The 144,179-nt window shown below is 38.6% G+C and overlaps 1 protein-coding gene and 1 long non-coding RNA gene across 2 annotated transcripts in view; both read right to left on the minus strand.

Moving 5' to 3' along the window:
• ZBBX (zinc finger B-box domain containing) overlaps window positions 1-30,973 on the minus strand; it is a 508,142-nt gene extending 477,169 nt beyond the window's left edge. Inside the window, exons 1-3 of the mRNA XM_053711814.1 lie at window positions 30,843-30,973; window positions 22,310-22,385; window positions 18,291-18,339 (exon numbers count right to left, since the gene is read on the minus strand). Of these exons, the coding sequence (XP_053567789.1) occupies window positions 18,291-18,339; window positions 22,310-22,385; window positions 30,843-30,973 (256 nt within the window). The remainder of the gene's footprint in view (window positions 1-18,290; window positions 18,340-22,309; window positions 22,386-30,842) is intronic.
• A 14,704-nt stretch (window positions 30,974-45,677) lies between these two features.
• LOC128655383 (uncharacterized) lies at window positions 45,678-108,570 on the minus strand. The gene is made up of 3 exons (XR_008401773.1): window positions 108,489-108,570; window positions 106,907-106,988; window positions 45,678-45,750 (listed from the first exon to the last, which is right to left on the minus strand). It is a non-coding gene; the product is annotated as an uncharacterized LOC128655383 (long non-coding RNA).
• Between the last annotated feature and the right edge of the window lie 35,609 nt (window positions 108,571-144,179).

Consider the following 144,179-nt stretch of genomic DNA (forward strand, 5'->3'; position numbering starts at 1 on the left):
GGTTTCGCAGAAAGACTCTCCCTGCATCTCCGGACTCTAACTTTCACCCATGCTCTCACTGAGATTCTGACAGGACTATTAAAAACTCCAGTCCCATGCCGAAGAGTACTACCCTCCATAAGAGACTATTGAAAACTTCTGACACTTCTCTGCCAACCTCCTGGGATGAAAGGCAAAGAATTACTGGGGGATGAGGGAAGTGGGGGAGGTATTTAAGCCTTTGGCTGGGGTGTCTTTGTGAATGCAGCTGTGGACTCTTTCCATTTATGAAGAATATATATATATATATATATATATATATATATATATATATATATATATATATAGTCATGCAAACACCCTCTTTGAATTCTATGGTTTTATGTATCAGGACATAACAACAACAGCAACAACAACAATCTGGTCCGTAGAAGGTCTTAAAATTAGGTCAATACAACCTCAGATAAACAACAACATTTGACATATTACATTGTGTCATGATCATGAATTATTTAACAAAAATAAAGCCAAAATGGAGAAGCCATGTGTTAAGAACTAAGTGCATCCTTACTGCTTCCATAGGAATTAGGAGGCTAAGTAGCAACCAGCTGCTGATAATCGAATGCCCTTGATTAATTGATCATCAGCAACTGTGATCGCCTCTATAAAAGCCAAAGTTTTAGCAGTTTGCTGGTCTGAAGCATTTATGTGTGTGTTAACTCAATGCCAAGGATGAAAGACATCAGCAATGATCTTAGAGAAGAAATTGCTGCTGACCATCGATCTGGGAAGGGTTATAAGGCCATTTCAAAACAATTTAAAGTCCATCATTCTACAGTTAGAAAGATTATTCACAAGTGGAAAACATTCAAGGCAGTTGCCAATCTTCCCAGGAGTTGATGTCCCAGCAAATTCACCCCAAGGTCAGACCGTGCAATGCTCAGAGAAATTGCCAAAAAAAAAACAGAATTTATGTTTACCTGATAAATTGCTTTCTCCAACGGTGTGTCCGGTCCACGGCGTCATCCTTACTTGTGGGATATTCTCTTCCCCAACAGGAAATGGCAAAGAGCCCAGCAAAGCTGGTCACATGATCCCTCCTAGGCTCCGCCTACCCCAGTCATTCGACCGACGTTAAGGAGGAATATTTGCATAGGAGAAACCATATGGTACCGTGGTGACTGTAGTTAAAGAAAATAAATTATCAGACCTGATTAAAAAAACCAGGGCGGGCCGTGGACCGGACACACCGTTGGAGAAAGCAATTTATCAGGTAAACATAAATTCTGTTTTCTCCAACATAGGTGTGTCCGGTCCACGGCGTCATCCTTACTTGTGGGAACCAATACCAAAGCTTTAGGACACGGATGAAGGGAGGGAGCAAATCAGGTCACCGAAATGGAAGGCACCACGGTTTGCAAAACCTTTCTCCCAAAAATAGCCTCAGAAGAAGCAAAAGTATCAAACTTGTAAAATTTGGTAAAAGTGTGCAGTGAAGACCAAGTCGCTGCCCTACATATCTGATCAACAGAAGCCTCGTTCTTGAAGGCCCATGTGGAAGCCACAGCCCTAGTGGAATGAGCTGTGATTCTTTCGGGAGGCTGCCGTCCGGCAGTCTCGTAAGCCAATCTGATGATGCTTTTAATCCAAAAAGAGAGAGAGGTAGAAGTTGCTTTTTGACCTCTCCTTTTACCGGAATAAACAACAAACAAGGAAGATGTTTGTCTAAAATCCTTTGTAGCTTCTAAATAGAATTTTAGAGCGCGAACAACATCCAAATTGTGCAACAAACGTTCCTTCTTTGAAACTGGTTTCGGACACAGAGAAGGTACGATAATCTCCTGGTTAATGTTTTTGTTAGAAACAACTTTTGGAAGAAAACCAGGTTTAGTACGTAAAACCACCTTATCTGCATGGAACACCAGATAAGGAGGAGAACACTGCAGAGCAGATAATTCTGAAACTCTTCTAGCAGAAGAAATTGCAACTAAAAACAAAACTTTCCAAGATAATAACTTAATATCAACGGAATGTAAGGGTTCAAACGGAACCCCCTGAAGAACTGAAAGAACTAAATTGAGACTCCAAGGAGGAGTCAAAGGTTTGTAAACAGGCTTAATTCTAACCAGAGCCTGAACAAAGGCTTGAACATCTGGCACAGCTGCCAGCTTTTTGTGAAGTAACACAGACAAGGCAGAAATCTGTCCCTTCAGGGAACTTGCAGATAATCCTTTTTCCAATCCTTCTTGAAGGAAGGATAGAATCTTAGGAATCTTAACCTTGTCCCAAGGGAATCCTTTAGATTCACACCAACAGATATATTTTTTCCAAATTTTGTGGTAAATCTTTCTAGTTACAGGCTTTCTGGCCTGAACAAGAGTATCGATAACAGAATCTGAGAACCCTCGCTTCGATAAGATCAAGCGTTCAATCTCCAAGCAGTCAGTTGGAGTGAAACCAGGTTCGGATGTTCGAACGGACCCTGAACAAGAAGGTCTCGTCTCAAAGGTAGCTTCCAAGGTGGAGCCGATGACATATTCACCAGATCTGCATACCAAGTCCTGCGTGGCCACGCAGGAGCTATCAAGATCACCGACGCCCTCTCCTGATTGATCCTGGCTACCAGCCTGGGGATGAGAGGAAACGGCGGGAACACATAAGCTAGTTTGAAGGTCCAAGGTGCTACTAGTGCATCCACTAGAGCCGCCTTGGGATCCCTGGATCTGGACCCGTAGCAAGGAACTTTGAAGTTCTGACGAGAGGCCATCAGATCCATGTCTGGAATGCCCCACAGCTGAGTGACTTGGGCAAAGATTTCCGGATGGAGTTCCCACTCCCCCGGATGCAATGTCTGACGACTCAGAAAATCCGCTTCCCAATTTTCCACTCCTGGGATGTGGATAGCGGACAGGTGGCAGGAGTGAGACTCCGCCCATAGAATGATTTTGGTCACTTCTTCCATCGCTAGGGAACTCCTTGTTCCCCCCTGATGGTTGATGTACGCAACAGTTGTCATGTTGTCTGATTGAAACCGTATGAACTTGGCCCTCGCTAGCTGAGGCCAAGCCTTGAGAGCATTGAATATCGCTCTCAGTTCCAGAATATTTATCGGTAGAAGAGATTCTTCCCGAGACCAAAGACCCTGAGCTTTCAGGGATCCCCAGACCGCGCCCCAGCCCATCAGACTGGCGTCGGTCGTGACAATGACCCACTCTGGTCTGCGGAATGTCATCCCTTGTGACAGGTTGTCCAGGGACAGCCACCAACGGAGTGAGTCTCTGGTCCTCTGATTTACTTGTATCTTCGGAGACAAGTCTGTATAATCCCCATTCCACTGACTGAGCATGCACAGTTGTAATGGTCTTAGATGAATGCGCGCAAAAGGAACTATGTCCATTGCCGCTACCATCAACCCGATCACTTCCATGCACTGAGCTATGGAAGGAAGAGGAACGGAATGAAGTATCCGACAAGAGTCTAGAAGCTTTGTTTTTCTGGCCTCTGTCAGAAATATCCTCATTTCTAAGGAGTCTATTATTGTTCCCAAGAAGGGAACCCTTGTTGACGGAGATAGAGAACTCTTTTCCACGTTCACTTTCCATCCGTGAGATCTGAGAAAGGCCAGGACTATGTCCGTGTGAGCCTTTGCTTGAGGAAGGGACGACGCTTGAATCAGAATGTCGTCCAAATAAGGTACTACAGCAATGCCCCTTGGTCTTAGCACAGCTAGAAGGGACCCTAGTACCTTTGTGAAAATCCTTGGAGCAGTGGCTAATCCGAAAGGAAGCGCCACGAACTGTTAATGCTTGTCCAGGAATGCGAACCTTAGGAACCGATGATGTTCCTTGTGGATAGGAATATGTAGATACGCATCCTTTAAATCCACCGTGGTCATGAATTGACCTTCCTGGATGGAAGGAAGAATAGTTCGAATGGTTTCCATCTTGAACGATGGAACCTTGAGAAACTTGTTTAAGATCTTGAGATCTAAGATTGGTCTGAACGTTCCCTCTTTTTTGGGAACTATGAACAGATTGGAGTAGAACCCCATCCCTTGTTCTCTTAATGGAACAGGATGAATCACTCCCATTTTTAACAGGTCTTCTACACAATGTAAGAATGCCTGTCTTTTTATGTGGTCTGAAGACAACTGAGACCTGTGGAACCTCCCCCTTGGGGGAAGCCCCTTGAATTCCAGAAGATAACCTTGGGAGACTATTTCTAGCGCCCAAGGATCCAGAACATCTCTTGCCCAAGCCTGAGCGAAGAGAGAGAGTCTGCCCCCCACCAGATCCGGTCCCGGATCGGGGGCCAACATTTCATGCTGTCTTGGTAGCAGTGGCAGGTTTCTTGGCCTGCTTTCCCTTGTTCCAGCCTTGCATTGGTCTCCAAGCTGGCTTGGCTTGAGAAGTATTACCCTCTTGCTTAGAGGACGTAGCACTTTGGGCTGGTCCGTTTCTACGAAAGGGACGAAAATTAGGTTTATTTTTTGCCTTGAAAGGCCGATCCTGAGGAAGGGCGTGGCCCTTACCCCCAGTGATATCAGAGATAATCTCTTTCAAGTCAGGGCCAAACAGCGTTTTCCCCTTGAAAGGAATGTTAAGTAGCTTGTTCTTGGAAGACGCATCAGCCGACCAAGATTTCAACCAAAGCGCTCTGCGCGCCACAATAGCAAACCCAGAATTCTTAGCCGCTAACCTAGCCAATTGCAAAGTGGCGTCTAGGGTAAAAGAATTAGCCAATTTGAGAGCATTGATTCTGTCCATAATCTCCTCATAAGGAGGAGAATCACTATCGACCGCTCATCGAACCAGAAACATGCGGCTGTAGCGACAGGGACAACGCATGAAATTGGTTGTAGAAGGTAACCCTGCTGAACAAACATCTTTTTAAGCAAACCTTCTAATTTTTTATCCATAGGATCTTTGAAAGCACAACTATCCTCTATGGGTATAGTGGTGCGTTTGTTTAAAGTGGAAACCGCTCCCTCGACCTTGGGGACTGTCTGCCATAAGTCCTTTCTGGGGTCGACCATAGGAAACAATTTTTTAAATATGGGGGGAGGGACGAAAGGAATACCGGGCCTTTCCCATTCTTTATTAACAATGTCCGCCACCCGCTTGGGTATAGGAAAAGCTTCTGGGAGCCCCGGCACCTCTAGGAACTTGTCCATTTTACATAGTTTCTCTGGGATGACCAACTTGTCACAATCATCCAGAGTGGATAATACCTCCTTAAGCAGAATGCGGAGATGTTCCAACTTAAATTTAAATGTAATCACATCAGGTTCAGCATGTTGAGAAATGTTCCCTGAATCAGTAATTTCTCCCTCAGACAAAACCTCCCTGGCCCCATCAGACTGGGTTAGGGGCCCTTCAGAAACATTATTATCAGCGTCGTCATGCTCTTCAGTATCTAAAACAGAGCAGTCGCGCTTACGCTGATAAGTGTTCATTTTGGCTAAAATGTTTTTGACAGAATTATCCATTACAGCCGTTAATTGTTGCATAGTAAGGAGTATTGGTGCGCTAGATGTACTAGGGGCCTCCTGAGTGGGCAAGACTCGTGTAGACGAAGGAGGGAATGATGCAGTACCATGCTTACTCCCCTCACTTGAGGAATCATCTTGGGCATCATTGTCATTGTCACATAAATCACATTTATTTAAATGAATAGGAATTCTGGCTTCCCCACATTCAGAACACAGTCTATCTGGTAGTTCAGACATGTTAAACAGGCATAAACTTGATAACAAAGTACAAAAAACGTTTTAAAATAAAACCGTTACTGTCACTTTAAATTTTAAACTGAACACACTTTATTACTGCAATTGCGAAAAAACATGAAGGAATTGTTCAAAATTCACCAAATTTTCACCACAGTGTCTTAAAGCCTTAAAAGTATTGCACACCAAATTTGGAAGCTTTAACCCTTAAAATAACGGAACCGGAGCCGTTTTGAACTTTAACCCCTTTACAGTCCCTGGTATCTGCTTTGCTGAGACCCAACCAAGCCCAAAGGGGAATACGATACCAAATGACGCCTTCAGAAAGTCTTTTCTAAGTATCAGAGCTCCTCTCACATGCGACTGCATGCCATGCCTCTCAAAAACAAGTGCGCAACACCGGCGCGAAAATGAGGCTCTGCCTATGCTTTGGGAAAGCCCCTAAAGAATAAGGTGTCTAAAACAGTGCCTGCCGATATTATTATATCAAAATACCCAAATAAAATGATTCCTCAAGGCTAAATATGTGTTAATAATGAATCGATTTAGCCCAGAAAAAGTCTACAGTCTTAATAAGCCCTTGTGAAGCCCTTATTTACGATCGTAATAAACATGGCTTACCGGATCCCATAGGGAAAATGACAGCTTCCAGCATTACATCGTCTTGTTAGAATGTGTCATACCTCAAGCAGCAAGAGACTGCTCACTGTTCCCCCAACTGAAGTTAATTGCTCTCAACAGTCCTGTGTGGAACAGCCATGGATTTTAGTGACGGTTGCTAAAATCATTTTCCTCATACAAACAGAAATCTTCATCTCTTTTCTGTTTCTGAGTAAATAGTACATACCAGCACTATTTCAAAATAACAAACTCTTGATTGAATAATAAAAACTACAGTTAAACACTAAAAAACTCTAAGCCATCTCCGTGGAGATGTTGCCTGTACAACGGCAAAGAGAATGACTGGGGTAGGCGGAGCCTAGGAGGGATCATGTGACCAGCTTTGCTGGGCTCTTTGCCATTTCCTGTTGGGGAAGAGAATATCCCACAAGTAAGGATGACGCCGTGGACCGGACACACCTATGTTGGAGAAAACAAGAGTTACATCTCAGAGACTCTACAGGCCTCAGTTAGCATGTTAAAAGGTTAAAGATCATAACAGTTCAATTAGAAAAAAAACTGAACAAGTATGGTTTGTATGGAAGGGTTGCCAGGAGAAAGCATCTTCTCTCTAAAAAGAACATGGTAGCATGGCTTAGGTTTGTAAAGTTACATCTGAACAAACCACAAGAATTCAGGAACAATGTCCTTTGGACAGACGAGACCAAAGTGGAGATGTTTGGCTATAATCCACAGCTCCATGTTTGTGCTGATATGCTGTGTTTGGTTTTCGCCAAACACCACATACCAACTGTCAAGCACGATGGTGGAGAGGTGATGATTTGGGCTTGTTTTGCTGCCACAGGACCTCGGCACCTTACAGTCATTAAATCAACCATGAACCTCTCTGTATACTAAAGTATTCTAGAGTCATATGTGAGGCCATCTGTCCAATAGCTAAAGCTTGGCCGAATTGGGTCATGCAACAGGACACCAATACCAAGCACACCAGCAAATCTACAACAGAATAGCTAAAAAAGAAAAGAATCAAGGTGTTGCAATGGCCCAGTCAAAGTCCAGATCTTAAACCGATTGAAACGTAGTGGGACCATAAGAGCTGTGCATAAACAAAAGTCGGCAATGAACTGAAGCCGTTGTAGAGAAGAGTGGGCCAAAATTGTTATGCTCTTATATGTAAAAACTTAGAGGGTGTACAGATATATGTATAAAAACAATAACTGCCCATAACATAGCAATAGAGTTTCTAAATGTTAATAAAAACTCATTCACCTGCAAATAAGCAGCAGACAGCCAAACCAGTACTGAAATGTATCAGCAAAAGTTATTGAATAGGAGTATATTGTAGATGCATAGAGGGAGGCAAAAGACAAGCCCATGTGACCAATTATGGAAGGTTAATGAAAAATTTCCCATGAGGTGAAAAAAATCACAAGCCATACCCCATAAACATCCCTCTGATCAGCAACCGGGCCTAAATATAGACTGAAAACTCCTCTCTCCTCTTAAAAACAAATGCACATCTTCATTTTTTAACCGTTTCCAGCGGTTGCAAAGTAAAGACTGAGGTAAGTGTGAGGTAGGAGGGGTTTTATAGGGCTCTTGGGGTTCGGGAATTTTTGCCTCCTCCTAGTGGTAGAGAAGAGTGATTCCCATGAGTAATGGGTTATGGTCTCTCAACACCTGTATGAAATAAATATGAATATTTCACATTCCAATGTTCTTCACAAAGCAGAATAAGTTCTATTTATTTAGATAGATAGATAGATAGATAGATAGATAGATAGATAGATAGATATAAATATATAAATATATATATATATATATATATATATATATATGTCACGGATACCAGGCAGCTAAGGCTACCCCCAACCCCCACTACAACCTCACCCTTGTTGTTTATCAGTGGTTTTGGGCTCCTCTGAGCAACCACCATCTCTGGAATCGGTTTGTTTGCATTGTTTTGGCTTGTTTTTGTGCTCAGAGAAGAGTTGGTTTATGACCAGCCAGGAAAACTCTCCTAGGCTGGCCGGGCTCCTGGAACTCCCGGTCGGCCGCCTCACAACGGACACCCACCTAACCCCTCTCAGGCTGGCCAGGCTCCTGGAACTCCCGGTCGGCCACAGGACAGCAAAACATCCGCTAACTTTACCCCTGGTCGCTCCAGCAGCCCTTTGCCCCAGAGCTCCGCTCTTTTGGGGATTTGTAGCCCCTAGGGAGGACAAGAGCTGGGGGAATTATCGGAGGGGAGCTCCTTTGGGAACCGGGGGTTTTGGACACCTCTAACCCCATAACTTCAACAGACGGTAACTCCGGTCCCCAGTAACGAATCATGCTGATTTTTGGACTGAGGCATCTCGGGATCGAGAGCTTTAAAATGACACCCTGGAAGTGCCGTCGCTCTACCGGGATCTCCCCGAAACTGTCACCCCTATGTACTGGGATTATGTGGGACTGTGGCTTCTATGGAGGTGCCAGCCTCTCTGGAGGGGAGGAAATGGCGGGAAAAATGTGGCATTGTCTTCTGTTCTTATCAAGATGAGCTGTCTGTATAAAAGGAGTGTGTGTTTTCAATAAAAGTAGTCCTTATTTCACCTGAATGCTAGTCTGTCTAGTCATTTAGGTGGGCTCCTGCTAGAATCACTTTCCTGGGCTACATAGAAATCACTTTCCTGGGCTATATAGCAGCCTGTTCCAGGCAGAGGAAGGACACTCTGGCAGAGCTACCTAGTCTGGGTAGCTGGAGTCTGCCACAGGGTGGGACCCTGAGTACTGGTGCTGTAGGGCATCAGGGGTGGCTACAGGCTGTGGTTACTTGCCAGCTACATAGCTGCAGTCGGCAGGGAGGAAGCAGGACCCGTTGGCGGAGCTACCCAATCGGGGTAGCCGGGGTATCCATCACAATATATATATATATATATATATATATATATATATATATATCATTTTTGTATTATTTATTTATATCTGATGTTTTTTTACATACACACACACACATACATACATACATACATACATACATATATATATATACACACACATACATATATATATATATACACACATATACATACACACACACACATATATATATATATACACATATATATATACATACATATATAAATACACACACACACACACAGCACTGTGCAAAAGTCTTAGACCACCATTAGATTTGTTGTTTTACAAATGGTATAATGACACAAGCAGAAAGTATAGGATATATTTGTATGCAGTATTAAAAAACAGAAAGAAAGAAAAAAATTAGAATAAAACACCTTCTATATGTGTCAGGGTGCCAGGAATCAGACTATGACGAGAAGTGCAAAAATAATCACACCTTTATTAATAGCAAAAAATAATAAGTCAAATAACATCCCAGGAATCAAAACCAGAGCTGGTAGTCAGACGAGCCAAGTCAGGAGCCAAAGCGAATAGTCAGACGAGCCGAGTCAGGAGCCAAAGCGAATAGTCAAACAAGCTGGAATCAGGAACAAAGAGAACAGCAGAGTCAGGAACAAGCCAGGGATCAGGAACCAGGAGGGACGTCAGACAGCCAGGTAATACACAGGAGCTCTCACAAACAGGTCTGAGCCAACGCAAGGGCAAAGCATACTGAACAGAGGCCCTTTAAATAATAAGTGATGAAATCACAATTACGAGACTGCATCCTGTCTCACACGGATGATGTACACCAGTCTGGCCATAAAAGGAAGTGTAGGAAATGAGCAGCATCACACAGTATGCACCAGAGTCAGCAAGAGAGGTGAGTAAATTGGCTGCCAGCAGCACATGGCAAACAAAACAGGGAAAAAACCCTGACAATATGCTAAAGTGGCAAGTATTTAGCATGACATCCCCTTACACTTGAGCAATAGCAGGAACCTGACTCTGGTAAACCTAAATGGAATGGAACCCTAATTAATGTAATTGCTAACGCCTGTATTTGTCCTACTATTTCATGTCAAAATGACTACTGTGAAAAACAGAATTTATGTTTACCTGATAAATTTCTTTCTCCTACGGTGTGTCCGGTCCACGGCTTCATCCTTACTTGTGGGATAGTCTCATTCCCTACAGGAAGTGGCAAAGAGAGCACACAGCAAAGCTGTCCATATAGTCCCCCCTCTAGCTCCGCCCCCCAGTCATTCGACCGACGGTTAGGAGAAAAAGGAGAACCATAGGGTGCAGTGGTGACTGTAGTGTACAGGAAACAAAAATTTTAAACCTGACTAAAAGCCAGGGCGGGCCGTGGACCGGACACACCGTAGGAGAAAGAAATTTATCAGGTAAACATAAATTCTGTTTTCTCCTACATTGGTGTGTCCGGTCCACGGCTTCATCCTTACTTGTGGGAACCAATACCAAAGCTTTAGGACACGGATGAAGGGAGGGAATAAGTCAGGTAACCTAAACGGAAGGCACCACTGCTTGTAAAACCTTTCTCCCAAAAATAGCCTCCGAAGAAGCATAAGTATCGAATTTGTAAAATTTGGCAAATGTATGCAGAGAAAGACCACGTCGCTGCCTTACAGATCTGTTCAACAGAAGCCTTATTCTTGAAAGCCCATGAGGAAGCCACAGCTCTAGTAGAGTGAGCTGTAATTCGTTCAGGAGGCTGCCGTCCGGCAGTCTCATAAGCCAATCGGATGATGCTTTTTAGCCAGAAGGAAAGAGAGGTAGCAGTAGCTTTCTGACCGCTCCTCTTACCAGAATAGACGACAAACAAGGATGATGTCTGTCTGAAATCCTTTGTTGCTTCTAAATAGAATTTTAAAGGACGAACCACATCCAGATTATGTAACAAACGTTCCTTCTTCGAAACTGGATTCGAACACAGAGAAGGAACAACTATTTCCTGGTTAATATTCCTATTGGAAACCACTTTTGGAAGAAAACCAGGCTTGGTATGTAAAACTACCTTATCTGTATGAAAAAAACCAGATAGGGTGAATTACACTGCAAAGCAGACAATTCAGAAACTCTTCTAGCAGAAGAAATAGCAACCAAAAACAAAACTTTCCAAGATAGTAACTTAATATCTATGGAATGTAAAGGTTCAAACGGAACCCCTTGAAGAACTGAAAGAACTAAGTTTAGACTCCATGGAGGAGTCACAGGTCTGTAGACAGACTTGATTCTGACTAACGCCTGTACAAACGCTTGAACATCTGGCACGGCTGCCAGACGTTTGAGCAACAAAACAGACAGAGCAGATATCTGTCCCTTTAGAGAACTAGCTGACAGACCTTTCTCCAATCCCTCTTGGAGAAAGGAACGTATTCTTGGAATCTTAATTTTACTCCATGAGTAACCCTTGGATTCGCACCAACAGAGATATTTTTGCCATATCTTATGGTAAATTTTCCTGGTCACAGGCTTTCTGGCCTGAACCAGAGTATCTATAACAGATTCCGAAAACCCACGCTTAGATAGGATCAAGCGTTCAATCTCCAAGCAGTCAGTTGCAGAGAAACTAGGTTTGAATGTTCGAATGGACCTTGTACTAGAAGGTCCTGTCTCAAAAGGTAGCTTCCATGGTGGAACCGATGACATATTCACCAGGTCTGCATACCAAGTCCTGCGTAGCCACGCAGGAACTATTAGAATCACTAAAGCCTTCTCCTGTTTGATCCTGGCTACTAGCCTGGGAAGGAGAGGAAACTTTGGAAAGACATAAGCTAGATTGAACGACCAAGGCGCCACTAATGCATCCACCAATGTCGCCTTGGGATCCCTGGACCTGGACCCGTAGCGTGGAACCTTGGAGTTCTGACGAGACGCCATCAGATCCATATCTGGAATGCCCCATAGTTGAGTTAACTGGGCAAAGACCTCCGGGTGAAGTTCCCACTCCCCCGGATGGAAAGTCTGATCACTCAAATAATCCGCCTCCCAGTTGTCTACTCCTGGGATGTGAATTGCAGATAGATGGCAGGAGTGATCCTCCGCCCATTTGATTATCTTGGATACTTCTCTCATTGCCAGGGAACTCTTTGTTCCTTCCTGATGATTGATGTATGCCACAGTCGTCATGTTGTCCGACTGAAATCTTATAAATTTGGCCTTCGCTAGTTGAGGCCAAGCCAGGAGCGCATTGAATATCGCTCTCAGTTCCAAAATGTTTATCGGGAGAAGAGATTCTTCCCGAGACCATAGACCCTGAGCTTTCAGGGAGTCCCAGACCGCACCCCAGCCTAAGAGACTGGCGTCGGTCGTGACAATGATCCGCTCTGGTCTGCGGAAACTCATTCCCTGAGACAGGTGATCCTGAGACAACCACCAGAGGAGCGATTCTCTGGTTTTCTGGTCCATTTGTATCTGGGGAGACAAATCTGCATAATCCCCATTCCACTGCCTGAGCATGCACAATTGCAGTGGTCTTAGATGAATTCTGGCAAACGGGACTATGTCCATTGCCGCAACCATTAGACCGATTACCTCCATGCACTGAGCCACAGACGGCTGAGGAATGGCGTGAAGAACTCGACAAGCATTTAAAAGTTTTGACTTCCTGACCTCCGTCAGAAAGATTTTCATTTCTACCGAGTCTATTATTGTTCCCAGGAAAGGAACCCTTGTGACCGGGGACAGAGAACTTTTTTCTACGCTCACCTTCCACCCGTGAGACCTTAGGAAGGCAAGAACAATATCTGTATGAGCCTTGGCTCTGGGAAAAGACGACGCCTGTATTAAGATGTCGTCCAGGTAAGGTGCTACTGCAATGCCCCGCGGTCTTAGTACCGCTAGAAGGGACCCTAGCACCTTTGTGAAAATTCTGGGAGCGGTGGCTAACCCAAAAGGAAGAGCCACGAATTGGTAATGCTTGTCCAGAAAGGCGAACCTTAAGAACTGATGGTGATTTTTGTGGATAGGAGGATGCAGATATGCATCCTTTAGGTCCACGGTAGTCGTGTATTGATCCTCCTGGATCATTGGTAAAATTGTTCGAATTGTTTCCATTTTGAATGATGGAACTTTGAGGAATTTGTTTAGGATCTTTAAATCCAGAATTGGCCTGAACGTTCCCTACTTTTTGGGAACTACAAACAGGTTTGAGTAAAAAGTAAGAATGCCTGTTTCCTTATCTGTCTAAAGATAAGTGAGACATGAGGAACCTTCCCCTTGGGGAAAGGTCTTTGAACTCTAGAAGGTACCCCTGAGAGACAATTTCTAGTGCCAAGGGGTCCAGAACATCTCTTGCCCAAGCCTGAGCAAAGAGAGAAAGTCTGCCCCCTACTAGATCCGGTCCCAGATCGGGGCTACCCTTTCATGCTGTCTTGGTAGCAGCAGCAGGCTTCTTGGCCTGTTTACCCTTGTTCCAGCCCTGCAAAGGTTTCCATGTTGGCTTGGGCTGGTAAGCGTTTCCCTCTTGCTTAGTAGCTGTAGAGGTTGAAGCAGGTCCGTTCCTGAAGTTGCGAAAGGAACGAAAATTGGTCTTGTTTTTAGCCATGAAGGCTCTACCTTGTGGAAGGGCATGGCCCTTTCCCAGTGATATCTGAAATAATCTCTTTCAACTCTGGCCCGAATAGGGTCTTACCCTTGAAAGGAATATTAAGCAATTTTGTTTTGGACAACCCATCAGCCGACCATGATTTTAGCCAAAGCACTCTGCGCGCCACGATGGCAAAACCAGAATTTTTCGCCGCTAGTTTAGCTACTTGCAAAGCGGCATCTGTGATGAAAGAATTAGCCAGCTTTAGGGCGTGAATTCTATCCATGACTTCGACATAAGAAGTCTCCTTCTGGAGCGAGTTTTCCAGTTCCTCAAACTAAAAAGCCGCTGCAGTAGTTACAGGAATAATGCAGGAAATTGGTCGAAGAAGGAAACCTTGTAGAACAAAAATTCTCTTAAGTAAACCTTCTAATTTTTTATTCTTTGAAAGTGCAACTGTCTTCTATTGGTATAGTCATGCACTTAGCTAGCGTTGAAACTGCCCCCTCTACCTTGGGGACCATCTGCCACGCGTCCCTTCTAGGGTCAACAATTGGGAACATTTTCTAAAATATAGGAGGGGGAACAAAAGGTACACCTGGCTTCTCCCACTCCTTAGACACGATATGCGCCATCTTAGGTATCGGAAACGCATCAGTGTGTACTGGGACCTCTAGGAATTTGTCCATTTTACACAATTTTTCTGGGATCACCAAAGGATCACAATCATCAAGTGCAACTAGGACCTCCTTAAGTAGGGCGCGGAGGTGTTCTAGCTTAAATTTAAATGTTATGGTATCAGGCTCTGCCTGCTGAGAAACTTTTCCTGTCAGAAATTTCTCCCTCAGACAGGCCCTCCCTCACCGCCAAGTCAGATTGATGTGAGGGCACTACAGATAAATAATCCTCTGCGTCTGCTTGCTCATTGTCTGTGTTTAAAACTGAGCAATCACGCTTCCTAGGAAAAGCTGGCAGTTTGGATAAAAATGCTGAGAGAGAATTATCCATTACTGCCGCTAACTGTTGCATAGTAATCGCAATTGGTGCGCTAGATGTACTGGGCATCGCCTGCGCGGGCATAGCTGGTGTTGACACAGAAGTAGAGGAAAGCAAGCTATCTTCACTACCTTCAGCTAAAGAATCATCTTGGGCTATATTTGTAAGTGTGATTGTACTGTCCTTAAGCTGTTTGGACGCTATGGCACACTTCACACATAAATTTAATGGGGGAACCACCTTGGCCTTTGGACATACAGAACATAGGTTATCTGAAGGGTCAGACATGTTTGACAGACTTAAACAGAACTACAATGCAATAAAAATAATTTTTGACAAAAACGTTACTGTCTCTTTAAATAATAAAAGTGCACACTTTATTATTAAAACATCAAAAAACCATGAAATAAACATCCGATTTTTATGAAATTTTCACCACAGAGTCTTAATGCTTTGAAAAGATTGCACACACATTTTCAGACCAATTAACCCCTTAATGCCCAAACCGGAGATAATAACAGTTATTAACAGGTTAAAACACTACAGTACTAGCCACAGCTTCCACTGTAGCCCATTACCTTCCTAGGGATTATTTTAGTAGGAAATAAGCCTCTCTGGAGTCTTTTCTGATCCCACATGAAGCTGCATGGACTGCCTAGGCAAAAAACAACTGCGCAATTGAGGCCTGCAAATGAGGCCTCCTCCCTCTTCCTTCCAGAGTGAAGGGGCCTTTCTGACTAGATTTAGGTGTCCAAATAAGTGCCAGGCCGAAATTAAACCCCAACAGTGTTTTAAAGTCTGAAAAAACACCTTTTTTATAGTGAAAAACATGCTAAAAAGCAATCGATTTTAAAGCCCACAATAGTGTCAACCAGAATAGAGCCCTAAATATAAGCCATCATTTTATTACAGAGTCTAAGAAAAAAATGGCTTACCTATCCCAGAGGGAATTTCTGACAGTCTTCTAGCATTACATGGTCTTGTTAGAAAAATGATGATCATACCTGAAGCAGTTAAGCCTGCAAACTGTTCCCCCCAACTGATGTTCTCTGGTTTCAACAGTCCTGCGTGGGAACAGCAATGGATTTTAGTTACTGGTGCTAAAATCATACTCCTCTCAACAGAAATCTTCATCACTTTCTGCTGTAGAGTAAATAGTACAAGCCGGCACTATTTTAAAATAAACTCTTGATAGAAGAAATAAAAAACTACAACTAACACCACATACTCTTTACCACCCCCGTGGAGATGCTACTTGTTCAGAGCGGCAAAGAGAATGACTGGGGGGCGGAGCTAGAGGGGGGACTATATGGACAGCTTTGCTGTGTGCTCTCTTTGCCACTTCCTGTAGGGAATGAGAATATCCCACAAGTAAGGATGAAGCCGTGGACCGGACACACCAATGTAGGAGAAAAGGTCTATTACACCAGGTTTGTGCAAGACATGCTTGAGCATTACATACATGTGTGGTATGAGTTTAATTAATTGTTAGCTTGCTAATAAGACCAACTTTCAATCACATCATTCAATTCAAAATGCCAAAGATCACAGAATTTGACAGACATAAAGTCATACCTTTAAAATCAGCAAACAATCTAAATACTCAAGATGTGGTAATCAAGCTGTTATAAAGAAATTTGAATCAGGAGAGGTCAAGAATAAAAATAAGGACAGGAAGGTCAATAAAACTTTCAAAATCTGATGAGAAGTTTCTCAGAGTTTCTTCTTTGAGAGACCAGAAGAAGTACAGCAAGGACCTGGAGTGACAAATCCAAGTTTGAAATTTTTCGGTCCAATTGTCGACAATATGTGAGAAGAAGAGTTGGAGAGAGATGGAAGAATGAGTGCTTGCTTCCTCAGAGAAACATGGTGGAGGTTCTATCCTGGTTTGTGACTGCATTTCTGCCACTGTTATTGGTGATATTGTCTGAATTGATGGGATTATGAATACTGAAAAGTACAGTTTTTATTCAGCATGCCATTCCTTCTGGAAAGCGCCCATTTGAGAATAGTTTTATTTTTCAGCATAAGGATCCCAAGCACACTGCTAATGCAGTGAAATCATATTTGGAGAGAAAAACAGCTGATAAAACACTGACAGTCATGGACTGGCTTCCACAGAGGCAGTATGGGATAACCTGGTCAGAGAAAGAAAATAAAGACAACCTAAATCTAAAGAAAAACTCTAGAAAGTGCTGAAAGAAGCCTGGTATAATATACCAGAAGATTACTTAAGAAAACTTCAGAACAGTCTCCCCCAAAGAGTTCAAAATGAGCTTAATTCCAAGGGAGGTCCCACTAAATACTGACTTTTGCCTGAAGAAGCCATTTTTTCTGAAAGTTGTGTTTTTTTTATATTTTAACGACATAAAGTGACGAAAAAATAAATATGGACGGTTATTAAAACTTTGCTAAAACAACAAATCTAATGGTGGCCTAATACTTTTGCACAGTACTGTATATACACACACATATATAATTATAACTTAAATGAGTTTTGATTAAACCCTGAAATTAGCTTTACCTAAGCAGCATTCAGTAATCTATCTGCTACTGACGAGTTCTAACAAGAACGAAACAGGCTGTCTAGTGGTGATTTCTGTATTGCTGCATTTAATTGCACAGTATAAAGCAAAAAATCTAAGATGTTGTATATCTAATTTGCATATCTCGCAGACAATCCTCTTGTGAATTGGTAACAGTGTATATGGAGTTTTACTCGGTGAAAGCAAGCGGGGACACTTGCCTAGATGTGCTAATTTCCTATGCAACAATTTTTATTGATTTACTTTTGAGACATGGAGGATTTTAATCTCAGACTTTTATCTACACTATATATATATATATATATATATATATTCCCTTGTGTGATGAACAATGGAATGTAAAATATTTACAAGTAAATACATAAACACTTTATTAAAAAATATTAAACGTGAATATTGCATAAATATGATGTGTACATATATATTTAGGTGTGTGTATATATATATATATATATATATATATATATATGTCTGTAAATAGATATATACTTATATAAATATCTAAATACATATGTACACACATATATACATATTTAGAGATGTACAGTATATGTATGTAGCTTTATGTTAAAGACCTTTGCAGGCTTTTTTTTTTTTTCTAACACCTGAGACCTCATATTTTTGAGCCCTTATAACTTTATGCAATATTTTTCAATAAAAATATTTATCAGTGTTATTATGATGGTAACAGTACTTTTAAATTTATTTTTATGTGTTATGTGCCACTTTTTAGAAGAGCGTAACAGTTAACCAGAGCTCTGAAGTCGCACTATCCCGATGTGTGTAAAATTCAATTGCACTCAAGCGATCGCATTTTCTTTCAACCTGTAATACGCACACTACTTCTGACATGCTCCAAAAGAGGTGTGATAACCCCCTTTTCACTCGCGCGCAACTGTTAGCACACTACTTGTAATCTAGCCCTGTATAGCAAATGATTCTCTTAAATCCAGTTTGTTTGTTTGATTAGGTTTTAGAAGATTACCTTCTATCTGGTCTTTAAGGACTTTCAACTTTATTCTTCCAGAAGATATCTAGAATATCAAGACAAAAATGAGCAGTGGTTTAATACTCAAATAAAATAAAAGAGCACATATAAAATTGCTGCATATATATATATTTATCATAACTATTGAGTTGATTATTAACTCCCACCTGCAAGAAACATGGAGAGGGGAAATTAAACAGATTTTGCCAGCAACATATGGTTTAGTGATTAACTCTTTCTTTCTGCCACAAATAAACAGTTGACACATATAACAAAGTAAATAACCCCATATGCCAGACAGACATTAGTGACTGACCATTCATGCCAACCAAAGAGCAGGGTGTAAACCTTTATATCAACCACATATAGATTAACTGTCAGATATACAGCATAGCTGTTATTAATACCTTATGCCAGCCTCATAGAAAACTGTTGTCATTCTATCATTCCAAACATATATAAAGCAGTGATTTACCTCTACCATCAACCATGCACAAAAGTACAGTATTGATTAACCTATTATGTCAACATATAAAGCATTTACTTACAGTGATTAACCTCTTCTGTGAGTACAGTAGTGTTGAACATACTATGGCAACAACATGCAAAGCATTGACTAATCCCTAATGCTATGATGAAGGGCATGGATTAACCCGAAACGTTGCTGTGTTTTACTTTGGAACCATGTTTGTACAATAAAGGTCTATTTTAAAATTCAGAAGCAGGAGGACATTGTTATTTCTACTAATACCTAATGCGGCCGCATATAAAACAAATGTATAACTCTTAATCCCAGGGGTAGATACAAATATTTGGAATTCATGAGCCACTCATAATGCAGATCAACCTTCAATACATAGTACCATATACCCACAAACTATGCCCATTGCTATAAAGTGTATGCTGAATTAATGTGTAGGATAGCATTATGCTTATCCTAGGCATTATTGTCATTGCCACTTCTAATGTAGGTTTATTCCATGAACCAACCACTCTTTCCATGAGGAAGTGCTTCTGCAAATTACTTCTAAAACAAGAGAGGCAGGAGCAGAAGCAGAGTGTAGAAGAAGGCGCATTAGGCAACAAAGGTTTTAGAAAAGGCTTTTAAATATATTGCAGCAACAGTGGATTCTAGGAGGAGCATCCACTAGCAGCATTGGAGGTGTCTTTTTTTATGCGAGACAAAAACAAAAGCGCATCCAAAAGATTCACTGCAACGATTTATTGCAACACGCTATGCTTATGCATAAAATACACTCACAAGATTAAAAAGAAGTATAGGCTTAAAGGGACAGTCTAGGCCAAAATAAACTTTCATGATTCAGATAGAGCATGTAATTTTAAACAATTTTCCAATTTACTTTTATCACCAATTTTGCTTTGTTCTCTTGGTATTCTTAGTTGAAAGCTTAACCTTGGAGGTTCATATGCCAATTTCTTAGACCTTGAAGCCCACCTCTTTCCGATTGCATTTTAAAAGTTTTTCACCACTAGAGGGTGTTAGTTCACGTATTTCATATAGATAACACTGTGCTCGTGCACGAGAAGTTATCTGAGAGCAGGCACTGATTGGCTAGATTGCAAGTCTGTCAAAAGAACTGAAAAAAGGGGCAGTTTGCAGAGGCTTAGATACAAGATAATCACAGAGGTTAAAAGTATATTATTATAAATGTGTTAGTTATGCAAAACTGGGAAATGGGTAATAAAGGGATTATCTATCTTTTAAAAGAATAAAAATTCTGGTGTAGACTGTTCCTTTAACTGTGTGAATCACAGCTGTTCCAATGGGATCTCATTTACCCTCCTCTTGTGCTGCCCGCAGCACCAAAGAGTCAGTAACGAGAGTTAAACAGTTACTGGGAAAAATCCCTTGGTAATATATCCGTCCGTGGACAACTGTTTGATCCTCCACACCGGGAACGTTTCACAACAGAGACACCTTGTCTCGGATTGAACGCTACTCTGCAGGAACCTCCCTTACGCATTTCATCTGCGCCACGCAGACTTTCTCAAGGGATCTTATTGAAAGCAGGTAGCGTCTTACTCTTTTGTCAGTTCTTAAATAGGGAGTTGCGCCTACCTCTAAACGGTGACGTGGCATCATGTGTGACACGGCACCTCTCCTTTTAGTTTCTATCACGAAACAGACATAATGTAACATTAAACTGACACATTTTATCTTTTTGCACCAACAGTAATACGATAATATAAGTTACTAGTGCTGTGCTTAAAGGGACACTAAACCCAATTTTTTTCTTTCGGGATTCAGATAGAGTATGCAATTTTAAGCAACTTTCTAATTTACTCCTATTATCAAATTTTCTTCATTCTCTTGGTATGTTTATATGAAAAGCAAAAATGAAAGTTCAGATGACGGCCCATTTTTGGTGAACAACCTAGGTTGTCCTTGCTGATTGGACAGCACCAATAAACAAGTGCTATCCATGGTCTGAACCAAAAATTTGCTGGTTCCTTAGCTTAGATGCCTTCTTTTTCAAATAAAGATAGCAAAAGAACGAAGAAAAAAATTATAATAGGAATAAATTACAAAGTTGCTTAAAATTGCATGCTCTATCTGAATCATGAAAGAAAAAAATGTGGGTTCAGTCTCCCTTTAATTAATACTTAGTTAAAAACTTATATTTAAACATGTCAATGTCTGTATAAAAAAAGTTATATTTAAAAAAAAATAATAATAATATTACTAAACTTCATAAAAGATTTATGAGCTTTTAAAAAATTAAGAACATAGATAAAGCAAATTACATTATTTATTAAACACATTTGCAACACAAAAACAAACTATATAGGGTGAACAATTCATATATCTTAGGGAACAGTTATATCTTAAAAGCCTGTAGATCAATATCTACATTTAGCCCCTGGGGGGTAGGTTACCAAGTAGCTAAATCCATTTAGTTTCAAATTTTCTAAGCTTAGTAAGCTTCATATTGTCATTGCTACAGGGTGGTATCTGTTCAACTAAGAATACCAAGAGAACAAAGCAAAATTGGTGATAAAAGTAAATTGGAAAATTGTTTAAAATTACATTCTCTATCTGAATCATGAAAGTTTATTTTGGACTAGACTGTCCCTTTAACCAATTTCTCGGTACATAATTGTACCTATTATCCTCAAACACTTTTATATAGGGGAAGGTACTGCAGTCTAATTATATTTTTGATAACTATAGATGATAGGGTAATGGGATATCTGGTAGGGCATATCCCTTTGGTGCATATAAAACAAAACAACACTTAAAAGGCATATTTAAGGCATATTGTCAGGACTTGGTATTTAATACGCTCAATTAGAGCTTAAATAGCTACTTATATTTCATAAAGGCACATAAGGACAGAAAAACTTTATACATTTATTATATACTGGCCAGTATTCAGTATTTACATGCACATTTCTGTTCAAGGAAGACTTTAGTTATATTCACTGTTTAACCATTTCACTATGGTGTGGTAATTGTTTGTATATATAAATTATGTTATGTATTTAACTAAAGGTGGTTTATTTGAGTTTTGGGACCCTAAATTTACACATGCAATATCTAAAAAAAGTATTGAAAACATAGACATTTAATTTTTTGTCATAATTATCCACTATGAGTGGTACTTTTAAATTCTGTCTTTACCATATCCTCTATAGTTGTCCACAAAAAAATATATATTTATATATATATATATATATATATATACACATACATGTATATATATATATATATATATATATATATATATATATATATATATATATATATATATATATATATATATATATATATATATATACATACATACATACACACTTATACACACACATACATACGAGCATGCAGAGGCACACAATTGCACTTTCCAAAAGCTGAAGTGATTACAAATGGCTGAGTTTCCCTTAGTCTCCCACCTCCCTATGCTAGGTTAAGGCTGGGTAGAAAAACCTGTATGGCATTTAATGCCTGACTTGCTGTCTATAGAGTAATATTAAATTTTTACAAGTAACCTTACCTTTCCAATGTTTTCTTTATTTTGACTACCAAAATGTCCAACTTGGCCAGATTTCCAATAATATCCATTTGATCTCCTATATAATAAGAAAATAGTAAGTATGTCTCATATTTAAAATTATTTTCATTTGTTACATTATCAAAGCATAACCACTATGCAAGATGCTTAAAACAAAGTGGGATCTATTCCATTTCATCAGGAGAGCCGCATTGCGAAGTTTTCAAACTCAAAGCCATCCCAAACCAAAAGAAACCCTTGTTTTCAAGAGACTGCACTACTCCACTAATGCTTAGTGCTGAGAGACTAAAATAGCAGTAGTCTAACCCATCAGAAAACAGTTTCTCAAGCAGCTAATCAGATAGAAAAGTGCATACATTATTTCAATAACAATGACCTCATGAAACCCCATTTTAGTATTTTTGAATAAATCTTGGTTTTTTTTCAATGTTTAAGTTTTTTGTGCATGCTCAATTCACATGTTAACATCATTGTTTCACATATTATTATAAAAAGTTGGAAATATAAACTGAATCATTTTTAATACAGTACTGTATATGAAACTTGTACTTATCTCATGTGTGCTCACCAGAATATTCCTTTATCATTGCAATTAAAGTGATGGTAAATCTTAGCATTTTTTTAAACTCTTGCCTGTACCTAAGTAATACATTAAATGGACCATTATTTACGATTTTTATGTGAATATAGGATAAAAAAAAAACGTACCTTTATTTTTTGATCTTTCTACTAAAAACATAATTTATGCTTACCTGATAAATACCTTTCTCCTGTAGTGTAGTCAGTCCACGGGTCATCCATTACTTATGGGATTATATCTCCTTCCTAACAGGAAGTGCAAGAGGATCACCCAAGCAGAGCTGCTATATAGCTCCTCCCCTCTACGTCATACCCAGTCATTCGACCGAAACCAAACGAGAAAGGAGAAACTATAGGGTGCAGTGGTGACTGGAGTTTAATTTAAAATTTAGACCTGCCGTAAAAAACAGGGCAGGCCGTGGACTGACTACACTACAGGAGAAAGGAATTTATCAGGTAAGCATAAATTATGTTTTCTCCTGTTAAGTGTAGTCAGTCCACGGGTCATCCATTACTTATGGGATACCAATACCAAAGCTAAAAGTACACGGATGACGGGAGGGATAGGCAGGATCTTTACACGGAAGGAACCACTGCCTGTAGAACCTTTCTCCCCAAAACAGCCTCCGAAGAAGCAAAAGTGTCAAATTTGTAAAATTTTGAAAAAGTGTGAAGTGAAGACCAAGTTGCAGCCTTGCAAATCTGTTCAACAGAGGCCTCATTCTTAAAGGCCCAAGTGGAAGCCACAGCTCTAGTAGAATGAGCTGTAATCCTTTCAGGAGGCTGCTGTCCAGCAGTCTCATAGGCTAAACGTATTATGCTACGAAGCCAAAAAGAGAGAGAGGTAGCCGAAGCTTTTTGACCTCTCCTCTGTCCAGAATAAACGACAAACAGAGAAGAAGTTTGTCTAAAATCCTTAGTTGCCTGCAAATAAAATTTCAGGGCATGGACGACGTCCAGATTGTGCAGAAGTCGTTCCTTTTTTGAAGAAGGGTTAGGGCACAATGATGGAACAACAATCTCTTGATTGATATTCTTGTTAGTGACTACCTTAGGTAAGAACCCAGGTTTAGTACGCAGAACTACCTTGTCTGAATGAAAAATCAGATAAGGAGAATCACAATGTAAGGCCGATAACTCAGAGACTCTTCGAGCCGAGGAAATAGCCATTAAAAACAGAACTTTCCAAGATAACAGCTTGATATCAATGGAATGAAGGGGTTCAAACGGAACACCTTGCAGAACGTTAAGAACTAAGTTTAAGCTCCACGGCGGAGCAACAGTTTTAAACACAGGCTTAATCCTAGCCAAAGCCTGACAAAAAGCCTGAACGTCTGGAACTTCTGACAGACGTTTGTGTAAAAGGATAGACAGAGCTGAGATCTGTCCCTTTAACGAACTAGCAGATAAGCCCTTTTCTAAACCTTCTTGTAGAAAAGACAATATCCTAGGAATCCTAACCTTACTCCATGAGTAACTCTTGGATTCGCACCAATATAAGTATTTACGCCATATTTTATGGTAAATTTTCCTGGTAACAGGTTTCCTAGCCTGTATTAAGGTATCAATCACTGACTCCGAGAATCCCCGCTTTGATAGAATCTCCATGCAGTCAGCCTCAGAGAAATTAGATTTGGATGTTTGAAAGGACCCTGAATCAGAAGGTCCTGTCTCAGAGGCAGAGACCATGGTGGACAGGACGACATGTCCACTAGATCTGCATACCAGGTCCTGCGTGGCCACGCAGGCGCTATTAGAATCATCGATGCTCTCTCCTGTTTGATCCTGGCAATCAATCGAGGAAGCATCGGGAAGGGTGGAAACACATAAGCCATGTTGAAAACCCAAGGTGCTGTCAGAGCATCTATCAGTACCGCTCCCGGGTCCCTGGACCTGGATCCGTAACAAGGAAGCTTGGCGTTCTGGCGAGACGCCATGAGATCCAGGTCTGGTTTGCCCCAATGATGAAGCAGTTGGGCAAACACCTCCAGATGAAGTTCCCACTCCCCCGGATGAAAAGTCTGGCGACTTAGGAAATCCGCCTCCCAGTTCTCCACGCCTGGGATGTGGATCGCTGACAGGTGGCAAGAGTGAGACTCTGCCCAGCGAATTATCTTTGAGACTTCCATCATCGCTAGGGAACTCCTTGTCCCTCCCTGATGGTTGATGTAAGCCACAGTCGTGATGTTGTCCGACTGAAACCTGATGAACCTCAGAGTTGCTAACTGAGGCCAAGCCAGAAGAGCATTTAAAACTGCTCTTAATTCCAGAATGTTTATTGGAAGGAGTCTCTCCTCCTGAGTCCATGATCCCTGAGCCTTCAGGGAATTCCAGACAGCGCCCCAACCTAGCAGGCTGGCGTCTGTTGTTACAATCGTCCAATCTGGCCTGCTGAAGGGCATCCCCCTGGACAGATGTGGCCGAGAAAGCCACCATAGAAGAGAATCTCTGGTCTCTTGATCCAGATTTAGCATAGGGGACAAATCTGAGTAATCCCCATTCCACTGACTTAGCATGCACAATTGCAGCGGTCTGAGATGCAGGCGTGCAAAAGGTACTATGTCCATTGCCGCTACCATTAAGCCGATTACCTCCATGCATTGAGCCACTGACGGGTGTTGAATGGAATGAAGGACACGGCAAGCATTTAGAAGTTTTGATAACCTGTCCTCTGTCAGGTAAATTTTCATTTCTACAGAATCTATAAGAGTCCCTAAGAAGGGAACTCTTGTGAGTGGCAATAGAGAACTCTTTTCTACGTTCACCTTCCACCCATGCGACCTTAGAAATGCCAGAACTAACTCTGTATGAGACTTGGCAGTTTGGAAACTTGACGCTTGTATCAGAATGTCGTCTAGGTACGGAGCTACCGCTATTCCTCGCGGTCTTAGTACCGCCAGAAGAGAGCCCAGAACCTTTGTAAAGATTCTTGGAGCTGTAGCTAACCCGAAGGGAAGAGCTACAAACTGGTAATGCCTGTTTAGGAAGGCAAACCTTAGATACCGGTAATGATCCTTGTGAATCGGTATGTGAAGGTAGGCATCCTTTAAATCCACTGTGGTCATGTATTGACCCTCTTGGATCATAGGTAAGATGGTCCGAATAGTTTCCATTTTGAACGATGGAACTCTTAGGAATTTGTTTAGGATCTTTAAGTCCAAGATTGGTCTGAAGGTTCCCTCTTTTTTGGGAACCACAAACAGATTTGAGTAAAACCCTTGTCCGTGTTCCGACCGCGGAACTGGGTGGATCACTCCCATTAGTAAAAGGTCTTGTACACAGCGTAGAAACGCCTCTTTCTTTATCTGGTTTGCTGACAACCTTGAAAGATGAAATCTCCCTTTTGGAGGAGAAGCTTTGAAGTCCAGAAGATATCCCTGAGATATGATCTCTAACGCCCAGGGATCCTGGACATCTCTTGCCCAAGCCTGGGCGAAGAGAGAAAGTCTGCCCCCCACTAGATCCGTTTCCGGATTGGGGGCCCTCACTTCATGCTGTCTTAGGGGCAGCAGCAGGTTTTCTGGCCTGCTTGCCCTTGTTCCAGGACTGGTTAGGTTTCCAGCCCTGTCTGTAGCGAGCAACAGTTCCTTCCTGTCTTGTAGCGGAGGAAGTTGATGCTGCTCCTGCCTTGAAGTTACGAAAGGCACGAAAATTAGACTGTTTAGCCCTTGGTTTGGCCCTGTCTTGAGGCAGGGCATGGCCCTTACCTCCAGTAATGTCAGCGATAATTTCTTTCAAACCGGGCCCGAATAAAGTCTGCCCTTTGAAAGGAATGTTAAGCAATTTAGATTTAGAAGTCACATCGGCTGACCAGGATTTAAGCCACAGCGCCCTACGCGCTTGAATGGCGAATCCGGAGTTCTTAGCCGTGAGTTTAGTTAAGTGTACTACGGCATCAGAAATAAATAAATTAGCTAGCTTAAGGACTTTAAGCTTGTCTATAATCTCATCCAATGGAGCTGTGCTAAGGGTCTCTTCCAGAGACTCAAACCAGAATGCCGCCGCAGCCGTGACAGGCGCAATGCATGCAAGGGGTTGTAATATAAAACCTTGCTGAACAAACATTTTCTTAAGGTAACCCTCTAACTTTTTATCCATTGGATCTGAAAAAGCACAGCTATCCTCCACCGGGATAGTGGTGCGCTTAGCCAGAGTAGAAACTGCTCCCTCCACCTTAGGGACCGTCTGCGATAAGTCCCGTGTGGTGGCGTCTATTGGAAACATTTTTCTAAATATAGGAGGGGGTGAAAAAGGCACACCGGGTCTATCCCACTCCTTGTTAACAATTTCTGTAAGCCTTTTAGGTATAGGAAAAACGTCAGTACACGCCGGTACCGCAAAATATTTATCCAGCCTACATACTTTCTCTGGAATTGCAACCGTGTTACAATCATTCAGAGCCGCTAATACCTCCCCTAGTAATACACGGAGGTTCTCAAGCTTAAATTTAAAATTTGAAATGTCTGAGTCCAGTTTACTTGGATCAGATCCGTCACCCACAGAATGAAGCTCTCCGTCCTCATGTTCTGCAAATTGTGACGCAGTATCAGACATGGCTCTATTATTATCAGCGCACTCTGTTCTTACCCCAGAGTGATCGCGTTTACCCCTAAATTCTGGCAATTTAGATAGTACTTCAGTCATAACATTAGCCATGTCTTGCAAAGTGATTTGTATGGGCCGCCCTGATGTACTTGGCGCCACAATATCACGCACCTCCTGAGCGGGAGACGAAGGTACTGACACATGAGGAGAGTTAGTCGGCATAACTTCCCCCTCGTTGTCTGGTGATAATTTCTTTACATGTGCAGATTGGCTTTTATTTAAAGTAGCATCAATGCAATTAGTACACAAATTTCTATTGGGCTCCACATTGGCCTTTAAACATAGTGAACAAAGAGATTCATCTGTGTCAGACATGTTTAAACAAACTAGCAATGAGACTAGCAAGCTTGGAAATACTTTTCTAAATAAATTTACAAGCAATATAAAAAACGGTACTGTGCCTTTAAGAAGCACAAAAAACTGTCACAGTTGAAATAACAATGAACCAAAATAGTTATAGCAACCAATTTTTCACAGTAAATGTATTAAGTTAGCAAAGGATTGCACCCCCCAGCAAATGGATGATTAACTCCTTAATACCCAAAAAACGGATAACAATTTAATATTAACGTTTTTATCACAGTCAAAACACACTATCACAGGTCTGCTGTGAGTGATTACCTCCCTCAAAACTAGTTTTGGAGACCCCTGAGCTCTGTAGAGACGTCCTGGATCATGGAGGAAGAAATAGGAAGACTGTGACTAAATTTTTACTGCGCAATAAAGCGCTAAAATAGGCCCCTCCCACTCATATTACAACAGTGGGGAAGCTCAGTAAACTGATTTTATTCAGAAACAAACGACAGCCATGTGGTAAAAATCATGCCCATAAAGTTTTATCACCAAGTACCTCAGAAAAAACGATTAACATGCCAGTAAACGTTTTAAAAATGAAATTATGAAATGTTATTAATAAGCCTGCTGCTAGTCGCTTTCACTGCAGTGTAGGCTCAAATATTACTTAAATATAGACAGTATTTTCTTAGTGAAATTCCATTCCCCAGAAATACCTCAGAGTATACATACATACATATCAGCCTGATACCAGTCGCTACTACTGCATTTAAGGCTGCACTTACATTACATCGGTATTAGCAGTATTTTCTCAGTCAATTCCATTCCTTAGAAAATAATATACTGCAACATACCTACTTGCAGGTGAACCCTGCCTGCTATCCCCTGTTCTGAAGTTACCTCACTCCTCAGAATGGCCGAGAACAGCAAGTGGATCTTAGTTACGACCGCTAAGATCATAGACAAACTCAGGTAGATTCTTCTTCTAAAGCTGCCTGAGAAAAAACAACACACTCCGGTGCCGTTTAAAATAACAAACTTTTGATTGAAGAAATAAAAAACTAAGTTTAACAACCACAGTCCTCTCACACGTCCTATCTATTAGTTAGGTGCAAGAGAATGACTGGGTATGACGTAGAGGGGAGGAGCTATATAGCAGCTCTGCTTGGGTGATCCTCTTGCACTTCCTGTTAGGAAGGAGATATAATCCCATAAGTAATGGATGACCCGTGGACTGACTACACTTAACAGGAGAAATAAACCTTCTGGCTGCCCACCTCAAAACGATTTTTTTTCATGAGGTGACTTTTCCACCTCTTATCCAATAGTTGTGCTAGCCATATGGAGCTCAACAGTTAAGTGGTGGGGGGCTGGTGGTGGTTATTTAAAGGGACATGATACCCAAATGTTGAAACACTTGAAAGAGATGCAGCATAGCTGTAAAAAGCGAACTAGAAAATATCACCTGAACATCTCTATGTAAAAAAGGAAGATATTTTACCTCAAAATGTCCTAAGTATTCACACCCCATTGTAAAGGACTTTAAGAAGAAAATCAATATGCCTGTCCCGGGACAGGCAAGGGAGTGAGCCTCATGCACACATGTTATTTCCCTATTCAGTTTAAGGAAGTTTATTATGAGATCTCATGAGAGTTAAGTGAAATCTCATGAGATCACAGTTAAAGAGTTCATGACCTCAGCACTGTTGATGCTGATTGGCTGCTGTTCATTTCTTCCTTTTTTTACCTGCAGCTGGACAGCAGCTGAAGTATAACTTTTTACACAGAACTTACTCTGGTGAGTTGAGGAAACTGTGAGGTAAAATAATATCTTCCTTTTTTACATAGAGAAGCTCAGGTAGTATTTTCCTGTCAGCTTTTTACAATTATGCTGCATCACTTTCAAGTGATTTAGCATATGAGTATTATGTCCCTTTAAGTAGAAAGATCAACAAAATAAAGGTATGTTTTATCGCATATTCAAATAAAAATCATGAATAAGAGTCTATTTTATTAATTTCTTAGATACAGGCTAACATTTCAAAAACGCTAAGATTTACCATCACTTTAAGTGTTTGCTACATTTTATAATTAACATTTTGTAAATGTCCAAATTAGTATACTGAGTAACATACTTATTTTCATATTTGCAGCATACATTTTGCTTCCCTGTAGGTGTGTCTAATCCCTGTTCAAAAAAAAATCATCACAAAAAAAATGCAGAAAAATTCCTCTTACAGTTTTTACTTATTTACCCTATCCGAGTTTAAAAAAAAAGAACAACACAACAAAAAATGGATTAAACTTTTCTATGCAATTCAGATTATAATATCATCATAGAAAAGTGGAACATAAATATATGAGCTATTTGCATAGCAGACTCAAATGGAATATAATCATAAAAATGAATATATTATAGATTTTGAGTTGCATACTGCTTCTACATACTGTAAGTATCAATTAGAATCAATCTGTTAAACAGTTTGTTAGCTTCTTGACATAACCAGACACTGATGATAAAATTAACTTGGAAAATGGTATTTGATTTTTTTTTTAATATTCAATTAAAATTAAAAGGTGCATGTAAACAAAAATGTAACTTTCATGATTCAGATACAGTATAGAATTTTAAGCAACTTTCCAATTTACTTGTATTATCTAATTTTCTTTGTCCTCTTGGTATTCTTTGTTGATAAGCATACCTAGGTAGGCTCAGGAGCTAGCTGTGGATTGGTAGCTGTACATATATGCCTCTTTTCATTGGCTCATCCCATGTGTTTAGCTAGCTCCCAGTATTGCATTGCTGCTCCTTTAACAAAGGATACCAAGAGAATGAAGCAAATTTGATAAGTAAATTGAAAAGTTGTTTAAAATTGTATGTTTTATCAGAATGAAAAATGTGGGGTTTCATGTCCCTTGTGTACTAAGCAGTAAATGCACAATGTTATAACTAGACAAATTAAATGGTATTTTTCCACTTTAATTTCTGATGTTCAACACAATCTGCCACAAATTATAAAAGACAAACAGTTCATACTCGCGTTCTTCTTTCTCTCTACTCATGCTCTGCCGTAGTTGGTTTAACTTTTGCTCCATCTCCTGATTCTGCTTCTCCAGCTCTATTGTTTCTATGTGAAGCTCTTTTACCTTCCTAGGGAAATATAGCATGATTCATTCTTATTAATGTAATGTAAACAATTATGGTGATAAAAAAATGCTAATTTCTAAGCCCTTGAAGGCCACCACTTATCTGAATGCATTTGACAGGTTTTCACTGCTAGAGGGCGTAAATTCATGGAGCCATATAGATAACATTGTGCTCACATCCAAGGAGTTATTTAAGAGTAAGCACATTTATTGCCTGAAATTAGTTATTTTAGAGTAAGCCTGAAATGAAAGAGCTGAGATAAGGAGGCAGTCTTTAGAATATTAGAAACAAGTTAATCGCAGAGGTAAATAGTATATTAATATAACTGTGTTGGTTATGCAAAACTGGGGAATGTATAATAAAGGGATTATCTACCTTTCTAAACAATAAGAATTCTGGAGTAGACTGTCCCTTTAACCCCTTAACGACTAACGACGTATGGGGTACGTCCTGCAAAAAAATGCAGTTAATGACGTACCCCATACGTCGTTGGTCTTTGAAAGCAGTGGAAGCGATCCTGATAGCTTCCAGCTGCTTTCATGTTATTGCAGTGATGCCTCAATATTGAGGCATCCTGCAATAACTGTTTTTAGCCATCCGATGCAGAGAGAGCCACTCTGTGGCCCTCTCTGCATCGGCTATCGATGGCCGTTATCGTTGGTGGGTGGGAGCTCATCCAGGGAGGCGGGTGGGCAGTCATTGGTGGAGGAGGGGGGAGGGATCTAGTGCGGGTGCATGCATGGGCGCGCGCACGAGAGCCGTGCACGTGCGTGCACGGGCGCGCGCGTGCACGTGAGGTCTATGAAAACAGCATCAATATGCTGTAGATCTGGAGGGTGGGAGAGAGGACTGGGGAGGGTGGGATTTTAAAATCAAGGCATCTGGGAGAGGGTGGGGGGTTGATGTTGAGGGGGGGCAGCTACACTACAGAAATAAATAAAATATTTAATAAAATAAAAAAATAAAAATACATTATTATTTTTCAAACTGGGTACTGGCAGACAGCTGCCAGTACCCAATATGGTGCCCAATAAAGGCAGAGGGGGGGGGGTTAAAGAGCTGTTTGGGGGGGATCAGGGAGGTTGGGGGCTCCTACACAGCAGAATATTTTTTTTATTTTTTTTTAAAAACCTAAACCCCCCCCCCAAAAAAACTTTTATTTTAGTACTGGCAGACTTTCTGCCAGTACTTAAGATGGCGGGGACAATTGTGGGGTGGGGGAGGGAAGGGAGCTGTTTGGGAGGGATCAGGAGGTGGGATGTGTCAGGTGGGAGGCTGATCTCTACACTAAAGCTAAAATTAACCCTGCAAGCTCCCTACAAGCTACCTAATTAACTCCTTCACTGCTAGACATAATATACGTGTGATGCGCAGCGGCATTTAGCGACCTTCTAACTACCAAAAAGCAACGCCAAAGCCATATATGTCTGCTATTTCTGAACAAAGGGGATCCCAGAGAAGCATTTACAATTTGTGCCATAATTGCACAAGCTGTTTGTAAATAATTTCAGTGAGAAACCTAAAATTGTGAAATATTTAAAGTTTTTTTTAATTTGATCGCATTTGGCGGTGAAATGGTGGCATGAAATATACCAAAATGGGCCTAGATCAATACTTGGGGTTGTTTACTACACTACACTTAAGCTAAAATTAACCCTACAAGCTCCCTACATGCTCCCTAATTAACCCCTTCACTGCTGTGCATAATACACGTGTGGTGCGCAGTGGCATTTAGCGGCCTTCTAATTACCAAAAAGCAACGTAAAAGCCATATATGTCTGCTATTTCTGAACAAAGGGGATCCCAGAGAAGCATTTAAAACCATTTGTGCAATAATTGCACAAGCTGTTTGTAAATAATTTCAGTGAGAAACCTAAAGTTTGTGAAAAAATTTGTGAAAAAGTGAACATTTTTTTTTTATTTGATCGCATTTGGCGGTGAAATGGTGGCATGAAATATACCAAAATGGGCCTAGATCAAAACTTTGGGATGTCTTCTAAAAATATATATACACATGTTAAAGGATATTCAGGGATTCCTGACAGATATCAGTATCCCAATGTAACGAGCGCTAATTTTGAAAAAAAGTGGTTTGGAAATAGCAAAGTGCTACTTTTATTTAGTGCCCTATAACTTGCAAAAAAAGCAAAGAACATGTAAACATTGTGTATTTCTAAACTCAGGACAAAATTTAGAAACTATTTAGCATGGGTGTTTTTTGGTGGTTGTAGATGTGCAACAGATTTTGGGGGTCAAAGTTTGAAAAAATTGTTTTTTTTCCATTTTTTCCCTCATATTTTATAATTTTTTTAATAGTAAATTATAAGATATGATGAAAATAATGGTATCTTTAGAAAGTCCATTTAATGGCGAGAAAAACGGTATATAATATGTGTGGGTACAGTAAATGAGTAAGAGGAAAATTACAGCTAAACACAAACACAGCAGAAATGTAAAAATAGCCTTGGTCCCAAACGGTCAACAAATGGAAAAGTGCTCTGGTCACTAAGGGGTTAAGGAGATGAAATTGGAAGAGTTTGTTTACACAGGTACCCTGCCCTTTAAATAAAAGCACACAAAGACTGGTTACTATAAAATCTGTTTTCTCAAGAAAGCTTGGTTAGTGTGAACCATGCCTTGATTCCAAAAACACCACAGGACCTTAGAAGATGCATTATAGCAAAAAACAAAGATTAAATAAGTTGCAAAAGTATTGCTAAAGACCTTGGTGTTCTTAAATCCATGATAAGACACATTGTCTATAAATGAAGAAATGTCAGGACTACTCTCCATAGTAGTAGGCGTCCTGCAAAGATCATACAAAAACACAACAGGCAATCCTAATAGAGGAAAAAAGCAAAAAACTCCTGAAAACTATCAGAAAAACACTGATCAAGAATGGTGTTCATGGAAGGACACCAAAGGAAAACACTGTATGTCTCAAGTTTGCTCAAGACCACATGGATGTTCCACAACACTTCTGGGACGAAAAGTTTAACTTTTTGGCAAAAATGCACAACACTATGGGTTAGATTACAATTGGAGCCAACACTCCCGTGCGTTTCCATTGGGGCAAAATGTGCCTTTTTGGGCACACCCGAAAAATACTTAAATTACAATAATGTTTTGCGCACTGGTAAACACTGCAAACTCAGACCTCTGGTTACGTGAAAAAAGTTGCACTAAACACCTCAAAAACATGTTATAATGTATAGCAACACTCATATTAACACTGTCTGATAATTGGTTTATAAAAATATTGCACGTTTAAGTTATAAGGGCTCAACATGAGGAGATGTGAGGTGTTAGAAAAGAAAAAGAAAAAAAAAACTGCTGAAAGTGCTTTTACATATAAACATAGAAAGTTAGCGTACCACTAGAAATCTAGGCCACGGCTGGCTAAACTTGTGTCAATTGAGAGTTGTCTCTCTTTATTATCCAGTTATGGCACTGAAGAAACTCCAGCATCTCTACCATCTGCATATGGGCTTCATTCTCTGAGCTGGCTCCAACCAAACTGTCATTCTGATAACTAAAAAGATTTCACTATAAAGATTTCCTTCTTTTTCAGATACTGCAAGTGACTTTTCTCCCCTGGAACACTAAAGTGAGTATTCTTAGATCTATTCAGAGTTATTAGATCAATGACTGTTAAAATTGTCGAGAAACTACTTCAAGAACCTCGGGTCTAATACAGATATCCATGATCCATCTTTTTAATTTATCAGGACTAGTCAAAAGTAAAAGCCCTGTCAATGCCAGGATTATGAAACTTCCTGTAATAAATTTGGCTGCAGCAAATGATCTATGTATTGAAATGTAGGTCTCTTTTTGTCTCAAATGGAGGTGGTGACACCTGAGTATTCACAACATATAGGTGACTGTCTTGACATGAGGAGGGTTTACCATGTATTCTACCTTTAGTCTGTGTATATACTTTCCAACCTTTAGAATTAAATAGTTCTTTGTAGGCTGAAGATTTGCTAGTACAAAACTCTGCACTCTTTTAACCCCTTCAAGACGGAGGCAAATGTTCTCGATCAGAAAGAAGTTTCGATATAAAAATGTGCAGGATCAGGAAGCCACATGATCGTCAACATGATAGACTGTCCTAACCGTATTATGCAGTTAAAAGGGGAAAGACTCTGACCATCAGGATATAAATGTATATGGTAAGAAAGTAATTCTACCTGCACAGCTATTAGAATTAAGATTGTATAAATCGTTCCCAAACAACATAGATAATTCAAATGGCAAGCTGAAAATATTATTACTTTGGAACTTGAGTCTGCTTCTCAGTGATGTAACCATAAAGCATGTCTAACCAGATTTGTTGCTATCATAATTTAGAAGTTCATTAATGGTTGAAAGATGTATTTGATGTAAATCTTAAAGAAATGTCATAATACTCTGCATCCTAGATGTTAGAAAGATTGCTTTACAGAAAGGCCTTCCAAATATTTTTTTTATTCATAACACTATATGCCCCAAAATCATCAGCAAGGGAAATAATTTCATTGGAAATAATCATAATAACAGATTCTACCTTAGGAGAAACTGAAAACAAATGATCTTATAGGTTTTAGCAATACAGGTATTGTCTTATGCCTGCACAGTTGTGTATCAGTAAACTTAGATCTAGTTTTGTTTTTAAGCATCTGAAATAAATATGATATTCTTAAAGAAAAGCTTGTTTATGAACAAATCTGATTAAGTAAATGGTTCATTTTCTCAGTATAAGCCTAAGGTCTTTTTCTAGTCTTATATGCAACAGGGGTGACAGAAAACGGTAGAAGACCCCGCCCTTTAGTCACTGTTAGCTTTAAAAACCCTTTACATAAGATAACAGATAGGACACAAAGACTTGTGGGTTTCCTAACACTCCCATCTTAGCTGTCCTGGTTTCTTGCTCCAACAAAGGATCTAGAAACATCTCCAGTAAGAAAGAGTTAGGAGAAGGACATTTGGTTTATCCTGTGATGGCCATAAATGTGGAGGGAGGAGATCAGTAAGGTGAGCCACCTCTAAATGTATATTCTGTCCATCCCCCCAAATGACAAGGGCTTCTCATTGATGAGTATTATCTAGTGTGAACCGAGATAACAAATTAAAGGGACACTGAACCCAATTTTTTTCTTTCGTGATTCAGATAGAGCATGACATTTTAAGCAACTTTCTAATTTACTCCTATTAGCAAATTTTCTTCATTCTCTTGGTATCTTTATGTGAAATGCAAGAATGTAAGTTTAGACAGGGCCACCACTAGAAATTTTGGGGCCCCTGACTTAACCATTGATCAGGGCCCCCTCCTTTGACATGTGTAATTTTTGACCAAGTGACTATAACGTATATATGCACTTTATTCTTAAGTGTCTATTTAAACTTGGAAATGTTGTAAAGGTAGCAACATTCACAGACACACTCATATACTGAAACACACACACACACAAGGATTCACATATAGACCCTCGAGCAGACACACAAAGAAACACACTCAGACACAGACACCCAAACAGACACTCAGCACTTGTTTACATTGACCTGACAAGTAATGAGGTAACCTACAGTTTTGTAAAAAAAAAAAGGAGATTTAGAAAACAAAATATGGAGTTCTGATTATCTTTTTGTAAAGGAAGATGCCAACTAAATGATGACAACAGCATGCAGTGGCTGAAAGGAAGTGCACTGAACTGCCTAAACAATAATTTAAAGGTTAAATGGTGGATTGGCGACTTCCGGAAAGATCTTGTTAGTCTCAAAATCTGTAGAAAGATGTGAATAATCAGTAGTAAGGTCAAAATGTCCAAAAAAGGAACAGACAATGGACACACACACACAAACTCAAACTTGCACATACACCCAAGGAAACACAGACAGAGACAGCCTCAGAAAACACACAAAGATATACACACACACAGAGAGACAACCACAGAAAACACAGAAAGACATACATACACACACCCTCACTGAGACATCCACAGAAAACACACAAAGACATACACACATCCTCACAGACACCCACAGAAAACACAGACATACATACATACACCCTCACAGAGATATCCACAGAAAAACATAATTTATGCTTACCTGATAAATTTATTTCTCTTGTAGTGTATCCAGTCCACGGATCATCCATTACTTATGGGATATTCTCCTTCCCAACAGGAAGTTGCAAGAGTCCACCCACAGCAGAGCTGCTATATAGCTCCTCCCCTAACTTCCATATCCAGTCATTCGACCGAAAACATGCAGAGAAAGGAAAAACCATAGGGTGCAGTGGTGACTGTAGTTTAAATGAAAAAAAATTACCTGCCTTAAAATGACAGGGCGGGCCGTGGACTGGATACACTACAAGAGAAATAAATTAATCAGGTAAGCATAAATTATGTTTTCTCTTGTTAAGTGTATCCAGTCCACAGATCATCTATTACTTATGGGATACCAATACCAAAGCTAAAGTACACGGATGAAGGGAGGGACAAGGCAGGTACTTAAACGGAAGGTATCACTGCCTGAAAAAAACCCTTCCTCCCAAAAATAGCCTCCGAAGAAACAAAGTATGAAGCGCAGACCAAGACGCCGTCTTGTAAATCTGTTCAACAGAAACCTCATTTTAAAAAGGTGAAAAGCCACAGCTCTAGTAGAATGAGCTGTAATCCCTTCAGGAGGCTGCTGTCCAGCAGTCTCATAAGCTAAACGAATTATGCTTTTTAACCAAAAAGAAAGAGAGGTTGATGAAGTCTTTTGACCTCTCCTCTGTCCAGAGCAGACAACAAAGTAAATGTTTGATGAAAATCTGAAGTAGCTTGTAAGTAAAACTTTAAAGCACGAACCACGTCCAAATTGTGTAATAGACGTTCCTTCTTTGAAGAAGGATTAGGATACAAGAATGGAACAACACTCTCGAGTGATATTCTTGTTAGATACCACCTTAGGTAAAAGACCCAGGTTTGATACGCAGGACTACCTTATCCGTACGAGGACCAGATAAGGAGAATCACATTGTAAAGCAGATAACTCGGAGACTCTACGAGCCGAGGAAATAGCTACCAAAAAGGAACTTTCCAAGATAAAAAGTTTGATATCTATGGAGTGAAGAGGTTCAAACGGAACTCCTTGAAGAACCTTAATAATCAGGTTTAAGCTCCATGGCGGAGCAACAGGTTTAAACACAGGCTTGGTTCTAACCAAAGCCTGACAAAATGCCTGAACGTCTGGAGAATCTGCCAGACGCTTGTGCAAAAGAATAGACAGAGTAGAAATCTGTCCCTTTAAGGAATTAGCTGACAACTCTTTTCTCAAAATCATCTTAGAGAAAAGATAGTATCCTGGGAATCCTGACTTTACTCCGTGAGTAACCCTTGGATTCATACCAATAAGATATTTATGCCATATCTATGTTAAATTTTCCTAGTGACAGGCTTTCATGCCTGTATTAAGGTATCAATGACTGACTCGGAGAAGCCATGCTTTGATAATATCAAGCGTTCAGTCTCCAGGCAGTCCATCTCAGAGAAGTTTAATTTAGATGGTTGAAAGGACCCTGAGGTAGAGGGTCCTGTCTCAGAAGCAGAGACCATGATGGAAAGGATGACATGTCCACCAGATCTGCATACCAGGTCCTGCGTGGCCACGCAGGTGCTGACAAAAACACCAAAGCACTCTCCTGCTTGATCTTGTGCAAAGACCTCCGGAGGGAATTCCCACTTCCCCGGATGAAAAGTCTGACGACTTAGAAAATCCGCCTCCCAGTTCTCAACACCTGGGATATGGAGAGCTGATAGACAAGAGAGAGTCTCTGTCCAGTGAATTATTTTAAGACTTCTAACATCGCTAGGGAACTTCTGTTCCCCCTTGATGATTGATGTAAGCCACAGTTGTGATATTGTCCGACTGAAATCTGATGTACCTCAGAGTTGCTTAACTGAGGCCAAGCCTGAAGAGCATGGAATATCGCTCCCAGTTCCAGAATATTTATTAGAAGGAGGGTCTCCTCCTGAGTCCACTATCCCTGAGTCTTCAGGGAGTTCCAGACTGTATCCCAACTTAAAAGGCTGGCATCTGTTGTAACAACTGTCCCATCTGACCTGCGGAAGGTCATACCCTTGGACAGATGGACCCGAGATAGCCACCAGAGAAAAGAATCTCTAGCCTCTTGGTCCAGATTTAAGAGGGGGACAAATCTGTGTAATCCCCGTTCCATTGACTGAGCATGCATAGTTGCAGCGGTCTGAAATGTAGGCGTGCAAACGGTACTATGTCCATTGCAGCTACCATTAAGCCGATTACATTCATGTACCGAGCCACCGAAGGGCGCGGATGGAATTAAGAACACGGCAGTAATTTAGAAATTTTGACAACCTGGACTCCGTCAGGTAAATTTTCATTTCTACAGAATCTATCAGAGTCCCTAGGAAGGAAACCCTTGAGATTGGGGATAGAGAACTCTTTCCTTGTTCACTTTCCACCCATGCAATCTCAGAAATGCCAGTACTACGTCCGTATGAGACTTGGCAATTTGGATGTTCGACGCCTAAATAAGGGGCCACTTATATGCCCCGCTGCCTAAGGACCGCCAAAGCGACCCCAGAACCTCCATAAAGATTTTTGGGGCTGTAGTTAACACAAAGGAAAGAGCTACAAACTGGTAATGCCTGTCTAGAAAGGCAAACCTGAAAAACGATGGTGATCCTTATGCATCGTTATGTGAGGATAAGCATCCTTCAAATCCATTGTAGTCCTCTATTGGTTCTCCTGGATCATAGTTAAGATTGTACGAATAGTTTCCATCTTAAATGATGGAATTCTGAGGAATTTGTTTAAGATCTTTAGATCCAAAATAGGTCTGAAGGTTCCCTCTCCTTGGGAAACACAAACAGATTTGAGAAAAACTCTGTCCCTGTTCCTCTCTTGGAACTGGATGGGTCTCATACACAATGTAAGAATGCCTCTTTCTTTATCCGATTTGCAGATAATTGTGAAAGGTGAAATCTCCCCTTTTTTGGAGGGGAAGCTTTGAAATCCAGAAGATATCTCTGGGATATAATTTCCAATGCCCAGGGATCCTGGGCATCTCTTGCCCACGCCTGGGCGAAGAATGAAAGTCTGTCCCCTACAGGATCCGTTACCGGATAGGGGACTGTTCCTTCATGCTGTCTTAGAGGCAGCAGCAGGCTCCTTGGCCTGCTTATCTTTGTTCCAGGTCCGGTTGTCTCCAGACCATGGACTGAGCAAAAGTTCCCTCTTGATTTGCCTTAGAGGAAGTTGATGCCACACCTGCCTTGAAATTTCGAAATGCACGAAAATTAGACTTTTTGGCCCTTAATTTGGACCTGTCCTGAGGAAGGGCATGACCGTTTCCTCCAGTGATATTAGCAATAATCTCCTTCAAAACAGGCCCGAATAGGGTCTGCCCCTTGAAGAGAAGTTAAGTAGCTTATTTATTAAAGTCACGACAGCTGACCATGATATAAGCCATAGCGCTCTGCGCGCCAGTATAGTAAAAACAGAATTCTTAGCCGTTAGTTTAGTCAAATGAACAAAGGCATCAGAAACAAAGGAATTGGCTAGCTTAAGTGCTCTAAGCTTGTCCAGTATATTCATCCAATGGAGTCGCTACCTGTAAAGCCTCATCCAGAGACTCAAACCAGAACGCCGCAGCAGCAGTGACAGGAGCAATGCATGCAAGGGGCTGCAGGATAAAACCTTGTTGAATAAACATTTTCCTAAGGTAACCCTCTAACTTTTTATCCATTGGATCTAAAAAAGCACAACTGTCCTCGACAGGGATAGTGGTACGCTTAGCTAGAGTAGAAACTCTTCTCTCCACCTTAGGAACTGTCTGCCATAAGTCCCGTGTGGTGGCATCTGTTAGAAACATAATTCTAAAAATAGGAGGTGAAGAGAACGGCACACCTGGTCTATCCCATTCCTTATTAATAATTTCTGTAAACCTCTTTAGGTATTGGAAAAACAACAGTACACACCGGCACTGCATAGTATTTATTCAGTCTACACAATTTCTCTGGCACTGTGATTGTAACACAGTCATTCAGAGAAGCTAAAACCTCCCTGAGCAACAAGTGGAGGATCTCGAGCATAAATTTTAAATGTAGAAATATCGGAATCAGGTTAAATCATCTTCCCTGAGTCAAAAATATCACCCACAGACTGAAGCTCCCCTCAGCTTCTGCATATAGTGAGGCAGTATCAGACATGGTTCTTAAAGCATCTGTATGCTCTGTATCTACCCCCAGAGCTATCTTGCTTTCCTTTAATTTCAGGTAGTCTGACTAATACCGCTGCCAGAGTATTATTCATAACTTTTGCCATGTCTTGTAAAATAAACGCTATGGGCGCCCTTGATGTACTTGGCGCCATTTGAGCGTGAGTCCTTGAAGCGGGAGTCAAAGGGTCTGACACGTGGGGAGAGTTAGTCGGCGTAACTTCCCTCTCGACAGAATCCTCTGGTAAAATAAACGCTATGGGCGCCCTTGATGTACTTGGCGCCATTTGAGCGTGAGTCCCTGAAGCGGGAGTCAAAGGGTCTGACACGTGGGGAGAGTTAGTCGGCATAACTACCCCCTCGACAGAATCCTCTGGTGATAATTTTTTAAAGACAAAAAAAAGATCTTTATTGTTTAACATGAAATCAGTACATTTGGTACACATTCTAAGATGGGGTTCCACCATGGCTTTTAAACATAATGAAAAAGGAGTTTCCTCTATGTCAGACATGTTTGTACAGACTAGTAATGAGACTAGTAAGCTTGGAAAACACTTTAAATCAAGTTGACAAGCAAATATAAAAAAACGTTACTGTGCCTTTAAGAGAAACAAATTTTGTCAAAATTTGAAAAACAGTGAAAAAAGGCAGTAAATCAAACGAAATTTTTACAGTATATGTAATAGGTTAACAGAGCATTGCACCCACTTGCAAATGGATGATTAACCCCTTAATGCAAAAAACGGATAAAAAAAACGACAGACATTTTTTAACAGACACAACAAACTGCCACAGCTGTGCTGTAGTCATACCTTCCCTATAAACGATTTTGGAAGCCTTTTTAGCCCTTTAGAGATGTCCTATAGTATTCATGGGACTGCTGAGGGAAGCTGGATGATTCATTTTGTAATTTTAACTGCGCAAAAAAGCGCTAAAATAGGCCCCTCCCACTCATATTACAACAGTGGAAAGCCTCAGGAAACTGTTTCTAAGCAAAATTTAAGCCAGCCATGTGGAAAAAAACTAAGCCCCAATCAAGTTTTATCACCAAAGCATATATAAAAACGATTAAACATGCCAGCAAACGTTTTATATTGCAAATTTATAAGAGTATATAACTCTGATTGTAAGCCTGATACTAGTCGCTATTAAATCACTGTCTTAGGCTTAACTTACATTAATCCGGTATCAGCAGCATTTTCTAGCAATTCCATCCCTAGAAAAACTTATAACTGCACATACCTTATAGCAGGATAACCTGCACGCCATTCCCCCTCTGAAGTTACCTCACTCTTCAGACATATGTAAGAACAGCAGTGGATCTTAGTTACTTCTGCTAAGATCATAGAAACACGCAGGCAGATTCTTCTTCTAAATGCTGCCTGAGATAAAATAGTACAACTCCGGTACCATTTAAAAACAATAAACTTTTGATTGAAGAAAAAACTAACTATCTTACACCACTTTCCTCTTACTACCTCCAGCTATGTTGAGAGCTTGCAAGAGAATGACTGGATATGGCAGTTAGGGGAGGAGCTATATAGCAGCTCTGCTGTGGGTGGACTCTTGCAACTTCCTGTTGGGAAGGAGAATATCCCATAAGTAATGGATGATCCGTGGACTGGATACACTTAACAAGAGAAACACAGACATGCACACCCACCCTCACAGAGGCATCCAGAGAAAATACACAAAGACAAATATACACACACCCTCACAGAGACACTCATAGAAAAAGCTCAAAGACATATGCAGATTATGCACACACCCTCACAGACATCCACAGAAAATGCACAAAGACATACACACCCACCCTCACAGAGAGACCCACAGGAAAAAAAAATACATACACACTTAGAAACACAAACCAAAGCACAAAGACATAAACACAGACACCCACAGAAACACTCACAGGAGGAAACATTTCTGCACCTTGCATCCCCTAAATCAACAGTGTGTGACAAGCATGATGACAAAAATTGCAGAAATTAAGAGATCAATTTTTAAAGAATCATATTTGTAAATGTGCAAACAAAAATAATTCTGTTAATTCAAAATTGTACGTTAATGATCTGGGTAGATAGCTAGATGAAGAAAAGTACTTTTAAAAGGTTGACATATGTTTGTTTGTTTTTTTCCCCATTTTCCACAACCAAGAGCACCACTTCAAATATAGTGTACAAATGTTCCCATCTGTCAGCTGTACTTATGGATTTTGAAAATGCTGTACTCTATATGGTCTTGGTGGAACCATAAGCTATGGTACTCATACCATTAGATCTGGTTAAATGCAGCATTTAGGCTTGTTGGTATGCATTTCAAAATGAAGTCAGCTGTAGTGTAAACTGAACAGTTTTAAGTTAACCTGTCTCATTTCAAAAACACTGAGCAATCTTAGTCTGAGAGTATAACATTTTACGCAGATGTAAAAATCTTACATAAAATGCCTCTGCATAAAGGGGCAGTAAACTGGAATGTTATATATATATATATATATTAAAAAAAATGCATATCTGCCAAAAGGGCACCTACCATTTGTGTATTGAGGAGGAAACATTTGTGCATGGTTTTAAATATAGAATTTCTACAGCATTGTCAAATAATCATAAATACACTGCTGCTAAAAAAAAATGTTTTTATGGACATCTGGCCCCACCATACAACTACTACCACACTGAAGTTACAATCCGAAATTGCACAAAGAAATAAAAAACATTTGCTAAGTAAGTCCTACCTCCTCTGCAAATTAAAATGATCTGCCGTCTGACTCAGGCACACACTGTAAAAATAAAGTGCCAAGTCTGCCTCACACTGTCCATAGTGGTTTAGTGCACACTCAGAAATCATCTCAAATGCTAATACTTTACTCCTTGTAATAACATTTCCTATGCTCAATTAGCACTCTGCTGTAGTACCCACTGGTGGCAGCCCAAAAACTTTTTAGTTCTTGCCTCATGGGGCCCCCCCGGCCCATTGGGCCCCTGACAGGAGTCACCCCCTGATGGCGGCCCTGAGTTTAGATGCCGGCCCATTTTTGGGAATAACCTGGGTTGTTCTTGCTGATTGGTGGATACATTCATCCAACAATAAAAAAGTGCTTTCCAGAGTTCTAAACAAAAAAAACAAAAAAGCTAGCAAGAGAAAGAAAAATAATTTATAATAGGAGTAAATTAGAAAGTTGATTAAAATTGCATGCTCTATCTGAATCTGAACAATTGATTGAGTTCAGTGTCCCTTTAATCAGAGTTGGTTTAAATATTTTAATAATGTAAAAGCACTTTTAATGTAACTTTCAGCCAGTCCTCTTTTTTTTGGATGTTAGAGAATGCATCACATGAACAGTTCTGTTCTACAGAAGCAAGCTGATGGTTGTTTGCTCTCAAACAAAGAGACTAAATAATTATTTCACACAATGCTTGCTTCAATTTCTCTCCCCATGGTAATGTGTATCAAGAAGATCATTCAATATTAAAAACAACACAGGCTGTATAGGATCCTGAAAATTAAATACCATTTAAAGGGACAGTATGTTTATTGTTTAAAAAGATAGATAGATAATCCCTTTATTGATGTAAATGAGTAAGCGCCTGTAGGGGACGCAAAACGTGTCAGTTGTCTTGTCTGTCTTTCTGTTCCATGTCTGTCTTTTTACTTATTTTTCAAGCAATACATTTGGAATTGTTTACAGCACCTTTCTGTATTGCCTGCCTGTTCCTTCCCCAATCCCTTTATTGCTCACTTCCCAGTTTTGCATAAACAACACTGTTATATTAATATACTTTTTATCGCTGTGATTACCTTGTATCTAAGATTTCTGCAGACTGCCCCTTATCTCAGTCCTATTCACAGACTTGCATTTTAACTGACTCAACAATAACTCGACGGGAGTGAGCACAATGTTAGCTATGACACACTTGAACTAGCACTGTCTAACTGTAAAAAAAACTGTCAAAATGCACTGACGGCTTAGAAATCAGCTTATGAGCCTACCTAAGTTTAGCTTTTAACAAAAAATACCAAGAAAACAAAGCAAATTTGATGATAAAAGCAAATAGGAAAGTTGTTTAAAATTGCATGCAGTATGCACTATTTGAATCATGAAAGTTTAATTTTTACTTGACTGTCTCTTTAAGCCAATAGAATAGCTCTCCTCATCTGTATGAGAAGTGCTAAACATGTGAGTATTGTTTTAGGCTCTCTCTCCTGAAACAAAGAGCATCTCCAAGCATGCAGCCATTGAATAAAATGACTTGAGCTATATGGGCACTGACTGGCCGTATCAAATGAAGCCTAAATTATATTAAAAAAAATGCAACAGGGAGGGCATAATTTATGTGTCAATTTGGTAGCATAATATTCAGACAATTACTTTTTTAACTTAATATTTTAGTTTATTTATTCTTTTTACACATTATTTTGCACAGATTCCAATATTAAGATGCATTATACTTACTTTCCTTTTAATTTGACAGAGTTTCCACTTTTTGCAGCGGGGAGTATCACAAAGTCTGTGTTCATTGCTCAAAAAGCAAGCACTTCCTTCACAGACAATAAAATATAGACTTGTTTCTGAAAGAAAGGAACACAAGACACATAAATAATTGTTAATATACTGTGTGTGTGTGTGTGTGTATGTATAATATATATATATATATATATATATATAATATGATTAATTGTATGTTTTGCTAGGAGACTTTAAAATAATTGTATTTCCTAGCAGAGCATATAAAAGATACGTAAAAAAAATGTAACTGTCAGAAGGTCCTGCTGTGTCAGTCTTAGATCACAGCTTTTATAGTTACAAGTATATAGCTAACGAATGTTTATTAGTTGTGTTTTGTTTTTTTAATTATTGCCTTTATCTTGAATGTTGCAAAGGTATAGAATAACAAACCAGATTTCAATGATTGAGAAAATAGGACAAAACATAAAAAGCATAAAACAAAAATGTAACACAGATGAAGCAAAATATTTAAAAGGAACATGAAACTCAATTCTTTCTTTTATGATTAAATAGAAATTACCATTTTAAACAACTTTCCAATTTACTTCTATTTTACGATTTGCTTAGTTCTCTTGGTATCCTTTGAAGAAGCAGCAATGTACTACTGGGAGCTAGCTGAATGCATGTGGTGAGCAAATTAGATTAAATGTGCAGCCACCAATCAGCAGCTCCTGAGTATCCTTTTCAATAAATGAAACAAATATATAAATATAACAAATATATAACTATAACAAAACAAAATTAGATAATAGAAGTAAATTAGAAAGTTGACTCATTAAATAAAAAAAAATGGGTTTCATGTCCCTTTAAGTAACAAACTGTTTAAAAACACTGTAGCTACTGTTATATAGTGGCTTGACTGCTCATTTGATTTCAGTTTTGACTATAAAATTACAATTGATAGCTGTCCTCCACAAGAACACTGGATAGCCAGTGGATCACTAGGGGCCAATGACATACACAGGTGGGCTGTAATCATTATTTATTTGAATGAAGCTCTGACCGACAAGTTACATCCTCCCCCTACTTGTAATGAGGTACCAACAATACTCCCAGCTGCCTACATCCAGTATACTCATTCCCAGTACAGTGGAAAGGTTGACGTTGCACCAAAAACTGCTGGTCAAACTACTTGGCTCACTTCCTACCAGCGAGCACTGCATCCCGGCAGAGCTGCAGTTCCTACAATTCCAAACATGCTGTGCTTTTTCATTAATGGAAACTTTCTGGAGGACCAAAGAATATAATATTTGTATGTTCATTATTTTTATTTTTTATTATTTATTTTTTCTTACGATTTTTAAGATACAGCCACCAAAATAGTCTGGTTAAATACAGAAACTTCTAACTGTACAACGCACTTGTATTATCTTTGAACTCAAACCACTGGGAAAGCAGTGAGACTAGATCCAAATATATGGTGAACAGTACCTGTAGCAGTAGATGTAGCAAGCAAAGACAATACTTATTTGCAAAATATAATGAGAAAGGTAAAACAGCAATTAAATCCTATTAGCTCAGTCTAGTAAATGGCAAATAATGTAGCTTGAACCAAAATGTAACTGTGAAAATTGTTGTTTCCTTAACCTGCTACATGTTTTTCCCTAATTCGCTTTAACAGATAACTGCAAAACAATCTAATTTATACAAACAATATGACCATGGCTAGCCTTGTTGCCTACAGACTCAAGTCTGGATTTTCTCATTCAAATAAGGCAAGTCGTTGGTGGTGTTTGGGTTAAAAGAAGACAGAAGTACATCAAGTTCAACCTATACAAATCCTACTTGATTTACAATAAAGAAGCTCCAATTGAACTTGCATTAATTCAGTTAGAAAGCCGACCCATTTAACTCAAGCAATCTTATCCCTGAATTCTGTTTTTAGCCAGAAATGTACCTAACACATTTTTAAATGTGTCTAAGGTATTGGCGTTAACTACCTCCTTAAGCAAGGAGTTCCACAATTTGATTGCTCTTACCATGAAAAAATGTTTATGTTGCTGGAGATTGTCACGCCGCTCCGCTTCCTTTCCTGTGGCCGGTTGCTGGGGTGGTTGCTATGGAAACGACAGTGCTCTGGGCGCACTTGTTGCAACGTCATCCCTCTGAACCTCCAGGAACTGTTCCTTGGCGCAAACCTGGGGCTATGCAAGTACCTCTGTTCTTTACTTACATTGCCCAAGTATAGGTGTTGCTTTTCGTGCTCCTGGGTGCTGTGTACTTTATTACTGGATTGCTATTACGTTACTGAACTCTGCCCGACTGCCTACTCTGCTTGTTTAACCCTTAAAGTGCTGGATTGCCATAACGTTACTGAACTCTGCCTGCCTGACTACTCTGCTTAACCCCTAAAGTACTGGATTGTTACACTGTGGCTGAACTCTGCCTGCTTAACCCCTGAACTGTTGGATTGCTATACTGGTACCGAACTCTACCTGCCTGAACATTCTAAGATACTGAACGGAGTATCTTACTCAGTCATTTGTTTTTACTATTTTTATTCTTGCTTTTAATCTTGCTCTTGACAAAGATGTTTTAACGTTGAAATGCGTTGAGCTAATAAAAATACATCTTTTCACCAAAATTGGAAGACTGTTGAAATTCTTCTTTGCTGTACCATGCCGGATCCTCCGTTATATGGAGTAAGTTACTACTTTGTTTTCCTTTGCACATTGGATTTTTTGTCATTTGAGTCTCCATTTATCCACAGCCAAGCAGCAGGCATTATATGGAAACACCATACCCCAACTTGGAGATATACGATTTTGAAGCTGAACTATCGCAGCATATAGAGTGATTATACTGCACCCATATTTATTTGGTTCCTACATACACTTCAAGCCCTGTTTTCTCTTCATTATCAGAGAAAAATCATTCTGCAGACCAGCGCCATCTACTTTTCCACTATCTATATCAAGAACAGATATACTCGACTCAGACCTCCTCCTCCTCCGCTCTTAATTCATGGTGAACCTGATTACGAGGTTGCAAAGATACTGGACTCCAGATACAGGCGCAGGCAACTGCAGTACCTCATGCATTAGAAGGGTTACTCTGTGGCATATCGTTCCTGGATTCCTGCCAGTCTGCATGCTCCTTCTTTGGTCTCCAGGTTTCACTCTGCTCATCCATCCAAGCCACGTTAGGGTCCCGGAGGTACCCTTTCAGAAGGGGGCTCTGTCATGCCGCTCCGCTTCCTTTCCTGTGACCGTTGCCACGGACGCAGTCGGCTCTTTCCGGTTGCTGGAGTGGTTGCTATGGATGCGGCGGTGCTCAGGGCGCACTTGCTGCAACGTCATCCCTCTGAGCCTCCTGGAACTGTTCCATGGCGCAAACCTGGGGCTATGCAAGTACCTCTGTTCTCTACTTACATTGCCCAAATATAGGTGTTGCTTTTGTGCTCCTGGGTGCTGTGTACTTTATTACTGGATTGCTATTACGTTACTGAACTCTGCCTGTGACTACTCTGCTTGTTTAACCCCTAAAGTACTGAATTGCTATACTGTTGCTGAACTCTGCCTGTCTCACCACTCAGCCTGCTTAACCCCTGAACTGTTGGATTGCTATACTGGTACCGAACTCTGCCTGCCTGACCATTCTATTGGTTTATCCCTGAACTGTTGTATTACTGGATTTCCTTTTTTTCTGACTCCTGCCTGTCCCCGGTCCTTCTATTGGTTTAACACTGAACTGTCTTTCTACTGGATTTCCTTCCTGTTGCCGCTAAGGACTACCCTGCCTACTGTGAGTACTGCTTGCCTCATTGTACAAAACGTTCTCTGCTCTGGGATATTTCCCATCATTCCACTTGATGCTGGGATAAGAAGACTACTGGCCACGTTTGGTCTGATAGAGGACAATCCCACAAGCATTACAGAGATTAATTCTCCTTTCTGCTAGTCTGAAAATGTGGCCTCTTGACACAAACTATTGTCTTGGATAAACAACGCTCCGCCAACTCTGTATATGTGCCTTAAATAAATTTGTAAATAAGCATATCACCTCTCAAGTGCCTATTTTCTAAAGTAAAACAGACCCAATTGAGATATTCTTTCTACAGAGTTTAAATCCTCCATTATTTCAAAGGTGAGGTCTTACCAGGGACTTATATTGCAACAGAATTATGCTTTCCTCCCTTGAATCTATGTCTCATTTTAATACAAGTTAGTATCTTATTAGCCTTAGAAGCCAATGCTTTGCATTCAACAGCAATGTCTTGTAATTAAGCAGTGTTTACGGTCCCTTTAAAGCAGTTACATTGATCAGGTAAGAGCAAGTAGGAAACATTTAAAGACCACAACAAAAATACCTGTGGTCATCTGTGGAATCACAACACAAAGTAAAAACCTGGTGAGAAATGTAGGTTAAAAAAAAAAAAAAAAAAAAAAAAACAGCAAGCAATTTCCAGCACCTGCGTAACCAGAAATGGGTGCAAATGCTGCTCAAGGCCTCTTCGCCACGGCCTTTCAAATCACAAAAAGTATGGAACAACAGCACACCAAAATCAATTAGGCACCATACAAAAGAGACAAATCTGTAGAAATGCAGGTTTCCAAAAAGTGCTGGTGATGTGGAAAATATGTGACTGAAAAGTGCTGTAAGAGAATTGGATGGATTCCAATTCATTAGAAGTACCACCATTTGAATTAGTAAAACCGCACAAGAGATCACAGGAAATGCTAGTAGAACAAGTCTGTTTAACAAGCTTTTCGAACATATTTTTCCCAGTGGTTTTCAAAGACATTTAAAGAACCAAAAAGAATACAAGGAAAGACCAAATCTAAAACATTACAGCAAATTTAGTCAGTACTGATGATGACTGACTTATGAATCTGAAAAGCAAGTTGCTTTTTTTAAAGCATTAGCAATTCAGGACGTGTGCAATTAACAATTTCATATAATTTTACATGATTTTATAATTAACTTTTTTTTAAAAAAAAAACACTAACGTCATTTCAGTCACAATAGAATTTGATTACTGCATTTAAGCTGTATAAAATTTAATTTTAGGAACTTTCTGTTAAACCAGGAAAAAAAAAAAAAGTGTGTGAACTTGATAGTCTAATAAAAGTAAACTTTCATGATTCAGATAGGGCATGCAATTTTAAACAACTTGCCAATTTACTTTTATCATCAAATGTTCGTTGTTCTCCTGGTATTCTTTGTTGAAAGCTAAAACTAGGTAGACTCATATGCTAATTTCTAATCCCTTGAAGACCGCCTCATCTCAGGGCATTTTGATTGTTTCCCACAGCTAGAGGGCGTTAGTTCATGGTTGCCATATAGATAACATTGTGCTCAAGCACGTGAAGTTACCTAGAAGTCAGCACTGATTGGCTAGAAAAGAACATGACCCACAGAATTTACCATCTACCTTACAGGATTTTTTTTAGGGATAGGCCATGCCAATTTGGCAATTTGTGGAGGAAAAACATACAGAACACACATACTTTCAAAAGGTCCCCAGAACCCAAATCAACCAAAAAAAAAAATCAGAGACAAAAAAGACCATACGGGGGTGCAGAGGCAAAACCATCCAAAAAAAGAAATTGAAGAAATTAAAACTAGGTATAATTTAATCATCAAGATCATTAACAGATGATGAAGTGAGAGTTTTGGGTAAAGGATTATCGTTCTGCCCCTCCACCCCACAGAACATGTTTAATTTATTCCTTGACATCAATAGATTTACAAGAAAATTGTCCCTCCAAAGGTTTTTTGCATTGAAGAATTTGAGACAAAAGGGGATAAAAGGGATCCCTATAATAACAGATAGCATGACCACCAATAGGGAGCAAACTATGATATTTTTGGGTTGTGAAGATCGAACTGATAACCTATTTGAAAATTATATACATACAAACGTGAGATTACCTTCCAATTTTACCCCTGTAAGAGAGGAAGTTTCCTACATTGACCTATTTTAGTCCACAGTAATGGACGATCTGGAAGGCATAACAAAACACATTATGGGCAGGCACAATCTTTGGCCCAATGATAGGAAAGCTTTGTTTAGTTTGTCCAAAGAAACCAGTATAGTAATCCGCCAGGCGGATAAAAGGTGGTGGTGTTGTCATTCAAAACTACAATGACTATATAGAAGAATCAGATAGGATATTGAAAGATAGGGAATATAGTCTTCGTCTTAAAAAAGATCCCACCAAAGATTACCTACAGATTTTGGAGGACACTTTTGGATTATGGTAGTAGGGAGGGCATTCTGACAAAAAAAAAGAAAAACATAATTTATGTAAGAACTTACCTGATAAATTCATTTCTTTCATATAAGCAAGAGTCCATGAGCTAGTGAAGTATGAGATATACATTCCTACCAGGAGGGGCAAAGTTTCCCAAACCTCAAAATGCCTATAAATACACCCCTCACCACACCCACAAATCAGTTTAACGCATAGCCAAGAAGTGGGGTGATAAGACAAAAGTGCGAAAGCATAAAAAATAAGGAATTGGAATAATTTTGCTTTATACAAAAAAATCATAACCACCACAAAAAAGGGTGGGCCTCATAGACTCTTGCTAATATGAAAGAAATGAATTTATCAGGTAAGTTCTTACATAAATTATGTTTTCTTTCATGTAATTAGCAAGAGTCCATGAGCTAGTGACGTATGGGATAATGACTACCCAAGATGTGGATATTCCACGCAAGAGTCACTAGAGAGGGAGGGATAAAATAAAGACAGCCAATTCCGCTGAAAATAATCCACACCCAAAATAAAGTTTAAATCTTATAATGAAAAAAAATGAAATTATAAGCAGAAAAATCAAACTGAAACAGCTGCCTGAAGTACTTTCCTACCAAAAACTGCTTCAGAAGAAGAAAACACATCAAAATGGTAGAATTTAGTAAAAGTATGCAAAGAAGACCAAGTTGCTGCTTTGCAAATCTGATCAACCGAAGCTTCATTCCTAAACGCCCAGGAAGTAGAAACTGACCTAGTAGAATGAGCTGTAATCCTTTGAGGCAGAGTTTTACCTGACTCGACATAAGCATGATGAATTAAAGATTTCAACCAAGATGCCAAAGAAATGGCAGAGGCCTTCTGACCTTTCCAAGAACCAGAAAAGATAACAAATAGACTAGAAGTCTTTCGGAAATTCTTAGTAGCTTCAACATAATATTTCAAAGCTCTAACTACATCCAATGAATGCAATGATCTCTCCTTAGAATTCTTAGGATTAGGACATAATGAAGGAACCACAATTTCTCTACTAATGTTGTTAGAATTCACAACCTTAGGTAAAAATTTAAAAGAAGTTCGCAACACCGCCTTATCCTGATGAAAAATCAGAAAAGGAGACTCACAAGAAAGAGCAGATAATTCAGAAACTCTTCTAGCAGAAGAGATGGCCAAAAGGAACAAAACTTTCCAAGAAAGTAATTTAATGTCCAATGAATGCATAGGTTCAAACGGAGGAGCTTGAAGAGCCCCCAGAAACAAATTCAAACTCCAAGGAGGAGAAATTGACTTAATGACAGGTTTTATACGAACCAAAGCTTGTACAAAACAATGAATATCAGGAAGATTAGCAATCTTTCTGTGAAAAAGAACAAAAAGAGCAGAGATTTGTCCTTTCAAGGAACTTGCAGACAAACCTTTATCCAAACCAACCTGAAGAAACTGTAAAATTCTCGGAATTCTAAAAGAATGCCAGGAAAAATGATGAGAAAGACACCAAGAAATGTAAGTCTTCCAGACTCTATAATATATCTTCCTAGATACAGATTTACGAGCCTGTAACATAGTATTAATCACAGAGTCAGAGAAACCTCTTTGACTAAGAATCAAGCGTTCAATCTCCATACCTTTAAATTTAAGGATTTGAGATCCTGATGGAAAAAAAGACCTTGCGACAGAAGGTCTGGTCTTAACGGAAGAGTCCATGGTTGGCAAGAGGCCATTCGGGCAAGATTCGCATACCAAAACCTGTGAGGCCATGCTGGAGCCACCAGCAGAACAAACGAGCATTCCTTCAGAATCTTGGAGATTACTCTTGGAAGAAGAACTAGAGGCGGAAAGATATAGGCAGGATGATACTTCCAAGGAAGTGACAATGCATCCACTGCTTCCGCTTGAGGATCCCTGGATCTGGACAGATACCTGGGAAGTTTCTTGTTTAGATGAGAAGCCATCAGATCTATTTCTGGAAGTCCCCACATTTGAACAATCTGAAGAAATACCTCTGGGTGAAGAGACCATTCGCCCGGATGTAACGTTTGGTGACTGAGATAATCCGCTTCCCAATTGTCTATACCTGGTATATGAACCGCAGAAACTAGACAGGAGCTGGATTCCGCCCATACCAGTATCCGAGATACTTCTTTCATAGCCAGAGGACTGTGAGTCCCTCCTTGATGATTGATGTAGGTCACAGTTGTGACATTGTCTGTCTGAAAACAAATGAACGATTCTCTCTTTAGAAGAGGCCATGACTGAAGAGCTCTGAAAATTGCACAGAGTTCCAAAATATTGATTGGTAATCTCACCTCCTGAGATTCCCAAACCCCTTGTGCTGTCAGAGACCCCCAAACAGCTCCCCAACCTGTCAGACTTGCATCTGTTGAAATTACAGTCCAGGTCGGAAGAACAAAAGAAGCCCCCTGAACTAAACGATGGTGATCTGTCCACCACTTCAGAGAGTGTCGTACAATCGGTTTTAAAGATATTACTTGAGATATCTTTGTGTAATCCCTGCACCACTGGTTCAGCATACAGAGCTGAAGAGGTTGCATGTGAAAACGAGCAAAGGGGATCGCGTCCGATGCAGCAGTCATAAGACCTAGAATTTCCATGCATAAGGCTACCGAAGGGAATGATTGTGATTGAAGGTTTCGACAAGCTGAGATCAATTTTAGACGTCTCTTGTCTGTCAGAGACAGAGCCATGGACGCTGAATCTATCTGGAAACCTAAAAAGGCTACCCTTGTCTGAGGAATCAATGAACTTTTCGGTAAATTGATCCTCCAACCATGATCTTGAAGAAACAACACAAGTCGATTCGTATGAGATTCTGCTAAATGTGAAGACTGAGCAAGTACCAAGATATCGTCCAAATAAGGAAATACCACAATACCCTGTTCTCTGATTACAGACAGAAGGGCACCGAGAACCTTTGTAAAAATTCTTGGAGCTGTTGCTAGGCCAAACGGCAGAGCCACAAACTGGTAATGCTTGTCTAGGAAAGAGAATCTCAGAAACTGATAGTGATCTGGATGAATCGGAATATGCAGATATGCATCCTGTAAATCTATTGTGGACATATAATGCCCTTGCTGAACAAAAGGCAGGATACTCCTTATAGTTATCATTTTGAATGTTGGTATCCTTACATAACGATTCAATATTTTTAGATCCAGAACTGGTCTGAAGGAATTCTCCTTCTTTGGTACAATGAAGAGATTTGAATAAAACCCCAGCCCCTGTTCCAGAACTGGAACTGGCATAATTACTCCAGCCAACTCTAGATCTGAAACACATTTCAGAAATGCTTGAGCCTTCGCTGGATTTACTGGGACATGGGGAAGAAAAAATCTCTTTGCAGGAGGCCTTATCTTGAAGCCAATTCTGTACCCTTCTGAAACAATGTTTTGAATCCAAAGACTGTGAATTGAATTGATCCAAATTTCTTTGAAAAATCGTAATCTGCCCCCTACCAGCTGGGCTGGAATGAGGGCCGCACCTTCATGTGGACTTGGGAGCTGGCTTTGGTTTTCTAAAAGGCTTGGATTTATTCCAGACTCAAGATGGTTTCCAAACTGATACCGCTCCTGTGGGTGAAGGATCAGGCTTTTGTTCCTTATTGTGACGAAAGGAACGAAAACGATTATTAGATCTAAATTTACCTTTAGATTTTTTATCCTGTGGTAAAAAAGTTCCTTTCCCTCCAGTAACAATTGAGATAATAGAATCCAACTGAGAATCAAATAATTTATTACCCTGGAAAGAAAGGGAAAGCAAAGTTGACTTAGAAGACATATCAGCATTCCAAGTTTTAAGCCATAAAGCTCTTCTAGCTAAAATAGCTAGAGACATATATCTGACATCAACCCTAATGATATCAAAGATGGCATCACAAATAACATTATTAGCATGTTGAAGAAGATTAACAATGCTATGAGAATTATGATCTGTTACTTGTTGCGCTAAAGCTTCCAACCAAAAAGTTGAAGCTGCAGCAACATCCGCTAAAGATATAGCAGGTCTAAGAAGATTACCTGAACATAAGTAAGCTTTTCTTAGAAAGGATTCAATCCTCCTATCTAAAGGATCCTTAAAGGAAGTACTATCTGCCGTAGGAATAGTAGTACGTTTAGCAAGAGTAGAGACAGCCCCATCAACTTTAGGGATTTTGTCCCAAAATTCGAATCTGTCAGATGGCACAGGATATAATTGCTTAAAACGTTTAGAAGGAGTAAATGAATTACCCAAATTATTCCATTCCCTGGAGATTACTTCAGAAATAGCATCAGGGACAGGAAAAACTTCTGGAATAACTACAGGAGATTTAAAAACCTTATTTAAACGTTTAGATTTAGTATCAAGAGGACCAGAATCCTCTATTTCTAATGCAATTAAGACTTCTTTAAGTAAAGAACGAATAAATTCCATTTTGAATAAATATGAAGATTTATCAGCATCAACCTCTGAGACAGAATCCTCTGAACCAGAGGAACCATTATCAGAATCAGAATGATGATGTTCATTTAAAAATTCATCTGAAAAATGAGAAGTTTTAAAAGACCTTTTACGTTTACTAGAAGGAGAAATAACAGACATAGCCTTCTTAATGGATTTAGAAACAAAATCTCTTATGTTAACAGGAACACTCTGAGTATTAGATGTTGATGGAACAGCAACAGGTAATGTAACATTACTAAAGGAAATATTATCTGCATTAACAAGTTTGTCATGACATTCATTACAAACAACAGCTGGAGGAATAGATACCACAAGTTTACAGCAGATACACTTAACTTTGGTAGATCCAGCACCAGGCAGCGTTTTTCCAGAAGTATCTTCTGACTCAGTGTCAATCTGGGACATCTTCAATATGTAATAGAAAAAACAACATATAAAGCAAAATTGATCAAATTCCTTAAATGACAGTTTCAGGAATGTGAAAAAATGCCAGTGAACAAGCTTCTAGCAACCAGAAGCAATAAATAATGAGACTTAAATAATGTGGAGACAATAGTGACGCCCATATTTTTTAGCGCCAAAAAAGACGCCCACATTATTTGGCGCCTAAATGATTTTGGCGCCAAAAATGACGCCGTATACGGAACGCCGACACTTTTGGCTCAAAAAACGTCAAAAATGACGCAACTTCCGGCGACACGTATGACGCCGGAAACAGAAAAAAACATTTGCGCCAAAAAAGTCAGCGCCAAAAATGACGCAATAAAATGAAGCATTTTCAGCCCCCGCGAGCCTAACAGCCCACAGGGAAAAAAAGTCAAATTTTAAGGTAAGAAAAAAATTGATTTATTCATATGCATTATCCCAAATATGAAACTGACGAAAGGAACGTTGAACATCCTGAGTCAAGGCAAATAAATGTTTGAATACATATATTTAGAACTTTATATAAAAGTGCCCAACCATAGCTTAGAGTGTCACAGAAAATAAGACTTACTTACCCCAGGACACTTATCTACATGTAGTAGAAAGCCAAACCAGTACTGAAACGAGAATCAGTAGAGGTAATGGTATATATAAGAGTATATCGTCGATCTGAAAAGGGAGGTAAGAGATGAATCTCTACGACCGATAACAGAGAACCTATGAAATAGACCCCGTAGAAGGAGATCATTGAATTCAAATAGGCAATACTCTCCTCACATCTCTCTGACATTCACTGCACGCTGAGAGGTAAACCGGGCTCCAACCTGCTGCGGAGCGCATATCAACGTAGAATCTAGCACAAACTTACTTCACCACCTCCATAGGAGACAAAGTTTGTAAAACTGATTTGTGGGTGTGGTGAGGGGTGTATTTATAGGCATTTTGAGGTTTGGGAAACTTTGCCCCTCCTGGTAGGAATGTATATCCCATACGTTACTAGCTCATGGACTCTTGCTAATTACATGAAAGAAAAAGTGTTTTTATTACCCATGCAACCTAGTGTGCCCTTCTACTACCATCTCCCTAAGATCCACAAAAACAGAATTTATGCTTACCTGATAAATTTCTCTCTTGCGATATATCGAGTCCACGGATTCATCCATACTTGTGGGATATTCTCCTTCCTTACAGGAAGTGGCAAAGAGAGCACCCACAGCAGAGCTGTCTATATAGCTCCTCCCTTAGCTGAGGCCACGCCTGAAGCGCATTGAATATCGCTCTCAGTTCTAAAATGTTTATCAGAAGGAGAGTTTCCTCCTGAGACCATAAGCCCTGTGCTTTCAGGGAGTTCCAGACTGCACCCAAGCCCAGCAGGCTGGCATATGTCGTTACTATGAGCCACTCTGGCCTGCGGAAACACATTCCCTGAGACAGGTGGTCCTGAGACAACCACCAGAGGAGATAAATCTGCATAATCCCCATTCCACTGTTTGAGCATGCATAGTTGCAGTGGTCTGAGGTGTAGGCGGGCAAAAGGAACTATGTCCATTGCCGCTACCATAAGTCTGATTACCTCCATACACTGAGCCACTGATGGCCGAGGAATGGAATGAATAGCTCGGCAGGTGGTTCAGAGTTTTGATTTTCTGACCTCTGTCAGAAATGTTTTCATTTCTACCGAGTCTATCAGAGTCCCTAGGAAGGAAACTCTTGTGAGAGGGAGGAGAGAACTCTTTTTTGCGTTCACCTTCCACCCGTGAGATCTCAGAAAAGCCAACACGATGTCCGTGTGAGACTTGGCTAGCAGGAAAGTCGACGCTTGAATTAAGAAGTCGTCTAGAAAAGGCGCCACTGCTATGCCCCGCGGTCTTAGAACCGCCAAAAGGGACTCTAGCACCTTTGTGAAAATTCTGGGAGCCGTGGCCAACCCGAAGGGAAGGGCCACAAACTGGTAATGCCTGTCCAGAAAGGCGAATCTGAGGAATTGATGATGATCTCTGTGAATAGGGATGTGCAGATATGCATCCTTTAAGTCCACGGTAGTCATATATTGACCCTCCTGGATCAGAGACAGAATAGTCCGAATAGTCTCCATCTTGAATGATGGTACTCTGAGGAATTGGTTTAGAATTTTGAGATCCAAGATTGTTCTGAAAGTTCCCTCTTTTTTGGGAACCACAAACAGGTTTGAGTAAAACCCTAGCCCTTGTTCCACTTTTGGAACTGGGCGGATCACTCCCATGGTATGTAGGTCTTCTACACAGCGTAAGAACGCCTCTTTCTTTGTCTGGTTTGCAGACAATTGAGAAATGCAAAATATCCCCCTTGGGGGGGGGGGGGTCTTTGAAGTCCAGAAGATATCCCTGGGACACAATTTCTAAAGCCCAGGAATCGTGAACATCTCTTGCCCAAGCCTGAGCGAAGAGAGAGAGTCTGCCTCCTACTAGATCCAGTCCCGGATCGGGGGCTACCCCTTCATGCTGTCTTGGAGGCAGCTGAAGGCTTCTTGGCCTGTTTACCCTTGTTCCAAGCCTGGTTAGGTCTCCAGACTGACTTGGATTGGGCAAAATTCCCCTCTTACTTTGCAGCAGGGGAAGCTGAAGCGGGACCAACCTTGAAGTTCCAAAAGGAGCGAAAATTATTTTGTTTGGTCCTCATTTTATTAGTTTTATTCTGAGGGAGGGCATGGCCTTTCCCTCCAGTGATGTCTGAAATAATCTCTTTCAGTTCAGGCCCGAATAGGGTCTGTCCTTTGAAAGGGATGTTCAAAAGTTTAGATTTTGAGGACATATCAGCAGACCAGGACTTAAGCCATAACGCCCTGCGCGCTAAAATGGCAAAACCTGAATTCTTTGCCGCTAATTTAGCCAGTTGAAAAGCGGCATCTGTAATGAAAGAATTAGCCAACTTAAGGGCCTTAATTCTATCCATAATATCCTCTAATGGAGTCTCCATCTGAAGAGCTTCTTCTAGAGCCTCGAACCAGAAAGCAGCTGCAGTAGTTACAGGAACAATGCAGGCAATAGGTTGGAGAAGAAAACCTTGATGAACAAAAATTTTCTTCAGGAGACCCTCTAATTATTTATCCATAGGATCTTTTAAACGCACAACTGTCTTCTATAGGTATAGTTGTGCGCTTGGCAAGAGTAGAAATAGCTCCCTCCACCTTAGGGACCGTCTGCCACGAGTCCCGCATGGTGTCAGATATGGGAAACATTCTCTTAAAAACAGGAGGGGGAGCGAACGGTATACCTGGTCTATCCCACTCCTTAGTAACAATGTTCGCAATCCTCTTAGGGACTGGAAAAACATCAGTGTAAACAGGAACCTCTAAGTGTCTGTCCATTTTACATAATTTCTCTGGGACCACTATAGGGTCACAATCATCCATAGTAGCTAATACCTCCCTGAGCAGCAAGCGGAGGTGTTCAAGCTTAAATTTAAAGGCCGTAATTTCAGAATCTGTCTGAGGGAGCGTCTTCCCTGAATCAGAAATCTCTCCCTCAGACAGCAAATCCCTTACCCCTACTTCAGAACATTGTGAGGGTATATCGGATACGGCTACTAAAGCGTCAGAAGGCTCAGCATTTGTTCTTGACCCAGAGCTGTCACGCTTCCCTTGTAACCCAAGCAGTTTAGATAAAACCTCTGAGGGTTGTATTCATAACTGTGGCCAGGGCCGCCATCAGGGGGTGACAGGGGTGACTCCTGTCAGGGGCCCAATGAGCCAGGGGGGCCCCATGAGGCAAGAACTAAAAAAAAAAAAAAAATTTTTTTTTTTTTTTTTAATTTTTGCAGCCACCAGTGGGTACTACAGCAGAGTGCTAATTGATCATGGGAAATGTTATTTCAAGTAGTAAAGTATTAGCATTTGAGAGGATTTCTTAGTGTGCACTAAACCACTATGCTCAGTGTGAGACAGACTTGGCACTTTGTACAGTGTGTGCCTGAGTCAGACGGCAGATCACTTTCATTTGAAGAGGAGGTGGACTTACTTAGCAAATGTTTTTTATTTCTTTGTGCAATTTTGGATTGTAACTTCAGTGTGGTAGTAGTTGTATGGTGGGGCCAGGGGTCCATAAAAACATTTTTTTTTTAGCAGCAGTTTATTTATGATTATTTGACAATGCTGTAGAAATTCTATATTTAAAAGCATGCAGAAATGTTTCCTCCTCAATACACAAATGGTAGATGCCCTGTTGGCAGATATGCATTTTATATATATATATATATATATATATATATATATATATATATATATATATATATATATATATATATATATATATATATATATATATATATATATATATATATATATATATATATTACATTCCAGTTTACTGCCCCTTTATGCAAGGACTTTCCAGATGCAAGGAGGTATTTTATCTAAGATTTTTACATCTGCATAAAATTTTATACTCTCAGACTAAGATTGCTCAGTGTTTGAAATGAGACAGGTTAACTTAAAACTGTTCAGTTTACACTACAGCTGACTTAGTTTTGAAATACATACCAACAAGCCTAAATCCTGCATTTAACCAGATCTAATGGTATAAGTACCACAGCTTATGGTCCCACCAAGACCATATAGAGTACAGCATTTTCAAAATCTATAAGTACAGCTGACAGATGGGAAAATTTGTACACTATATTTGAAGTGGTGCTCTTGGTTGGGGAAAATGGGAAAAAAACAAACAAACATATGTCAACCTTTTAAAGGTACTTTTATTCATCTATACATCTACCCAGCTCATTAATGTACAATTTTGAATTCACAGAATTATTTTTGTTTTCACATTTACAAATATGATTCTTTAAAAAGTGATCTCTTAATTTCTGCATTTTTTTATCATGCAAGTCACACACTGTTGATTTAGGGGATGCAAGGTGCATAAATGTTTCCTCCTGTGAGTGTTTCTGTGGGTGTATGTGTTTATGTCTTTGTGCTTTGGTTTGTGTCTCTATGTGTATGTATTTTTTATCTGTGGGTCTCTCTGTGAGGGTGGGTGTGTATGTCTTTGTGCATTTTCTGTGGATGTCTGTGAGGTTGTGTGCATATGTCTTTGAGTTTTTTCTATGGGTGTTTCTGTGAGGTTGTTTGTGTGTATGTATGTATGTATGTGTTTTCTGTGGATGTCTCAGTGAGGGTGTGTGTATGTATGTCTTTCTGTGTTTTTCATGTGGTTGTCTCTCTGTGTGTGTGTATATGTCTTTGTGTGTTTTCTGAGGCTGTCTCTGTCAGTGTTTCCTTGGGTGTATGTGCAAGTTTGAGTTTGTGTGTGTGTGTCCATTGCCTGTTCCTTTTTAGGACATTTTGACCTTACTACTAATTATTCACATCTTTCTACAGACTTTGAGACTAACAAGACCTTTCCGGAAGTAACCACTTCACCATTTAACCTTTAAATTATTGTTTAGGCAGTTCAGGGCCCTTCCTTTCAGCCACTGCATGCTGTTGTCGAAATTTAGTTGTCATCTTCCTTTACAAAAAGATAATCAGAACTCCATATTTTGTTTTCTAAATCTCCTTTTTTTACAAAACTGTAGTTTACCTCATTACTTGTCAGGTCAATGTAAACAAGTGCTAAGTGTCTGATTGGGTTTCTGTGTCTGAGTGTGTTTCTTTGCGTGTCTGCTAGAGTGTCTATATGTGAATCCTTATGTGTGAGTGAGTTTGTGTGTTTCAGTGTATGAGTGTGTCTCTGTGTGTGTATGTTACTACCTTTACAACATTTCCAAGTTTAAATAGACAATTAAGAATAAAGTGCATATACATTTTAGTCACTTGGTCAAAAATTGCACATGTCAAAGGAGGGGGGGCCTGATCAATGGTTGAGTCAGGGGCCCCAAAATTTCTAGTGGCGGCCCTGACTGTGGCCATGTCTTGTAAAGTAAACGAAGTCGACACACTAGAGGTACTTGGCGTCACTTGTGCGGGCGTTACTGGTTGTGACACTTGGGGAGAGCTAGACGGCATAACCTCTCTTTCTGTCTGAGAATTATCTAGCGATTTATCTTTAAGTGCTATAATATGATCTTTAAAAATTTATAGACATATCAGTGTAAGTGGAACACATTCTAAGAGGGGGTTCCACAATGGCTTCTAAACACATTGAACAAGGAGTTTCCTTGATGTCAGACATGTTAACAGGCTAGTAATGAAACAAGAAAGCTTGGAAAACACTTTATTCAAAGTAATATAATACTTAGAAAAAAACAGTACTGTGCCTTTAAGAGAAAAAAAGATGCACAAACTCTGCAAAACAGTGTAAAAAAATGAGCAAACTTTTCTAAATGTTTACAGTGTAATCATAAAGCCTTAGTAAACTTGCACCACCAGATAATTAAACGATTAACCCCTTAATGCAAAAACCGGATTGACAAAACGTCAAAAAAACGGTATAAAAACGTTCAGCACCTTGCCACAGCTCTGCTGTGGCGCCTACCTGCCCTTAGGAATAGATTTGTGGGGGGAAAAACTTATTTTATGCCCTCAAACACAGCAGGACCCTCTGGAGAAGCAGCTGGATGTCTTCTGTGTAAAAGAAACTGCGCAACTGAGGCGTGAAAATAGGCCCCTCCCACCTCACTCGATGTTAGTGGGGCCTAACATAAACACACCAAAGTGTTTCTAAACTAGCCTTGTGGGTTAATAACCCTTAAATAAGCCACAATGACCCCTTAAAGTACCTCAAAAAACATTCATTTTTCAATAAAAAAAGCGTTTTTCCTATAAGTGTCACCAGTAACAACTGAGCCCTTTATGCAAGCTGGAATTCCAAACTAAGTGTCTGAATAGAGCTTACCCTTCCCTCATGGAAATACTGCCAGCCTTTTCTAGAATTATCACAGTCTGTCTAGAAAAAAATTGACTGAACATACCTCAATGCAGCATAGCATGCAAACCGTTCCCCCAACTGAAGTTTTCCTGTACTCCTCAGCCTCTGTGGGAACAGCAGTGGATCTTAGTTACAAAGTGCTAAGATCATCATCCTCCTTGCAGAAATTTTCATCCCTTTTCTGCCAGAGAGTGAATAGTACACACCGGTACCATTTAAAATAACAAACTTTTGCTTGAGAAAATAAAAACTAACATTTTTGTCACCACACTCACTTTACCCTTCCTAGTACTTAGAATAGGCAAAGAGAATGACTGGGGGTGGAGCTAAGGGAGGAGCTATATAGACAGCTCTGCTGTGGGTGCTCTCTTTGCCACTTCCTGTAAGGAAGGAGGATATCCCACAAGTATGGATGAATCAGTGGACTCAATACATCTTGCAAGAGAAAATGTAAACACCATGGTAGACCCATAATTGCGGGGATTAATAGCCTATCTGATAATTTATCATCTTACATTGATGAGTTTTTACAGAAATATGTTTGTGTACTGCCTTCATATTTAAGAGACACTACAGACCTGTTGCAAACACTATTTTGGTTTCAAATTTACATCCAATATACAAACACACAAGATTGATTTTTTTGGATGTACAATTGTCATGGGGGACCAATGGGAGAGTGAATTCATGTACCTTTTTAAAAATAAAAGTCGACAATAATAATTTTTTTTCATTTCAATAGCAACCATTTAAAAAGCTGGAAACTGAATATCCCATACAGCGAATTCCGTCGTATCAAAAGGAACTGTACTGAATTGGATATGTATGATACACAATCAGAAATTTAAAAAAAAAAAAGTTTTTTAGAAAAAGGTTATCCCAAGGATTTGGTTGCCTCTGACTATGAGAGAGCAAGAATTCTCAGAAGGGAGGGATTACTAGATACAAATAAAAAAGCCTCTCAGAAAATGACAACTGATAAATTTAGTAACCAACCATTAATCATAACTAATATAATTCTAATCATTTGGCCATTAAAAAAGTTATCAACAAACATTGGGCCCTATTACAAAGAGATCCTATGCTAAAACAGATATTAGAGGCGAAACCAAAAATAGTTTTCAAAAGGGCACCCACCATTAAGCAAAGACTGGCCCCTACCAAAGTGGTGATGAATATAAGGAAATTTGTGCACAATAATCCCAATAGAAACAGAACATTGAGAGTTTGCTTTTTTAGATGTGGAGTTCAACGCTGCAACATGTGCAAATTTGTCACACATGGTGTCACGTCCGTTATCTCACATAAAACAGGGGAGACCTTCAACATAAAGAGTAGGCTCACTTGCAGCTCCAGCTATGTAATATATTTGCTATCTTGTTCCTGTGGGATCCAATATTTGGGTAGACTGATTAGAAATGTCAGAGTAAGATGGGGCGAACATTATCGGAATGTTAAAAAAAAATTATTAAAACAGTGTGTCTACCACACTGCATAACGTCACTAGTTGTAATTTCAAAATTACCCCTCTAGAAAGCATATCCCCAATGGGGAAGCTCTGTCAACGTGAAACATATTGGATCTACAAAATAGGCACTTTGTTCCCCGATGGCCTCAATGAGAATATAGATATGTCCCCATTTTGAGGACAAAGAACCTAGGGTAACCTAACAGATGCATCATAGATTATGGTGATATGCTTTTTTTATAATGTGAGTTATGGAGTTAGATAAATCCCATAGTGTGCACTTGGATAACCACATATCAAATCTGGAATATATTATAGAAGTTTAGATACAAAGTAGGCACTAAGACACTTTATACAATAGTATATTTTTTAATTTATAACTATAATCACTTAGATTTTATATCTAGTTATCTTGAAATACACTAATTTACCCATGGTGATATTCCCCATAGGACTGATTTTGTTCATTCACCAAGTTTATAATCACAAACACTATTAGAAGACACTAGTAGGCAATATGTATTTTATTAATATCGGTTATTTGTAGAGAGCCAACAGATTACGCATAAACTTATGTTTCCTGTCAAATTTATTTTAGCTTAATAGACAAGTGACTGCATATAGGATTTATTCTAATGTGTGCATACATTTTTTTTCCTGTCAAACTTTTTCACAATTTAAGATTTATTCAAATTTGTACACAAACGTATGTTTCCTGTCAAACTTTTTTGCAATTTAAGATATATTAAAATGTGTGCACAAACTTATGTTTCCTGTCAGATTTTTTTGCAATTTGCGATTACTATCAGGCATTGACCATATTTGGATACATATAGGAATCGCTATGTTGCAATTAATATGTGATCAATATATTGCTTATATGGCTTTTTATATGGCTTGTTGCAACAAATATGCAATTTATATAATGTTGGTATGATTTTTTTATGGCTTATTGCAATAAGTAGGTGATCTATATAATGCTTATATGAATGGTTTATATGGCTTTTGAATTTATGCGATTTATCTAATGCTTATATTATTTTTTTTTTATATATAGTTTTTGTATAGTTTGATCAATGTATGTTTGGTGATATAAATATACATGTTTTAGACGGTACCAAAGGAGTAAATGAAAAAAGTGGTGTGTTTTGGATCAATTTTGATTGGCTATGTTAACCTTTATTAGGTAGATATGAACAGAAAACAGTTTATGCCTGAGGAAACAGCCAGCAAGGCTAAGAAACGCGTAGCGTACCTGTTTTAAGAGCTAGATATGCTTATCAGTTCTATAAGATTTTAACATGCTTTAAGTAAATGGTGTTTTATTTGTTTAAAAAACATTTGTGTTCACATCATTATTCCTGTGAGGCTGATTGAGCCCATCTGGGAGTAGCTGACTCCACACCCTGGTTCAGTGAGCTGAAACACTGCAATATCCGTTTGCTTCAATCAGCATGTTGGGTGCTGCTCCCCTTGCGAGTATATTTGCCAAATAGAGGTAAGAATTCCACATTGTAAAATTTGATTGCACCAAGAGACGCCTTCTTTTTATTTCTCTTAGATCATCTTGTGCATGTTTTTGAGAAGAGCGGCCACTACAGTTTCCTGATAAGACGTTTGGACATTTTCTTTTCTGAAATCCTAAGGGATTCAACTTCTGGGACTTTGCGCATCCTAGGATCCTGGAGTGGTAACACTGACTGGGAAATTTGCATTCTTTTTGGCTAAAATGCATGTCTGTCAAAATAACTAAAATAAGGTGGCAGTCTGCAAAGGCATAGATACAAGGTAATCACACACAAAAAAGTGTATTAATATAACTGTGTTGGTTATGCAAAACTGGAGAATGGGTAACAAAGGGATTATTTATCTTTTTAAACATTAAAAATTCTGAAATCGACTGTACGCTTAATACAAAATGAGATTTTAGTACAAAAATGAAATGTTCTAGATTGTTAAAGCAATGTATTAAAAAACACAAAAGGGATAAATATATAGATGAATTCCCACTAAAGAGCCATAGCATGCCATCCTACATCCCCCTGAACAGGGCACATGTCGTGGGTCAGTTAGGAGCAGAAAGGCCACATATCATAATGTGCGCTTCTGAGCAAGAAGCCTCCATTGCTATATTTTCTACAGTCATTGAATATGAATAACAAACGTTTTTTGTAAAAAGAATTTTACACTGATGCTTTGTTAGAGATTTATGTTCGAAAATTCAGTGTCTGCCTGGATTTAGTTCTTTTCCTTCATCTATTTAAGATACCATAATAATAAATGTAGTGCTACATAAAGCGTATTGGGTTTTTTCTAGTTACTACTCCAGACTCTGGCTAAGACCATATTCTGTCATTTCAGCAGACTGATGTGTTCTCAGGCTTTCATTGTAAAAAGATCCATATATTATCCATTGTACAATAACAAAATGTAACTGGAGATGGATTGAATATAGTCATTTTCACTTCCAGTATTGTTTTATTTGTTATATTACTTTTATAGAAGCCATGAAAAATCAATGAAAAATGACTTTTTTTTTATTACTTTTTAGGCCATAGCATAAGCAAAATATATTGCTTTACTACCTGTGTAGTATTGCATTATGGAATTATATAAAATTAGCTGTTTTTTGTTTGTTTTTTACTTTGTATTCTTAAAGAAACACAGACATTTGAATTTTTAACTTGTGCAATGAAATGGTTAACTATAATATTCCAATAATTGTGTGGTGCTATACAAATATAAGTTCCGAGATAAAGCAAAATTATTTTTACTGTTATGGAATACCAGTAAAATACCTTGTGTGTGATATTATTATCATCATTTATTTGTATAGCGCTGCCAAATTCCGTAGCGTTGGATATGTGAAATGTAGTTCTAATGTGATTGAGAAAACTGATCTCCTACAACATACCCATTAATTAAGAATTCATGATGTAAAATGCGGTAACATAGTAAATTATTCAATGACAAATACGCTTTTTGCAAAGGTTAGTGTTAGTTATGTTTGTAACAAGAAAAAAAAAGATACTCATGTTGTTTACCTTAAAGGGATATTAAACCCAATTTTTTTCTTTTATGATTCAGATAAAGCACCTGGCATTTAGGCTAAATGAACATTAACTGCCCATGCGCAGGTCATATATAGTGTCCTGCTGTAAAACTACCTGATAAGAAAGGGGTGTGTTCAGAGTGCCTCAGAGTGGGCAAGGTGACTAGAATCTTAATACTTTCCCAGTGACTTGGACTAATCCTAAATCAAAATAACACGTAACAAGAATGATTAATCAAGTGGATTGGATACTAGAGGTGAATCTCCATAAAATTCATATAGTTTAATACACAAAATAAAAACAAAATTAAAATACTTCTCAAGTGTCTTGAGAAAGGCCATAGAGGAGGCCGAAACGCGTTGACTATTAGCTGGTAAGCATATTTTCATTCCTTATACAAAGTTTGTACAATCTACACTATTATTTTGCATCTCTATAGGACACTTTAAGAGACTCATCTGGATAACTGAGAGACCACCAGGATCCAGCACGATTCTCACCACTGGAATTTACAGCAAGGATTCTCACCACCAAGAAACAAGTTTGACTTTCTTTTCCCACACTTGTTTTTATCACATTCATTGGATACCTTACTGACATTATTTTTATTATTATTATTAGACTTTTTTTGTTGGATTACCTGACTTTATTTTTATCATATCACATTTTTTGCACGTGCATTTTTCATTTTGTAATTTAATTTTTTCATTTTTATTGTTCATCTTTCAAGCATTTTTTAATATACTTTTAATATTGTCACTTTAGTTTGGATCACTGTTGAAGTATAACAGTGTTAAATTTTATTGCATCCACCGCACCTACACACAGACTCCACTAAATTCTATATATCCATTGCATACAAAAAGGCAGGGCACCACATTAGGAGTATCTACACCAGTCAAGCAATTATGCTAGAAGTATCCACTAGCTGATGTAAGACACTCAGAGACGTACTGCTGACCCATTAGCACTCAACATTTTACAACGTTTGTCGATTATAACGTTTGTTGTTTTAATTAGATTGTTTTTTCCATTTTAAGATTGTCTATATTATAATTGCACTGTACATTGTGGATCCACAATTTTAATTCTATTTTAATTCTGTTTTTATTTTTGTGTATTAAACTATATGAATTTTATGGATAGTCACCTCTAGTATCCAATCCAATTGATTAATCATTCTCTTTACGAGTTATCTTTATTTAGGATTAGTCCAATTCACTGGGAAAGTATTAAGATTCTAGTCAACTTGCCCACTCTGAGGCGCTCTGAACACACCCCTTTCTTATCAATTCACCTCTAGGCTAGCTAGGTAGCCTTTGTTCAGAGCCACAGGTGTCATTGCCTTTTAGGCGCTTAATCTAAAACCTATAATCTGTAAAACTACATGAGACAGCTGTCCTGAGACTCAGGAGCGCGCACCTATTATTTCTAATTGACCGTGCGGCACAGCTACTCATTGGCTGTTCAGGCTACTGCACAAGATAAAAAAAAAGACATTTGGAAAGGGGGCAGACAGCAGAGAGAAATAGAGGTAGTAAACATTATTTCATTAAAAAATACTTCGGAGGCATATTTTTTTTTGTACCATGATCAATCCACTTTGCTAACTTAAAAAGAGACACAAAGTCAATATAACATTTCCATGATTCTGATCATGCAATTTTAAACAACTTTACAATGTATTTCCATTAACAAAAATGGCAGTCTTTTTATATTTACACTTTTTGAGTCACCAGCTCCTACTGAGCATGTGCAAGTATTCACAGAATATAGGTATATGCATTTGTAATTGGCTGATGGCTGTCACATGATACAGGGGGAGTGGAAATAGACATAACTTTCAAATTTGTCAGAAAAAAAATTATTCTACTCATTTGAAGTTCAGACTAAATGCTATTGCATTGTCCTTTTATCATGCATTTCTTGATTATGCAAATCTACTGTATTTACTGGTTCTTTAAGTTTACTATCACTTTAATTTATTCATAAGACAGGGAACTCTGATACTCTCAGCTACACTATCCTGTTTGCAGGCAGTTCACTCTTCTAATCCCCTCTACGCACTTTATCTGCCCACAGCCAACTTTCTTATGAGGCAATGAGTCATCCCACTGGAAGAAACTTTGAGCCAAAATCAAACAAGCCCTCTCATATGGTTCTAACCTACTGAATATTGTAGCGCTGAGAGACAGTTTACGCAACAGGACTGCAATACAATCATAATAAATCAGACATGACAGAGGTGTTGTATCAGCGTACCTTGTCTTTTGTATAAACAAAGTTTTTTTTAAGTGCAAATTTATTTATTCAGGATCAACTGTGAATCGCAGATAAGCTTTTTTTTCCGGTCCCTATACTTTTATTATTTATTTTGTTACCTTTTTCTGTAATTTAAAAGTCTAACAAAAACTCATGATTTAAATAGGTTATGTAATTTTAAACAACTTTCCAGTTTACTTTTATCACCAATTTTGCTTTGTTCTCTTGGTATTCTTAGTTGAAAGCTAATTCTAGGAGGTTCATATGCTAATTTATTAGACCTTGAAGACTGCCTCTAATCAGAATGCATTTTGACCAGTAGAGGGCATTAGTTCATGCGTTTCATATAGATAACATTGAGCTCATGCACGTGAAGTTACCCTGGAGTGAGCAATGATTGGCTAAAATGCAAGTCTGTCAAAAGAACTAAAATAAGGGGGCAGTTTGCAGAGGCATAGATACAAGGTAATCACAGAGGTAAAAAGTGTACTTCTATAACAGTGTTGGTTATGCAAAACTGGGGAATTTGTAATAAAAAGGGATTATCTTTCTTTTTAAAACAACAAAAATTTCTGGTGTTGACTGTCCCTTTAAGTTTGAAAATTGTGTCCTAAAAACTAAAAAAAAAAAAAAAAAAAAAAAAGAGTATATGGCAGGCTTTACAAGACTATCCTTGCCACATATCTCTTCATAGCAGATTGTTATCTTTTCTGCTAAACACATTTAGGTTTTGTTAACGCAATGACAGTGGCAAGCCCTGTTATGTCCAGACTTGAAAAACAATTGCAGAAAACAATGTGTTTAACTGTTCTAATAACGTTTAGACTCTGCTGATATGTTACTCTATTGTAGGTATGTGCATTTGCGTGATTTGAATTATAACGTGAAATATGGGAACCAGATTATTTACAGACCTTTGCATGTTGCACTTTCACACAAGGAAATATAGTTCCAAAAAGAGTTAAATACTGCTGCCGGCAGCCATATTCGACATTTGTTCTAACTCGAATCAGACAAATGCACATCCCTACGCTATTGGAAGACTTCAGAAAAGAAAAACAGAATTTATGCTTATCTGATAAATTACTTTCTCTTGCGGTGTATCCAGTCCACGGATTCATCCTTTACTTGTGGGATATTCTCATTCCCTACAGGAAGTGGCAAAGAGAGCACACAGCAGAGCTGTCCATATAGCTCCCCCTCTAGCTCCACCCCCCAGTCATTCGACCAAAGGTTAGGAAGAAAAAGGAGAAACCATAGGGTGCAGTGGTGACTGTAGTTAAAACAAAAAAAATTTACCTGACTTAAATGCCAGGGCGGGCCGTGGACTGGATACACCGCAAGAGACAGTAATTTATCAGGTAAGCATAAATTCTGTTTTCTCTTGCAAGGTGTATCCAGTCCACAGATTCATCCTTTACTTGTGGGATACCAATACCAAAGCTTTAGGACACGGATGAAGGGAGGGAACAAGACAGGTACCTTAAACGGAAGGCACCACTGCTTGCAAAACCTTTCTCCCAAAAATAGCCTCCAAAGAAGCAAAAGTATCGAATTTGTAAAATTTGGCAAAAGTATGCAGTGAAGACCAAGTCGCTGCCTTACAAATCTGTTCAACAGAAGCCTCATTTTTGAAAGCTCATGTGGAAGCCACTGCTCTGGTAGAATGAGCAGTAATTCTTTCAGGAGGCTGCTGGCCAGCAGTCTCATAGGCCAAACGGATGATGCTTTTCAGCCAAAAGGAAAGAGAGGTAGCAGTCGCTTTCTGACCTCTCCTCTTACCAGAATAGATAACAAACAAGGAAGATGTTTGTCTGAAATCCTTAGTTGCTTGTAAATAGAACTTTAAAGCATGAACTACATCAAGATTGTGTAAAAGACGTTCCTTCTTCGAAGATGGATTAGAACACAGAGAAGGAACAACTATTTCCTGGTTAATATTCTTGTTAGAAACAACTTTAGGAAGAAAACCAGGCTTGGTAAGCAAAACTACCTTATCTGCGTGGAACACCAGGTAAGGTGAATCGCACTGTAAGGCAGATAATTCTGAAACTCTTCGAGCAGAAGAGATAGCTACCAAAAACAAAACTTTCCAAGATAACAACTAATGTCTATGGAATGTAAAGGTTCAAACGGAACCCCTTGAAGAACTGAAAGAACTAGATTCAAACTCCATGGCGGAGCCACAGGTTTATAAACAGGCTTGATTCTGACTAAAGCCTGAGCAAACGCTTGAACGTCTGGTACCTCTGCCAGACGCTTGTGTAACAGGATAGACAAAGCAGATATTTGTCCTTTTAAGGAACTAGCTGACAATCCTTTCTCCAATCCTTCTTGGAGAAAGGACAATATCCTGGGAATCCTAATCTTACTCCATGAGTAACCCTTGGATTCACACCAACAAAGATATTTCCGCCATATCTTATGGTAGATTTTACTGGTGACAGGCTTTCTAGCCTGAATCAGAGTATCTATAACTGACTCAGAGAACCCACGCTTTGATAGAACTAAGCGTTCAATCTCCAAGCAGTCAGACGTAGAGAAACTAGATTTGGATGCTTGAACGGACCCTGTATTAGAAGATCCTGCCTCATTGGCAGTGTCCATGGTGGGACAGATGACATGTCCACTAGGTCTGCATACCAAGTCCTGCGTGGCCACACAGGCACTATCAGAATCACCGAAGCCTTCTCCTGCTTGATTCTGGCGACCAGACGCGGGAGGAGAGGAAACGGTGGAAAAACATAAGCCAGATTGAAGGACCAAGGCGCTGCTAGAGCATCTATCAATACCGCCTTGGGGTCCCGGGACCTTGACCCGTAGAGAGGAAGTTTGGCGTTCTGACGGGACGCCATCAGATCCAATTCTGGAATGCCCCATAGCTGAGTCAGCTGGGCAAATACCTCCGGGTGGAGTTCCCACTCCCCCGGGTGAAAAGTCTGACGACTTAGAAAATCCGCCTCCCAGTTGTCTACTCCTGGGATTTGAATTGCTGAGAGATGGCAGGAGTGATCCTCCGCCCACCTGATTATTTTGGTTACTTCCGTCATCACTAGGGAACTCTTTGTTCCCCCCTGATGATTGACGTAAGCTACAGTCGTGATGTTGTCCGACTGAAATCTGATTAATTTGGCCGCAGCTAGTTGAGGCCATGCCTGAAGAGCGTTGAATATCGCCCTCAGTTCCAGAATGTTTATCGGGAGAAGCGTTTCTTCCCGAGACCATAAGCCCTGAGCTTTCAGGGAGTCCCAGACCGCACCCCAGCCTATCAGACTGGCGTCGGTCGTTACAATGACCCACTCTGGCCTGCGGAAACATATTCCCCGAGACAGGTGGTCCTGAGACAACCACCAGAGAAGAGAATATCTGGTCTCCTGGTCCAACTGAATTTGAGGAGACAAATCTGCATAATCCCCATTCCACTGTTTGAGCATGCATAGTTGCATGGGTCTGAGGTGTATCCGAGCAAAAGGGACTATATCCATTGCCGCTACCATTAATCAGATTGTCTCCATGCACTGAGCCACAGATGGCCGGGGAATGGAATGAAGAACTCGGCAAGTATTTAAGAGTTTTAATTTTCTGACCTCCGTCAGAAATATTTTCATTTCTACTGAGTCTATTAGAGTCCCTAGGAAGGGAACCCTTGTGAGAGGGGAAAGAGAACTCTTTTTGATGTTCACCTTCCACCCGTGAGACCTCAGAAAGGCCAGTACAATCTCCGTGTGAGACTTGGCTCTTTGGAAAGACGGCTCCTGAATTAAAATGTAGTCTAGGTAAGGCGCCACTGCTATGCCCCGCGGTCTTAGCACTGCCAGAAGGGACCCTAGCACCTTTGTGAAAATTCTGGGAGCAGTGGCTAAGCCGAAAGGAAGAGCCACGAACTGGTAATGCTTGTCCAGAAAGGCGAACCTGAGAAACTGGTGATGATCTTTGTGGATAGGAATGTGTAGGTATGCATCCTTTAGATCCACGGTAGTCATATATTGACCTTCCTGGATCATTGGTAAGATTGTCCGAATGGTCTCCATTTTGAATGATGGGACTCTGAGGAATCTGTTTAGAATTTTTAGATCCAGGATGGGTCTGAAAGTTCCCTCTTTTTTGGGAACCACAAACAGGTTTGAGTAAAAACCCAGCCCTTGTTCCACAATTGGAACTGGGTGGATCACTCCCATTGTATGTAGATCTTCTACACAGCATGAAAACACCTCTTTCTTTGTCTGATCTGTAGCCAGACGAGAAATGTGGAACCTCCCCCTTGGAGGAGAACCCTTGAATTCTAGAAGATATCCCTGGGATACAATATCTAACGCCCAAGGATCGTGTACATCTCTTGCCCAGGCCTGAGCGAAGAAAGAGAGTCTGCCCCCTACTAGATCCGGTCCCGGGTCGGGGGCTACCCCTTCATGCTGTCTTGGTGGCAGCTGCAGGCTTTTTGGCCTGTTTCCCCTTATTCCAGCCCTGGTAAGGTTTCCAAGTTGCCTTGGGCTCATCACTTTTCTGCTAGAGAGTAAATAGTACAAACCGGTACCATTTAAAATAACAAACTTTTGATTGAAGATAATAAAACTACAATTCTAACACCACATTCACTTTACCCTCCCAAGAGAGACCCTAGTGCTTAGAGCCGGCAAAGAGAATGACTGGGGGTGGAGCTAGAGGGGGAGCTATATGGACAGCTCTGCTGTGTGCTCTCTTTGCCACTTCCTGTAGGGAATGAGAATATCCCACAAGTAAAGGATGAATACGTGGACTGGATACACCTTGCAAGAGAAATTGTAATTACAAGATGTTTACTGTCCCTTTAAGACAGGATTCTGCTATTTGGGTTGTTTGTGGCAGGTGTTATGAGAATCCCTGTTGGATGATCACTATTTTATTTTGTCAATATATAACAAAAGGTACAGGGGTTATTTACAGTAGCTGGGGTCATTAAAGTGACACTAAATACATTTTGTATGCATGTGCAAATAGGTCAGCACAGGAATTTAGTGAACCCCTGATTTCAACATCACAGTATCCATTACTAAACGGAGGCATGGAACAACTTCGAGTTGAAGTTCGATCCCCGGCAAGGTCCACTCAGCCTTTCATCCTTCCAAGGTTGATAAAATGAGCAGCGCCTTGAGACCCTTAAGGGTGATTAGCCGCGCTTTACAAGTACCCAATACATACATACAATATTATGCTTATAAAGTCAATTTAGTGTTTAACCCCTTGGGCCAAATGGACGTTGTGACAGAGCTAAGGGGATTATGTACAATGAACTATATGTGGCAGAGAATTGCAAGTGAGGATTCCAGTACAGGTTTTAACTACAAACTAAGGTTTTCTAACCTGCAGCTATATAAGGTTAATTAACTCCTGTTAAATAGTGTTTGCTGAGGTTGTTAGTGAGAACCTGTATTAGAAAGTCAAAGGATATGGAGTTGTGCTACTGTCTAGAGGTTCTAGGCCTATGAGATTTTGTAATCTGTTTCTATTTTGCAGTTGTGTGGAAAAGCCACACAACTTTAGTCAGAGATAATGTATTCTGTTTAGTAAGCACCTTTGAGCAAAGATTTATTTTGATCATGTTAAAACTGTATTCCTGCAAATTTTCTGTGAATAAACAGCTGCCAGTACCAAATATGTCTGCCACTAATGGGGTATTGGAAGGTTCAAGGAGTTGTCAGATAAGAGGATAATTCCTACATTGCAATACCATTTCCCTTACCAGTTAACTAATTAACGCCTTCACTGTCGGGAATTTCAGAAGTGTGCTGCACAGTCTTCTAATTACCAAAAAAAACAATGGCAAAGCCATGTATGTCTGCTATTTAAGAACAAAGGGGATCACAGAGAAGCTTTTACAATCATTGGTGTCATGATTGCACAAGCAGTATGTAAATAATTTCAGTGAAAAACCCAAAGTTTGGGAAAGGGTTTTTTTCTTTATATGATCACATCTGGCGGCAAAATAGTGGCATGAAATATTTCAAAATGGACCTTGATCAAAACCTTGGGCTATAGTGTTGATAGGCTGTCACTGTTTGCATGGAGTGACAGCAAAAACAATAAAAATTCTCTGGTGTTTTGGGCAAGTTTTTCTCTGAAAATCATGGTAAGAAAGGGGTTAATGTACATTTAACTCTTTACCAGGTAAAAAAACCAGCTGCAAAACAAGTCAATAATATTCAGTCACAAATTGCAAGACAAAACAATAGTGATTGTATTGTGGTACTGTAGTGAGAGTGGAGCAGCATGAAAAAAACGTGTTTTTTTTTTACCCATATTCCTACTATGTACAGAGTTTAGATCTAGCGCTGTATTGGTAAGAATAAGTTGTAAATAGAATGCTTTGAAAATAACACTTTATTATCAACTTCATATGAGTTGTACACATTCTAACACAACATGGATTACACCAAAATTAATTCTTTAGGACACAAAATTGATTATTCTTGTATTTATACAGAATGTCAGCTTAGTGAGATGAGTTACTAAAGGGACATTAAAGGGACAGTTTACACCAAAAATTGTATTGTTTAAAAAGATAGATAATCCCTTTATTAACCATTCCCAAGTTTTGCATAACCAATACGTTTATATTCATTTTTACCTCTGTGATTACCCTGTATCTAAGCCTCTGCAGACTGCCCCCTTATCTCAGTGCTTTTGACAGACATGCAGTTTAGCCAACCAGACTCCTAAATAACTCCAGTGAGTGAGCACAACTTTATCTATATTACACATATGAACTAGTACTTTCAAAATGCTCTGAGCTAGGAGGCCGTTTTCGGCGGTTTAGAAATCAGTTTGAGGCTACCTAGATTTAGCTTTTCAAAAATACCACCAAGGGAACAAAGCAAATTTGATGATAAAAGTAAATTTGAAAGTTGTTTAAAATTGCATGCCCTATCTGAATCATAAAAGTTTAATTTTGACTAGACTGTCCCTTTAAGGTTCATCAACAGAATAAAAAAAACAAAATCAACCATAAAGTTATTCATTATGAAAAAGAAAAAAAGCATAGCAATATATTATAATTATTGTTGTGCCTTAGTTTACTGTAAAACTATGAATAACATAATTTATGTAAGAACTTACCTGATAAATTCATTTCTTTCATACTGGCAAGAGTCCATGAGCTAGTGACGTATAGGATAAACATTCCTACCAGGAGGGGCAAAGTTACCCAAACCTCAAAATGCCTATAAATACACCCCCCACCACACCCACAATTCAGTTTAACGAATAGCCAAGAAGTGGGGTGATAAGAAAGGAGCGAAAGCATCAACAAGGAATTGGAATAATTGTGCTTTATACAAAAAAAATCATAACCACCACAAAAAGGGTGGGCCTCATGGACTCTTGCCAATATGAAAGAAATGAATTTATCAGGTAAGTTCTTACATAAATTATGTTTTCTTTCATGTAATTGGCAAGAGTCCATGAGCTAGTGACGTATGGGATAGCAAATACCCAAGATGTGGAACTCCACGCAAGAGTCACTAGAGAGGGAGGGATAAAAATAAAGACAGTCAATTCCGCTGAAAAAAGAATCCACAACCCAAATCAAAAAGTTTTAATTTTATAATGAAAAAAACTGAAATTATAAGCAGAAGAATCAAACTGAAACAGCTGCCTGAAGAACTTTTCTATCAAAAACTGCTTCTGAAGAAGAGAAAACATCAAAATGGTAGAATTTAGTAAAAGTATGCAAAGAAGACCAAGTTGCTGCTTTGCAAATCTGATCAACAGAAGCTTCATTCTTAAAAGCCCAGGAAGTAGAAACTGACCTAGTAGAATGAGCCGTAATCCTCTGAGGCGGGGATTTACCCGACTCCAAATAAGCATGATGAATCAAAAGCTTTAACCAAGACGCCAAAGAAATGGCAGAAGCCTTCTGACCTTTCCTAGAACCAGAAAAGATAACAAATAGACTAGAAGTCTTTCTGAAATCTTTAGTAGCTTCAACATAATATTTCAAAGCTCTAACCACGTCCAAAGAATGCAAAGATCTTTCCAAAGAATTCTTAGGATTAGGACATAACGAAGGGACAACAATTTCTCTACTAATGTTGTTGGAATTCACAACTTTAGGTAAAAATTTAAATGAAGTCCGCAAAACCGCCTTATCCTGATGAAAAGTCAGAAAAAGGAGACTTACAAGAAAGAGCAGATAATTCAGAAACTCTTCTAGCAGAAGACATGGCCAAAAGAAACAATACTTTCCAAGAAAGTAATTTAATGTCCAGAGAATGCATAGGCTCAAACGGAGGAGCCTGTAAAGCCCTCAAAACCAAATTAAGACTCCAAGGAGGAGAAATTGGCTTAATGACAGGCTTGATACGAACCAAAGCCTGTACAAAACAATGAATGTCAGGAAGATTAGCAATTTTTCTGTGAAACTGAACAGAAAGAGCAGAGACATGTCCTTTCAAGGAACTTGCAGACAAACCCTTATTCAAACCATCCTGAAGAAACTGTAAAATTCTAGGAATTCTAAAAGAATGCCAAGAGAATTTATGAGAAGAACACCATGAAATGTAAGTCTTCCAAACTCGGTAATTAATCTTTCTAGACACAGATTTGCGAGCCTGCAACATAGTATGAATCACTGAGTCAGAGAAACCTCTATGACTAAGCACTAAACGTTCACTCTCCATACCTTCAAATTTAATGATTTGAGATCCTGATGGAAAAATGGACCTTGAGATAGAAGGTCTGGCCTTAACGGAAGTGGCCAAGGTTGGCAACTGGACATCCGAAGAAGATCTGCATACCAAAACCTGTGTGGCAATGCTGGAGCAACCAGCAGTACAAATGAACGCTCCATTATGATTTTGGAAATCACTCTTGGAAGAACTAGAGGCGGAAAGATATAAGCAGGTTGATAATTCCAAGGAAGTGACAACGCATCCACTGCTTCCGCCTGAGGATCCCTGGACCTGGACAGATATCTGGGAAGTTTCCTGTTCAGATGAGAAGCCATCAGAACTAGCACAAAATTACTTCACCACCTCCATAGGAGGCAAAGTTTGTAAAACTGAATTGTGGGTGTGGTGGAGAGTGTATTTATAGGCATTTTGAGGTTTGGGAAACTTTGCCCCTCCTGGTAGGAATGTATATCCCATACGTCACTAGCTCATGGACTCACTACCCTAGAGATAGTAGAGTATGTCTGGTCTTCTATAAAGAAATGTGCACACTGCAGTGTAAACACACATCCTGTCTCTGTATAGCATCTGTAACAAAATTGTATTAATTGTTTTATAACCACCACCCGCACAAGCTGCTTACTTACTGAGTGCTCTAGTCCCCCATACCAACCAGCAATTTTTTTTATCTTTCAACATGGCCAATAAGATGCTGCACATCCCCATCACAAAATAGCAGACCCAACTCTTGTATTTCTGCATTAAAATGATTGAGTGAGTGATGGGTCAAATATTCAGCTTAACTCGTCCCTCTTTGATACCTGAGTAGCAGGCACAAGTCCGGATATGGCTTGTTTAACCTAAAAGCAATGCCAGAAGGGTAAATGTAACTACAGGTAGCCCTCAGTCTACGCCGGGGTTAGGTTCCATGAGGAATGGTTGTAAATCGAAACCGTTGTAAATTGAAACCCAGTTTATAATGTAAGTCAATGGGAAGTGAGGGAGTTAGGTTCCAGGCCCCTCTCAAAATTGGCATAAGTAACACCTAATACATTATTTTTAAAGCTTTGAAATGAAGACTTTAAATGCTAAACAGCATTATAAACCTAATAAAATAATCACACAACACAGACTATATAATTAAACTAAGTTAAATGAACAAAAACATTTGCTAAACAGCATTATAAACCTAATAAACTAATCACACAACACAGACTTTACTTGCATTTTTCTGCAAACAGTTCTTTCTATGCATTTCAATCTGGACTGATTTATAGACAGGAAGATCTTGTTCCTTTGCAAAGCTGCTCGATAGCTCAGGTCTAGTTAAACTGATTAATTTCAGCTTGCTTGGCTTGCATATCTTTGCTGCAACACAAGTGGACAGCTCCACCTACTGGCTATTTTAATCAATGCACTGCTTCTCAATGCTTTTCAATAGCAGTCACATGACTGGGGGAAAAAAAGGTTGTTATTCTGAAACGGTTCAAATTGAACCGTTGTAAACCGAGGGCCACCTGTATTACAATGCACTTTCATGTATCGGAAAGGGAAAGAATTTGTGCTTACAATGCAATGGGCTAATAAAAGAAAATGTTCTACTTTAGATACATTTTACCATAAAGGGACACTAAACATGTAACATGCTAAACAGTTATTTCTTAAAATGGTAAGCTAGCTTATTTACATCATTCTCCAACTCTCCACAATAAAGGAGAGCAGGAAGATAAATTCCACTAGGCTTTCAAGAGATGTATCCCTAAACTGCTCTTGATTGTAAAACCTTGTTACATATTTTAATGATTGCAAATTATTTTTAAAAATTTCTTTAATATACAGTTATTTTTCAATGCAGTGCTTAATTGCTATGCATATTTAAAAAAATTAACTTTAAATTAGCACATGTGAATTGTGCACTATTGGGACTTCAGCAATATGTGTTTAACACCAAAAAGTGATAAACACATAGTTAATGTCCTACTCGGAGCTACAAGTGTTGCAGCTGCTAAGATAAACACAGCCAGTGATATGTGGGGTTGTGGCACTACCACTGCCAGTTACCTCACCTGCTGTTTTCTGCTCAGAACTAGGAATTGTCTACGGCTTTTGAGCGGCACCTCCCCTACTTATGTTTAAACCATTTGCAGATGTTAAACACACAGAGTTGGAGTGTCAATAGTGCAAATATTGCATTACAAATGCCAATGTAATATTCCTTTAAGGGGACAAAAAGCTGCAATAAGAAAATTATGTAATGCTTTAGTGCATTTTCTAACTACACAACCACATGCTATTTGTTTTACCCAAACTAATGGATTAAACACATAATTAAAGTAAGTCCTGGACCAGCAATGCACTACTGGCTCTGATATTGAAGCCAATCAGGGAAGCAAACATGTATAGCCACCCATAACCAGGCATTTCTAGCGAATTATGGAAGTGTATAGTTGATCCAGAGCTGACTTTGAAAATTCTGGAGTAGACTGACCCTTTTATTGTATATATCCCCTTTATTACCCATTCCCCAGTTTTGAATAACCAACACAGTTATATTAAAGTGAAGGTAAAGTTTAAAGGTTGGCTCATCAGAATTCAATGTAAGATTTAAATTAATCAAATTGCTTACTTATATTTGAAAACAAAGTTTTACCTTTGTAAAATCTCAATATCGCATCCGGCAATATCAAGCCGTTTTTCTATTACTTTTCTACTTCCTCATGACGTATTTGTATCTTCCAATTGAAATCCTGGCCGTTAGGCGGCCGTGACACTACGTCATTTTAGTATTGGCCCATCTGCGCATGCGTCCCCTGTAATAAGCATATACGTATTCAGAATGCTCGTGGCCGATTCGCACATGCGCACATCCTTCACACCTTAGTGCGCATAATCGTCTTGGCATTACTCTCCGCATTTGCAAATAACATAGTAATGAATGAATACAATATCGTGATCCATTCATTACTATGTTGCGAGTTGAGGGAGACGCCTGCGCATTGGAGCCCAGCAGTATTGTAAATCGCATGCGCATTGCGGATCGCATAGTTAAATCGTGCATGCGCAAATGGTTCTGATCGTTGTGAACGCGCATAGATGATATGTATAGAGCGGGTGGGACCGCTCTATACGTAAATACTGAGAAAGCAGTAAGAATAAGATGGGAGGAGTAAGGGAGAAAACGGCAGAATCAAAAGTTAGTAAAAATATGAAGATATTTATATTTTTTATTCAAATAAAGATGGTGATTATGTTTATATACATGGGTATAATTAGAAACTATCTTTTAACTGATAAAAATTAACTTTCACTTTAATCCAATTTTTACCTCTGTGATTATCTTGTATCTAAGCCTCTGCAGACTGCCCCCTTATTTCAGTTCTTTTGACAGACTTGCATTTTAGCCAATCATTGCTCTCTCATAAGTAACTCCATGGGCGTGAGCACAATGTAATCTATATGGCACACATGAAACTAGTTGTGAAAACCTGTCAAAATGCATTCAGATAAGAGGCGGCCTTCAAGGGCTTAGAAATTAGCATATGAGCCTACCTAGGTTTAGCTTTCAACTGAAAATACCAACAGAACAAAGCAAATTTGATGATGAAAATAAACTGAAATGTTGTTTAAAATGACATGCCCTATCTGAATCATAAAACTTTCATTTTTACTAGACTGTCCCTTTAACTATGTTTAACCCCTTTGTGGGCAATAGTGCAACAAGAAAAATGTTCCAATACTACAGTATTAGCATAGAACTAACAATTAAAAAAGGTATATATTACAACAACAACAACAACAAAAAACAACTGTCTCTTTATGATGAATATCAATAAACTTCTAAACTGCAGGCAATATTACTAGCAAACAAACAGACAATGTGCTGTAACCTGAATGTGTTCATAAATACATAACAGATTTCTTCAAGTAAAATAGTTGAATGTTTTGCATTGTATTGTAGCTAATTCTTTTCCACTACAGTGCTGATTTCTCACTGATAGGCTAAATCCTATTCTGTTCTTTCTGAACAAGCACATTGAATCCTGACATCCCCTGCATACTTCAAATGAGAAGCAACATTCTTTGAACTGTGTGTAGCTGGTAGCAAGTGGCAATGCAGTTTGTAATCTGTTGTTCAAAATAGTTTTAAAATGCTGGGGTAGTTGTTGCTAAAGGAAGTATACATAATGCATGAATGTCAAATATAATCAGTTTTTAAAGATCTTGGCACTAACCAGATTTCTGAAGGTCACTGATCTTGAGGAGTTGCTTAAAAGTCAGAATTTGTATCAAGATGACTTCATGCTTTTAAATCATAATAGTGAAAATCAACAAAGGAATTATGTCTACGTACACAGAAAGTTAGAAAGAATTAACTTATCGCTGATCATTTTGATTGTTTTTAGACTTGACAGCTCATTTGTCTTGCTGGTTTTGACCAGTTTTCTTTTTTGCTTTTACACAAGAATATATTTCAGATATTACAGCCTTTATTTACTAATTAGGTGGTGCTGAGTTAGATGACAGTCACCAAGTTATATCAGTTAACTGATGACTAGGCACTTACGCATAAAACCATTGGCTATCACTTAAAAGAAAACTATTGTGCATATGAAAAAGCATTGTTAAATCTTGTTATCATGCTAATCAAATTAAACATCTTTAATGTAGAAAACAGCTTAAATTTAACCTTAAAAATAGAATCACTCTCTCTCCCCCCCCCCCCCACCAAAGGTATAGGCATGATCAATACCAGTAAATACATATGGAAGGCTGCAACATAGCGAGATCACGCCACTGCACATACTGAAGGACATCAATAGTCCTGAGAGACTTTATATGATTACTGCAATTAAAAAACAAAAATAAAGAAATAAAACTAAACTAATAAAAAAATCAAACAGTAAATGCATCGTGCATCAAGGAGTATAGTATAGACTTTGTCCATTTTAGGACAGCACCCAGATCTTGAGATTGAGATCTTGAGATCAATCTTGAGATTGATTCACGGTCAATGTTAGACAATGTGCCCCAAGTAGGGACACAGATTCTTAATTAAAAGTCTCAATAAAAGTCCCATGAGAGCAGTTTAATGAGAGAGACACACCACTAGGGGATCATAGGAAAACACTGTAGTCCGAATGTACATTAAGTCCCTTAGGGGTTATGGTGTCCAAATGGTTCCACCTTGTCTCGGTTTGTAACAGCTCCTTATGTCTATCTCCCCCTCTAATCATGGGTGAAACGTGGTCTATCAGCATAGTCCGCATGCTGGCAACTGAATGTCCTGTCTGTGCAAAGTGACACGCCACAGGCTGTTGCAAGTGGTACAGTTGCCACATTTAAAGCAATCCAATTTCCTCCTATCCTGTAGCCACGTTTTATGTTGGTACCTGCATATCCCTCAGATTGGGAGCTCTGCGATACACCATACATGGAGCTTCCATATTCTGGAAAGGCAGCATCTTGTCAGATTTGATTATGTCCCAGTTTTTAGTAATTAAACTCTTCAGTGTCTTATGGAGAGGAGTAAAAAGTTGATAGCCTCACTGGGCCTTCTTTTATCACATTGCTTATCAAGCAATTGTTCCTGATCCATAACTAGTAATCTGTCCATGCTTGCACCAGGAAAGGCAACTGGGCCTTTAGGCCTGATTGCTCACTGGCTGATGAGCAGGATTCTCATTTCTGTATTGGTGGACAGTGACATGCACATACCTCTGAATATTTCCTAGAAGTAGACCCAATAGTGTTTTGAAGGGGTGCGCCACTGGTCAGGGAATGGCCATGGTGGATTGGGCGGAGTCGGTCATGGAGAGAGCTGGGGCACTCCCTGGTTTTGTTCTGTAAATTGGGACATATGCACTGAGGGAGAAGCAGCAGAAAGGATAGAGGGATAAAACTCCCCAACCATGACATTACCACAATATCTAGTCTAGTTAGGTGCTCAGCATACCTCACACACAAAATTAAAAAAACAAAAACTATAATACATTTCCAAATGCCCTCAGACACAGCAAATAATATGCTGTGTCTCTGTCAATGATAAAAAGAAAGAAGTGAATTAAGGGAATTTATTTCTTTAGTAAACTTTTTCAAAAGGTTACTGCTAACTTGAAAGTTTACAGATCACACAATTTACTAGGTATCTTTCATTGCTCCTCCTACAAAAAAAAAAAAAATGTATGCTTACCTGATATTTATTTCCAGACATGGAGAGTCCACAACGTCATTCCAATTACTAGTGGGATATTCACTCCTGGCCAGCAGGAGGAAGCAAAGAGCACCCCAGCAGTTGTTAAAGGGACACTCAGGTCAAATGGAATTTTCATGATTCAGATACAGCATGTGTTTATAAACAACTTTTTTAAAAAAAAAAAAAAAAATGTGCACAGTCTTTTATATTTACACTTTGAGTCACCAGCTCCTACTGAGCATGTGCAAGAATTCACAGCCTATATGTATATGCATAGGGGGGAGTGGAAATATACAAAACTTTGAAATTTGTTAGAAAAAAAATCTACTACTCATTTGAAATTCAGAGTGCTATTGTATTGTTATCTTGCATTTGTTGATTATGCAAATCTACTGTGTTTACTGGTCCTTTAAGTGTCACTTCCCTTACCCATAACCCCCAGTCATTCAGCCGAAAGGAAATGGAAAAAGAAGATAACACAAAAGGTGTAGAGGTGCCTAAGGTTTAGTAAAAAAAAAAACTGTCTAATCTTAAGGGTGGGGTCGTGGACTCTCCATGTCCGGAAATCAATTTATCAGGTAAGCATACATTTTATTTTCTAAGACATGGAGAGTCCACAACATCATTCCAGTTACTAGCGGGAACCAATACCCAAGCTAGAGGACACGGAATGAACAGGGAGGGAGAACAAGACAGGTAGACCTAAACAGAAGGCACCACCGCTTGAAGAACCTTTCTCCCAAAAGAGGCCTCAGCCAAGGCAAAAGTATCAAATTTGGGAAAGTATGCAAAGAGGACCATGTTGCCGCCTTGCAAATCTGTTCCACAGAAGCTACATTTTTGAAAGCCCAAGAAGAGGAGACAGCCCTAGTGGAATGAGCTGTAATTCTCTCAGGAGGCTGCTGTCCAGCAGTCTAATAAGCAAAACCAATCATACTTCTCAACCAGAGGGAAAGAGAAGTAGAAGTGGCAGAAAACTGACGAAAATCTTTAGTAGCCTGTAGGTAAAATTTGAGAGCATGCACAACATCCAAGTTATATAAAAGACGTTCCTTATGAGAAGGAGGATTAGGACAAAAGTAAGAAACAACAATTTCCTGATTAATGTTTCGATCTGAAACCACCTTAGGGAGAAACCCCAATTTAGTACGAAGGACCGCCTTATCTGCATGAAAAATAAGGTAAGGCGAATCACGCTGCAGTGCCGAGAGTTCAGAAACTCTACGAGCAGAGGACATAGCAACAAAATACTTGTATTCTTGGTATTGAGCCTATTCTTAATGCAGGTGACAGGTCTCTGTTCCCATAAAGTTTGATACAGCCAATCAGAAGTATAAACCATACAGTGCAGTGCTGTCACAAGCAAGCTGCTATGCTTACTCATTGCCACAGAGATAAGCCAAATCACTGCTGTGCAGGTTCAGAAAGCTGTATGGGCCCTGTGGTTTTCAGTACATTAGGAGGCAAAATATATGGGGGCTATGGTGACCTACCTGCAGCAGTTCAGCCCTACCTGTGGAGCATGGACCTAGGTATACTGCATATGGAAATTTGATGCTACTTAGGATGCATACTTTGGTATGTCTTAAAAAGGTAATATATTTAAAGGGACAGTCTAGTCAAAATTAAACTCAATCTAGTGTAGTCAAAATTAAATTCAGATAGGGCATGTAATTTTAAACAACTTTCCAATTTACTTTTATCATGAGAATTGCTCTTTTCTCTTTGTATTTTTTTGTTGAAAGCTAACCCTAGGTTGGCTCATATGCTAATTTCTAACCCCTTGAAAACCGCCTCTTATCTCAGTGCATTTTGACAGTTCTTCACAGCTAAACAGCTCTATTTCATGTGTGCAATATAGATAACCTTGTGCTCACTCCCGTGGAGTTACTTATGAGTCAGCACTGATTGGCTAAAATGCAAGTCTGTCAAAAGCACTGAGATAAGGATGCAGGCCGCAGAGGCTTAGATACAAGGTAATCATACAGGTAACAAGTGTATTAATATAAGAGTGTTAGTTATGCAAAATTGGGGAATGGGTAATAAAAGGGATTATCTATGTTTTTAAACAATAAAAATTCTGGAGTAGACTGTCCTTTCAAACATTTTAAATAATAGTCTCATACTGTTTAAAGGGACAGTCTAGTCAAAATTAAACTTTCATGATTCAGATAGGGCATGCAATTATAAACAACTTTCCAATTTACTTTTATCATCAAATTTGCTTTGTTCTCTTGATATTCTTTGTTAAAAGCAAAATCTCTAGGTAGGCCCATATGCTAATTAATAAGCCCTTGAAGGCTGCCTTTTATCTCAGTGCATTTTGACAGTTTTTCACAGCTAGACAGCGCTAGTTCATGTGTGCAATATAGATAACATTGTGCTCACTGCTCTAGAGTTATTTATGAGTCAGCTTTGATTGACTTAAATAAAAGTCTGTCAAAACAACTGAAATTAGGGGGCAGTCTGCAAAGGCTTAGATACAAGATAATCACAGAAGTAAAAAGCGTATTAATATAACAGTGTTGGTTATGCAAAACTGGGGAATAGGTAATAAAAAGATTCTATCTTTTTAAACAATAACATTTCTGGATTGAACAGCCCCTTTAAAATGAACAATGATTTTTAAAAGGGACATTAAACTAATTTAAAGTGTCATTTAAATTTATTTTATCAAGTTTGCTTCATTCTCTTGATATTCTGTGATTAAGAGGAAGCAATTCACTACTGGGAGCTAGTTAAAAACATCTGGAAAACCAATCACAAAATGCAGCCACCAATCAGCAGCTAGCTTACAGTAGTGCTTTCCTGCTCCTGAGCTTACCTAGGTATCAACACAGGATACCAAGAGAATGAAGCAAATTAAATAATAGAAGTAAATTGCAAAGTTGTTTAAATATGTATGTTGTATCTGAATCTTGGGTTTTATGTTTTAAGATTTTTATTGAGCATATTATATACAACAAGAAAATGAGAGACCATACAGAGTTATCAAGTATAACAGACTTTCACAATAGTCAAGTTATATGAAACACAGGCGGCAATTTGAATAATAGGTGTCTTCATAGTTGTGTAAAAAGTTCAATTAGAAAGTCCTTTTCGTTTCTCTCTTACATTGTTAATGCAGCTCAGTTTTAATTTTTCTAATGTAAACGAACAACATAATAACATCTCTGCAGGATAAGGACTTTAGCACTATTTAACATAAGGTACATCAAAAGTTTTTTAGGTTTGTTTCGGATTTTAGGCAAGTCTACTGAATCTTGGGTTTTATGCCCCTATAACAGAAGACTATATAATGAATAGATGCAATCTCAAACTGTTCAGTTAGGCCTAGAAAATGTGACATCCCCAAACACTTGAGGGTCTCACCACCAGAGACTGATGATCAACACTATATCCCAATACATTTTAACTTAAAGGGACAGTCAACAACAGAATTTTTGTTGTATAAAAAGGTAGATAATCCCTTTATTACCCATTCCCCAATTTTGCATAATAAACAGTTATAATAATATACTTTTTACCTCTGTGATTAACTTATATTTATGGCTCTGCAAACTACCCCCTTATTTCAGTTCTTTTGACAGACTTGCATTTTTAGCCAATCAGTGCTTGCTCTTAGGAGCTTCACGTGCTTGAGCTCAATCTTATCTATATGAAACACATGAACTAACGCCCTCTAGTGGTGAAAAACTGTCAAAATGCATTCAGATTAAAAATGAATTCAGATTAAAAATTAGCATATATACCTTCTAGATTTAGATTCCAACTAAGAATACCAAGAGAACAAAGCAAAATTTTAAAGTTGTTTAAAATGACATGCCCTATTTAAATCATGAAAGTTTTTTTTTTACTTGACTGTCCTTTTAATTACCAATTCCCCAGGTTTGCATAACCAACACAGTTATAATTATACACGTTTTACCTCTGTAAGTACCTTGTATCTAAGCCTCAGCAGACTGCCCCCTTATTTTGCCAAATGGGACAAGCCCAGGTACAACGTCACACAATGCAAGCTCTCAAATCCAAACAAACTGGGAACAAGGGAAGGGTACACAGGCTTATGTAATCACCCAGGAAATATACAAAATATGGAAGGGGACTGCACTCTCACACCGGACCGGGTACACATCCCATGACCCTGTAACATGCTCAGCGGCACTCACAGGAAGCTGTGCTGTCCCCAGAGTCACAGGCAGTTAAACCCTATGGTTCTTGCACCCAGACCTGTCTGGGGTTAACTGCCTGTGACTCTGGGGACAGCACAGCTTCCTGTGAGTGCCGGTGAGCACCCAGGGCTGAGCATGTTACAGGGTCATGGGATGTGTACCCGGTCCGGTGTGAGAGTGCAGTCCCCTTCCATGTTTTGTATATTTCCTGGGTGATTACATAAGCCTGTGCACCCTTCCCTTGCTCCCAGTTGTTTGGATTTGAGAGCTTGCATTGTGTGGCTGTTTTAGGGTCTCAGGTATTGGAAAGGACCTTGATGTGGTACCTGAGCTTGTCCCATTTGGCCAGATGCGGTAACTAACCTTTCCATTTTTGCTTTTAAATCTTAGCTGAAAGCTTGTAAGTGAGTGCTGGACTTTCTCTGTGTGTTGCCCCCTTATTTCAGTTCTTTTGACAGACTTGCATTTTAGCCAATCAGAGCTGTCTCCATTGTAAATTCAAGTGCATGAGCTCAATGTTATCTATATGAAACACGTGAACTAATGCCTTCTAGTGGTGAAAAACTTTCAAAATGCATTTATATTAGAGCTGGCCATCAAGGTCTAAGAAATTAGCATAGGAACCTCCTAGGTTTAGCTTTCAACTAAGCATACCAAGAGACAAAGCAAAATTGGTAATAAAAGTAAATTGGAAAGTTGTTTAAAATTACATGCCCTATTTGAAACATGAAAGTTTTTTTTGGACTTGACTGTCCCTTTAAGTAACAGCAACTCATGGAGTAAATTCTATTCAAGCTGAAACACAACAAATGCTCCCACAAAATGATCTGTTAGAAACTATAGGGATTTTTGTTATTATGTGACCATGGATGGTGCCCATGTTCAGCAAGCAATACTACAGAGAGAAGCAGTCAAGCCTCTCAAAAGGAAAAGGAAATCTCTAAAATACAAAATTAATTGTTCAGCAATAGCACAAAACAAAAACCTCTTCAAAGCTTACTTTTGTTAAACAGTCTCTTTATAAGAAAGTAAGAATAGGGATGGAAGCCCATCAGCATTCTTGGGGGATGGGGATGCAAGTGGGGTTGGGATGTGCTATAGGAAGTACTATTAGTGGTACTGGGTGTAGGAAAGCCAAGTGGGATCACAAATGGAGGGAAATATGATAAGGGCTACCGCATCCCCTTCAGCCGCCCCCCCCCCCCCCCCAAAGCAAAGCCCCTGAGTAAAAAAAAAAATTAGCATGCACATGTCTGGCGCAATATAGGGCAGCAGTTTTGCAAGAATGTTTATAAACACAGTGGCCTAAATTTGGAGTTTTGTCGGTAACGACCCGCGTAGCTAACGCCGGCTTTTTTCTGGCCGCACCATAAAAATAACTCTGGTATTGAGAGTCCACATGAAGGCTGCGTTAGACTCCAAAAAAGGAGCGTAGAGCATTTTTAACGCAGCTTCAACTCTCGATACCAGAGTTGCTTACGCAAGCGGCCAGCCTCAAAAACGTGCTCGTGCACGATTCCCCCATAGGAAACAATGGGGCTGTTTGAGCTGAAAAAAAAAACTAACACCTGCAAAAAAGCTGCGTTCAGCTCCTAACGCAGCCCCATTGTTTGCTATGCGTAAACACTTCCTACGTCTGCAACTAACACCCTAACATGTACCCCGAGTCTAAACACCCTTAACCTTACACTTATTAACCCCTAATCTGCCACCCCTGCTATCGCTGACCCCTGCATATTATTATTAACCCCTAATCTGCCGCTCCGTAAACCGCCGCTACTTACATAATCCCTATGTACCCCTAATCTGCTGCCCTAACATCGCCGACCCCTATATTATATTTATTAACCCCTAATCTGCCCCCCACAACGTCGCCTCCACTTATTAACCCCTAATCTGCCGACCGGACCTGAGCGCTACTATAATAAAGTTATTAACCCCTAATCCGCCTCACTAACCCTATAATAAATAGTATTAACCCCTAATCTGCCCTCCCTAACATTGCCGACACCTAACTTCAATTATTAACCCCTAATCTGCCGACCGGAGCTCACCGCTATTCTAATAAATGTATTAACCCCTAAAGCTAAGTCTAACCCTAACACCCCCCTAAGTTAAATATAATTTTAATCTAACAAAATTAATTAACTCTTATTAAATAAATTATTCCTATTTAAAGATAAATACTTACCTGTAAAATAAATCCTAATATAGCTACAATATAAATAACAATTACAGTACATTGTAGCTATTTTAGGATTAATATTTATTTTACAGGCAACTTTGTAATTATTTTAACCAGGTACAATAGCTATTTAATAGTTAAGAACTATTTAATAGCTAAAATAATTACAATTTACCTGTAAAATAAATCCTAACCTAAGTTACAATTAAACCTACCACTACACTATCAATAAATAAATTAAATACAATACCTACAAATAACTACAATGAAATAAACTATCTAAAGAACAAAACAAAAAAAGAACTAAGTTACAAAAAATAAAAAAATATCTACAAACATAAGAAAATCTTACAACAATTTTAAACTAATTACACCTACTCTAAGCCCCCTAATAAAATAACAAAGCCCCCCAAAATAAAAAAATGCCCTACCCTATCCTAAATTACTAAAGTTCAAAGCTCTTTTACCTTACCAGCCCTGAACAGGGCCCTTTGCGGGGCATGCCCCAATAAGTTCAGCTCTTTTGCCTGTAAAAAAAACATACAATACCCCCCCCCCAACATTACAACCCACCACCCACATACCCCTAATCTAACCCAAACCCCCCTTAAATAAACCTAACACTAAGCCCCTGAAGATCTTTCTACCTTGTCTTCACCTCACCGGGTTCACCGATAGGTCCAGAAGAGCTCCTCCGATGTCCTGATCCAAGCCCAAGCGGGGGACTGAAGATGTCCATGATCCGGTAGAAGTCTTCATCCAAGCGGGGCAGAAGAGGTCCATGATCCGGCTGAAGTCTTCATCCAAGCGGGGCAGAAGAGGTCTTCCATCCGATTGAAGTCTTCATCCAAGCGGGATCTTCTATGGTCATCCATCCGGAGCGGAGCGGCAGGATCCTGAAGACCTCCGACGTGGAACATCCATCCTGGCCGACGACTGAACGACGAATGACGGTTCCTTTAAATGACGTCATCCAAGATGGCGTCCCTCGAATTCCGATTGGCTGATAGGATTCTATCAGCCAATCGGAATTAAGGTAGGAATATTCTGATTGGCTGATGGAATCAGCCAATCAGAATCAAGTTCAATCCGATTGGCTGATTGGATCAGCCAATCGGATTGAACTTGATTCTGATTGGCTGATGGAATCAGCCAATCAGAATCAAGTTCAATCCGATTGGCTGATTGGATCAGCCAATCGGATTGAACTTGATTCTGATTGGCTGATTCCATCAGCCAATCAGAATATTCCTACCTTAATTCCGATTGGCTGATAGAATCCTATCAGCCAATCGGAATTCGAGGGACGCCATCTTGGATGACGTCATTTAAAGGAACCGTCATTCGTCGTTCAGTCGTCGGCCAGGATGGATGTTCCACGTCGGAGGTCTTCAGGATCCTGCCGCTCCGGATGGATGACCATAGAAGATCCCACTTGGATGAAGACTTCAATCGGATGGAAGACCTCTTCTGCCCCGCTTGGATGAAGACTTCAGCCGGATCATGGACCTCTTCTGCCCCGCTTGGATGAAGACTTCTACCGGATCATGGACATCTTCAGCCCTGCTTGGGCTTGGATCAGGACATCGGAGGAGCTCTTCTGGACCGATCGGTGAACCCGGTGAGGTGAAGACAAGGTAGGAAGATCTTCAGGGGCTTAGTGTTAGGTTTATTTAAGGGGGGTTTGGGTTAGATTAGGGGTATGTGGGTGGTGGGTTGTAATGTTGGGGGGGGGTATTGTATGTTTTTTTTACAGGAAAAGAGCTAAACTTATTGGGGCATGCCCCGCAAAGGGCCCTGTTCAGGGCTGGTAAGGTAAAAGAGCTTTGAACTTTAGTAATTTAGAATAGGGTAGGGCATATTTTATTTTGGGGGGCTTTGTTATTTTATTAGGGGGCTTAGAGTAGGTGTAATTAGTTTAAAATTGTTGTAAGATTTTTCTTATGTTTGTAAATATTTTTTTATTTTTTGTAACTTAGTTCTTTTTTATTTTTTGTACTTTAGTTAGTTTATTTCATTGTAGTTATTTGTAGATATTGTATTTAATTAATGTATTGATAGTGTAGTGTTAGGTTTAATTGTAGGTAATTGTAGGTATTTTATTTAATTAATTTAATGATAGTATAGTGTTAGGTTAGGATTTATTTTACAGGTAATTTTGTAATTATTTTAACTAGGTAACTATTAAATAGTTTTAACTATTTAATAGCTATTGTACCTGGTTAAAATAATTACAAAGTTGCCTGTAAAATAAATATTAATCCTAAAATAGCTACAATGTAATTATAATTTATATTGTAGCTATATTAGGATTTATTTTACAGGTAAGTATTTAGCTTTAAATAGGAATAATTTATTTAATAAGAGTTAATTAATTTCGTTAGATAAAAATTATATTTAACTTAGGGGGGTGTTAGTGTTAGGGTTAGACTTAGCTTTAGGGGTTAATCCATTTATTAGAATAGCGGTGAGCTCCGGTCGGCAGATTAGGGGTTAATAATATTTATTATAGGGTTAGGGAGGCGGATTAGGGGTTAATAACTTTATTATAGTAGCGGTGCGGTCCGCTCGGCAGATTAGGGGTTAATAAGTGTAGGCAGGTGGAGGCGACGTTGAGGGCGGCAGATTAGGGGTTAATAAATATAATATAGGGGTCGGCGGTGTTAGGGGCAGCAGATTAGGGGTACATAAGTATAACGTAGGTGGCGGCGCTTTGCGGTCGGCAGATTAGGGGTTAATTATTGTAGGTAGCTGGCGGCGACGTTGTGGGGGGCAGGTTAGGGGTTAATAAATATAATACAGGGGTCGGCGGTGTTAGGGGCAGCAGATTAGGGGTACATAAGGATAACGTAGGTGGCGGTCGGCAGATTAGGGGTTAAAAAAATGTAATCGAGTGGCGGCGATGTGGGGGGACCTCGGTTTAGGGGTACATAGGTAGTTTATGGGTGTTAGTGTACTTTAGAGTACAGTAGTTAAGAGCTTTATGAACCGGCGTTAGCCCAGAAAGCTCTTAACTACTGACTTTTTTCCTGCGGCTGGAGTTTTGTCGTTAGATTTCTAACGCTCACTTCAGCCACAACTCTAAATACTGGAGTTAGAAAAATCCCATTGAAAAGATAGGATACGCAATTACTTAAGGGGATCTGCGGTATGGAAAAGTCGCGGCTGAAAAGTGAGCGTTAGACCCTATTTTGAGTGACTCCAAATACTGGAGGTAGCCTAAAACCAGCGTTAGGAGCCTCTAACGCTGGTTTTCACGGCTAACGCCAAACTCCAAATCTAGGCCAGTATTTGCACAATGTATAATATTTTTAAAACACAGCCTTGCAAAACTGCTGCCATATAGTGGTCCAGACCCGTGCACACTCCTGAAACTACTTAGGTATGCTTTTTAACAAAGAATACCATGAAAAAAGTACATTTGATAATGATGTAAATAGGAACAATATTTTTGTTTTTTTTATTGTATGAATAACAAAAAATTGTCGCATGTCCCTTTAATAAAGACATTTATGTCTACTTAAGTAGCATTTTTTTTTGTTTTCTGATTGTTGCGTTAACTTGTCACCAATGGAAAGGAAAAACAAAAGGTGGAGATAGTCAAACTTTAAAATCCTCTTTGTTTAACTAATTTTCTGCTGAACTTACTTTTAAATGTTTGCAGGCTACATGTAAATGTTTTATTACTGACATTTCTTTGACTTACACTAGGTGTTCAGAAGTTCCTGTAATTTCACTGGAAAGTAGTAAATGGAAGACATCTTCTAAAATGGCATAAAGCCACTATCCAGAATGCAAAATAATGGATTTTTACTGAAATTTTAATAAAGTACATGGCAAACAGCATTACGCTAGTCTTTATTTCTAACCTCATTATTTCAGGCTTTATGATGCTACGCTTAGTACAAGATCATGAGCATTTACAATTGCCGGGCCCTGTTTTTTTTTTTTATTATAACAACTAGCAATTGAATATTACACATTACAACAGAATACTTCATAACTGCACAACATTAGTGGAATTAAAATGCCAATCAAAATATATATTGATTTTTTAAAGGAACATTAAAAAAGCAAATAGAAAAAGCTGTAATGTGTTATTATTGAGCTTTTGTTTTGCATATAACAGTGTTTAACCCATACAAACTGGTTAAACATGTAGCAATGCCCTACTGGGAGCTAGCTCAAGAAATCTGGTGAGCCTCTGACAAGTGGCATATGTGCATAGCTACCAATAGCAAGCTAGCTCTTAGTTATATATTGCAGTCCCTGAGCTTAACTTGGTATGCTCTTTTTAACAAAGGATACCAAGAGAGCAATGTAAATTTGATCATAGAAGTAAAACTGAAACGTCTTTTAAAACTGCATGGGGCTGACTCCTGAAAGATTAATTTTGACTTTCAAGTCCTTAAAAAAAAAAAATTCTGGTTACAGATAAAAAAAAAAAATAATAATAAAATACTTTTATATTTACAGGGAACACATCGTTTCACATAGACCGCAATGTAAAGGCATTTTTCAGTGCTGTTTTTTTCTAACACCACTCAACCGCCAAATTTAACCCTAATAACTGGTTTATTAAAAAAATAAATACAATATACTTAATTTTGGGGGCAATTGGGGGATATTTTTTCGGAGCACTAATTGCTACCGCAAGCTCGGGATAGCAATAAATTAGCACTCCACTTGTAATCTAGCCCATAGCAGCCTCACACTGTCTAAGCCCAGAAAGACAATTCAAGCAGCATGCAAGCACCACCATATAACCCTATCCAAAGCTCTTCCCTAGTTGTGGCATGCTTGGAAATACAGTTCTAGATCTAGACACAAAGGAGATCCAGGAAACTGCCTACCAGGATTGTGTCTGAGCAGTATAGCGGTAGCTTCAGGGTTCAAAAACTCTGTCTAACTTCAGCACTTTTTAACAGATAACCTATTACAGAGATAAGGATCAATCCCATTCAGATATGCAGAGTTCCATAACAAGCTATTAATGTTTCTGGGGCACAGACATGTAGTCAATATTCAACATTTACATAAACAAAAGAAAGTATAATTATTATACTTATTTTAGCTGAAATAAGGAGATTTTGCAGAATTAATTAATTCTTTACTGTTGACCGATATCATTCCGTATCAATATCCTTGTATTCATTATTGTTTAACTTTATGTATTGTGTTAGAGGATCCCACTCTCTTTCTATTAAAAGTTGTAGATCTATGTATTTGTAGATATATACTGAGGCATTAGCAATATGTAGAATGTTATAATGAATTATGTGAGCAAAGTGAGCAATCCATTTAATAGATTTCACTGGAACCTATTTGAAGGTGGATATAAAAGTTGCCAAATCTGTAACAAGATCATGACGCTTACGAGCGTAGCGGGAAAGTCACGCCCCTGTGAAGCAGGCAGCATGTTACGCCAATCTTGGAAGGTAAACTGACTGTGTCTTACCTGAATATCACAGCATTGTCCTAATGGTCGTCGGAGTTGGCGAACGTGAGTGGGACAAGTAGTTTTACCGGTGTGGAGACGGAGGGGCAGCTCTGGGAGTACCGTAGAATCTGTACCGACTATGGTCTAGTGAGCTGTTGGCTGTTATGCCTTGACAAACCCGGTCTTCTGTTTATGCACACACGGAAACTGTCCTGACAGACTGTTTTGTTATACTCACTCAAGGAGGAAGGAAAATCTGTATCGTTTGCTTGACTTTGTCCGTATATTTAAAACCAATATCAAGTTTTGTAATAACTAACAACTAACATGACTGAGAGCGGATTATGCCTGTTTGTCTACACCTAATAACGGACAGCCGAAATGCTTTTCATTAACTAACACACTTGATATAGTTTTTTTTTTCAACTGTATTTCAAATAATCCAGAGATGAGTTAATGTGTTAAAGGCATATAAAACAACATACTTAAAAGGGACATAATACTCATATGCTAAATCACTTGAAACTGATGCAGTATAACTGTAACAAGCTGACAGGAAAATACCACCTGAGCATCTCTATGTAAAAAAAGAAGATATTTTACCTCACAATTTCCTCGGCTCAGCAGAGTAAGTTCTGTGTAAAAAGTTATACTTCAGCTGTTGCTCAGCTACAGGTAAAAAAAATAATATATAAAAAATGAAGAAATGAACAGCAGCCAGTCAGTATCAGCAGTGCTGAGGTCATGAACTCTTTTACTGTAATCTCATGAGATTTGACTTAACTCTCATGAGATTTCATAGTAAACTTCCTTAAACTGAATAGGGAAATAAGATGAGTGTCCACGTAAGCTCACTCCCTTAGCTGTCCCGGGACAGACATACTGATTTGCTGCTTAGAAGCCCTTTACAATGGGATGTGGCTACGGAGGAATTTTTGAGGTAAAATATCTTGAGAGATGTTCAGGTGATATTTTCTAGTCAGCTTTTTACAGCTATGCTGCATCACTTTCAAGTGTTTCAACATTTGGGTATCATGGCCCTTTAAGTAATTAAGGCAGTGAACACCTTGTAATTACAGTGCATTTCTGTTGTGTTGCTATAGATGATAGCTAACATTGGCACCCCTGATGTTTCGGAACTACATTTCCCATGATGTTCAACTAGACTGCAGAGGGGAAATGTACTTTCAAAACATCTGGGGTGCAAAGGTTAGCCAACACTGCTATAGAATAACATATCAGCCAAGTCTTAATGTTTCTTTAAACAAATTAACATCCTTTTTTCTGCAATTATTTTTCAATAGCCAAACTCCACCCAGCATTTGCCTTATTTAAAAGGAGACAATCTGGGCTTTAGTAAGAAACCAGGCTAACCATGGTCATACAGTTAGTATAAAATGCATTTATTTGCAGTTATCAATTAAAGACAATTAGGGAACGATATGTAGTAGAGTTAGCCTTAAAAAGCCCTCAGGCTTCATTACAGGCTGTGAGTATTAGAAATTGCAAATTTTTTAGAGCTAAATTACATGAAAAGATGGCAAAATAAATAATGAAAATATATTGCAAAGTCGTTTATTAAGTTTTATAAGCGGTTTATCACTGCTATTTGTGCACATCGGGTTTAGGGCTAGTATTACAAGCTGAAAGTAAACACGATCGCTTGAGCGCAATTGAAGTTAACGTGTCAGGTTAGCGTGACCTCAGAGCTCACAAAACACAAAAAGTAACGCAAAACACATCAAATACATTACAAAATTAAAGTTACTCATAATAACACCATCTAATACAATTTAAAAAAAATATTGCACAAAATTATTTTTTTTTGTAAAGGCTTAATAATATGAAGTCAGAAAAAAAAAGGCAGGCAAAAGGCTTTAACATTGAGATACATACAAAAATGTCTAAAGATGTGTATGTGTGTGCGCGCATTGGAGCACTTTGCAGTCAAGTAGATGAAAACATGTAAAAGCATATTTATGCAATATTCATTTTTTTTATAAATTGTTAGTGTGTATTTACTGTAAATATTTGACATTCCAATGTGAACAACGTCCGTCTGTCCGTCCCCCTCTCTCTTTCTCATTTATGAATAAATGTGAAGAACATTGAAATGTAAAATATTCATCTTTGCACTTTTATCAAATTGTTCTCTTGGTATCCTAGTTTAATCATATCCCCTTAAGTACCAGCGCCTAACCCTGTCGTTAACGGGAGTCCTGGGCCTCTCTGCCGTGATCTTGCTAAAAGTAGCGAGATTGCGCTATTACTGCATGCCCCACGAGTGGGGCAGTGGAAAAATAGACGTGCAGAGTAACCGATGCAGAGAGGGACACAGAGTGCATCGAGCAGCTGCGGTGCCGATCATTGGTGATGTGGGAGGGTTAGAAGGGAGGCGGGTGGGCCCGCTACGCTGCAAAAAAAATAAATAAATAAATAAGAGCGGCAGGTAGGGGGGAAAGAAAGGAGGGAGGAGTTAGAGGGGGATCCTATGGTGGAGGGGATGATTAGAGGGTAGAAAAAGGATTGTGGATGGGGAGGTGGGTAAATGAGGGATGGGGATGGATTGTTTGGCAGCTACACTACAGAAAAAAATGTTTTTGGTTTTTAATTAAAAATAAATAGAAAACTGGTAAGATTGAGGGAAATGGTTAGAAGGGGGAGAGGGTTAGAGAGCTTTTTGAAAGGGGTCAGGGAGGTGAGAAGGTAAGGAAGTAATCTTATACTTAGGAAAATAATAACAATAAAAAAAAATATTTAAAAGAAGGGGTGTTTAACTGCATACTGGCAGACTGTCTGCCAGTATTTATGATGGGGTGACCATTGGGGGATTCGGGAGGGAAGAGAGCTGTTTGAGAAGGATCAGGTAGGGATCAGGGGTGGGAAGTGTCAGGTGGGAGGGTAATCTCTACACTAAAGCTAAAATTAACCTTACCAACTACCTGCTTAACCCCTTCACTGCTGGGAAAAATAAAAATATATATGTCTGCTATTTTTGAACAAAGGGGATCCCAGAGAAGCATTTACAACAATTTGTGCCATAATAGTTGAGAAACCTAAAGTTTGTGAAAAAGTTAAAAAAAAAAGTATTTGATCGCATTTGGCGGTGAAATGGTGGCATGAAATATATCAAAATGTGCCTAGATCAATACTTTGGGTTGTCTACTAAAAAAAAAAAAAAATAATATAATATTATATACTAGGGGGGGGGAGGAAACACCAAAAAGGCCACAAACCGAAAAACGAAACAATAGTATATAATCTTAGCTCACACATATTGTCTGAGGATGAGCTCTCATTACTGAATAAGGGTTTATCGTTCATTCCCACTCCTAGATCTGATGTGTTTGATATACGTGTTGACCTACATCGCTTTCAGCGACAATTAAAACTCAAAGAATATTTTAAAAATGCTGCTATGAACCAAAACCATTTAAGGTTAAAAGTTTGTTTGAACCACCCATCACACATCCGACGATTAAAACTTTTACACGTATGGTTAACACGGACATCAGCTCAAACCAATTTGGTTTGAGTGATACGTGAGATAACCTCACCACATTGGAAAGAAGAGCTTTGAAAACCTTAACTGAGGACAGTTCTATAGTAATTAGACAAGCCGACAAGGGCGGTCCCATTGTGGTGTTAGATTATCACATGTATAGATGTATTTGATGATGGAGCAACTTATCGTAAGTTAACATTTAACCCAACCACTAAATTTAAAGAACAGGTTGACAAGCTCTTGTGTATGTCTTTGGATGCTGGGTTCATTGATAAAGACACATTTGGTTATTTGATGGTTGAGAACCCTATCAGTCCCATACTGTACCTCTTACCCAAAATACACAAGAGCATGACCAACCCACCAGGTTGTCCAATTGTGTCAGCGAGAGGCTCGTTATTCCAGCCCCTCGCAGAGTAAATTGACTACTTCCTGCAACCTGTTGTCCAATCGACTGGGTCATACTTGAGAGATTCCTCTGAGCTTATACATCTCTTAACACAGATGGATGACATTCAAAATAGTGACATTCTAGTCACATTGGATGTCGTTAACTTGTATACAATTATCCCGCATTCGCATGGGATAGAGATGGTCAGGAGAATCCTATCAGGTAACCTTCACTACTGTGGCCCACCAGTGGAGTTCCTGTTGGAGCTCTGTTTAGCCAAGAATTATTTTCTTTTTGAAAATACATTCTATTTACAAACACTTGGAACTGCTATGGGGTCTAATATGGCCCCGTCATATGCAAATATTTACATGTCCATGTATGAACAGGAACACATCTTCTTGGCTGCACAGAGCTCCATCAGATTCTTCAGGCGCTACATAGAGGATGTCTTTATGGTTTGGAGGTGATAAAGAGTCTTTGACCACATGGTTCAATAATCTTAATGGTCTTAATTCTACTGTACGGTTCAAGATGGACATTAATGATATGTGTATACACTTCTTAGATCTTGAGCTATGCAAAAAATACTCTACACAACACTCTATAATAAACCAACAGATAAGAATTCAATCCTTCATTATAATAGTTTTCATCCGTCTTTTCAAAAAAGGGGGTAAGCTCGTCTCAACTCCTGTGTGTTATAAGCAATAACACTGAGGAGACCCACAAGAAGATTCAACTTGACACGATGGCACAGAAATATATTGATAGAGGCTATCCGGAACCATTGATTATGGAACAAAGTGACAAAGCACTAGCACTCAGCCAACAATCATTATTGACAAAACCACTCAAGCCGGCTGAACAGCGTATGAATTTCATTACCACATATACACCTGCATCACGTAAAAGTACAAGAAGTGATTAAACAGCACTGGCCGATTGCTTCAACAGATACTACTTTACCGTTTGGAGAGCTACCACCACCGAGATTGGTCTACAAGAGGGCACAGAACCTGCGTGATCTTCTGGTGAAGACAGATCCTATTGCAAGCTACCAAAATCAAACTTGGTTACCCCCTGGGAAGAAGGGGTGTTATAGATGTGGTAATTGCATCACATGCAATGGTATGATCGTGGGTAACAGGTTCCACCACCTTCAACATACGACATCGGCTTACATGCACTTCAGACCATGTGATTTACGTGATCATTTGCCCTTGTTCGCTATACTATGTGGGTAAAACCATTACGTCTTTTAGAGAGAGGTTAGCCAACCACAAGACAGCGATTCGATTGGCTTTGGATAAGGGAACTTCGGATCAGCCGGTGGCACGAAACTTTGCACAGGATGGGCATCCCATTTCCTCCTTGAGGACAATTCTAATTGACCACGTACCAAAGTCTAGACGTGGGGGTGACCGAGCTAAAGCTCTGTTGAAAATGGAATCCCGCTGGATCTACCGACTTGACACTATAACACCTAAAGGCTTGAATATGTCTATTGACTATAGCTGCTTCTACAAATGACTGTGGGTCTCCTTTCATCTTGATATTAATTTCTACCATGTCCTTGCTGCACGTTGCAAAATTTTGTATATAGTCTAGTTGGTTTGGCTAGTTTTATTTTTTGACACCAATTGAATATCACACTATTTCCTCTGATCCTGTTGGATCGTAATATGTGCCTAATGTGGCCCTTTAAGTAATAGGTGTTTGCTCTTGAGTGTTATAATAATCTACCAATTACAACTACTTGTGTTTTTAAAAGTTTAAATGTTCTTTTCACTTGTTATTCAGATACATAATATTGTATTATGTGTGCAACTTGTATATATGTTGCGCTTATCATCAACACACCATTCACATTACATGGGTTTGTTTATCAGCTTTTTGATACATCGTACATTACATCTTGCAAGTTATGCAATAAGTGCGCATGATTGTCTTGGTATCCACTTACAAATGTAACTGCTAGTTTACATTAGTTGATATGTACTCTATTGCGGTGTATCTCCGCTGATCATAGTCGTTGTTTATGGTTACCGGGACAACCTGTACATGCGTGATGACATTATTGCGCATGCATGCGCAATTGCGACATGATGCTCTAAGCTGTTGGATTGTGTCCCCATGGTTACGCATACACGCTTGCGGTCCATACTGGACTTACAGCACACAGCTGAGTTAAATGGTTTTGTGTTTGGCGGTTTTTGTCTATGTATCTGATTGGTGGGTGGGGGTATTTAAGGGATTGTTTGGGAGTGTTATTTTATGCCTGATTTTCCTTTGTGAATTGCTGCATGTGACCAAGGCTCCAGTGGGAGCTGAAACGTTATGCTATTTTGGCATTAAAAGAGGGTGATTTTCAAAATATCGTGTGCTGGCTTTCTTTGCTGTGGGACCACACGGATCTACACCAGGTCTTGTCCTTTTTGCAGTGTATATTCTTGTTAATGTTTACTGGTCGTTCACTGAGTGGTTACAACGTTGGTGAGTGCTGATCTCTTTCTGTATCATTATATATATATATATATATATATATATATATATATATATATATATATATATATATATATATATATATATATATATATATATATATACACATGTTTGCCCATGAAAAGTGATCTTGTTAAGGAGACAAAAAAAAAAAAAGTGCAATACCAGACATCCACCAGTAAAAACCCAGTTTTACTCTAAGAGATAGGTTACATTTGAACTCTGAGTAGGGTTACCACAGAAGCCATGTTTTTCTGGACAACTATGAGTTATAAATGCTGCAGGGTGTGCAGGTAGGAACATAAATTTCAACCCTGGACAGCACACAAATAGTGACACTGAACAGCAGTATCCATGTTCCTCTCTGCACAACCTGAAGCATGGATAACTCATAAGTGCCCAGGAAAACATGGCCAAAGTGGCATCCCTAGTGCCAAGACAGCGGCACCTTGTATAAAAATGCAGAGCTTTACCTACTTGCTTCTGTAATAGGTTAAAAAAAAAAAAGAACAGCTTTTAAAGGGACAGTATAGTCAAAAATAAACTGGCAACCCTAACTCTGAGGTGCGATTTATCTCATTCGGAACATGCTGCTGCAATGATTATGCAGAATTCTAAAAAAGATTAACTCTAAAAGGTTAAAAAAAAAAAAATCATCAGGACCAAAGTTCTCTTCTGCCCAAATAAATGAGAGGGAGATAAATGTACTGACAGATTTATTACAAGAACAGATCAAGGTTTCCATTTGCATTTGTCACTTGGAAAAAGAATTGATGATTTTCATATATTTAAATTCAGCTAAAGACTGTTTTGCTTTACTGGAAGACGGGACTGTTTCTTGCAGAAATGATGCCAGAAGACATTATTGAAAGAATGGAATTCGTCTTCTCACCATGTTTAACTATGACAGCTTAAGCTGACAGATCAATGCAAATATCCCATTACTTTCATCTGGTAAAGTCAGGTGCAAGAGTGGATTAAATTTAGCTGTGCAACCAAATAAGACTGAAGATTTAATGAATTCTCTTTGGAGATTGCAGAGCAATCAAGGCAAAACACAGCTTACAACCAATACATAACTTCAGGCCCAGTTTCACTCTTGGGTTTATTGCGCTCTCATTTATTTCAGGCAGTTAAAAATTCTAGGAGTCATATTGGTTATGGCGATACGCCAGTTCAGAAGGTTGTAATACCTTTTAGAAGAATGCAGTCTGCTAAAAAGTATCAACTTAATTAAAGTGTATCTGCTATTAAATCATCACAATAATGTGCAAATATTTTACATACTTGTAGTAAACTAAGATATATTTAAAGGGACATAAAACTGAAGTTAAAATGTATGGAGTAATGTTTCAGTTTAACTAAAAGATTTGTGCTAACACTTACCGTGTATGCAACCTGCACGGTATAAAGAAGCATATTGCAAACATCCAGGTAAATCTGAAAAGAACAGCTTCACATTTCAAATTCAGTTTAAAGTCCACTTAATATTTTTAAAGAGACATTGGGCTCTACATACAAGTTTCTGACTGTAATAATGATTATTGTGTATAGGGTCCATAGGCACAGTGCTCCTGCATAAAAAAGACTATAGCATGCCTTTAACCCCTTGAGAGACAGAGAGGGCTGCAGCACTGAATACAAAAACCTACAAAATGGGTTATCAAATGTACCTTTCTCCTGGTATTCCTTATTGAAACCTTAGTTTAGCATACTTAGTAGATTTGTTGTTCTTTAGCTAAATGAATCAAACATTTTATATTGGGAAACTGCTGCCATATAATGCACAGAATGCATGTTCCTGAGCCTACCTAGGTATGATCTTGTGGAATGCAGTTATGTTTCAACAAGAGACAAGGTTGATAGCAGTAGATTGGAAAGTATTTTGGGTTTGTTTGTTTTTTGTTGTATCAACATTATGAAAGTTTAAATTTGACTTTTCAAAGGTCGATTCAACTGCTGAGTACAACTACAGGAACATAGTAACTACTCACTAAGATATTGTTTTCCCACCTGTATCAGCACCTCTCTTAAAGTGATAGTCTACACAAAAATGTTTATTGTTTAAAAAGATAGATAATCCCTTTATTACCCATTCCCCAGTTTTGCATAACCAAGTTATATTAATATACTTTTTACCTCTGTGATTACCTTGTATCTAAGCCTCTGTAGACTGTCCCCTTATTTCAGTCCTTTTGACAGACTTGTATTTTAGCCAATTAGTGCTGATTCCTAGGTAACTCCACGGGAATGAGCACAATGTTATCTATATAGCACACATGAACTAACGCCCTCAAGTTGTAAAAAAGTTCAAAATGCATTCAGATAAGAGGTGGCCTTCAAGGGCTAAGAAATGAGCATATGACCGTACCTAGGTTTAGCTTTCAACTAATACCAAGAGAACAAAGCAAAAATGATGATAAAAGTAAATTGGAAAGATGTTTAAAATGACATGCCCTATCTGAATCATGAAAGTTTATTTTTTACTAGACTGTCCCTTTAAAGGGACATTAAACACTTTGAGATGGTAATATAAAATGATAAATTGTATATATAAAACAACTCTGCAATATACTTTCATTATTTATTTTGTCCTCTTTGCCTGTAATTCCATTCTGAAATTGTGAGCTTTTCAGTTCCTGTTAGAAATGGAAGTGCAGAACACTGTTAAATCCAGCACAACCATTGGCTGCACACTCTAGTGACCTATTTATAACTGACCCTAATTGGTCACAGCAGAGAAGGTAACACAAGTTACAACATGGCAGCTCCCATTGTTTTATAGACACTAAAACTTTACACTTATTTTGCCACTTTTTAAACAACTAATGAAGCTTTAAAAAATACATCTACATGTTAGTCACGGACTAATCTTTTCTTTGAATGCATCATTCTATCTAGCATGTATTTAGTGTTTAATGTCCCTTTAAAATCTGTTCTTTTTTTTTTTAACCTATTACAGAAGCCATTAGGTAAAGCTCTGCATCTTTATAGCAGGTGCCGCTGTCTTGGTAGTAGGGTTGCCAACTTGGCCATGTTTTCCTGGACACATAAGTTATACATGATGCAGGGTGGAACATGAATAGCACTGTTCAGTGTCATTATTTGTGTGCTATCCGGGGTTGAAATTCATGTTCCTATCTGCACACCCTGCAACATGTATAAATTATAAGTGTCTTGGAAAACATGGCTGAGGTGGCTGCCCTACTTGGTACACACGGCAGAAAACAGTGCACTTTCACAGATCAAGGACATTGCCAGATTTTTAACAGCTGTACCTTGCACTCTGGATTAGTACACACAACAGAAAGGAGAAAAGTTACATCTGCAGTTTGTTTTTCTACACGGTTTAAAAGTTACATAAATATAAACAAAGCTCTTATGAATAACATAGAGAAATGCAGCAATATAAAAATGTACATCTCCACCTCTTTATTGTACACAATATGACTGGTCAAGAAGACAACACTGACCTGTAAATGTGCCACTTCTGTCACAGGGTACAGGAATACTTAAATGCCAATAAGGCGGTGCCCGGTGTGAAGATGCAGAGACCTAAGGGTACAGGAGGAAAAATAATAGCATAGTGGTTAGTTACTTTGCTACTGTAGTTGTACCCAGCAGTTTAATGTGCATTTAAGGTCTATGCATGGGAAGATAAAGTCATTTACCAAGGGTAATATGTATCCACAAATAACGTTACCTAGTGTCATAACCAGTTTGTCAGTAAATCAGTGATGGGCAGCCAGAATAAATCAGCCACATACCAAGATATTATGGCTTTAAAAGTGCCACACTTTTCTTCTTTATCTCTTATATTGGACTCAGCAAAAGTGTTTGAATTCATAGACTGTGAGAATAAGCAAATTACTAGAAAATGGAGAATGAAGAAGTAAAGAATATGTTTTAGGCAGGGGCTATATTTGTTTTCTGAGTGTACAAATGAAACATTCTTTCATTATTCTGGAAGAAAAGAAAGGATTTTAAGGAAGGCCCAAGACAACATTTCCTGACCTCTGCAGTAAGTTAATTAATCAACAGTAGCACTTCCTGAATAAAATGTGAATTCTCTATTAAATTGTAAATCAGTTTAAAACATTGAGATTATAAAATATATATATATATATATATATATATATATATATATATATATTATATTATTATTTATTGTTTATATTTATTTATACGTGTGTGTGTGTGTGTGTGTGTGTGTGTGTGTGTGTGTGAAAGGTGCAAACTTTTGAATCCAGTGGTGTCTGTGCCCGTTAGGTTTTGTGTCTATAATGTTATATTAAGTCATAATTAAAACAAATATTAATTTTATTTTTTTTCTTTCATAAAAAATGGAAATGGCAGAGATTATTGTTAAATTTGTCCCTTTTTGGGGGTATTTTATGTCCTTAAACAGTTAAGTGAATCAGCTTAAAAAGACTCAGGTGTTCATGCTCTGGTGTGATTTGTATTGCTTGCTTTGAGCTCTTAGGTTTCTCTGCTTATAAATAAAACCAATGAGGATGACTGAGCAGCTCCTTGAATTTCATTCTGTGTAAAGGAACAATTCTGCAGAGGCAATGATGTCACTACCTCTCAGAGAGTCACATGTCCCACTGAGCACGTCATTTACCTGCAAATATGGTTTATAAGTATCCTGTAGCTACCTATGAATGGCTGAGCTATGACTCTGATCTCTATAACATAGAAGACTGAGTATTAGTAGCCTTGGGGACTGACCGTTTAAAAGCAATATACGGTAACACGCACAAAGTGAGGTGGCAAATTTGGTAACCAAATATGATAATCTGTTGTTATCATTACAGGCAATAGTTAAAACGGGAAGATTTTACCAAATGAAAACGGTTTTATATTATAAAATCCCATTTTATTAGTTTTGACAGAGAGAAAAACAACAGTGTGTGTGTTCGAGTGACTACTACTTACAAGGCTTATTGTATGGCTTTGCTATTCAGCATCTTATCAGGGCAGGGAGAGAGACACATCTGCTTGTACTGAATGCGATTAATGAAAACATAACTTATGTAAGTATTTATAACTCACCAGACAGTGCAGACACCAAAATCAGCAGGGACTGAATACAGTGGGACCAAGATCACTTGTGTACCAGGCACATTAATGCGCGCTCTCTGCAAGCTTGCGTTACTTTTTTGCTAGGCAACAGTAGTCCGAAGCAACATAAGGAGCTCCATACTCCACCCCTACCTCTCCTTAGTCCCGCCTCTCTCTAGTCCCGCATTGGGTCCTTTTAATGTATATTATAAAGGTTGATGCACAGGGTGGATAGCATATACGGTATATATAATTAATATAGTATTACATATGATATACTATTACACTGAAAATAGCACTCAAACGCCCACAGAGCTAACGTGAAGTAGCTATGCAAAATCATTTATACTTGTATTATTCTCTGAAATACGTATGTATTATCATCTATAGTAAAACAAATGTTATACACAAGTTATATCATCCATTTATCTATCTGTCTCTTTGTGTATCATACTATCTACCGCTCTCTGTCAGTCTATCTAACCTGTATGTATAGTTTTATCAGCAGGCAAATAGAGGAATTGATCTAATGTCACCTTAGAGGTAGAAGCATATCAGGGAATTTTAAAATTTGTTGACCCTGAAACTTAAAGGGACAGTAAAGTAAAAATTAAGCTTTCATGATTCAGATAGGGCATGCAATTTTAAAGGAACACAAAACACAACATTTTTCTTTCCTGTTTCAGATAGAGCATATCATTTTAAACAACTTAAAAATTTACTTCTTTTATCAAATTTTCGTCATTCTTGTTGTATCCTATGTTGAAGGATCAGAAATGAACTACTGGGAGCTAGCTGAACACATCAGGAGAACCTATAACACAAGAAAAATGTGTAGCCACCAATCAGCAGCTAGCTCCCAGTAATTCATTGCTGCTACTGAGCCTACCTATGTATATTTTTTAACAAAGGATACCAAGAGAATAAAGCAAATTAGATAATAGAAGTAAATTGGAAACATGTTTGAAATAGCATACTCTATCTGAATCACAACATTACATGTTCATTTTAACAACTTTCCAATTTAATTTTATCTTCAAATTTGCTTTGTTCTTTTGGTATTTATTTTTTTAAAGGCTAAACCTAGGTAGGCTCATATACTAATTTCTACTTCCTTAAATGGATATTAAACACTAAATAAATGCTAGATAGAATAATGCTTTTAAAGAAAAGGTTAGTCTGAAAATAATATATATATATAATTTTTTTTTTAAGTTTCATTAGTTGTTTCATTAGTTGTTTTAATATTGACAAAATGAGTTTAAAGTTTTAGTGTATATAAAGCAATGGGTGCTGCCATGTTGTAACTTAGGTTACATTCTCTGCTGAGGCCAATTAGAAACAGTTGTGAATAAGTCACAATAGTGTGCAGCAAATATGTACTTCCACTTCTAACAGGAACTTAAAAGCTTACAATTTCAATTTTTATATATACAGGGAGTGCAGAATTATTAGGCAAGTTGTATTTTTGAGGATTAATTTTATTATTGAACAACAACCATGTTCTCAATGAACCCAAAAAACTCATTAATATCAAAGCTGAATATTTTTGGAAGTAGTTTTTAGTTTGTTTTTAGTTTTAGCTATTTTAGTGGGATATCTGTGTGTGCAGGTGACTATTACTGTGCATAATTATTAGGCAACTTAACAAAAAACAAATATATACCCATTTCAATTATTTATTTTTACCAGTGAAACCAATATAACATCTCACCATTCACAAATATACATTTCTGACATTCAAAAACAAAACAAAAACAAATCAGTGACCAATATAGCCACCTTTCTTTGCAAGGACACTCAAAAGCCTGCCATCCATGGATTCTGTCAGTGTTTTGATCTGTTCACCATCAACATTGCGTGCAGCAGCAACCACAGCCTCCCAGACACTGTTCAGAGAGGTGTACTGTTTTCCCTCCTTGTAAATCTCACATTTGATGATGGACCACAGGTTCTCAATGGGGTTCAGATCAGGTGAACAAGGAGGCCATGTCATTAGATTTTCTTCTTTTATACCCTTTCTTGCCAGCCACGCTGTGAAGTACTTGGACGCGTGTGATGGAGCATTGTCCTGCATGAAAATCATGTTTTTCTTGAAGGATGCAGACTTCTTCCTGTACCACTGCTTGAAGAAGGTGTCTTCCAGAAACTGGCAGTAGGACTGGGAGTTGAGCTTGACTCCATCCTCAACCCGAAAAGGCCCCACAAGCTCATCTTTGATGATACCAGCCCAAACCAGTACTCCACCTCCACCTTGCTGGCGTCTGAGTCGGACTGGAGCTCTCTGCCCTTTACCAATCCAGCCACGGGCCCATCCATCTGGCCCATCAAGACTCACTCTCATTTCATCAGTCCATAAAACCTTAGAAAAATCAGTCTTGAGATATTTCTTGGCCCAGTCTTGACGTTTCAGCTTGTGTGTCTTGTTCAGTGGTGGTCGTCTTTAAGCCTTTCTTACCTTGGCCATGTCTTGCACTGTATTGTATTGCACACCTTGTGCTTTTGGGCACTCCAGTGATGTTGCAGCTCTGAAATATGGCCAAACTGGTGGCAAGTGGCATCTTGGCACCTGCACGCTTGACTTTTCTCAGTTCATGGGCAGTTATTTTGCGCCTTGGTTTTTCCACACGCTTCTTGCGACCCTGTTGACTATTTTGAATGAAACGCTTGATTGTTCGATGATCACGCTTCAGAAGCTTTGCAATTTTAAGAGTGCTGCATCCCTCTGCAAGATATCTCACTATTTTTGACTTTTCTGAGCCTGTCAAGTCCTTCTTTTGACCCATTTTGCCAAAGGAAAAGAAGTTGCCTAATAATTATGCACACCTGATATAGGGTGTTGATGTCATTAGACCACACCCCTTCTCATTACAGAGATGCACATCACCTAATATGCTTAATTGGTAGTAGGCTTTCGAGCCTATACAGCTTGGAGTAAGACAACATGCATAAAGAGGATGATGTGGTCAAAATACTCATTTGCCTTATAATTCTGCACTCCCTGTATATATATATATATATATATATATATATATATATATAAATATATATACAATTTATTATTTTATATTTCCATCTCAAAGTGTTTAATGTCCCTTTAAAGGCCACCTCTTAAATCAGTGCATTTTATTAGCTTTTCACAACTAGACAGTGCTTGTTCATGTGTGCCATATAGACAACATTGTGCTCACTCACGTGAAGTTATTTACGAGTTAGCACTAATTAGCTGAAATGCAAGTTTGTAAAAAGAACTGAGATAAGGAGGCAGTATGCAGAGGCTTAGATATAAAGTAATCACAGAGGTAAAAAGTATATTAATATAGCAGTATTGTTTATGCAAAACTGGGGAATGGGTAATAAAGGGATTATCTATCTTTTTAAACAATAATATTTTTCAAGTAGACTGTCCCTTTAAATAACAAATATTAAAAAATAAACCGCAAGGATGTGTAAATGCTTTCAAAACAACTCTCTTCTGTTTGCAAATAGGTTACATCATGGATTCTGTGTGAAACACATCATGTATGATTCTTACATGCATAAAAGTATAAAAGTCAATTTGCTCATAGTACTAAAATGATGATGAGCAGTAAACCATTAATACATTAAAGGGACAGTCTAGACCCAATACTTATTCTTTATTACTTATTATTACATACCAGACAAGTATATTGCAACAGGTCCCACATCTATAAGCTTGTAAGAAGTACATGAAACTTTAAAATAATCATAGTTTGTTAACAGAAGATAACAGCCACCAAGCTCCACCCACAACTTTCTTCTTGTCCAGTAAGCTGTTTTCTTGTATGATAATTTAGCAGTACACATTTAATATTTTTCAGCTAGCTGTTTCAAATTGCACAGATCCACATGTGTGAGTAGGAAAACTTATTTGAGTCGATTGTAATTGGAGAAATATAACATACCAAAATATACACTCAATAGGTGGGCTTGGCAACCATTTTCGTCTCCTAACAAACAATGAATATTTAAATGTTTAATGTACTTCTTATACGTTTATAGATGTGGGACCAGTTGCAGGATGCTTCTCTGGTATGTAACAATAAGTACAAATTGTGTATTGGGTCTAGACTGTCCCTTTAAAGGTAAAACTTTAAAAACCACAAAAAATGCGGTGCCCCTTGCCCAACAGCCGGTATGTTACCACCATGGCCAGTATTTTTAAAGGGACATGAAACCCAAATGTTTTCTTTCATGATTCAGATAGAGCATGCAATTTTAAGCAACTTTCTAATTTACTTCTATTATCACATTAGCCACCAATCAGCAAGCACTACCCATGGTGCTGCATCAAGAATGGGCCTACTTCTAAGCTTAGATTCTTGCTTTTCTAATAAAGATACTAAGAGAACGAATAAAACTTGCTTATAGAAGTTATTTAGAACGTTGCTTAAAACTGCATGCTCTGGGGGCGTGTCTAAGCAACGGTCATGGCCGGCCGCAATTTTTGAGCCTGCAAGAGAGATCAAAGAAATTCATAGATTATCCCATAGAATCTTCAGCATCATCCTTTGTTATAGCTATAAATCTATGCATTATCATCTACGGAACAGATCTTTATTGAATCATTGCTGTTTTAGTGACACTTTTGCTGTGTTTGGGATTGTTTAATTTCAAGACGGCGGCCTACCAAGAAAATATCTCATCCTCCCCCCGGCAGCACGGGTCAGGCTGCAAACAAGCAGGTATACACCAACTGCTGAAATGTACTAAATGAGCTAAACTAAGGGAGACATGGAGATCACACTGCTTTCGCTCCTTAAAAATCTGAGTGACTCTCTGGATATTTATCATGCACAGCTATCCTGGGATATCGCTAACTGTTGTGGCACTCATGCACACGATTGAAACTCTGAGAATAGCAATGCATCCTCAACCACATCAGACATGGCACTTGGAAATATCCACGAATCATTAGAAACCTCTGACCAGTGTCCGGGAAAAGAAGATTTCCTTAAAGCCGGCAGCGGGAGTTCTGTCATTATCACTCTTAGGGCGCAGCAATGTGAGTATTTGGCGGATGTTACCACAAGCTTGTGGATTCACAAGAATGAGAACCGACTTTCCTCAGCTGACATGACGGAACACTGCATGATTATTGAACACAGCATTAGTCTTTGGCTTACACAGGAACCAGCACCGTTCATTTGTAAAAAGATGTTCCATGGTCATTCCAGTGCACATGTCTTCTACAGCTCCAACCTTTGCGACCACCGGTTAGAAAACTATTAGGGTCTTAGAAGTCAAATAAATCTAAGAACTGGAGTGGGGTAATACTGCACCGGATGTATACATACACTCCATTATACCTAACATAAGATGTCACTATGTCTAAGGCACAATGGATATGGCTACTCCTTAGCTAAATGACTGTTCCTTAAGGGATGCACGATAATGACCCGCTAAAGATACTAGACTCTCACGTATGCATGTTTTTTTGCTTTTCTTACTTCACTTGAATACATATTTGTTTATTAGTAGCGTTTTACTAGATATTTGTAGTCACCCACTGTTATATATAAGAAGATGTAAGGTGTAATAGATTCTGTCTTTTCTTATGCATCTGATCATCCTTAGTTACACCTCTAGTGTGTCCCCCCTTTTACCTTATTTACAATATAGCCAGTTTCATGAGTTATATCTGTGAGTTATATCAACTTATATCTATGCATTCTGTTTTACATTGTGGATGGGAAGTCAATCAATGTATAACCCCTAGCAGAGCCCTTTGTGAAATGGAAGTTAACCCCTATATAGTAAGCCTTCTGGGATTTTTGTAGTAACACCTATATATTGCCTATATCCAGGCTATAGAGCCGGTTGGATCCAGCTGTCAGCCGCCGGGATGGCGGACTTTGACTGGTGCTCGTCTACATTATCATATACTTATTATTCCCATGGAATAGGACACTTCCTCACCTATTGTCAAATAAAACTAGTACACAATTTGTTTCACAGATATATACCTAGGGTTAATACTGCTTGTGACACTAGAAGCAGGCTTGAGGGTGGTCTCCCTCAATATTGGTTATAATTGGGAATAACACTATAACTTATCTATTTTTCATCCATCCACTACCTTGCGTATGAGCATTACCACATTGAATACACGCATATGCCACTATGGGTCGTTTATGGTCCCCTGACATTATATGCCTTTCTGGTTAATCAGCAGAACCATAAGGGACATATCCATGGAACTACTAATTACTAGTGGTCCCTAATTTTTAATGTCACTCTCCAGTCACCCCTGCATTTCAGATTTCCATGTCTCTTTACTTCCATCTCCTATTATTCACTTTATTCAATTTTATCCCAATATTCATCTCTTTTTTTATTGTATTTCTACCCCAAGCATCCATACAATATTACATTATATTATTTCACTATTTCATTTACTTTATCATCAAATTTTACATAATTTACAGTAAAGAATTGTACCTCTCATATAAGATTGTATGATATTACCCTAAGCATTCTAGTCTAAAGTATCATCTTACTAGGTAGTATATCCTAATAAAGAGGTACTTTAATAATCTTGGTCAACAAAATAAAAACCTAAGGTATCAATATAAGTTCAACCATGTATATATGTGTACCATATTAGAAATTTGTAAAAGGAAAGAGTCTCTGGACAATCAGGTAAAAGCAGTTGTTAGCTTTATTTTCCAATAATATGTAAAACATAGGAGAAACACACAATCCAAGGGTGTATGCTGGTTCGGTCTTACACGTTTCGGCGAGAGCTTACGCCTTAATCATAGACCATACCTGAACCTCATACACCTGGAGCTTATAACGGCATGCTTGTGCCCTCCCTCTTATTTAGCATTTACTCAATACGATCATGTTACAGCATATTCTTAAGGGGATAGTGTCACCTTCAATAAATAAACATTTAATACATACTAAATATATTAAGCCTTTACATAGACTTCAAGGCAAAAGACAGTATATATATATTCCATAATTTAAGATACTATAGCAGAAATATTTACACTTAAGTCAAATGATGCAACTTAGGTTTCAACTTTTTTGTTTAAGATATTTACTTCATAGCCTAAAAGGTTTTTCTGGTTAACCTATTAATATTACACACATTTAGTGTATATTTTATTATCACATTATACTCTTAGGTAAAGACTTTAGAAGATATTCATATATTACTCATTTCCCTAGGTTTGCAAATTATGACATAAATCGTGGTGACATAGTAAATAGGAGAATATTTATTCTATATTTAAGAAAATATTGATTCTAGATATTTTAGGCAAGGAATCGGAACAGTTTTTGTCAAAGAAATTCTATTTAGAATTGAATTCTAAACATTAGTTTTATTAATGTAAAAACAATAAGCCTATTGTACTATTTGCATAGACATATATCAAAACCAACAGTTAATAATATCATGTTCGGAATTAAATCCAAGTAGTACCAAAGTCTTAAACAAAAAAATCCAATAGGCTTCTTGTTTTTTTAGGGTATTTAAACGATTGCCCCCTCTGTGGGACTTGGGTATATGTTCAATGGCAGACCAGCTAAAACAATTAAGTTCTTGATTGTGCTCTTCAATAAAGTGGGTGGCAAGGGCTGAGCATGCAATGTTCTTTACAATATTGTATATATGCTCACGTATTCAGGTTCTTACGTCCCTAGTGGTCATTCCAATGTACTGTTTTTTATGTTCTCTACACTCAATAAGATCTATCACATGATCTGTTGAACACTTAATACATCCCTTGATGTTATATTCAGAGCCTGTTACATAGGATCTACATTTTTGAGTAGTTTTAATATATCCACAAGCTCTACATCTCTTTATTCCACATTTATATGTGCCATTAGTCTGCAACCAACTACTTATTTCATTGTTTTCTTTCTGTTTATTTATTTATTTATTTATTTTAAATAATTTTTTTATTGAGGTTTTGCATAACAAACATTCCACAATAATCGCCTTTTTTGACATCAAACATAAAGAAAGAAAAAGTCGAACAAAATATTAAAACAGTAGTAAAACAGTCATTACATAGGCTTATGAAACCTCAGGTTTATAATATAACAGCAATGAAATTGACTATTTAGAAGGCCACTTTTAGGCCAGATACGCTAAAGTAGGAAAAGACAACTGATAGCCAAATGGGCAGCCTCTTATAGGCTTCAAAAGTGTAAATAACATATATAGCGTATTGGGGGGGGGGGGGGGATTTGCAGTCACATACAAGTTTAGAAGTGCCAATAACAGTCAGCGGGTAAGCACCGCTTGAAAAATTGGTTATTGGGCCAGAGTGTATAATAAGTGACCGCTGGTCAGTGTAAAATATAGAGAGAGTACAAGTACCAATACAAAGAGGGGGAGGTAGCTATAGAGACATAGTAAAACATTTATCAAGACATGGGCAGCTTGTATATATGATAAAGTATGTTTGAAATAACATGGGGTTTCTATTAATATGAAAGGGAGGGGAGAAACATGGCCCAGAGCAAAAGTCATAGTCAATATATTGAATGTCCTCCAAATATTATGGGCATAGGGATCTGAGTAGCTAGTAGTGTTGTTACAATCCTTATATAGTAGTAATATGGTGAGATAAAGATTCCTTATAGCATGCCATCCCTACAAGTTGCCCTGTCAAAGGTACTTAAGGGTTGGACAGGAAAGTTAACTACACAACCTAATGTATATATTCTATTATCCCCTCTACAGGGAATTACTTACCACAGCAAATAATGACTTAAGCATGCGTATGGGGATGTACACTTCAGTAAAGGGACCTCTCAGCCGACATAAACATACCTAGAGCTTAGCACTAGTTGAAAGATGAGCCATTAAGCTCCTCAATGTGAAAACTAGGTCGGAGCCTATATTGCAAAAGTGTAAGTTTTTATGATAGAGAGGGTCTAATATAGAAAGAGTAAAAAAGCCCTATTGCAGGAGAGAATGCCAGATAGAGGGTAAAAAATACACATTAATACTGTCTTAGATAAGATATAATAGAGGGCATACCCTAAATAAAAAGCTGATTGTTATAAGGGATAACAATCTCCTGTGTTGAATATAAATTATCAGCGTCAAATATACAATAGTTATAAATTTAAATATATACCACATTTTAAAACATCCTCTACTAGCCATATACATGTTATGCAATTAAACCTGATTTACTCAAGCATCTGCCTCAGAAACTTTCTTAAAAGGATGTATTGCTAACTTAGGCAATGTATTAAACTGGGGAAGGGACAAAAGATACAATTGTCAACATGAAAGATAAGTTATGGTCTAGTGTCTATGTCCTCCTATGTTTAGGTTGGGAGTGAGAGTAAAACTGCACAAGCATTCCATGTTATTTGACATGAACATATGTACTAATATGCAAATGATCCAAAAAAAGATCCAAATGAGGAGCACCAGGCAATGTTGTATGAAAATAAAACTTAACTTTTATTCCAGCTCGGTGGTTTCAATTAAAACATATCACATTTACAACATATAAAAGGATAGCGTAGCATTCTCTCGCTTACGCGTTTCGGCATTGGCCGTATTCATAGCATGAGAACCTTACATCTACTACACTCTTTTAAAATCCCCAACTCTTTCTGATTGGTTCATTGAAAATTACCTGCTAGCTACCTGATTGGTTATTCGTTGTAAGCTGTGTATCCCTTCTAATCATGCTGAACAGGTGTATGTTCTGAGTGATGTGTTCGTGGGATGTCTCTATTTCTGTCATATCCAATATCCCAAACAAACTCATTATTGTTGCTCTATTTGACTGTTGTTTTGTCATTTTTCCTATCTAACTTCAGTCTAACTATCTAACTTCAGTAGCTAGCAGGTAATTTTCAATGAACCAATCAGAAAGAGTTGGGGATTTTAAAAGAGTGTAGTAGATGTAAGGTTCTCATGCTATGAATACGGCCAATGCTGAAATGTGTAAGCGAGAGAATGCTACGCTATCCTTTTATATGTTGTAAATGTGATATGTTTTAATTGAAACCACCGAGCTGGAATAAAAGTTAAGTTTTATTTTCATACAACATTGCCTGGTGCTCCTCATTTGGATCTTTTTTTGGATCATTTGCATATTAATACGATTTTGGGAAGTTTGGAGTGAGCACAGGACACAGAAAACAGACAGACCCTGGGTAGAGGAGAGAGGATTTCCCACGGATCACAGAGGCGCCAGCAAGAGGTACCCGGATGGAGAAATAAAGTTTGGAGAGAGAGAGGTCACAGCCGTTACTGCATTGATCGAGGAGGGAGCCTATGTTCAATTAAGGTATGGAAAACCAAAGTTCGTAAAGGAGGCTCCTGTGGACCGACAAGCAGAAGAGACGCTGAGAGACCCGACAACACGAGTGCCGCCAAGAGCGGGTAAGATATTTGAACTACATGTAACAAGATTGCTGTTTGCTGTTCATTGCAACAAGTTGATATTCTCATTAGAGACATTTCAATCTCTTTGTAACGCACACATCATTGGAGACAGCTCTATATTAAAAGTGCGAGTGAATTGGGAAATGCTCAACCCCATGTTTTACAATAATAAGGACATAAGAAAGACTGGTTTTTTGGTGCTTGGACTTTTATTTGTGTATTGTTTTGGAATGAACATATGTACCACAGGATTATCTTGGCAAAGCCCTTGTAAAGTTGCAAATGGAAATCGTATTTGTTACATCAATCTCTCTCCAGGGACCCAAATTATTTCTGCACGCCTATCTGCGAGCTACCAAGAATAGGATATGGTATCATAGGTACTCCTGTGCCCTTAGCAAGAGAAATAACTAAGGAAATCTATAATTTCTAGATATATATAGGTATGTTCACAATATCATGGTATCTCTGCCATGTAAGCTCTAAGTCAGGAGACTAATTGTGCAGCTAGAACCCCAGGAATTGTTATGTCCCCTGCTACAATTATGCACATATTTCAACAACCCAGAAACTAAACTAAAAGAATGATAAATTTATATATAGATAGGGAGAGGCCTCCTCTTATTGTCATCCTAAACATTTACTTTCAATACATTGGTATATGTAAGGTATACAATAACATGCCACAATTGTGGGATAAAGAAAGATCTAAAGACTAAAGTACTGTGACTGTCTGTAAGGAGACCTGGGGGATACAGCCTCTGTTTTAGCAAGATGAGCGTGTAAAAAAAAAAAAAAAAACTTTTAGCTATCAATATGCTAAGACCAAGAGTCCACATTGTCTCATAAGAGTCTGTAATAGATTTGGACACTGATCTGAAGTCCAGAAGATCACCCAATTCCAGTACAGGTGGGGTTGATCATGTCAGTAGTGTAAAGCGGATCGATGGTGGGGGATAAGCTGGACGTGTGCAGTCGCAGAAGCTCTCTGACCCACTTATCTAAAGTAGAGAGGATCATCCAATTCCACTACGGGTGGAGCTGATCAGATCAGCAATGTAAAGTGAATTTATGGTGGATAATAGGCTGAGCGGTTGTAGTCGCATGAGCTCTCTTACCCACATTTGGGCCGCTTGGCGCAAAGATAGCTGGCAAGTGTAAAAGATCCGGAGCACTTCTGGGCTAGTTGGTGAGGGACCCTTAAGAAATTTTAAGTCTCCGATCATGACAGGGTTACTGTAGAGCCTCACTAAGTATGTCGAGTCGACCGCAGCTTCTGCCCATGTAGATAGCTGGTTTCTCAGCGTGTCGTGGGCGGGTATAACTTGAGAGCCTTCTCTTCTTTAATGCAACGCACCGGTCTTCAGTGAATCAGCCTCCTGCATCTCATGTGAAACTCTCGATGTGCACATAGTATCGCTGGAGTGAGGTTGTAGATTATTACGTTGCCTGTCCTGCTCCGTTCTGTCCGCCATTTGCTGATCCATAGATGGTAGCATGCTGGGAGAGTCCTTCAATGCGTGTAGTAGTTGTGCATGGTTGCTGTCCATTTTCAGGGCTAAGGCTTGTAAGAGCGCTTGAATTTCACTACGCAGAGTGTCATCCATGCTGGCAAGTGTTTGTACCCCCTCTTATTAGCGTTATAGTGGGCCAGCAGACGGGGGGGGGAGGATGCGCTGATGGTAAAAGGCCTCCACCGGAGCTATGCAGGCTTCAAATAAAGCAGATTAGTAGTTGAAATCTCTTCAAGCCCCATATAAATCAGTGTAGCTTTGGTTCATGTATCCGATTCCTCAGAAAAAGGTTATTGTTTGCTGAATTAAAAAGTAGATATTTAGTACATTGTTAGCATAAAGCCTAGAGCTACTGTAGTTTGCTTCTGGATCCGGCGGATGCTAGGACCCGCCCCCTGTTTATTTGTTTTTAGTTTGCTAGGGGATACAATATTGACTAGTGATCTGCCTTTCCTATATACGAATTTGCAACCTTTTTCTACTACAGATTTTAATTTCTCATCTCCATATATAAGGGGCAGATATTTTTTAACTATATCACAGATTTTGTTATACTGGTTTGAATATTGGGTTATGAACATGGGTCTGTCATCTTTGCATAAATCTTTGGGCTTATCAAGGAGGAGACTAGCTCTCTCTAGTTTATCTACCTCCTTGCTCACACTTTTAATTTGATTAACATTATAACCTCTATTTTTCATTCTCTCGGTTAGTTCTGTTTTAGCTCTCTCATAACTATCAATTCTAGAGCAGTTTCTTTTAGCCCAAATTAACTGGCCCTTTATAATCCCCTTTGTCACATGCTTGGGATGATTACTCTTTGAATGTAGTAATGCATTTCCTGCAATGGGCTTTCTGTATAGATCAGTCTCTACTTTATAGTTTTCATCAGCTATTAAGATCAAATCCAAATAGCTAATTTTTTCCTTATTCCATTCTGAGGTAAAACTCATATGTAGACCATTATTGTTTAAATATGATAGAAATAGATCTTTCTCTTTTTCGTCCCCATCCCAGACAAACAACAAATCGTCTATAAATCTCTTATATACGCGAATGTGTGGTCTGTATGGGTTATTATCATTTGTGATAATTGTCCTTTCTAGCCAGCCCCTAAAGAGATTTGCATATGAGGGCGCAAACCGCTCCCCCATTGCGGTACCCTTTTTCTGCAGGAAAAACTCCCCCCTGAACAGAAAATAATTATGTTCAAGGAGGAATTTTATTACCTCAAGGATATAATTTTAAAAATATGGATCTAAAGTAGTCTCCAGATTAAGAAAATACTCAACTGCTCTTAAACCCAAAGAATGAGGAATCATAGAATATAAAGATACCACGTCCACAGATAGCCAGCTATATGTTTTTTCCCATTTAAAATTCTCAAATAACTGTAGGATGTGTTTGGTATCTTTCAGATGGCTATCAAGATTCAAAACAATTGGTTGCAAGATTTCATCGACCCAATTAGATAGAGGTTCCAAGATAGATTCAAGACCAGATATAATAGGTCTTCCTTTTACATTGGTGAGGCCCTTATGCGTTTCGGGTAGATGGTAGAATATGGGTATCTTGGGGCTATCAACATAAAGAGAGAAAAACGTATCTCTATTTAGATACCCATACTCTAAACCATTATCTAACAAAGATAGAAGTTTCTCTTTGATCTTATATGTGGGATCAAATGAAAGTTTTTCATATACACTGCAGTCATTGAGCTGTCTAAGTGCCTCATCAATATACCATGTGGTGTCACATACCACAATACTGTTCCCTTTATCAGATCTTTTTATGACAATTTGTTCATTTTTTTCCAAATTTAATAATGCCTCCCTTTCTCTCACAGAGAGATTATTTTTACAGTTATCACTTCCTTCATTTTCTTTTAACTTTATTAAATCATCCATGACATTTTTATGAAAAAGCTCAAGCAAGTGACCTCTAGACCTAGTGGGGTAGAAACTTGATTTTCTCTTTTTGATATTATAACCTCCTATTGGGTGCTCTCCGGTTTCTTCCCAATATTCAAACCAGTATAACAAAATCTGTGATATGGGGGGCGGAGCCAACTACCGAACTAGACAGTCGCATGTTTCCTGAGCTCTTAGGCCTGGACTAATCAATATAGTTATTTTCAACAAGATACTGAACTAATTCAGAATATATATATTCGTTACCTAGCCTACAATTGACAGATTGTCTTCCAGAAGACGAGACATGCAATTTACCCAAGTCCCGGTAACTCCTTCGGGTGAGAGCCCCTGCACTATGTACAACAAAATCTGCGGGCCTTCCTCCACCGGTACCGACCCGAGCCCATATGAGGCAAAGTCTACAAAAATACCCACAAATGAAGATACCTATGAATCGGTATATGTCTTGCTGAAAAATTTTGGCCGACAGATGACACGCTGTTTCTCTGACCTATCTGACACTTTGAAGTCGACATTGGGGAGAGCAGACTACACCGCGCCAGCTATCAAAGAGCCTTGCAGCACACAGGAGGAGATGCCTTTAACCTACCTGCCATTGCCGATGCCTCATACTTCCCAGCTTTTTAACAATAATAGTGCAGAGACTGGTAACCCATCGCAGAGACATGCTACCTTACCTCTCGCTGACCGCGCGACATTTGAGCCGAGTACCGCAGCGCTATTAAATGAGAATATTCAGCGGGTGGGTGATAGCTGGATGTCTGGGCCCAAACTATACATTGCAGAGCTGGTGGCACTTAGCGGGTCCTTAGCTTATGATAGTGGAAGGTGGCCCGATCACTCAGTTATGGCGCAAGCCTCAGAAGCAACCCACGTGGATAAAGAATCCTCATACATCAAGTTACCGCACATAAGGTCTAGCAGACTGGGTATTGGATAGACTTATTACACTAACCCTGGTCCGTCGAAAGACTTTGCAGTACTGCAGGGTTTTTTCTCTCTGTGAGTTCACTCAGGATTGATAACTTTCCTTTCTGATCTGGTTTATGAACTCTTATTATCCCAGGGTTTTCCACTATATATTAAAATAACATTTTGTATTGCTGAAATTTAGGGACTGCTGTCTCTGGAGTGCAGCCTCAATGCACGAAAATTGAATATTAATGTCTGTGTCTGTCCTGCTTCTGGCTCATAAAAGTTTTAATATGTTATATACATTTTTTGGCTAACTATGACTGCATTGTGTGCTTAGTTCAACATTGGTCATAGATAATGTTAATTGTCTGAATAACACTCTGACTAAACTTATGCAGTTATGGCTACTATTCCTATTCTACCACACGCCTTAATAGGACGTCTCTCTAGTATATTTGTAGGTTCTATAAATACTCATACTTTCATAAACCTGCTCTGCTAACTGTAGAGACACTACTAATTTATGGATGCATTATGTATGAATAGGCTATTTTGGGCTGTAACTCTATTACATTCTAGGAGCTATTTTTGGATGTCTTCACTATGCTAATGCAAGGTCCTAATATCCGCCGTTATTATTATTTCTTGTGGAACGATAACACTATTATCTTATTTTTCATGTAATGTACCTTAAGTGCCCCATAGCATAGATAGTCTTTGTACTCCAGCTCTAAAATAGCGGATTACAATTTTTGTGTCACACCGAACTGCACTGTACTATTGTGTTAATAGACTAGGAGACTCCACTATTTAGTTTTTGATAGGAGTGTATAGCATTGTATTATCTCATGAATATGATTATTACAGTCCCAAGTCACGAAGTATTGAATGAGTTACATAGACATATGCTCATAGTTACAGAGATAGGAGTATAATGCTTGGCCATAGGCCTGTGTAATGCCAGAATTAATAATGCAGAACTATATTTTTATCAAAGTTGTTTGCCCTATCGTCGACATAATGCCCCTATGTAGCTGACATTGACTATGAGCACCTTGCTAAAAGCACCATTATCCAGAAAAAGGCAGACACTTACGCTCCACCATGTTAGATCTTCCACCAATGGGGTTAGGACAGGCATGTCAACTTATCAATGTAGCTCAAACCTAGAAGGTAGCTGTATATACTGATGGAAGTAGACATTGTTGGGACAATATACTTAATGTACTATATGGCAGTGAATACATTAAGTGGAGAGCTCATAAGCTTCCAAATATGGGACTTTGTGAATATTGTCTAATACTTTCAGTTTTCCTAATGCATATACTCTGAAAATCAGGGTTCTATATATATATTATTGTATAACTACCCAATATCTTCAGTGTTATTAATTGCATATTCTAGTTTAACTATTTTATATCTTTAGCGTTACTAATGGTTGTCAACCTAAGCTACAATTGAGTTTGTGTCTACTATGCTTACACTCTGTTATATACCTTATATATTAGTAACTGCTCATCAGCGATTTTTTATGGAGACATTTACTACCTCACTCTATCATTTGAGCATGTACCTTATAGATATTGCCACGAAGGTTTGATGGTTAGTTTAATATTGCAGCACATGCTTTATAAAGGCTCACTATAGACAATTGGGAACAAGTTAGTCCTTAATGACTAGACAAGTCTCATTGGGTCATTCCTAATAGATATAGACAAACCAAAGGATCCATGACTGCAGTTACTCTCTCAGAGCCTCTCATGGTATGGTATCTTTGTCCTTTAGTTAATGATATGAGAATGTGATGCATAGAGTTTTAGCAAAGCTACTTGTAACATGAGCATACTAGTTATTGCTACTTACTATTACCAACTATCTTATGTTATAGGCAGGTATGGTCTTAGGATTAACTGCTCCCTGATCCTCCTTAGTTATGTTTACCAACCTGCTCTAGAAAGATAAAAATTCACCGTCTATAAATATGCAACAGTTGATTAGGAGACAACTCCCTATTGATATAGATACTTGATTTCACACTTCTAGCCAGCAGATCTGCCAGGGTTATTGAATTGAACACCTATCCACTTATAGGCAATTTTGTGTATGTGAATATAATATGAAGCTAGTATAATCCTCGCCTAAACCCATATTTATTATAAGGTATAGACCTTCCTTAGTAGTATAATCCATGATTCATCCAGCCAATAGCCTGTGTATATGGTAATAACTACCTGACTGTATATTTTCTCTTATGTACCCTTGTATTACCAGATGCCAAATATTATATGTTCAATGTTGACTCTTTGATTTACCCCTAATTCTCCAGTAACTAACTTAGAAGTCCCTTTACATTCCTCCTGTCGCCCTTTCATAAGGCTCCGCCCCCCACATTCTACACTCCCCCATATTTAAATAGCGGTGCTTACCCGCTGAATTTCCTCCCCCCCTCATATTTTTGATACTAAAAAATTTCAGTTGCTAATTTAGTCCTTCCATTACACATTCAGGTCCATAAGTGACCACTACATATGCTATTTTTCCTCTAGAATACATTTGCTTTTCCTGGTCCAAAAGTGGCCGTTTGTGTTATCTGAGGAAATAAGTAAAGAATATAATAAAAAATAGAGGTTCCTAATATATACCTAGCACGATACTATATTGTTATTTCATGTATAAGAATAACTGTTGTAAATTTGACACTGTTGTTGTTTTTGTAGTGAGGTATTCCATACCTTTTGTATTTATCAGCATAACCTCAATAAAAAAATTATTTAAAAAAAAAAAAATCTGTGATATGGTTAAAAAATATCTGCTCCTTATATATGGAGATGAGAAATTAAAATCTGTAGTAGAAAAAGGTTGCAAATTTGTATATAGGAAATGCAGATCACTAGCCAATATTGTATCCCCTAGCGAACTAAAAACAAATAAACAGAAAGAAAACAATGAAATAAGTAGTTGGCTGCAGACTAATGGCACATATAAATGTGGAATAAAGAGATGTAGAGCTTGTGGATATATTAAAACTACTCAAAAATGTAGATCCTATGTAACAGGCTCTGAATATAACATCAAGGGATGTATTAAGTGTTCAACAGATCATGTGATAGATCTTATTGAGTGTAGAGAACATAGAAAACAGTACATTTGAATGACCACTAGGGACGTAAGAACCCGAATACGTGAGCATTTATACAATATTGAAAAGAACATTGCATGCTCAGCCCTTGCCACCCACTTTATTGAAGAGCACAATCAAGAACTTAATTGTTTTAGCTGGTCTGCCATTGAACATATACCCAAGTCCCACAGAGGGGGCGATCGTTTAAATACCCTAAAAAAACAAGAAGCCTATTGGATTTTTTTGTTTAAGTTTTTGGTACCACTTGGATTTAATTCCCAACATGATATTATTAACTGTTGGTTTTGATATATGTTTATGCAAATAGTACAATAGGCTTATTGTTTTTACATTAATAAAACTAATGTTTAGAATTCAATTCTAAATAGAATTTCTTTGACAAAAACTGTTCCGATTCCTTGCCTAAAATATCTAGAATCAATATTTTCTTAAACATAGAATAAATATTCTCCTATTTACTATGTCACCACGATTTATGTCATAATTTGCAAACCTAGGGAAATGAGTAATATATGAATATCTTCTAAAGTCTTTACCTAAGAGTATAATGTGATAATAAAATATACACTAAATGTGTGTAATATTAATAGGTTACCTAGTAAAACCTTTTAGGCTATGAAGTAAATATCTTAAACAAAAAAGTTGAAACCTAAGTTGCATCATTTGACTTAAGTGTAAACATTTCTGCTATAGTATCTTAAATTATGGAATATATATACTGTCTTTTGCCTTGAAGTCTATGTAAAGGCTTAATATATTTAGTATGTATTAAATGTTTATTTATTGAAGGTGACACTATCCCCTTAAGAATATGCTGTAACATGATCGTATTGAGTAAATGCTAAGTAAGAGGGAGGGCACAAGCATGCCGTTATAAGCTCCAGGTGTATGAGGTTCAGGTATGGTCTATGATTAAGGCGTAAGCTCTCGCCGAAACGCGTAAGACTGAACCAGCATACACCCTTGGATTGTGTGTTTCTCCTATGTTTTACATATTATTGGAAAATAAAGCTAACAACTGCTTTTACCTGATGGTCCAGAGACTATATCCTTTTACTATTATCTTCTTGCGAGCGAGGAGGAGCTCGCTATCCGGACCTCCAAGGTTCCTTTGAGTGACAGCCTGGGAAAGCATACCTGTGAAAGACGCAACAGCGCAACGGCATAACGCATTGGAACCGGCATCACCCTGGGAAGCAGCGTCCGCGTATTGTAGAGATGCAAGATTCTCACCCATCGGTTATGGTAAGACCTCACGCCTGCAGGCGATTGAACAGAGGCATCCTGTGTGGAGTGGTGAGTGCCCTGTAAATAGGGCTGTTATCTTAAAACACGACACTGAAGCTGCACACTCTGAATTAGGCTTTATTTGCCGGGCTAAAAAACTGCTATACTTGCTGATATCTATCTAAGATGAACTTTCTGTCTGTTGTCTATGTCCGCTAACTGGCTATATACGGAGCAAAGCAAATGTGTTTTTGTGTTATATTAGAAATTTGGTTTGCCATATTTGTGCCAAGAATAGTCTTCATATTGCTTCTTGCCTATTATGATTCTTATACTTAAGGTCAACTAATTGGTTTCTGCTGTGGAGATATTATTCATGTTGTTAGGATATGAAGATTGTATTACTAATTAACTTAATAAAAAATTTTGATTAAAAAAAAAATAAAAAATTGCATGCTCTATCTGAATCATGAAATGAAAATATTGGGTTTCAGATCCCTTTAAGGTTCAGGTCAAAGTTGAAAAAAAAATTAAATATAGAAATAAAGATGATATAATGCAGCCCGTTATTAACCACATACCAACATCAGATCAGACTTCTGGCCCTGCAGCTCATTATTAACCACATACCCACATCAGATCAGACTTCTGGCCCTGCAGTTCATTATTAACCACATACCCACATCAGATCAGACTTCTGGCCCTGCAGTTCATTATTAACCACATACCCACATCAGATCAGACTTCTGGCCCTGCAGCTCATTATTAACCACATACCCACATCAGATCAGACTTCTGGCCCTGCAGCTCATTATTAACCACATACCCACATCAGATTAGACTTCTGGCCTTGCAGCTCATTATTAACCACATACCCACATCAGATCAGACTTCTGGCCCTGCAGTTCATTATTAACCACATACCCACATCAGATCAGACTTCTGGCCCTGCAGTTCATTATTAACCACATACCCACATCAGATCAGACTTCTGGCCCTGCAGTCCGTTATCAACCACATACCCACATCAGATCAGACTTCTGGCCCTGCAGCCCGTTATGAAAGGAACACTGAACCCAAATTTTTTATTTTGTGATTCAGATAGAGCATGCAATTTGAAGCAACTTTCTATTTTACCCCTATTATCAAATTTTCTTCATTCTCTTGGTATCTTTATTTTAAATGCAAAAATGTAAGTTTAGATGCCGGCCCATTTTTGTTGAACAACCTGGGTTTTTCTTGCCGATTGGTGGCTAAATTCATCCACCAATGAACAAGTGCTGTCCAGGGTCCTGAACCAAACGAATAGCTTAGATACCTTCTTTTTCAAATAAAGATAGCAAGAGAATGAAGAAAAAATTATAATAGGAGTTAATTAGAAAGTATCCTAAAATTGCATGCTCTATCTGAATCAGGAAAGAAAACAATTGGGTTTCAGTGTCCCTTTAACCACATACCCACATCAGATCAGACTTCTGGCCCTGCAGCCCGTTATTAATCCACATATCCACATCAGATCAGACTTCTGGTCCTGCAGCCCGTTATTAACCATATACCCACATCAGATCAGACTTCTGGCCCTGCATCCGTTATTAACCGCATACCCACATTAGATCAGACTTCTGGCCCTGCAGCCCATTATCAACCACATACCCACATCAGATCAGACTTCTGGCCCTGCAGCCGTTATTAATCCACATACCCACATCAGATCAGACTTCTGGTTCTGCAGCACGTTATTAACCACATACCCACATCAGATCAGACTTCTGGCCCTGCAGCCGTTATTAATCCACATACCCACATCAGATCAGACTTCTGGCCCTGCAGCCGTTATTAACCGCATACCCACATCAAATCAGTCTTCTGGCCTTGCAGTCCATTATCAACCACAGACCAACATCAGATTAGACTTCTGGCCCTCCAGCCCGTTAATAACCACATACCCACATCAGATGAGACTTCTGGTCCTGCAGCCCATTATTAATCACATACCCACATCAAATCAGACTTCTGGCCTTGCAGTCCGTTATCAACCACAGACCAACATCAGATTAGACTTCTGGCCCTCCAGCCCGTTAATAACCACATACCCACATCAGATGAGACTTCTGGTCCTGCAGCCCGTTATTAATCACATACCCACATCAAATCAGACTTCTGGCCTTGTAGTCCGTTATCAACCACAGACCAACATCAGATTAGACTTCTGGCCCTCCAGCCCGTTAATAACCACATACCCACATCAGATGAGACTTCTGGTCCTGCAGCCCGTTATTAACCACATACCCACATCAGATGAGACTTCTGGTCCGGCAGCTCGTTATTAACCACATACCCACATCAGATGAGACTTCTGGTCCTGCAGCCCGTTATTAACCACATACCCACATCAGATCAGACTTCTGGCCCTGCAGCCCGTTATTAACCACAGACCAACATCAGATCAAACTTCTGGCCATGCAGCCCTTTATTCACCACATACCCACATCAGATCAGACTTCTGTTCCTGCAGTACACTTTTCACCACATACCCACATCAGATCAGACTTCTGTTCCTAAAGTATACTTTTTACCACATATCCACATCAGATCAAATTTCTGGCCCTGCAGCCCATCATTAACCACATACCCGCATCAGATCAGACTTCTGGTCCTGCAGCCCGTTATTAACGACATACCCACATTGACTTCTAGCCCTGCAGTCCGTTATTAACCACATACCCACATCTGATCAGAATTCTAGCCCTGTAGTCCACTATTAACCACATACCCACATCACATCAGAATTCTGACCCTGCAGACTGTTGTTAACCACTTACCCACATCTAATCAGAGTTCTGGTCCTGCAGCCCCACTGTAATCCTAATACTCATATCAGATAATACCCTATGTCATGTACTCCCTCTGTCAGCAAAATAGAGATGTGAGATCAGAACCTGCTTTTGCTGCTTTCTAACAGCCACATACCCATAATAGATTAGACCTATGACCATGCAGTCTTGCTCATGATGTGCTGTATCTAACTCTGCTGTGCAACCTTGTGTATGGGAGAAGACCAATGAAGCAAATTTTCATACCGCCAAAGATGTGACAAGTGCTATGCTAATGCATGCTGCAAAGAGGAGCGGCATCAAAAGCTGTGTCTACTCCTTGAAAGAAAAATAGGAAACTTATGGCCAGATTAAGAGTGGTGCGCTAACTGTTGCACACAAGCGATATCAGGTTTATTGCAGGCATTTGTGCGCATAAGAATTAGCAAGTGGAAAGTAAACGCTTTCACTTAAGCACAATTGAATATAACGTGCGTCGGAATAGCGTGACAGAGCTCAGGTTAACTGTTTCTCTCAAATAAAAAATTGTACAAAACACATCAAAAATAAATACACATCAAAAATACATTTCAAAATACAGTACACTCACAGAAGACGAAAAAAAGAAGCCTTTATCTTACCGTACTAGTACTCTTGCTTACAGTTTTGCACGTAGACAGCTGTTATTTTTTTTTTTGCTTACACTCTTGCTTACGGTATCAACCTTAGATTAATAAACTCTCCACTGTACAGTTTGATTTTTATAGTAGAATCTACATTCTGTGATTGCTTCGATCACATGACCTATATGGAAGCGGTGCACAATCACAGATCAGTGATATTGTTGTCATCTTTGCAAGCCATACCATGCACTTCAGTGTAGCATGCACAATACCGTAAGGGAGCTCTACATTTTTTGCAGAGGCTACATTTTTATATTAATTCTGAGGGAATTATATATTTGTTCTGTAACTTTTAAACTGTGTAAAAAACTGTAAAAATTTAAAAATACTTCTTTTTATTATTCAAGCTAATTAAGTGCAAGGTACAGTTATCCAAAGTCGAGCAAGGCTACTTATTTCTAAAAGCATACATCTTCTATTAGGATGCAAGAATACACATGTTGCAATATGGTAGCGTCCAGTATAAAGGCTTTTTAAGGGCTAGATTATTGTTGTGCACTAACTTGAGTGTTCAAGTGATATGGGGTATTTCTCTTTTGAGATTGAAAGTAAATGCGTTCACTTGAGCGCAAAAAATAAAAAATATTTAAAAACAAAATTGCTTCCCCCACACGGAGATCCTCTCTTCACACGTCAGCAATGACTAATCCGGCTTCCTCCAATCACGGCATGGCCTCAAGTAATGACTCCCCTGGGGGTCAAAGCCGTGATTGGAGGAAGCCGGTAAGTTCAATTAAAGTATAACTCTTCAAATATACAGCCTGTCAACACGTTTTAACCTATTACAGGTCTTTTTTAAGACTGTCAAAGTGTTCAAACCCAGTGTTTACCAAGTGCTAACTACATCCCTTCCTGTGTGGTTGCCATCTTAATTATGTCACTTCCAGTTTGGATGCCAAGACCACGTTCGGCAAGCGCTCAGAGCCAGCGCTGGCACATCTGCTTGAGCGATGATGTGGCGCTATGAAGATGTCACAAGTAAGGGAGCTTAAAAAAAACCTTTACCATCGCAACATCTCCCATCACCACGCTGCCTGGTATTGCTTCTGTGGCAAATTTACAACACTCACGCTTCTAAAGATGGCTACCTCCATGAGCACACACAAAAAACCCTACTTATAGATTAGGGAAAAAAAGAAATGCTCTTTTAGCACATAGATAATTAACTTTTAAAATTTAGCTTTTAATAGTGTTTTAAATAAAATGACAGCTTAAGTAATAATATGTAATATATTATATAGGCATGCCAGAAAAGAGAGTTTAAAAACACAACTCCATGGAGAGAGACTTGTTACACTTTGTATGAGCAAGTTACAGTGTTGCTTGATACTCTGTAAATACAAAGGAATATCACAGTAGGTAGAAGAGAATTGAGATTGCATCATCTGGTGAACGGCTCTAATTGACATCAATGTCGAGTAACCCCTGAATTGGTGTAGAGTTATGGTTCAATTTAAGGTTGCTATTGGTTAATCTAACTGTCTTTTAAGTTCAAAGCCGCGATTGCTTAGCGAGTCACAAGTTAACTCTTTGTTATCCAGACTGCAGAAGGGGATCATTGGATTCATATTTCTGAAGGAAATACATTATAATTCTTACTTATAGGAGTGTGTTATCTATGGATCTGGTTGGAATAATATATGTAATCAAATACAAAATCAATCTTTGTATCTGATATCATTTATATTCATATTATTATTTCACTTATGTAGATAAAAACAATAATCAGGTAGGTGTGATGGGGGTTTGTGCATTATGTGATAATGGGACATTGTTGACATATTATTATTTAAGCTGTCATTTTATTTAAAACACTATTAAAAGTTAAATTTTAAAAGTTTATTATCCATGTGCTAAAAGAGCATTTCTTTTTTCCCTAATCTATAAGTAGGGTTTTTTGTGTGTACAATTTAAATCCATGCTTATTGCACACTTCAGACTGCTCACATCTAATCAATATTAAACAAGGTCAGTCTGAAGAAAATAGTTTTCCTTTTAGGACCTTTTTCACTTATAAGTCCCTGAGCACAGGGCCAGACTGGGAAAATCAGACCGGCCCTGGAAATTTGTATAGACTGTCCCAGCCCCGCCCCCTCCAGCCTACCATGCCCCCCCCAGCCCAGCCATATTGACTACTATTTTTTGCTTATGCTAGCCTATTGTTTATTATACAGGTGCCAATGTTACTGCCTTAGTAACCCTAGCCATGACATCTCCCCATCAAAATTAAAACCACCATCCAACACACCAATCACTGATAACTGTAAACTGTAAGCTATGCTTCCTATACCACAATTAACCCTAAAAGCACTGGCCCTGCCTTGTACCAAAAAACAACCATAGTTGTACATGCAACAGCTGGCTACACTACTGTTCTATTGACGTGACACAAGGCGACCTCACTTGAGTTTATTTAGTCATCTTGTTTGAATATAAAAAAAATGCTTCTTGTTGGGAATGATAAAACCTGAGCACGTGTTTAGTGAAACGTTATCCTTGCTTTGCTTTGGGTAGTATAAATTAATTTACATCAGTGTATGGTTTAATTGGGATAAGATTGAATTAATGGATATAGTTTAAGTATTATTTTGTCGTTTTGTTAATGGTCATAAACCATTTTGTGAATTTACACATACATTTTTCAATTTTCAGCCCATTGTAGTAAGGAAGAACTGAATATCTAAGGAGTATAAATTGTGTTCCTTTTAAATGAAGATGTGAGGGTTAAAAAGAGGAAATGCAATGGTTTTGTAATTTCATATAGAATACTGTACAGATCTACTGGAAAATATAGATATAGTAGGTTTGGTGATTTTTATTAGAGACACTTGTTGAACTCGATGGACTTCGGTCTTTTTTCAACCTTATCTACTATGTATGTAACTTGTGTCAGTATAAAGAACCACAGTTTTAAATAAGCATTTATATAATTTCTAGTAAATATAGTATATAAAAGTTAAAGTATGATCCTGCATAGCATAGAGGTACTGTGTCAGATGATCAGAGTAAATTAAAGCTTTAGACCAGTGGGCTTGGAACAATAGTACATGATGTAGTATGAATGATCCGCTTACCCCAGAATGAGCTCTTCTTCTCTTCTCTATCTTCGTCACGTTATGGACCGGAACAAGTGCCTGCTCCTTCCCCCGCCTACGCTTCTGCACTCAGCACCTGCTGGATAACTCCTCCCTCTTCCTCTCTAGAGTCTCCAGTCGGGTCAGTCATGTTCCTTGTGCTGTGAAGGAACATGACCGGTCTGGAAGAGGAGGAGGAGCAAATAGCGCCAGCCCAGCATGCATGCCATGATTACATGGGGTATATTGGAGTGCCGCCCATGAAGCTGCTTGAAGCCCCTATCTTGTCTATGTGGTGGCCCAATCCAGCCCTGTGCAGCTGCCGGCCCCCAATTCCCAATCCTGGCCACCCAATCCGTCCCCGCATGAGCAACACGTGTGTGTGTATATACAGTATATATATATATATATATAAATAAATATATATATATATATATATATATATATATATATACACGTGTTGCTCATGGAGGCTGCCATCTTTAGAAGCGTCTGAGATTACCTCCAAATTTCATCGTTGGAGTCTTTTCCCAATCTCAGCAAGTGCTAAGATTATGCTCATTAAATCTATACTCTTTCCCCAATTACTATATATTATGAATAATTTGCCGTTATTTATTCCGGATAAGGATATTAAGCTATTTAACCGAGCTTGTGTGAATCTCATCTGGAATAAAGGTAGACACATGCTCTCTATTAGAAAGCTTTGCCAAGCTAAGGAGTTTGGAGGCCTAGCGCTACCGGATATTAAGTCATATAATATAGCTATTCTCGCACGGTTTGGAGTAGATTGGTTACTTTCCTCCGATTATCTGACAAACAGTAAATCAGAGGAAAATCTCATAAAGACCTTCTCTATTATAGCGGCCCTACACTGCCCTCACACGCGACTCCCTGAGAAAATTAAAATATTGACCAGTATATATAATGTTGTTAAAGCAAGGCAGCAATTCTGCTGTCAATTTAAGATTAATTTTCATTTATCTTCTTTTCTCCCAATTAGAGGCAACCCGGAGTTCCAGCCTGGACTCCAAAATGCAATATTTAGAGGGTGGGCCAGTAAGGGCCTAACTCTGATAGCACAGCTACTAGATGATGGTCTTGGGGTGCGTACCTTTGAGAGTATAGCTATGCAGTATAATCTTTTGAACAAATCCTTTAATGCCTATCTTCAGATACGGCATTTTATACAGGAAAAAGTACAGCTGGGGCCTTGGCATGGGAAATATGACAGACTCGGCATTTATATTAACCTATACAGTCAGGGGAATCATTCAATTTCACTACTTTATAAAATTTTGCTTGCAAAACAGGGCCAGTTAATTCTGGATCTATGTCTAGTATATTGGATCAAGTATTTTGATGGGCTGGATGTTGAAACAATTAGCAGAAGTATTAAGTGGGTGAACAATGCTCTCCTTCCCTCCTCCTGGAAAGAATCTCATTTAAAACTCCTTAATAATGCTTATATTTCACCCAAAAGGCTTATATGCTGGTCCCTAGAAACGCAAGGACAGTGTTATAAATGTCACTTTCCTGCAGCAGACTTACTCCACTGTTTTTGGTTTTGTCCGAAAATAAATCAATTATGGTGTAAGGTAAATCATTGGTTAAATAAAAACACAAAGGAGAATCTAGTGCTCAACCCAAGAAGCATAGTGTTTTTAGTATCGGATGTAGCATCCCATGATTTAGTTAACACTGTTATTCTTATAGTTCGGAACTTAATTTTGAAGAACTGGAAAAACAATAAACCTCCTCTTTTCAGTATATTCTTAAACGCGGTGAAAACTCAAATTATGTTTGAGCAATACAATATATACAGTACATCTGATAAACAAATTCAAAGCTTCTTTAACAAATGGCTAAAAATTATAAAGTCTTACCCTCTCCCCACACAATATATACTTACTAAACTATTCCATAAATCCACTTACTTCGAAGGTCTAATCTTACGTGACATTTTTCCAGTAGCATGGTATTAATAAGGGGAGGGAGTGGGAGGAGATGGAGGAGTAGAAGGGACATCTTTATTTCCTTTTTTTTCCCTTGTTTCCCCTTTTTTTTTTTTTTTTTTAGGATTTTGATAGAGAAATGATGTTAGTAATGTTTCAAAAAATTAAAAGATCTGTTTTAGGTCTAGTACCTCAGTTATCGTTAAGATATAATTAAGTGTGCCTCAGTAATTTTATACATTGCTTGGAAGCATATATGCTGGGTTTTTTTTTGTTTTCTTTTTCTGTTTTTTTTGTTGTTGTTTAGTTTGAAAAAGCTAAAATAAGAGAGTTTGGGTATTAATCAAGCAAGAAGAGTTTTGATGTCTGAGCGGGCTAAGCATAGACTGTAACTAAATGTATTACTATCATAGATCTCAGTGATGGGCAACTCAATACCTGCCGTGAAGACATCTTACCTTGTATCACTATATTTAATTTTGAACTATGTACATGTAACTATTAATATGCTGTGAACCTGAACTCTCTGCAATAATAAAAATATATATAAAAAAAAAAAAAAAAAAAGAAGCGTTTGAGCTTGTTCGAATAAGTCCCAGTTATACCAGCACGCTGGAAACGCTGGGACTTGCGTCATCCGAGCACTCAGCGAACACCCAGTGCCTCGATTGGAAGTGTTCTCCGAACGCTACAAGCAAGCTCGGTTTTATGAAGCTAATAATGACATAGTTGCCAGTCCCGGAATTTGGGACCCGGCTATTTAAATGTCCCGGACTGTACCGGAAAGTAGCAGTAGCAGGCTGCAGCTCTGGCTTAACTAGCGCGATCTGTGTCACTGACTCAGTCTCCTCCTTTGAATCTCGGGATCCTCGTGCGGTAAGGACAGGCAGTGACGTCAGCAGGTAATGTCACTATCACATGACCCCACGTGCCGCTCTATACTGGCGCACCAGCCTTCTTCACACATGCGGCGGCAGGACACACACCGAGTTACTCTGCAGAGACAGCCTGAGCCATCAGTGCCAACAGTCTGCGACAGAGGTGAGATGCAGGTGGGTCCAGCCTGGGTACCGTGCAAGGACAATCAACTTTGGCTGCTATTTATTTCTAAAACTGAGTGTGTGCAGCAATACTAGGGCTCCCTACCCCTTAACAAAAGCGAGCTTGTCTCAAGTCAGGTAGCTGGGTGGTGAGTGATATGGGGGATATGTCGGGTTATGGGGCATTTATAAAGCTGTTCAGTAGCTGCTCTATGAGTATTAGAGGAGCCTGTACAGTTCCCAACAGAAATAATCAAGGTGTCCGTGTTTTGTATTAACCAAGAGTACATGGCATGTGTGGATCAGGATGCTTTGTTATTCTCCTCAGTAACAAGTCTGATAGCATCTTTTTTTCTGACTGATTTTTTCAGCTTTAATGTCTGACTGTGGTTTTTTTTTTTTGTTGTTTTGTTTTTTCTTGCCCTTTCAATGTTTAATCCTAGTTAGTTGTCCCTTTCAAGTGAGGGAAGACCTCTAGTACCTGAGCCGTCTGACCTTGGCTCTGATTTTACATGCAACCAGATATACAGATTTCTACTTTATGTGGTGTCATAATTATAGAAAGAGAGTAAAAATAAGATTTTCAAACATACCAATAAAGCCAAGTGTTTAGAAAAACTAACTGCCTTGGTCTTTATTCATTGTGAGGGTATTCCTTGGTGTTCTGTTTCTTTGCCACTTCTACAGCTTTATATTCCATAAATGTGATGGGTCAAGAACATTGAAAGGGTGATGCTATTTTAATTAGATTCATACCCTTCTACAAGTGAATACTTAAGTAATCACCAATTGCACAGAATTATGCTTCTCTCTCTTGGAGTAGCTTTCTTAGACTGGTATATCTTTGGCAGATCCAATTGATATGTTTTGCCATTGCTACCTCTTAAAATTCTTAATTTATTTTGAAGTTTCTTATTTTAATTTATATATATATATAATGTGCACCATAATAGGCGGAGCTAAATTATGCTATTTATGTGGGTTTGGCAAAGTGGGCGGAACTTTAGGGCAGGGTGTGGTAAACATTTTCATGCAGGTAATTGATAGCTGCAAAGTTTTCCTGGAAATTTTTTTCAAATGTTGGCAACTATGTAATTATTATATTCTAACTTTAAAAATTGAGGTTTAGAGAAGGGTAAGAGTTGAAGGGAGGAGATTTTGAATAGAAATGCTTCCTCTTTCGAACCAAAATTAATTTTCCAATTAGATAGTGTGGCCCCCTAGTGAGCTAAATGCCGATTAACAAGTGCTGAATTTGTGATGTATTATTAAAAAAAATTTTTAATTCAGAATGGGATCTATTCATAACAAGGTTTATCTTTTATATTAATTGTTAAATTTTTTAAAATAATTTATTATAATTCTAATTAATTTTAATGTGATTAATGTTTCTGTGTTTTTAATTGCACCATTGTAAAATGTTATATTTTTTGTGATGAAATAATAGCGATCATCCACAGTTTTTAATAATTTAATAACAATTTCCATGTTGAATTGAACAATATGATTGCCATGTTGAGACTCTACATAAGTTATTATTCACTTTAATTTGTCCATGATTATTATCTTATAGTGTCTATAGCTTAGAGGAGTCAAATATAAACTACAATTACCAACATTCCCGGTTGAAACATGGCGTTCAAACCGGAAGGGACATCATTAAGATGGCGACTAAAAGGAGTCAAATACAAACTACAATTCCAAACATCACTGGTTCAAACATGGCGTCCAAACTGGATGTGACACCATTAGGATGTCGACCAAACAGGAAGTGGGTGCAAGGAGTGTTTGCAAAGAGTATGTACCACTAATCCAAACTTACAGGAGAGGAGGCTGCTCTCTTTGGATCTATCCTTTGCCAAGGGGTGACGTCACACGCCGGCACATACTATGGACTACTAACAGCTGATTGACATTACTCCGGACTCCATTAGTGGTTTGGGACATTATATGCCTTTATTTTGTCTATGTTTATGAGTAAAAGATTGTGACATATTACTCATTTTTTGGGCTTCTGTTTTTGGGTTTTCACATTGGAGGGCATTTGGTATATTATACTTTTTTTCACAGTGTATGTATCTTGGTCCATCTTGTATATTTAGGAACCAGTCGATGTGGAATATACATTAAATATCATCTGTTGACATATCTGCAAACTATTCCTATGTGGATTGTTAATATTATATTTCCAGTGCATTAAGGACTCTTCCTGGATTTTTATCTCATTAACTTTTTATTTTTATTTTGTATTGATTTTGGATATATGTAATTTTAATATTATTTTTATATTTTATTGGCTAGATTTGTTCACGAATCATTTTTGATTGTAATAAATGTATTTATATTTATAAAAAAGTTTTAATTGTCTACTGTCTCCATATAATACTTTAGCTTTGAGTGCAACCTTTTATAAATATTATATAATCATTTTTTACCTTCAAGGGTTAAGGTTTTATAGGTTTGTTTATATCAGTACTGTGAGTGACTTATCTACCATCATTTTGTGAATCATGACGTCTAGTTTGGTTCATATTCTTAAATCACACTTATACTGATCCTGTCTAATTATAACTGACGACATTGCTAGTGTTACTTTTAAGATGCAAAACATTAAACAGTTAAGCTGGTGTGAAGTATTATTATTTCCGTTTTGATAGCTTTACATACTTTCTCACTCCATTTTAAATGTGCATGAACGTTTCATCAGGTATTAAGTGTAATTTTACCCCCATTTCCATTGAACATTCAGTAACTGAAATATTGCTCTCCACATTCAACATCACACCAGCAGCTCTTGTGAGCTGCTGGTGCAACGCCGCCCCCTGCAGATTCACGACCAATCGGCCGCCAGCAGAGGGGTGTCAATCAACCAGATAGTACTCGATCGGGTTGAATTGCGGCGATGTCTGTCCGCCTCCTCAGAGCAGGCAGACAGGTCTTTAGACCACTGCTTCATAACTGGTGTTTCTGGTGAGCCTGCAGGCTCGCCAGAAACAGGGGCCCTCAAGCTCTATCCGGAGCTTGATAAATGGGCCCCTCACTGTCTGAGAGCTTAGAAACTATATCCCGAGAGAATAATAGACATTTTTGTGCCAGTAGTGTCTCTAGCAATGACTTCTAGGGAGGCACTTCCATGAGGCCTGCTGTTACTTTGTGGGTGTGGCCCCAACAGTAGGGGAGGACCAGGCATGTCAAGTGTGGGGTCATGGGAAGGACTGGATTGCTTTAGATGAGTCAATGGAGTTGGGTGAGTCTGGACAGAGAGTTGGTGGGGGTACATGGGGGTCCAGTCATGATGCTGGGGGGCTAGTGCAATGTTTTGTGCATGCATCTTTGAAGAATCTGTTGCAATAGACAAGCAAATATATTTAAAAATGTTTAATGGGTTTTTTCATTTGAATCTATGTCAGAATCATATGTTTAGTTAATATTTTATTTTTCGTGGTTTTAAGCAATCTTACTTCTGTAAATATTTATTATTTATTTTATAGTATTTCAGTATTTAAAATATTTTATGCTCTTAAATATTAATATTGGTTTCTGTTTTTTTTTTTTTTTTAAATTTTGTGTGCCTTAGATGTTTTAAAAATGTTTCACATTTGGTAATAACTAGTTGCAAAGGGCATTCTGACCTTTTATGACTAGGAGAGGAAGCCAAAAACTTGTCTATTAATGACAGCATATAGCAAGCTGAAAGTCGTTAATGGGCTCATTGTGAATTGGATACAAATTATTTACTTCAAATGGCGACAACAACCTTCAAGTAGCTATTTCAAAATTAAAATAATACAGTTGTGTATATTGCTGGATGGTGAGAGAAGCTATTGATGTTTTCAATACTGTTTCATGGGTATTATAAACTACTGGAAGTAATGTTTTGTTCCTGCAAAAATGTCAATAAGGTTTACTGTCCCTTTTATACTTCATTAGGCCTCCAGTCCAGAGCCAAGCTGGAAAATCATCAGCAGTGTAAATGAAACAAAGTAATTATAAAGCTTCTTCTCATTATCTCATCCCATTTAAATTAAGTTTGGGTGTTAAGTGACAGAGACTAATTTTATGTGTGTCAGCATGCTAGTGTTTGAAGAACTTGGTGAGCTGGAGAGCAGAGAATGCTGACTTGATGCATCAGAAGTTACTGATTTCATTTAACTTTCTGTTTACTTCAACTCATTTGCATATTAGATCATTTGGGAATATTCTAGGATTCTGAGATAAGTATCCTTTCTTCTAACATTAACATCTTTAGCTCAGTAATCATTCTTAGTGTAAGATCTGATGTGGACAGGGCAGGAAATACATTGTACACAGGTTAAATAAAAGTTATCTGAATAGTTTATGATGGGGACTACTATCGTGCTTTCACTGTTTCCAGTCTCTATCATATTTTTTCTGTGATAGTGTGGCCCCCTAGTGAGCTAAATGCCAATTAACAAGTGCTGAATTTGTGATGTTTTATTAAAAAAAAAAAAAAGGTTTTATTCAGAATAGGATCTATTCATAACAAGGTTTATCTTTTATATTATTTGTTACATTTTTAAATATAATTTCTTATCATTCTAATTCATTTTAATGTGATTAATGTTTCTGTGTTTTTAATTGCACCATTGTAAAATGTTATATTTTTTGTGATGAAATAATAGCGATCATCCACAGTTTCTAATAATTTAATAACAATTTCCATGTCGATTTGATCAACATGATTGCCATGTTGAGACTCTACATAAGCCATCATTCACTTTAATTTGTTCATGATTATTATCTAATAGTGTCTATAACTTAGAGGAGTCAAATATAAACTACAATTACAAACATCCCCGGTTGAAACATGGCTTTCAAACCGGAAGGAACATTATTAAGATGGCGAGTAAAAGGGGTCAAATACAAACTACAATTCCAAATTACACTTGGCACAGACTATGGACTTCTAACAGCTGATTGAAATTACTCCGGACTCCATTAGGGGATTGGGACATTACATGCTTTTATTTTATATATGTTTATGAGTAGAAGATTGTGACATATTACACATTTTTTGGGCTTCTGTTTATTGCGCTTTCACATTGGAGGACATTTGGTATTTTATACTTTTTTTCACAGTGTATGTATCCTGGTCCATCTTGTATATTTAGGAACCAGTCGATGTGGAATATACATTAAATATCATCTGTTAACATATATGCAAACTATTCCTATGTGGATTGTTAATATTATATTTCCAGTGCATTGAGGACTCTTCCTGGATTTTTATCTTATTAACTTTTTATTTTTATTTTGTATTGATTTTGGATATATGTAATTTTACTATTATTTTTATATTTTATTGGCTAGATTTGTTCACAAATCATTTTTGATTGTAATAACTGTATTTATATTTATAAAAAGTTTTAATTGTCTACTGTCTCCATATAATACTTTAGCTTTGAGTTCAACCTTTTTTAAATATTATAGAATCATTTTTTTACCTTCAAGGGTTAAGGTTTTATAGGTGTGTTTATATCAGTACTGTGAGTGATTTATCTACCATCATTTTGGGAATCATGACGTCTAGTTTGGTTCATATTCTTAAATCACACTTATACTAATCCTGTCTAATTATAACTGAATTGACATTGCTAGTGTTGCTTTTAAGATGCAAAACATTTAACAGTTAAGCTGGTGTGAAGTATTATTATTTCCATTTTGATAGCTTTACATACTTTTTCACTCCGTTTCATCAGGTATTAAGTGTAACTTTACCCCCATTTCCATTGAACATTCAGTAATTGAATAGTTTTTAAAAGAGCATTCTCAGGGGCCTATTTAACAAAGGTCTGTCGGACCTGATCCAACAGTGTGGATCAGGTCCGACAGACCTCGCTGAATGCGGAGAGCAATACGCTCTCCGTATTCAGCATTGCACCAGCAGGTCTTGTAAGCTGCTGGTGCAACACCACCCCCTGCAGATTCGCGGCCGCCAGCAGGGATGTGTCCATCAACCTGAACGTACTCGATCGGGTTGAATTGCGGCGATGTCTGTCCACCTCCTCAGAGCAGGCAGACAGGTTATGGAGCAGCGGTCTTTAGACCGCTGCTTCATAACTTGTGTTTCTGGTGAGCCTGCAGGCTCGATAGAAACACGGGCCCTCAAGCTCCATCTGGAGCTTGATAAATTGGCCCCTCAGTGTCTCAGAGCTTAGAAACTATAACCCGAGAGAATAATAGGCTTTTTTTGTGCCAGTAGTGTCTCTAGCAATGACTTTTAGGGAGGCACTTACATGAGGCCTGCTGTTACTTTGTGGGTGTGGGCCCAACAGTAGGGCAGGACCAGGCATGTCAAGTGTGGGGTCATAGGAAGGACTGGATTGCTATAGATGAGTCAATGGAGTTCGGTTAGTTTGGACAGAGAGTTGATGGGGGTACAGTCATGATGCTGGGGGGCTAGTGCAATGTTTTGTGCATACGTCTTTGAAGAATCTGTTGCAATAGACAAGCAAATATATTTAAAAATGTTTAATGGGTTTTTTCATTTGCATCTATGTCAGAATAATATGTTAAGTTAATATTTTATTCTTCGTGATTTTAAGCAATCTTACTTCTGTAAATATTTATTATTTTATACTATTTCAGTATTTAAAATATTTTATGCTCTTAAATATAATATTGGTTTCTGTTTCGTTTTTTTTTTTTTTTTTAAATTGTGTTTGCCTTAGATGTTTTAAAAATGTTTCACATTTGGTAATAACTAGTTGCAAAGGGCATTCTGACATTGTATGACTAGGAGAGGAAGCCAAAAACTTGTTTATTAATGACAGCATATAGCAAACTGAAAGTCGTTAATGGGCTCATTGTGAATTGGGTACAAATTATTTACTTCAAATGGCGACAACACCCTTCAAGTAGCTATTTCAAAATTAAAATTATACAGTTTTGTATATTGCTGGATGGTGAGAGAAGCTATTGATGTTTTCAATACTGTTTCATGGGTATTATAGACTACTGGAAGT

Source organism: Bombina bombina, chromosome 4, assembly GCF_027579735.1.
Source record: "Bombina bombina isolate aBomBom1 chromosome 4, aBomBom1.pri, whole genome shotgun sequence".
Lineage (NCBI taxonomy): Eukaryota > Metazoa > Chordata > Amphibia > Anura > Bombinatoridae > Bombina > Bombina bombina.